The following is a 144179-nucleotide window of genomic DNA, read 5'->3' as shown; positions in this document are numbered from 1 at the left end:
GTGTGTGTGTGTGTGTGTGTGTGTGTGTGTGTGTGTGTGTGTGTGTGTGTGTGTGTGTGTGTGTGTGTGTGTGTGTGTGTGTGTGTGTGGCCCACTGAGTGGCAGTTTGTGTTTCACACTTGGCCAAGCTCAGGTAAAGTCCTGCTTCATTCTCTATCAAGGCTAAGGAGGACGGCTAGTTAGCACACCTGCTCTCCCAACTCTCTCCCCTCTCATTTCCTTATACATGACTCTAGCTTCACTATGCAGCTGTACCAGCTTTGTGTCTGCATCGTTGAAGAGCTGCTCAGCACATTTTAACAAGGGTCTATTAACTGAGCTATAGCACACTGTACACACCGAATATTATATTGATATTTATAAATGACATTTTTACCTGGTTTGCTTGTTAATCATATGGCTATGTGTATGAAATGCACTTGATGGGCTTCCAGGGAAACCAGTAATTACTTAGACAGAATAGGCATAGCAGCAGAGGGATGGAGGGAGGGAGGAAAGGAGGGAGGGAGTGAGGGAGGTGTACCGCCCAGATAGAGATGACTCACCACTTTTGGAAAGGCTCAGAGACAGCACCCTGGTGCCAGAGTCATACCTCCCACCCACACCCCTAACCTGGTCTCCAACCCATCTATCCCCCCACTGCTGTCCCAACCCACTGGTAAAAATGTCTGGTTTATTCAACCTGTATATCTCCAATATATCAATATGAAATAAAGACACACTCATTCCTTACTGATTCACAATTATTCAGGTATACCATATATCACACACAGAATCGAATCAAACTTTTACATTGCTCCACTCTGGGAGAATGGATTGCAGCTGTCATAAAATTCATACCAGGCAGGCATTTTCATATTTGTTCAGAAATACCATACGGTACAGTGACCAACCATACTGTAGCTTTTGAAATATTCATAACAGGGAAGAAGGGTATTTTATTTTTGTTTTCAGGCATTGTCGGTAGACAGGAACTCTACTATAGTTCAGTCAGTCAGTGGCCTGAATATCAGGGCCGCGTCAGTGTTAGTTGGTCAGAAAACAGGATATCATGCAGATGTAAGTGACTGATGACTGTGCTTAACGTCGTACATATTTCATGAGACAGAAACTGCAGAGGCTGGCTAAATGGCTGCTAGCAGTCTGTGTGAGGTCTTCAAATCTTTAGGAGAGCCCGGCTCATAAAAGCTAACTGGAACATAGCCTTTGTGAAATAACAGGGAGACCGAGACACATAGACAGATTCTAGTAACCACTGCGCATTGTTTCTGGTAGTATGTGGACACCACTTCAGATTAGTGGATTTTGCTATTTCAGCCACACCGTTGCTGACAGGTGTATAAAATCGAGCACACAGCTAGTTAGTCAAATTTTGGCATTGCTAGAGTTGCCAACTGTAGGTGCTGTTATTGTGAAGTGGAAACGTCTAGGAGCAACAACGGCTCAGCCGCGACGTGGTAGGCCACACAAGCTCACAGACGTGTTCCACTCACTTCTGAGTTCCAAACTGCCTCTGGAAGCAACGTCAGCACAAGAACTGTTCGTCTGGAGATTCATGAAATGGGTTTCCATGGCCGAGCAGCCGCACACAAGCCTAAGATCACCATGCGTAATTCCAAGCGTCCGCTGGAGTGGTGTAAAAGCTTGCCACCACTGGACTCTGGAGCAATGGAAACACATTCTCTGGAGTGATGAATCCCGCTTCACTATCTGGCAGTCCGACAGACAAATCTGGGTTTAGCAGATGCCAGGAGAACGCTACCTGCCGGAATGCATAGTGCCAACTGTAATGTTTGGTGGAGGTGGAATAATGTTCTGGGGCTTTTTGTCATGGTTCAGGCTAGGCCTCTTCCAGTGAAGGGAAATATTCACACAGCATACAATGACATTGTAGATCATTCTGTGCTTCGAACTTTGTTGCAACAGTTTGGGGAAGGCCCTTTCCTGTTTCAGAATGACAATGCCCCCATGCACAAAGCGAGGTCGATACAGAAATAGTTTGTTGACATCGGTGTGGAAGAACTTGACTGGCCTACACAGAGCCCTGACCTCAACCCCAATGAGCACCTTTGTGATGGATTGGAACGGCGGCTGCGATCCAGGACTAATCACCCAAAATCAGTGCCCAACCTCACTAATGCTCCTATGGCTGAATGGTAGCAAGTCCCCACAGCAATGTTCCAACATCTAGTGGAAAGCCTTCCCAGAAGAGTGTAGGTTGTTATACCCACAAAGGGGGGACCAACTCCATATTAATGCCAATGATTTTGGAATGAGATGTTCGACGAGCAGGTGTCCACATACTTTTGGTTATGTAGTGTACGTGAATAAAAGCATAAAGCTGTCAAGTAGCAAAAGATGAAACAGCAACTGTTTCTCCCTCGGGTTGCCATATTTACTTTGATGCCCCAAACCAAACCGCATTGCAATGCACCATTCTCAATACCAGGGAATAGTCTAGACTTTATCAGCATATTTTCGTCCTTTTGTCAGAAGGGAGAGGGAAAGTATAATTTTGCAATGTGAGTACGTCCCAAACGTTCCCCTGAGAATAAAGTGAAAAACTAGTCTTTTCGTCAAAGGATTCAAATTAGAAATACAATGGTCTTTGTTCTTGTTACCCAAGTTTGGGCTTAGTTTTTTTTTGTTCCACCAACACGTCTACAGAATCTTACCTTTTGACTCTTGTATTAGTTAATCCTCTTTGGTTTCATTATCACACATAGAATACCAGAATGCCGCTCTGATGCCCCTGCTTTAAATGACATAAAAAATGCAAACAAAAAATGTGCACTCAAACATTGAGGTCAGAAAAGAATCATGGTTGACTCTTTCCTTATCTTGTGACAGCTGACCTCGTAAATGTGCTTGTGCATTTAATGAGTTAGAATTTTCTATTACATCATTTCAAGCAGGTGCCAGAGAAATATATTCTCATCAATATGTCAGTCACATAGTCAGTGGTGGATCAGTGTTGTTGTAATCTCATAGGCAGGAAACCACATCATACAGCACGGGAGGTTGGTGTTACCTTAATTAGGGAGGATGGGCTCCTGGTAATGGCTGGAGCAGTGCAGGTGGAATGGTATCAAATAGATCAAACACATGGTTTCTATGTGTTTGATGACTTTCCATTTGCTCCGTTCCAGCCATTATTATGAGCCTTCCTCCCGTTATCAGCCTTTACTGTTATACAGTATGTTTCAGTGCTGTTCACTGAGAGACAGTCTAGTACCTAGCTACTATAATTTCTAGCTATGTCTCATAAGACCCAACAGACAAACTGGTTTTTCTGTGATAGCAATATGCAGGAAACAAGGTGGATGACACATACACATTCTATACACAAACAATAACACTGAATACATACTTTAAGGTTAATGCACAGGATTCAGCCTTCAGCAGTCTTTAACAAACTCTACCAATGAGTTATACATTCCACTAGATTTAGCTATTAACTCTGTATTTCCAGAAGAACTTCCTCTACTACTATATGTTATATGCTACACTAGAGCAGAGAAACCTGCAGTGAGTGGGGCACATCCAGCAGAGGGCAGTGTGACTGTCATCTACAACCTACCAAGCTCACACACACACACACACACACACACACACACACACACACACACACACACACACACACACACACACACACACACACACACACACACACACACACACACACACACACACACACACTACTTACTAAAAGCGAAGGTAGCTCACCACCATAGCAAAAGAAGTTGCACCATTATATACTACCCCTGTCTCCTGCACCAAACATCAGCCAGCCTCCCTGCATACGCAGCACATTTCCCTTGCCCTAACAAAGAGAGAGAGAGAGCCAGCAGCAAAGGGTTTACAGTATTAAACAGCCTGTTTAATGTATTTACTAAGTCACTGGTGATACATGGACACGGAGGAGTATAGAAATAACAGGATACACTAAATAGCTCCTTTATAGAACCACATTGAGCATGGGTTTCCAGCCCTGTTCCTGGAGAGCTAGCCTCCTGTAAGTTTTCCTGCAGGACGGTAGCTCTCCGGGAACAGGGTTGGAGAGCCCTGACATAGAGGCAGGCGAATCCAAATTCTCTGCCCACACTTGTCATGTGGGATGAGGGATTGGTTTCAGTATCTGGAACCTGTACCTGGGACATTGTTACGGCAGGCATGTCCTTGTCTGCACCCTCTCACAGCTGTGACAGGGAGACAGAGCAGCAGTCACAATGACTTGAGGGATTTTGCCCTCTCTCTTGCGAAATATAAAGAGACACTACGATTGGCTTAACCAGATCGATCCTGTGTTTTTGTGGATAACTCGCCCCTCTTTTTCCCTCCAGCCTCACCCTCAGCCTGAGCCCCTCCCTCCCTGATTCCTGGTTGGCAGCTTTATATGAGTAGCCCTATATAATAAAGCTCAAATGTTGTGAGATCAGCCTTGTTCAGGCAGCCCAATTCTAATATTTTTTTTCACTAACTGGTCTTCTGACCATTCAGATCAGCTCATAAAAATGACTTACAATGCCTAGTATAAATAAAAAACATGTATAAGTTTCATTTTAAGTCAAAGGTTTGCCAGCAATGCCATATACAATTCAAGTCAGTTAGGAACAGGTTTTTGATGTCCCAATACCTTGGCATCGGGTCTATGAACTGACCTATAAAACAATTGACACATCAATCCATTTGTTTCAATTTAAGCTATTATATAAAATACTTGCTACGAAAATAATTCTCAATATATTGGGCATTGAACAGTCAGCCTTGTGCAGATTCTGAATCAAGAGAGAATCAAGAGGATATTTTCTGGTACGCCCATTGGTGGCTGGTTTTTGGAGCAAGGTTTCAGAATGGTTCTTATGTCAAAAAAATCTCGGTTCCGATGGACCTGCAGACTGTATTGTTAGGTGATCTGAAAAACCACGATCAGTCATGGTCAAATATTTATTTTAGGGCAATATCGGTAGAAATGTTACAAAGAGGGAGGTTCAGGACCCTCCCTGTAAAATGAAGGGATGTATTGTAAAAGGAAATAGCAAATTATACAGGGAAAGATGAGTTAATCTGTGGAAATCGGAGAGTTGGAGTTAAGATCAAATCAAATCGTATTGGTCACATAGTCATGGTTAGCAGATGTTATTGCGAGAGTAGCGAAATGCTTGTGCTTGTAGTTCCGACAGTGCAGCAATACCTAACAATTCCACAACAAATACCTAATACACACAAATCTAAGTAAAGTAATGGAATAAGAATATATAAATATATGGATGAGCAAAGTCAAAGCGACATAGGCTAATTGTAACGGTTTTCTTGAGTCGAGACAATGACTAACACCTGCCTCTGATTGAGAACCATATCAGGCCAAACATAGAAATAGACAAACTAGACATGTAACATAGAATGCCCACTCAGATCACACCCTGACCAAACAAAACATAGAAACATACAAAGCAAACTTATGGTCAGGGTGTGACACTAATATGCAATAGATAGTATAAAATACAGTTTATACATTTGAGATGAGAAAAGCAAGATATGTAAACATTATTAAAGTGGCATTATTAAAGTGACTAGTGTTCCATTTATTAAATTGGCCAATGATTCCAAGTCTGTATGGAGGCAGCAGCCTGTCTGTGCTAGTGATGGCTGTTTAACAGTCTAATGGCCTTGAGATGTGCTGTTTTTCAGTCCCAACACCTGTACTGTACTGTACTGTACTGATCAGAATTAATGGTGTATTGGCCGCTTTGGGTGAAGACCCAGCACTTGGAGAAAGAGGAAATTAGGAATATATGTATAATTATTCAACTACACGTACATGTACCAGACATGTGAGCGAAAATAGCTGTAAATAACAGTAGAAGTATTGTTGTCCATTAGTTTACTCCAATCAGGCGAGGGATGGTAGGGTTGGGAGAAAAATCTATAAAAATAAATAAGGGAGATTAGAAATGATGCAAACAATTAAATTGATTTGACCCATAATCTGTAATATTAAAGATGCTTATTTTTTAAAATAATAATCTGATCAGCTCTGGATCTGATGTGAAAAGGTCTGATGTGATTGGTTAAAAGACCAATTAGTGGAAACAATACCAATATTGGTCTGCCTGTGTAAACACAGCCTTATTACACACACACACACACACACACACACACACACACACACACACACACACACACACACACACACACACACACACACACACACACACACACACACACAAACACACAGACACACACAAAATCAAACCAAATTGTATTGGTCACATACACATGGTTAGCAGATGTTATTGCGAGAGTAGCGAAATGCTTGTCAATCACACACGCACACTCCATTTTCTTCACTCTCATTAGTTAGACACCATTAGATCAGTCCCACTGATTGGGTTCAAGAGGTAAATAAGTCAGAAATTAATCAAACACCAGCCAGAGGCTGCCTGCCATCAGAGTGTGGCAAGTTATATATTTCACACTGCAGGATCCGACTGTTACGTAACCTCTTTTGACTAGATATTTATTGTCTTTGCCTCCCAGGGTGAACTGGAACCTACGGCGCCTCCTTCTATTGTATCATTCCCCTTGTTTATCTTCCTCCCTCATCAGTTACTAATCATCTCAATGCACCACTCACACGCCCTCTACCCTCCCCTCCCTTCAAGAGAGTCTGCAGTGTGCTCCCTCTCCCTTTCTTAAATCTCCTTCCTTCTCTCTCATCTCTCTTTAACAAGTACCCTCCAGAGTGAGACTTTATGGCTTAAAGGAAGACTCCACCCAAAAATGATGAGTCAATTGTTGATATAGTCCCAAAATCTTTCAAAATAAAGAAAAACAGCCTTGTAGCAGTCTAGCACAGTGTCCCAGTGTTGACACTAAGGCTGGCGCACGCACGCGCACACACACACACACACGGGGGCTAATTACATCTGGAAGAGATCCTTACGCTTGCAAAACAAATCTGCCAATTACACAGCACATCACACAGCTTTACCAGAAGAGAAACAAAAATTCACAAGTCACAGTGAGATTGTCTTCAACACACAAACCGTTAAAACGCAGACAAAGACAAACTCAGATAGACATAGGCAGATACACAGAATAGTCACATAAATATATATAGATACACACATACAGACAGTGCCTTACTATGTAATCCTTCATGAAAAAGTACTAATTACTGTACAAAAGCTGTTCGTGCAGTAGTGACTATGCAGAGACTGTGTAGTGAATGCGTAGGTTATGCACTAGTCAAGATACACAAGTAGAGTTTTGTAGTGTTCAGTAGGAAAACAGTAGGGTTTCCAGTAGTAGTCAGGTAGATTGATGTTGATGTTGGTCGTAAATAAGTAGTCAAAACACTATATAGCTTTACTAAACAGGCATTTCATTAGTAATCAGGTAGAGTTTTTACTACTTGATGTTGGTAGTAATCAAATCAAATCAAATCAAATTGATTTATATGGCCCTTCGTACATCAGCTGATATCTCAAAGTGCTGTACAGAAACCCAGCCTAAAACCCCAAACAGCAAGCAATGCAGGTGTAGAAGCACGGTGGCTAGTAAAAACTCCCTAGAACGGCCAAAACCTAAGAAGAAACCTAGAGAGGAACCAGGCTATGTGGGGTGGCCAGTCCTCTTCTGGTTGTGCCAGAAGTAAATAAGTATCACAACACTACAGCCAGACTACACCGGCTTTTCGCGACTGCAGAAGAAGACAAAACAGGAAGTAGTTGGTTGTTGTGAGCTAGCTACTGTTTTTGACAATCCCGAATGTAATCATCTTCCATCCATTGTCATCCTGTCTTTCAGAGCCTTTATGCTGGAACCATCTGTAAAATGTAACTTCCCTTTACGTTTTATACTTAATACTTTCATGTCGTTGTCTAGCCAAAACAGTCTTAGCCGTTAGCCTTGTCATTGAGTTTAGCCTAGCTGTTTGCTATCTCCCTTGAAATGTAGCTATCTAGCCTTTGTTTTCGCCATGCTGTGTTTGTATGCAAATGTACAGTGTGTTCATATTGGTGTACTTATCAATTCTTCTTACCTCTTTTGACCTGCTGCCAAGGAGGCCCTCGACATAAGAAGACTGGAGGCTATTGTTGGTAAGATTAATATTGTTTATCAAATGTTTTTCTGTGTTGTCTTATGTGACCTCTGTTAGCAGATGATTGATAATGGCTTATAATTGGTTGTCTCTTCTGCTTGTCTTTATTTTCTTAGCAGTTACTGCACGTGGTGGAGAAATGTGGCTGCAAAAAAAAAAGAGGATCTGAAGAAGCTTAAATCAAAGCTGAATGAAGACAAAGCCTCAAAGAGATGAATAAAAAAAGTGTAAATACATAATTCAATAAATAAAATATTGCATTGAAGTTTGTATAAGCATATTGTTCCATTTTGGATGTTATAACTGCAGTTAGAAACTTGATGTCACGACTTCCCGCCAAAGTCGGTTCCTCTCCTTGTTCGGGTGGCGTTCGGCGGTCGACGTCACCGCTCTTCTAGCCATCGCCGATCCACCTTTCATTTTCCATTTGTTTTGTCTTGTTTTCCCGCACACCTGGTTTACATTCCCTCATTACCTGATGTGCATATAACACTCAGTTCCCCCCCATGTCTGTGTGTGGAATTGTTTGTTGTAAAGTGTTTGTGCACTTCAGACTGGTTTGCGACGGGTTATTTCAACCCGTATTTTGTTGTTCTGGGTGCAGTTTGTTTTTGCATCATTAAAACATTAAACTCGGTTGTTACCCAGTTCTGCTCTCCTGCGCCTGACTTCCCTGCAGCCAGTTACACACCTCTTACACTTGAGGAAATAATATGTGCACTAGTCTAGTAGTGACACAGTAGTGAATCAAGATGATGTCAGTAGTGATGTTGAAGAGGCGAACAGCAGTAAATGTTTTCAATGGTAATTCAAAAGGGTTTATGTAGGAAATTAATAAGGATCAGGAGTAATTCAGTAGTGATCCGTAGTGACACAACACTACACACACAGATGGCATTCACAGTAATGTGTAGGCATTGTGTGGTAATTGTGAACATAAGAAGAGGAATTGTGTAGGTATGTTTAGGTTTTAAGTAGTGGATACCCAAAAGCTCAGTAGTTACGCAGTAGTCATTAAGGAAGAATAATGTAGTGATTTGAGAAGGAAATATGTGTCACACCCTGACCATAGTTTGCTTTGTATGTTTCTATGTTTTGGTTGGTCAGGGTGTGAGCTGAGTGGGCATTCTATGTTACACGTCTAGTTTGTCTAGTTCTATGTTTGGCCTGATATGGTTCTCAATCAGAGGCAGGTGTTCGTCATTGTCTCTGATTGGGAACCATATTTAGGTAGCCTGTTTGGTGTTGGGTTTTGTGGGTGATTGTCCTTGTTCTGTCTCTGTGTTACTTTACACCAGTATTAGGCTGTTTCGGTTTTTGTGTTACGTTTATTGTTTTTGTATTTGATTCGATTCGTGTTTACTTTGTTTCATTAAACATGGATCGCAATAGCCATGCCGCATTTTGGTCTGACTCTCCTTCACCTAAAAAAAAACGTTACAATATGTAGTGTTCAGTAGTGAAACTTCCCAAGTTATCACTCATTACTACTTAAATTACTACATAAATCACTACTGGTTTAGTACACAACTCAATAGCAAACAAGTAGTGAAAACAGTAGGTTTTGTGTAAATATTGTGTAGTAGGGATGAGTAGTAATTCAGTGGTACTTTTTCATGAGGGATGGACTCCAAGTGGTGTATCTTTCATGGTGCTACTATTGACTCATTCAGAGTCTGATTTAGCTGAGCCAGCACAACCAGAGATAATGCGGACAGACAGGGCATATGGTTAACCCATGTTATTATTGACCGCAGACAAAATGGGGGTTTATGACAAAGTCAGGTGAGGTCACTGTATTGCAATGGTATTTGAGCAGCTTCTCTCTGACAGTGGACATTTTGACCACCAAAGGCATCTTACTCAGAATCTACAGAACCTATAGGCAAGAGAGAAACAAGAGAAGAAGTGCAGGGATGGAAGGGGAGGGGGAATGCAGAGGACAAGGAGTGTGATGGGTGACTGCAGAAAAAACCAGTGTGTCAGTTTACTGATCTCCAGTGAATTGCCAAAAATAATAGAGCAATATAAGTAGAGGGAAGAGAGACATAAATGAGAGAAGGGGGGAGATGAGGAGTGGGAGATGGATAGAGGTAGGGATAGAGAGGAGGAGATATGCCAAAATAGAGTATGGGTGAGGGAGACAGAGCAGGGGTAAGATTAGATGGAGGAAAGAGACGATGTAAATGCATTAGAGACATAATTCTATTCCAGTCACATACACTGTTATAGGGTTAATCTATTCACTCTGCTGGTGGTTGGGCATCCATTCACGTCCTTCCCTGATGAAAAATAGCTGACTTTAGCACACATCGCTTTTAACCTCAGCATGAGGGCAAAACCTTGTCAGTACAAAAGAGTGTGTGCTTTTGTGTGTTAGAGCAATATGCTGCACTGTTCTCCTCAGTAACTCTGACTTTCAGGCTCATACAGACTCCTTGCAGCGTAGACAGACCAGCTAAGAGGAGATCCCCTAAAGCCCATTTGGGCACTTCACATGGTAGGCTCAGACTACAAACAAGGGGTCTCAGAGCCAGGGTGCTGTTGATGACTGAGGCGTTACTGCAGGGCCTCATTACATCTGAGTCATGTTGGATAAATAGTCTGTAGAATACCTGGGTTGGGTGAGGGAGTGTCATTAACGTTTCCTTGTGGATGTTGGAGACTGCCCTCTCTGTTCCCAGGATAAAGAACCCACACCTCCTTCAAAGAGGGTCAATGAGGCGGCTCCAATATGGCTTCCATGCTCAGTTTGTCATAAATAAATGATTTAGGGTCATAATATTATCTGTGGTTATGATATGATGCCTTTGGAAAGTATTCAGACCCAACATTTTGTTACGTAACAGCCTTATTCTAAAATGTATCAAATATTTTTTTTTACTCATCAATCTACACACAACACCCCATAATGACGAAGCAAAAACAGGTTTTTGGAATTGTTTGCAAATGTATTTTTAAAAAAAGTAAAACTAATTTACATAAGTATTCAGAACCTTTACTCAGTACTTTGTTGGGGCACCTTTGGAAGTGATTACAGCATCGAGTCTTCTTGGGTATCAAATCAAACTTTATTTGTCACATGCGCCGAGTACAACAAGTGTAGACCTTTCCGTGAAATGCTTACTTACAAGCCCGTAACCAACAGTGCAGTTGGTTACACAGAAAATATGATGCTACAAGCTTGGCACTCCTGTATTGGGAGAGTTTCTCCCATCTTCTCTGCAGATCCTCTCAAGCTCTGTCAGGTTGGATGGGGAGCGTTGCTGCACAGCTATATTCAGATCTCTCCAGAGATGTTAGATCAGGTTCAAGTCCAGGCTCTGGCTGGGCCACTCAAGGACATTCAGAGACTTGCCCCGATGCCACTACTGCATTGTCTTGGCTGTCTGCTTTGGGTCGTTGTCCTGTTGGAAGTTGAACCTTCGACCTAGTCTGAGGTCCTGAGAGCTCTGGAGGTTTTGATCAGGGATTTCTCTGTACTTTGCCCCGTTCATCTTTGCCACAATCATGACCAGTCTCCCAGTCCCTGCCGCTGAAAACATCCCCACAGCATGATGCTGCCACCACCATGCTTCACCGTAGGGATGGTGCCTGGTTTCCTCCAGATGTGACGCTTGGAATTCAGGGCAAATAATTCAATCTTGGTTGAGTCTTTAGATGCCTTTTGGCAAACTCCAAGCGGCCTTTCATGTGCCTTTTAGCTTCCGTCTGGCCACTCTACCATAAAGGCCTGATTGTTAGAGTTATGCAGAGATGGTTGTCCTTCTGGAAGTTTCTCCCATGTCCACAGAGGAACTCTAGAGCTCTGTCAGAGTGACCATAGGGTTCTTGGTCACCTCCCTGACCAAGGCCCTTCTCCCCCGATTTCTCAGTTTGGCTGGGCAGCCAGGTCTAGAAAGAGTCTTTCTTGGTGGTTCCAAACTTCTTCCGTTTAAGACTGATGGAGGCCACTGTGTTCTTGGGGACCTTCAATTCTGCAGATATTTTTTTGGTACCCTTCCCCAGATCTGTGCCTGGACACAATCCTGTCTTGGAGCTCTACGGACAATTCCTTCAACCTCATGGCTTGGTTTTTGCTCTGACGTGCACTGTCAACTGTGGGACCTTATATAGACAGGTGTGTGCCTTTCCAAATCATGTCCAATCAATTGAATTTACCACAGGTGGACTCCATGTCACACTCTGATCTGTTTCACCTGCCTTTGTGCTTGTCTCCCCACCCCACCAGGTGTCTCCCATCTCCCCTCAGTATTTATACCAGTGCTCTCTGTTTGACAGTTTGTTTTGTTTGTCAAGCCTACCAGCGCCTTTCTTTTCTAAAGTTCCTGTTTTCTAGTTTTCCCAGTTTTGACCATTCTACCTGCCCTGAGCCTTTCTGCCGTCCTGAACCTTGTCCCACCCCACTGGATTATTGACCTCTGCCTACCCTGAGACTGCCTGCAGTTCTGTACCTTTGGACACATGAAATGTGTTACTTCGACACTGTCTGCATCTGGGTCTTCCCTAAAACAAATCAAATCAAATCAAATCAAATTTTATTTGTCACATACACATGGTTAGCAGATGTTAATGCGAGTGTAGCGAAATGCTTGTGCTTCTAGTCCCGACAATGCAGTAATAACGAGCAAGTAATCTAACTAACAATTCCAAAAAAAACTACTGTCATACACAGTGTAAGGGGATAAAGAATATGTACATAAGGATATATGAATGAGTGATGGTACAGAGCAGCATAGGCAAGATACAGTAGATGATATCGAGTACAGTATATACATATGAGATAAGTATGTAAACCAAGTGGCATAGTTAAAGTGGCTAGTGATACATGTATTACATAAGGATGCAGTCGATGATATAGAGTACAGTATCAACATATGCATATGAGATGAACAATGTAGGGTAAGTAACATTATATAAGGTAGCATTGTTTAAAGTGGCTAGTGATATATTTACATCATTTCCCATGATTAAAGTGGCTGGAGTAGAGTCAGTGTCATTGACAGTGTGTTGGCAGTAGCCACTCAATGTTAGTGGTGGCTGTTTAACAGTCTGATGGCCTTGAGATAGAAGCTGTTTTCAGTCTCTCGGTCCCAGCTTTGATGCACCTGTACTGACCTCGCCTTCTGGATGGCAGCGGGGTGAACAGGCAGTGGCTCGGGTGGTTGATGTCCTTGATGATCTTTATGGCCTTCCTGTAGCATCGGGTGGTGTAGGTGTCCTGGAGGGCAGGTAGTTTGCCCCCGGTGATGCGTTGTGCAGACCTCACTACCCTCTGGAGAGCCTTACGGTTGAGGGCGGTGCAGTTGCCATACCAGGCGGTGATACAGCCCGCCAGGATGCTCTCGATTGTGCATCTGTAGAAGTTTGTGAGTGCTTTTGGTGACAAGCCGAATTTCTTCAGCCTCCTGAGGTTGAAGAGGCGCTGCTGCGCCTTCCTCACGATGCTGTCTGTGTGAGTGGACCAATTCAGTTTGTCTGTGATGTGTATGCCGAGGAACTTAAAACTTGCTACCCTCTCCACTACTGTTCCATCGATGTGGATGGGGGTGTTCCCTCTGCTGTTTCCTGAAGTCCACAATCATCTCCTTAGTTTTGTTGACGTTGAGTGTGAGGTTATTTTCCTGACACCACACTCCGAGGGCCCTCACCTCCTCCCTGTAGGCCGTCTCGTCGTTGTTGGTAATCAAGCCTACCACTGTTGTGTCGTCCGCAAACTTGATGATTGAGTTGGAGGCGTGCATGGCCACGCAGTCGTGGGTGAACAGGGAGTACAGGAGAGGGCTCAGAACGCACCCTTGTGGGGCCCCAGTGTTGAGGATCAGCGGGGAGGAGATGTTGTTGCCTACCCTCACCACCTGGGGGCGGCCCGTCAGGAAGTCCAGTACCCAGTTGCACAGGGCGGGGTCGAGACCCAGGGTCTCGAGCTTGATGACGAGCTTGGAGGGTACTATGGTGTTGAATGCCGAGCTGTAGTCGATGAACAGCATTCTCACATAGGTATTCCTCTTGTCCAGATGGGTTAGGGCAGTGTGCAGTGTGGTTGAGATTGCATCGTCTGTGGACCTATTTGGGCGGTAAGCAAATTGGAGTGGGTCAAGGGTGTCAGGTAGGGTGGAGGTGATATGGTCCTTGACTAGTCTCTCAAAGCACTTCATGATGACGGATGTGAGTGCTACGGGGCGGTAGTCGTTTAGCTCAGTTACCTTAGCTTTCTTGGGAACAGGAACAATGGTGGCCCTCTTGAAGCATGTGGGAACAGCAGACTGGTATAGGGATTGATTGAATATGTCCGTAAACACACCGGCCAGCTGGTCTGCGCATGCTCTGAGGGGGCGCGGCTGGGGATGCAGTCTGGGCCTGCAGCCTTGCGAGGGTTAACACGTTTAAATGTCTTACTCACTTCGGCTGCAGTGAAGGAGAGACTGCATGTTTCCGTTGCAGGCCGTGTCAGTGGCACTGTATTGTCCTCAAAGCGGGCAAAAAGTTATTTAGTCTGCCTGGGAGCAAGACATCCTGGTCCGTGACTGGGCTGGGTTTCTTCCTGTAGTCCGTGATTGACTGTAGACCCTGCCACATACCTCTTGTGTCTGAGCCGTTGAATTGAGATTCTACTTTGTCTCTGTACTGGCGCTTAGCTTGTTTGATAGCCTTGCGGAGGGAATAGCTGCACTGTTTGTATTCAGCCATGTTACCAGACACCTTGCCCTGATTAAAAGCAGTGGTTCGTGCCTTCAGTTTCGAATGCTGCCATCAATCCACGGTTTCTGGTTAGGAAATGTTTTAATCGTTGCTATGGGAACGACATCTTCAACGCACGTTCTAATGAACTCGCACACCGTATCAGCGTATTCGTCAATGTTGTTGTCTGACGCAATACGAAACATCTCCCAGTCCACGTGATGGAAGCAGTCTTGGAGTGTGGAGTCAGCTTGGTCGGACCAGCGTTGGACAGACCTCAGCGTGGGAGCTTCTTGTTTTAGTTTCTGTCTGTAGGCAGGGATCAACAAAATGGAGTCGTGGTCAGCTTTCCCGAAAGGGGGCGGGGCAGGGCCTTATATGCGTCGCGGAAGTTAGAGTAACAATGATCCAGGGTCTTTCCACCCCTGGTTGCGCAATCGATATGCTGATAAAATTTAGGGAGTCTTGTTTTCAGATTAGCCTTGTTAAAATCCCCAGCTACAATGAATGCAGCCTCCGGATAAATCGTTTCCAGTTTGCAGAGAGTTAAATAAAGTTCGTTCAGAGCCATCGATGTGTCTGCTTGGGGGGGATATATACGGCTGTGATTATAATCGAAGAGAATTCTCTTGGTAGATAATGCGGTCTACATTTGATTGTGAGGAATTCTAAATCAGGTGAACAGAAGGATTTGAGTTCCTGTATGTTTCTTTCATCACACCATGTCACGTTGGCCATAAGACATACGCCCCCGCCCCTCTTCTTACCAGAAAGATGTTTGTTTCTGTCGGCGCGATGCGTGGAGAAACCCGCTGGCTGCACCGCTTCGGATTGCGTCTCTCCAGTTAGCCATGTTTCCGTGAAGCAGAGAACGTTACAGTCTCTGATGTCCCTCTGGAATGCTACCCTTGCTCGGATTTCATCAACCTTGTTGTCAAGAGACTGGACATTGGCAAGAAGAATGCTAGGGAGTGGTGCACGATGTGCCCGTCTCCGGAGTCTGACCAGAAGACCGCTTCGTTTCCCTCTTTTTCTGAGTCGTTTTTTTTTTTTTTGGTCGCTGCATGTGATCCACTCGGTTACACTGGTTGTAAGGCAGAATACAGGATCCGCGTCGCGAAAAACATATTCTTGGTCGTACTGATGGTGAGTTGACGCTGATCTTATATTCAGTAGTTCTTGTCGGCTGTATGTAAAGAAACCTAAGATGACCTGGGGTACTAGTGTAAGAAATAACACGTAAAAAAACAAAAAACTGCATAGTTTCCTAGGAACGCGAGCGAGGCGGCCATCTCTGTCGGCGCCGGAAGTGGCTGTTTGACAGTATGAACAGTATGAACCGCAAGGAGCCACCATTGGACGACACGAGGAGTTACTGCAATGTCTTATGGAGGGACTCCATACACTGGGAGAATACCATGACCAGGCATTCAAGACTTTGCTGGAGCGATTCCGCGGACTGGGCAGCAGGTCACACCCGTAATCTACCCCAGTGTCCCGAGAACCCCGTTCCACTCTTCATACCTCTGATACCTCCTTTGTCCTAAATATATTCTACCATGCCCAGAAATCTGCTCCTTTTATTCTTTGTCCCCAACGCTCTAGGCGACCAGTTTTGATAGCCTTTAGCCGCACACTCATACTACTCCTCCTTTGTTCCGCGGGTGATGTGGAGGTAAACCCAGGCCCTGCATGTCCCCAGGCACCCTCATTTGTTGACTTCTGTGATCGAAAAAGCCTTGGTTTCATGCATGTCAACATCAGAAGCCTCCTCCCATCAGAAGTTGGTTTTACTCACTGCTTTAGCACACTCTGCCAACCCTGATGTCCTTGCCGTGTCTGAATCCTGGCTTAGGAAGGCCACCAAAAATCGGAGATTTCCAAACCCAACTATAACATTTTCCATCAAGATAGAACTGCCAAAGGGGGCGGAGTTGCAGTCTACTGCAGAGATAGCCTGCAAAGTAATATCATACTTTCCAGGTCCATACCCAAACAGTTCGAACTACTAATTAAAAAAATTACTCTCTCCAGAAATAAGTCTCTCACTGTTGCCGCCTGCTACCGACCCCCCTCAGCTCCCAGCTGTGCCCTGGACACCATTTGTGAATTGATCGCCCCCCATCTAGCTTCAGAGTTTGTTCTGTTAAGTGACCTAAACTGGGATATTCTTAACACCCCGGCAGTCCTACAATCTAAGCTAGATGCCCTCAATCTCACACAAATCATCAAGGAACCCACCAGGTACAACCCTAAATCTGTAAACAATGGCACCCTCATAGACGTTATCCTGACCAACTGGCCCTCCAAATACACCTCCGCTGTCTTCAATCAGGATCTCAGCGATCACTACCTCATTGCCTGCATCCGCTACGGGTCCGCAGTCAAACGACCACCCCTCATCACTCTCCCTAAAACACTTCTGCGAGCAGGCCATTCTAATCGACCTGGCCCTGGTATCCTGGAAGGATATTGACCTCATCCCTTCAGTTGAGGATGCCTGGTCATTCTTTAAAAGTAACTTCCTCACCATCTTAGATAAGCATGCTCCGTCCAAAAAATGCAGAACTAAGAACAGATATAGCCCTTGGTTCACTCCAGACCTGACTGCTCTCGACCAGCATAAAAACATCCTGTGGCGGACTGCAATAGCGTCGAATAGTCCCCGCGATATGCAACTGTTCAGGGAAGTCAGGAACCAATACACGCAGTCAGTCAGGAAAGCAAAGGCCAGCTTTTTCAAGCAGAAATTTGCATCCTGTAGCTCTAACTCAAAAAAGTTCTGGGACACTGTAAAGTCCATGGAGAACAAGAGCACCTCCTCCCAGCTGCCCACTGCACTGAGGCTAGGTAACATGGTCACCACTGATAAATCCATGATAATCGATAACTTCAACAAGCATTTCTCAACGGCCGGTCATGCCTTCCTCCTGGCCACTCCTACCTCGGCCAACAGCCCCCCCGCCTGCAGCTACTCGCCCAAGCCTCCCCAGCTACTCCTTTACCCAAATCCAGATAGCAGATGTTCTGAAAGAGCTGCAAAACCTGGACCTGTACAAATCAGCTGGGCTTGACAATCTGGACCCTCTATTTCTGAAACTATCCGCCGCCATTGTCGCAACCCCTATCACCAGCCTGTTCAAACTCTCTTTCATATCGTCTGAGATCCCCAAGGATTGGAAAGCTGCCGCAGTCATCCCCCTCTTCAAAGGGGGAGACACCCTGGACCCAAACTGCTACAGACCTATATCCATCCTGCCCTGCCTATCTAAGGTCTTCGAAAGCCTAGTCAACAAACAGATCACTGACCATCTCGAATCCCACTGTACCTTCTCCGCTGTGCAATCTGGTTTCCGAGCTGGTCACGGGTGCACCTCAGCCACGCTCAAGGTACTAAACGATATCATAACCGCCATCGATAAAAGACATCACCCCATCGCGACGTCCCCCAAAGGCTAACTTTTTAGCCCTTGCTATCTGCTTGCTTGCTAATTCGGCCTGCTATAACTGCTAGCTTGTTTAGCCCCGGTCCGATAATTGCTAGCTTGTTTAGCCCCTCAGTAGCCTCGGTTTTACTAATGACTGCCTTGCCTGGTTCACCAACTACTTTGCAGACAGAGTTCAGTGTGTCAAATCGGAGGGCTTGTTGTCGGGTCCTCTGGCAGTCTCTATGGGGGTGCCACAGGGTTCAATTCTCAGGCCGACTCTTTTCTCTGTATATATCAATGATGTTGCTCTTGCTGCGGGCGATTCCCTGATGCACCTCTACGGAGACGACACCATTCTGTATACTTCTGGACCTTCCTTGGACACTGTGCTATCTAACCTCCAAACGAGCTTCATGGCATATAACACTCCTTCCGTGGCCTCCAACTGCTCTTAAACGCTAGTAAAACCAAATGCATGCTTTTCAACCGTTCGCTGCCTGCACCCGCACGCCCGACTAGCATCACCACCCTGAATGGTTCCGACCTAGAATATGTGGACATCTATAAGTACATAGGTGTATGGCTAGACTGTAAACTCTCCTTCCAGACTCATATCAAACATCTCCAATCTAAAATCAAATCTAGAGTCGGCTTTCTATTCTGCAACAAAGCATCCTTCACTCACGCTGCCAAACTTACCCTAGTAAAACTGACTATCCTACCAATCATCGACTTCGGCGATGTCATCTACAAAATAGCTTCCAATACTCTACTCAACAAACTGGATGCAGTTTATCACAGTGCCATCCGTTTTGTTACTAAAGCACCTTATACCACCCACCACTGCGACCTGTATGCTCTAGTCGGCTGGTCCTCGCTACATATTCGTCGCCAGACCCACTGGCTCCAGGTCATCTACAAGTCCATGCTAGGTAAAGCTCCGCCTTATCTCAGTTCACTGGTCACGATGGCAACACCCACCTGTAGCACGCGCTCCAGCAGGTGTATCTCACTGACCATCCCTAAAGCCAACACCTCATTTGGCCGCCTTTCCTTCCAGTTCTCTGCTGCCTGTGACTGGAACGAATTGCAAAAATTGCTGAAGTTGGAGACTTTTATCTCCCTCGCCAACTTTAAACATCTGCTATCTCAGCAGCTAACCGATCGCTGCAGCTGTACATAGTTCATCGGTAAATAGCCCACCCAATTTACCTACCTCATCCCCATACTGTTTTTATTTATATACTTTTCTGCTCTTTTGCACACCAGTATCTCTACCTGCACATGACCATTTGATCATTTATCACTCCAGTGTTAATCTGCTAAATTGTAATTATTCGCCTACCTCCTCATGCCTTTTGCACACGATGTATATAGACTCTTTTTTTATTTTTTTCTACTGTGTTATTGACTTATTTATTGTTTACTCCATGTGTAACTTTGTGTTGTTGTCTGTTCACACTGCTATGCTTTATCTTGGCCGGGTTGCAGTTGTAAATGAGAACTTGTTCTCAACTAGCCTACCTGGTTAAATAAAGGTCAAATAAAAATTAAAAATACCTCCTACAGAGTGCTATGCTGCCAGGCTTTTCTCTCCCAGTGCTCCCTCATTTTTGAGCTGCAGCCTTCTTCGATCACCTCGAACCGCTCAGGGATAGAGTACATCATAACGCTGATGTCCGAGATGTCCGCTACGGCGGTGTGGGAGCAACAGTCTGCCGTATGCCTCAGTATAGAGGAGTTTGTGGCGGAAGTTCAGAAGGTGTTTGATTCTCCGTTGTCCGAGAGAGAGGCTGCTCCAGCTACGTCAAGACTCTCATTGTGTGACAGGCTACGCAGTGAATTTTTGCATGTTGGCGGATGAGAGTGCCTGGAACCCGGAAGCATTGTTCGACATGTTCCTTCACAGATTATCAGAGGTGGTCAAAGATGAGTTTGCAGCCTGGGAGCTGCCCCATGGACCTTGACTCCCTCATAGCCTTGACCATCCAGATCGATGTATGGCTTTGAGAACGTAGAAGGGAGAGAGAATCTGTGCCCTGTCACCCTCGTTCGCCCTCGATTCCCACCTCGTCTCCGAAGAATCCCGCAAACCCCAGAATTCTACATATCCGAGTGAACCCGACGTCACCCGAGTTCTCTTGGGAATCACCGAGGGCTGCCGGCTCGCCTCCTTACTAGATTGACTCAGGCTGAGTGCTTATGCCGACTCCTCACCCAGAGCTGTCTATATTGTGGAGCTACGGGACATTTCGTAGCCACCTGCCCATTAAAAAAACAGGCTAATCAAGAAGGGTCGAGTACTCTGGTGGGCCTTATGGAGAACTTTTCCTCTCACTTTACTCGCACCCCTTTCCATGCCATCCTGCTGTGGGGGATTCAGTAGAAATCTCTCTGGGTACTCATCGACTCTGGGGCCAATGATAGAGTTTTGGACGCTACCCTGGCATCCGAGTTTGGCATCCCCACTCAGCCCCTCTCTCTCTCCATTCCTATAGACGTTAGAGCGCTGGACGGGCGGTCTATAGGCCTGGTCACTCACAATACCACTCCCATCAACCTACGAGTATCTGGTCATGCAACTTGGCCTTACCAATGCCCTAGCTGTGTTCTAGGCTCTGGTTAATGATGTCCTCCGCGACTAGTTGATCCGGTTCGTCTTCGTCTACCTTGACAACTTCCTCCACCCAAGAACACGTGCCCCACATCCGACAGGTTCTCCAATGCCTCCTGGAAAACCAGCTTTTTTGTGAAAGCGGAGAAGTGCGAATTCCATCGCTCCACTATCCCCTTCCTGGGTTACATCATCGCTGCAGGGAGAGTGGTGGTGGATTGGCCCCAGCCTACGTCCAGAGTGCAGCTGCAACATTTACTGAGATTCGTCAAATGTCATCACCACTTTATCCAGGGTTACAGCACCCTGGCATCCCCCTTGTCTGCACATGCCTCTCCCAAGGTTCTGTTCACGTGGTCCCCAGCTGCTGACCGGGCGTGAAGGGGTCTCCAAACACCGTTTCACCACAGCTTTCATCTTGATTCATCCTGACCCGTCCCGCCAGTTCATGGTGGAGGCCGATGCATCGGCTGTCAGAGTGGGGGCTGTCCTGTCCCAGCGTTCTGCCCTGGACCTCAAGTTACATCCCTGCGCCTTTTACCATCGCCTCAATGCCATGGAGAAGAACTACGATGTGGAGAATCGTGAGTTTCTCACAGTGAAGATGGCGATGTGGAGGAGATGGAGGAGTGGAGGCACTGACTGGAGTGGGCGGATAATCCATTCATTGTGTGGACCGAACACAAGAACCTAGAATATCTCTGCACCGCCAAGCATCTCAATTCCAGGCAAGCTAGGTCGGCTCTGCTCTTCACCCGGTTCAACTTCTCCCTCTCCTACCGACCAGGATCCAAGAACATCAAGCCGGATTTGCTGTCGCACCGCTATAGGACCCAGATAACCGGATGTTTGTGCCTGACGCTGTCCACTACTGGGTCCTGGAGTGGGCCCAATCCTCCAGGCTTGCCTGCCACCCAGGCTTGCGTTGGACCCTGGCCTTTGTGCGACAATGCTTTTGGTGGGATACCATGGTCCCTGACTTCTCCACGTTCATTGCCGCCTGCACGGTCTGTGCGCAGAACAAGATTCCTCGGCAAGCTCTGGCTGGTCTTCTTCAACCACTGCCTGTCCCTCACCGTCCCTGGTCTCACATATTCCTGGACTTCAACATGGATCTTCCCCTGTCTGATGGTAACACCGCCATCCTGACAGTAGTGGACCGGTTTTCCAAGCTTCATTCCTCTCCTCAAGCTACCCTCTGCCAAAGAGATGGCCCAGCTCATGGGGCAGCACGTCTTCCGGATCCATAGACTCCCGGTGAACGTAACAAAATGTGGAAAAGGTGAAGTGGTCTGAATACTTTCCGAATGCACTGTATGCGTGGTTGGTTGAAGGGCTCTATCTCTATCACATGGCAGGGAGAAAGATGTTATTGGGATGGAAACATTCACAATGGCACAAGGTTGTAGTCAATGGATGGATATACATTTTACATTTTAGCAGAGCGACTTAATTAGTTACCCACTATCCCTATAAGTGGCAATTACTGTAGCCACATTTAAAATGCAGTCTAAACTCAACACACTATTTTAAGGCTATCTAACTAAAACAGTTTTGAAAATCTCTCCCCTGGGAGGGGAAATAGGGAATGGCTCAATTTGTGTGGCTACATGGAAGTCATTAAAGGACCATCTAGAGTAGAACATGCTGCATCTGCCTTATGCTACTCACAAATTCAGAGTGAGGGAGAGAGAGGGAGAGGGAGAGAAACAGGGAGAGAGAGCTGCTGCTGATGCATTGCAGATAAACTGCAGATCCTGGATAACCCCTCCCATCTCATTTTCCATGCACCCTTCCGCCCCAAATGCTCGATATGACATCACTGCCTCCCCACCCTCAACCCAATCCGCTCGGCTCCCCAGAGCCTCTGACTCGTCAACCCCCATCCCTCCTCCTCCTTCCTTCCCGGCACACACACCCCATCCCAGTACAGTTTGGTGCTGCTTCACTCACGCCATATCCCAGGTTACATCCCTCTCCCCACACTAGCAAGCACTATCCAGCCACGCCCATCTATACTATTCACTATGACATTCAGCCCACAGCTCTGCTTATAGATTTGATCAAAATACTTTCCTCAGCGGTATACTACATATTTATATTGATCTACGAGGCAGTTACCACACTGATTAATAAAACAAAATACTCTACCTCACAATGATGCCAATATCGGCATCAGCATACAGTCATAAAACTGGTTGATTGGGATATTAGAATTGGGATGATATTTGAGGTTTATTTCAGAACATGACCTTCCAGTCCTGAAGTGCAACAGGACATACCAACTACTGGGGTAATATTGAGGGAGTTTATGTAGCAAATCCAATAAAGGACACCTCTGTGGCAACAAAACTGCTTACTAAGGGTAAATATGGCCAGGCAAACAGGTGCCTGAGTATACAGACAAACAACTACTGTATGTTATCATTGTGAACAACAGAGGACAAAAGATGGTGACTGAAAGTGGCTAGCATGACATGGATAGAAGGAGATAAAGATGGGTCGGGGGGAGAAGGAGATGGGGAGATAAATTGGAGAGAGAGAGAAAGGGCAAAGGGGGCGACGCTCCAGCTGGTATTTCTGAACAACCTGTTATTTATGGCTGGTGGCGGCTGTGACTGTCTGGCCACGTATCAGACCATGTCTGTCCTCTAACTCAGCCCACTCATGCAGCGCACACAGACACACACACATATATACACCACAGGAGGTCGGTGGCACCTTAATTGGGGAGGACAGGCGCGTGGTAATGGCTGGAACAGAACTAGTGGAATGGTATCAAATACATAGAACCCATGGGTTCCATGTGTTTGATGCCATTCCATTAGTTCCTTTCCAGACACACACACACACGCACACACACACACATCCTCAATATCGTTTCCAATTACACATAGTCTCACTTCACTATTCACCCATAAACATTCCTTACACCATGCCAACACACAAACATTAAATTATCACTAAATCCCTATCCATAAAACAGCTGTCTCTATATGGGAGCCCTATAAAAAAATAAGCATTTTTTTTCTCTTCACGATAATGCTTTGTTTAATTTATCAAATTGACAAGCTTTTAGAAAAATAAAAGTCTGAAATGGATACTCCTATACAGTGGCATAGGCTAACCTTTTCCACTTTTAAACCCATCGATTGTGTGTGCATTCCATGTAGGACTGGAGATGGGTGTGATTAAAACTTGTACAGACTCAGTGAGCATAGCCTTGCTATTGAGAAAGGCTGCTGAAGGCAGACCCTGTACACATATAAATCAAAGATTTCCTTAATTTTGGGTCAGTCACAGTGGTCAGGTGTTCTGGCCACTGTGTACTCCCTGTTTAGGGCCAAATGGCATTCTAGTTTGCTCTGTTAATTTGTAAATTTTTTCCAATGTGTCAAGTAATTCGATATTTGTTTTCTCATGATTTGGTTGGGTTTGATTGTGTTTCTGTACTGGGGCTCTGTGGGGTCTGTTTGTGTTTGTGAACAGAGCCCCAGGACCCAGCTTGCTTAGGGGGCTCTTCTCCAGGTTCCTTTCTCTGTAGGTGATGGCTTTGTTGTGGAAGGTTTGTGAATCGCTTCCTTTTAGGTTGTTATAGAATTGAATGGCTCTTTTCTGCATGCATTCGGTTATTTTGTGTTTTACGTTGTACACAGGGGATATTTTTGCAGAATTCTGCATGCGGAGTCGCAATTTGGTGTTTGTCCCATTTTGTGAATTCTTGGTTGGAGAGCGGATCTAATTCAAGTATTTTTAGCCAGATCCTAATTGGTATGTCGAATTTTATGTTCGTTTGGTGGCATAGAAGGCTCTTCTTGCCTTGTCTCTCAGATCGTTCACAGCTTTGTGGAAGTTACCTCTGGTGCTGATGTTTAGGCCAAGGTATGTATAGCTTTTTGTGTGCTCTAGGGCAACAGTGTCTAGATGGAATTTGTATTTGTGGTCCTGGCAACTGGACCTTTTTTGGAACACCATTGTTTTTTTCTTACTGAGATTTACTGTCAGGGCCCAGGTCTGACAGAATCTGTGCAGAAGATCTACGTGCTGCTGTAGGCCATCCTTGGTTGGGGACAGAAGCACCAGATCATCAGCAAACAGTAGGCTTCAGATTCTAGTAGGGTGAGGCCGGGTGCTGCAGACTGTTCATGTGCACCCACCAATTTGTTGATATATATATGTTGAAGAGGGTGGGGCTTAAGCTGAATTCCTGTCTCACCCCACAGCCCTGTGGAAAGATGTGTGTTTTTTGCCAATTTTAACCGCACACTTGTTGTTTGTGTACATGGATTTTATAATGTCGTATGTTTTACCCCCAACACCACTTTCCATCAATTTGTATACCAGACCCTCATGCCATATTGAATCGAAAGCTTTTTTGAAATCATCAAAGCATGAGAAGACTTTGCCTTTGTTTTGGTTTGTTTGTTTTTTAATTAGGGTGTGCAGGGTGAATATGTGGTCTGTCGTACAGTAATTTGCTAAAAATACAATTTGACATTTGCTCAGTACATTGTTTTCGCTGAGGAAATGTACGAATCTGCTGTTAATGATAATGCAGATGATTTTCCAAAGGATGCTGTTGACGCATATCCCGGTAGTTATTGGGGTCAAATTTGTCTCCACTTTTGTGGATTGGGGTGATCCGTCTTCGGTTAAAGAGTTTATGTATAGCCAATTTGAATTTGTGGTGGGTATATTTTATCATTTAATTTAGGATAACATCAATCCGACAGGCATTTTTGGGTTGGAGGGTTTGTAGTTTTGTCCTGTAATTCATTCAATGTAATTGGAGAATTCAGTGGGTTCTGGTAGTCTTTAATAGTTGATGCTAAGATTTGTATTTGACCATGTATATGTTTTCTGTTTGTTACAATGAGCTGAGTTCCTTCTTTTTCCATAGTGTATTTCTGTATTGTTTTAGTGATTCACCATAGTGAAGGCGTAGGCTCAGGTTTTCTGGGTATTTATGTTTTTGGTTGGAAAGGTTTCTCAATTTCTTTCTTAGGTTTTTCCATTCTTCATCAAACCATTTGTCATTGTTGTTCATTTTCTTAGGTTGTCTGCTTGACATTTTTAGATTTGATAGGGATGCTGAGAGGTCAAATATGTTTAGGTTTTCTACTGCCAAGTTTACACCTTCACTATTACAGTGAAACCTTTTTCCAGGACATTGTCTAGAAGGGCTTGAATTTGTTGTTGCCTAATAGTTTTTTGGTAGATTTCCACACTATTTTCCTTCCATCTATAGCATTTCTTAATATTCTTCAGTTCCTTTGGCTTTGATGCCTCATGATTGAACATAGCTCTGTTGAGTGTGATTTTGCTGTGATCTGATAGGGGTATCTGTCATGCCCTGACCTTAGAGAGCCTTTTTATGTCTCTATTTGGTTTGGTCAGGATGTGATTTGGGTGGGTTTTGTATTTCTTTGCGTTTGGCCGAGTGTGGTTCCCAAAAAGACCAAGCAGCGTTTTCTGGAGGAGTGGACATGGGAGGAGATACTGTAAGGCAAGGGACCCTGGGTGCAGGCTGGAGAATATCTCCGTCCTAAGGAGGAAATGGAAGCAGCAAACGCGGAACGGCGAAGATACAAGGACTTTGCACGACGATGCAGGCACGAGAGGTAGTCCCGCCCAAAAAATTGAGGTGCACACGGGGAGATTGGCAGAGTCAGGTTATAGACCTGAGCCAACTCCCCATGCTTACCGTGGGGAGAGTGTGACTAGTCAGGCACCATGTTATGCGGCTCTCTGCCAGGTGTGCTCTGTCTCAGCCAGGTGTGCTCTGTGCCAGATCCTCACATTAGTCGAGCTAGAGTGGCCATTAAGCCAGGAAGGATTGTGCCGGCTCAGCACTCCTGGCCTCCGGTGCCTTTCTTCGGTCCAGGATATCCTGCGTCGGCTCTGCGCACTGTGTCTCCGGTGCGTCTCCACAGCCCAGTACGTCCTGTGCCTACGCCCCGCAGTTTCCGTGCTAGGGTGAGCATCCAGCCAGGAAGGGTGGTGCCAGCTCTGTGCTCCAGACCTCCAGTGCGTCTCCACGGCCCAGTATATCCTGTGCCAGTTCCACGAACGAAGCCTCCAGTGAGGATCCATGGCACGAAGCCTCCAGTGATGATCCATGGCACGAAGCCTCCAGTGATGATCCATGGCACGAAGCCTCCAGTGATGATCCATGGCACGAAGCCTCCAGGGATGATCCATGGCACGAAGCCTCCAGTAATGATTCATGGCACGGCGCCTCCAGTGATGATCCATGGCACGGAGCCTCCAGTGATGATCCATGGCCCGGAGCCTGCAGTGAGGATCCATGGCATGAAACCTCCAGCGTCGGTCCCCAGTCCGGAGCCTCCAGCGACGGTCTCCAGTCCGGGGCCTCCAGCGACGGTCCCCAGTCTGGGGCCTGCAACGAGGGTCCCCAGTCTGGGGCCTGCAACGAGGGTCCCCAGTCCGGGGCCTCCAGCGACGGTCCCCAGTCTGGGGCCTGCAACGAGGGTCCCCAGTCTGGGGCCTGCAACGAGGGTCCCCAGTCCGGGGTCAGAGAGAGGGTCGCCAGTCTGGGGTCGGCGAAGAGTGTCCCCGCACCAGAGACGCCACCAAAGTGGGGGGAGCCAGAGGTGGACTGGGGTCTGCGTCCCGCACCGGAGCCGCCACTGAGGATAGATACCTACCCGGACCCTCCCCTATAGGTTCAGGTTTTGTACTGTCACGCCCTGACCTTAGAGAGCCTTTTTATGTCTGGGCATTCTATGTTTTGTATTTCTTTGCGTTTGGCCGAGTGTGGTTCCCAATCAGAGGCAGCTGTCTATCGTTGTTTCTGATTGGGAATCATACTTAGGTAGCCTGTTTTACCACCTATGTTGTGGGATCTTGTTTATGGTTAGCTCTGTGAAACCGGCAGAATTCGTTATTCCTTTTGTTGTTTTTGTTTGGTGTTCTGAGTATTAAAGATCATGAACACTTACCACGCTGCACCTTGGTCCACTGACTTTGAACACTCTAAGAGACTCTGGGCTGAGGTCAGTGATACAGTCACCTACAGCACTACTGCAAGAGATGAGCTATAATTGTACCTACCATAGGAGTCCCCTCGAAGCCTACCATTGACTATGTACATACACAGCATGGCACTGACAGAGATGGTAGATTTGTGTGTATTAGGTAGTTGTTGGGGAATTGTTAGATTACTTGTTAGATATTACTGGACTGTCAGAACTAGAAGAAGAATCATTTCGCTACACTCACATTAACATCTGCTAACCATGTGTATGTGACTAATAAAATGTGATTTGATTAGATTTACTCTGCGTCTGATAGAGCTGCAGGAGTTGTGACCCGTTTTTGTTGGTTATGTTGTCATAGTTGTGTCTAGGGAGGCATATGGGGGAGGGAATGCTGTCACCGCCAGGTGTTTGTCCCCCTGTGTGCTGAGGGTGTCGGTTTCTTGTCCGTTTCTGGCATTTAGGGTGCCACAGACTAGTATATGTCACTGAGCATGGAATTTGTTTACTGTCATCGTTAAAGTATGGGGATTCTATTGGGGGGATATAGGTAGCACACATGAGGACATTTTTCTCTGTTGAGCAGCAACATTATGTACAAAATAAGTTACGAACAATGAGAAAAAACAAATAAAATAGCACAGTTGGTTACGAGCCAATAAAACGGCAGCCATCATCTCCGGCGCTCAGAACTGTTTTTTTTTCCATTAACAATGTATTTGCTCTCGCTTTTAAGGGACCCCTCCAGTGGAAGTTAACATCACTATTTCAACTTAATTCCTGTCCTAGTGTGGAAATGCTGGTTTCGTTCCACCCTCTGAACACTGGCGCATGGCTCCTTATCAGTGGAGGCTGCTGAGAGGAGGACGGCTCATAATAATGGATGGAATGGAGCAAATGGAATGGCATCGATGTATTTGATACCATTCCACTATTCCGCTCCAGCCATTACCAGGGAGCTCGTACTCTCCAATTAAGGTGACACCAACCTCCTGTGCTCCTTGTAAATATTGATTAATCGGGCGTGCACATCTCCACCATAGAGAATAATAGAGGCCTCTAGTGGCCAAACGTCCGTATTACATGGGCAGCGCCATTGAGGCCTTCCACCATTTTAATGTAGTCAACTGGGTGGGACTTCCAAGTTCATTGGCTGATCCCTCCTTGTGATCCTGTTGAAGTCATGTCCAACCGGGTCATCAGGAGGGATCAGCCAATCGAGAGGAAGAAAAATGACATCTTCAAAATGGAGATAGCCTCAATGGCGCTGCCCATGCTGTCACAGATGCTATAATTGCACAGATACAAAGATGAGTCCTCTATCTATCTCTATGAGCTCCACCTTTGTCCGTGTGCACAGCCCATATACGGTCTCTGGCACAGCCCACGCTCTGCGAATAGCGAAGGTGCATAAAGATGGTGGCCTCCATGCACTTATCACAAGTGCCTTGTTTACCAAGTTCGCTGTATTGTACATTGCTCACTCTTACCCTTTTCTTGTATTGTCGTTATTAGCACAGTATACATGATCCCAATTTAAGCTCCAAGACGCATGCAATTTGAAAAAAACAATTTATTGGCAAATTTGAAATATGTTGCGCCGTCGACAAAAACACCATGGATAGTGGTAAAACCATGACATCATATCTGAATTCCGACATATTCGTGTACCTTCGTCATTGTAAACACACCAAATATGACCATTCTCCTAGCAGCAGGACATTATGCAGGCAGCACGATCACAGATTCCCTTTGTTTATTTTTTATAAGATTCCCCTTGCAAAGAAATGCTAAACATTGGGAGTATCCATTTTTTTGCACTCCAGTGCTGAACAACTGTTTTCACAACCTTTGAAAAAATAAATGGATAACTTGATAGATCTTTTTTATATTGGATTATTTATACCAGCGTTTCCTTAGAAAGTTTACACACATACTGGTATGTTGCAAACTATTATGTAGGCTATAGTTAAATAAATAAAATATAACTCCATTCACTGAAATGCAATACAGTGTATCTGAATTACACATTTGTTTATAGAGAAATTATATTCCATGTGCCGAGGTAAAACTGGGTTTAGGATTACTCAGTAGAGTCTGTAGAATCTATATATGGTGTTATTTTTTGGCGGACTGAGGTCTAAATACCCAGCAGCACCTTCTACTCAACCCATTCCATTGCTCCCAATGCAATACACAGAAGGTCTATAAACTACATATTGGCTTATAAAGAAAATACTGTTCTATGTGCCGAGGTAAAAGTAGGTTGGGTATACTCAGTGGGGTCTGTAGAATATATATATGGTGTTATTTCTTGGGGGACTGAGGTCTAAATACCCAGCAGCACTTTTTACTCCACCCTCTCCATTGGTCCCAATGCAACACACTGTAGGCCTATATATTACATATTGGCTTAGAGAGAAAACACTACTCTTTGTGTCTGAGGTAAAAGTGGTGTTGGGTGTGGTCTAAATACCCAGCAGCACTTTTTACTCCATCCATGCCATTGGCCACACTCCATTGTTGGATTTCCCTGTTCAAGCCCAAATGTATCATACTTTGACTAAAATGATGACTTAAATCGTTGTACAACATCAAAAGTAAGTACAACATCAAATGGCATTGTCTTTCAACTGAAAAAGGAGATTTTCACTGTTGTGGACACGCAATATTTGATTTTACTATCAATACTTTTTGGTTTATGTTTGGATTTCAATATCATTATTTTTGTTTGTTATACCAACAACTTTGTTCTCAACTTATTGATATTAAACCCCCTGAGGTCGATGTTCGCGCCCCCAAGGAAATCGAATTAATATAATACAATAATCCCCATAATAATCAGTCAATTTAAGATAGAGATACTGTATTTGTTTTTTTGCATTGGATGGGGCTCAATCCACCGCATCCACCTATGTAACGCTTACGCTTTTGAGGTGAAAGGTGACAGAGTTAGAGAGGTGTTTGTCAGATCATGAGACATCCCGAAAATCAGTCTTCTCAAATATCAGCCTTCTCAAATATTCTGAACGGTTTGGCCTACGACCCCCACAAGCGTCCGAATAGCGTCTGAACAATTTGGGCTGCACACTGTGTAAAGGTGAGACTCTCACAAACACATACGGTGCATTCAAAAAGTATTCAGACCCCTTGATTTTTTACACATTTTGTTCCATTACAGCCTTATTCTAAAATGTATAAAATCGTTTTTTCCCGTCATCAGCCTACACACAATACCCCATAATGACAAAGCAAAAACAGGTTTTTAGAAATTGTTGAGGTCCTGTGCGCTCTGGAGCAGGTTTTCATCAAGGATCTCTCTGTACTTTGCTCTGTCCATCAGTCCCTGTCGCTGAAAAACTTCCCCACGGCATGATGCTGCTACCACCATGCTTCACCGTAGGGTTTCCTCCAGGTGTGACGCTTGGCATTCAGGCCAAAGAGTTCAATCTTGTTTTCATCAGACCAGAGTGTGGCTTCCGTCTGGCCACTCTACCATAAAGACCTGATTGGTGGAGTGCTGCAGAGATGGTTGTCATTCTGGAAGGTTCTCCCATCTCCACAGAGGAACTGGATATCTGTGTTTTGTGTTTCTATGATTTTCTATCTCTATGTTTTGGACCGAGTATGGTTCTCAATCAGGGACAGCTGTCTATCGTTGTCTCTGATTGGGAACCACACTTTTTCCCACCTGTGTTTGTGGGAAGTTGACTTTCTTTATGGCACTTAGCCTTAAGCTTCACGGTTTTGTTTTGTAGTGTGTATTGTTTTGTCCGGCGTCTTTTTCTTAATTAAAGATAATGTACGCTCACCACGCTGCACCTTGGTCCGCTCCTTTCATCAGCCGTGACAAACAGGATGCACCTGAGCTCAATTTCGAGTCTCATAGCAAAGGGTCTTAATACTTATGTAAATGTAATAAAAAAAAATTAAATGATTAATACATTTGAAAAAATTTCTATAAACCTGTTTTTGCTTCGTCATTATGGGCTATTTAGAATAAGGCTGCAATGTAACAAAATGTGGAAAAAGTCAAAGGTTCTGAATACTTTGCAAATGCACTGTACAATGCGATTGTTTAGCTCTTAAAATTCTAAATCAAATAGCAAAATGATCTTTGTTATGACCCTCTTAATTAAAAAATTCAATATAGCTTACAGGAGCAATTAGGGTTAAATGCCTTACTCAAGAGCACATCGACAGGTTTTTCACCAAGTGGGCTCAGGGATTCAAACCAGCAACCTTTCTGTTACAGTTTCAACATTCTTAACCGCTAGGCTACCTGCTGCCCATGAACTGTTGCTTGCTGTAGTGGTTGCTCTCAACAAATCAGGAAACCTGGGCACCTGGAACAGGCTAATACTAACGTCAACACTTGCTACGGTGATCCCTAAAAGTAAGCCAGGCTTGGAGTGCCACCCCAAGTTCACGTGTGAAGAACAATCAGATGTGAAAGTTTTTCAAATATGAAACTGCAAATTAGATTTTTACATTTGATTGTTTTTCACATGTGAAAATGCAATTCCATATGTGAAAGTGACATTTTTACATGTGAACCTGCTAATTAGATTTTTCACATCGAGAACATTTTGAGACGTGAGATTTTCACGTGGAGTTGATTTTAACATGTGAATTCTAAATGTAATACATGTGAAAATATGGCTTCAAATCAGAAATTGTGGCTCAACACGTGAATCGCAATGCAATTTTCAAATGTGAAACTGCACATTTGATGTGCTTTTTTTGTAAGGAGTAACTTCCATCCCAGGCATGAGCAGCAGTCTGGCAGAGGTGGAAATATAACCCAATTGTCATACTTCAGGAAAAGTAAAGATACCTTAAAAGAAAATGTAAAACTGAGTCACCCAGTAAAATAATATTTGAATGAGAAGTATTTTATTTTAAACATACTTAAGTATCAAAAGTAAAAGTACAAGTGTAAATCATTTCAAATTCCTTATATTAAGCAAACCAGACGGCAACATTTTCTTTGTTTTATTTTATTTACGGTCAGCCAGAGGCACACTTCAACACTCAGACATAATTTACAAACAAAGCATTTGTGTTTAGTGAGTCCGCCAGATCAGATGCAGTAGGGATCACCAGGGATTTTCTATTGATAAGTGAGTGAATTGGGCTGTTTTCCTGTCCTGCTAAGCATTCAAAATGTAATGAGTACTTTTGGGTGTCAGTGAAAATACTGAGTAGAAAGAACATTATTTTCTTGACAAATGTAGTGGAGTAAAAGTAGAAGTTGTCAAAAATATAAATAGTAAAGTACAGATACTCCAAAACACAACTTAAGTAGTACTTTAAAGTATTTTTACTTAAGTACTTTACACCACTGCAGTCTGGCATGGGCCAGGTTCATGAGTCCTCACATGAACTCGAAATGAAGTTCAAATCAAATCAAGCTTTATTTGTCACATGTGCGAATACAACATGTGTAGACCTTACCGTGAAATGATTACTTACTAGCCCTTAACCAACAGTGCAGTTCAAGAAAGAATTAAGAAAATATTTACCAAATACACTAAAGTAAAAAATTATATAAAGTAACACAATAAATTAACACAATAAAATAACTTGTATGTTATGGTAGGACACAGGGCGGCAGGTAGCCTAGTGGTTAGAGTGTTGGGCCAGTAACCAAAAGTTGCTAGGTCAAATCCCTGAGCTGACAAAGTAAAAATCTTTCATTCTGCCCCTGAACAAGGCAGTTATCCCACTGTTCCTACGCTGTCATTGAAAATAAAAATGTGTTCTTAACTGACTTGTCTAGTTAAATAAAGGTCAAACATAACAGTCTATTGATCATACATTGGGTTCATTTGCATCTAGCTGATGATGCAGTGTGCTAGCCAGAGACTTGTATTTCCTTGCATGGTGGTGTGATTTGCCAAACTGTGTTTTCTGGATCTACTTATTTACATCTCTGTTCCTCTGCCACGCCCTATTAGCTCCAATAAGTATCAGATTAATCACCCCAGTACTTGTATTGATTACCTCTATATCCAATGACCTCTCTTCTGCCTACCTTTCCCATCTTTGGCCAGAGGGATCTCTTGTGGCGCTCTCTACTGTCTTTGAATTAATGTAGTCGCTCATGCATTAAATAATGTGTAGAGACATACATAATAGAACAAGAGAGGGGAACTGAGTTTGTAATATCCTGTTGGGTGTCAAGAAGATGCTCCTGAACATAACTTTATTGATATACTTATCTTATTTAATAAGATCTAATTCGATAAGTTAAAAGAACAGATAAGACTTTAATCTGAGTGAACCTATATCAGGTCTGGGGCGGGTCTCCTTCCTGTTTGAAGCTGAGTCTGCGGTGATGGTGGCCAGGGTTTTGCAGGGGGGTGCAGGACGTCATTGGGAGCTAGCAGGGAGGGCTCTGCTCTGTAGCCTGGGCTGGGCTTGGCTGCTTGCTCTCTGTTCACAGCCTGCTTCTGCTGCAGTGCCACTTGAAAGCACTCCAAGCCTTCTGCAGTGCGTTGGAGCCCGAGCCCCCAGACTGAATATAAACAACACCCCTTTTCTCTACCCCCTCAATGCATCACACCACCCCTAGCTGTGCCAGCCAAAAGCACCTTGAAGGCTGAGTGGCTGGCCTATTGTACTTGTGTGGTGATTTACATGTTTAAAAGGCTGAGGCCAGCAGGAAAGCAGAGAGAGAGAGAGAGGGGCAATGAGCAGAGGCCAGTGGTCTAGGACACTGAAGGATCAGCACGGAGAAAGTGAGTTAGTGCTTTATACAAGTATAATCACCCAAGTAACCTCTAGTACACACATTCTGCGCGGAGATTCACATTAACTACCTCTGTTTTTTCTCTCCTTGTCCCTCTCTCTCTCTCTCTCTCTCTCTCCCTCATCCCCCCCCCTCTCTCTCTCTCTCTCTTTCTCTCTCTCTCTCTCTCTCTCTCTCTCTCTCTGTCCCCTTCTCTCTCTCTCACTCTCTGGTACAAACACAATCTAAAACTGTCTGAGCTCTCAAACGCATTAGGGTTCGCTCTGCAGAGCTAGCTGTTGCGATGGAAAAACAATGAGTGAGATAACAGAATACAGACGGGTGATTAATGGGAAGAGTCTAATTCTATCTCAGAATTGGGAATAACTTATTCTCCCCTCTTATGCTTGTGATATAAAACAAATAATGTTAAAGGTGAAAAATACAATTCAAATCTCATTGATTTTCATTTTGTGGGTAATAATGTCCTGGGGGGCAAAAATAGCCTTGTCATTTGTCAAAAATAGCCTCGCCAGTTTTCATTCGATGAAATATGGCCATCTAAGGCAACCTATTGGCCAAAACCTGAGACAGCCATTTTGTTGCATTAGCTGCAGCAGTTGCAGCTACAGGGTTTGCAGTGACCTCTGTTACCTCTGAAAGGATTAGAGCAGGATTGATGGGGGATCAATAAGAATGACAGCAGACTGCAGCCAATCAGATCTGGCAAACAACACTGCGGCTTCACTCCTTAGAAAAAACATCTCAATGCAGGGAGGAGATAGCAGCCTCTCCGTCCCATGGGATCTCAGCCACAACCCAAAGACTAACGTATGCATTATATTCTGTATCTCTTAGCGAAAGCATATTAATCAAAGTGAAATATTGTCCTGAAGAGAAACTGCTAGATGATATGGTATACTGATTGTACTCATATTCAGGACTCTAAGTGCAGTCCAATTGCTTCTCATTATGCTCAGATTCAATGTAAAATCCAATGGGGGGAGGGTCTAACGTTAACATGCTGAAAATTCAAACGTGTAATGACTCTATTCACAAAAGTACTTTTCTTCCAATTCGTTAAGCTCTCAGAGAAGAAGAAAAAATGATGCTAGGAAGAGATTAGCCCTCTTTTAATTGTGAGTACAGAGCAGTTGGTGTTTCCCATCATTGTTCGAGTTAGACAGATAGAGTTACAGTCCTTCTGAGGCTGCAGAAGTGATATAAAACCACAGCTCATGGGTGGGCTAAATATAATTACAGAACTTTGGTGGGTTAACAAAATGAGTGAGTTAAAGTATGCCAGCTATCTTGCATGACTAGTCAAAGATCGTAAAGAATCGTTTCTAGATTGTATTATGCATCTGTGAAAATACAGTTAGCAGTCTGCTCCAGAATCCACCAGACATCTTATCTCCCAAAGGAAATTAGCTCTGTCTGAAACCTTGCAGATGATTGAAAATCATCTCAAGGACCACCAGATATAGGCAGTAGTCACCAATCTGTCAGGCTGAGCCACCCATAGTCATGAGTGTTACTGTGCAGGGAGCACCCATTCAAATAGCCAGATAAGATTCTGAGCCACGGGGGAGACATTATATTATAGAAACAATGTTACACCGTTTAAAATGAGGTGCTTTGTAACAACACTCAAACTAGTGGCAAATGAGCTGCCAACAACTTGAAGGAGATGAAACCTTAACCTTTGCTGGAGTAGTGAAACACATCATCCTGAAATGTTTTGAAACATTACCTGGTGTTTTGTAACACCACTTTATCAAGTGTTGTGTAACACCTTGCCAGGGATTGGGAGCACTAACAGAAAAGGTGTGGTATTTGGTGTTTTATTAGGATCCCCATTAGCTGTTGCAAAAGCAGCAGCTACTCTTCCTGGGGTCCACACAAAAGATGAAACCTAATACAGAATGACATAATGCAGAACACCAATAGACAAAAACAGCTCAAGGACATACATTTTTTTTAAAGGCACACGTAGCCTACATATCATGCATACGCACATACACTCTCTAGGTCAAATAGGGGAGAGGTGTGGCTTTATCTGTTTGTTTTTTTTAAACCAGGTTTGCTGTTTATTTGAGCAATATGAAATGGAATTTCCGTGGAATAAGGGCTCTCTATAATACAGTATGCTTTCTTGAATTTGTTCTGGATTTTGGGACTGCGAAAAGTCCCCACTATTTTGGTGTTTCAGGTCCTGTTTAGCCTAGTTAAATAAAGGTTAAATAAATAAATTGTGCAGAATGAGATCCCTTCTCTTTTGGTGCCGTTTCATCTCTCTAAAGCTTCTAAACACCATTATGAGGCTTTGATTTACTGTCTAGCGCAGAATAAGATCAGTTTTTCTGGTGTCTTAATGTTTAACCTTGTGTCATGTATTTGGTCATTTGGTCATCGTTTCGGCAGGCATTTTCAAGCAGTGTTCAAACCACCATCAGGAACATGAGGTTTAACTGCAAGTAGTATTGAGGATTCTGCATTTGACTCTTCCATTGACAATCATGAATGTGGGAATGGGTGCTGTCCTCGTTGGACTTAATTTTGCCTGACAGTTTTGATATCCATTCATCATGATCCATTGCACCTCATGGCTCATCAAGCTTAATACTAATATAGAAATATAATTTTCTTTCTTTGCATACAACATTTTTTGAATGATCCACAATCCTCTAAAAACAGAGTCATTGTGGCAAGATGATTAAACAAAAGACTTCCAGTGAGTTCAATCACTAAATGTTCTTTCTCTTTGGTTATCTTAATGAAATATATTTACATTTGAATCAACATATTAGGTTGGATTCTTTTGAAAATTAATTACGTAAAATGAAATGAACAAATCAATGAAAGAAAGGTCTTGCGTACATTTAAAAATAAATATATTTTGGGTCTATTTTGACACTTTATTGAGACAGTTCTGAAATGACAGCGGGGATACAGATAGGTGGGAGAAACAGATGGAAGGGTTGGAGCAGGGAATTTAACCCCGGTCTTCAGTGGGGAGAGGGGTGACATGTCTAAGCCTGATGTGTTACCACTAGCCAAGGGCACTGCAAGACTTGAATTCCTTTTTATTAAGTGTATGTTGTTGTTGTTGTTTTTTGGTCAATTTACATTCACCCCAGAATCATTTCTTTACAGTGTGGCTACCTGGTTGAGCTGGTAAAATGCCATTGAAATGCACCATTTTACCCCGTTTCTAATCTGTCTAAATAAAGCATTGAACAAATAAAAATGGAATTCCACAAAAAAATATTATCTATAGGCCCTTACCATCAATCAAGTATTTAGGCTATAAACCATTTGCATTTCTAAACCATTGATTGTATGAGAAACAGTTTTTGTGTTTTGACACACTGAAACGCCAAAAAGTGTTTTCACAACACTCTTCAAAACATCAATATTCAGGTTGAAGAACCACTGTGAGTGTTTCAGAGGACTTGATTTCTGTTTTAAAACACATGCTGTCTATTAAAACACTTACATTGCGTTTACAGTCAAACACCCTCCAAACACCAGATTTCAGTTTAGGCACACTACTTTTCATGGTTTCATTACACAATCATGGTGTTTTGAGACTTTCGATGTTTACAGTGTACAGTCTGGATGCATTTTCATCACTACTGAAATGGTTTGATTAGAAATGTCTCAAAAGAGCACAAGAGAGCAAATGTGTCCAACGTGAACTTCATGCTTCATAATTTCCTGAAACTAACAAGTGCTCACAGATGATTCATGCATGATGTAGCCTTGTTGATTGAACCCTTATGCCCTTATGGTGGTCTCAGTTTATACGTCATCGGTATGTCACTGATGGTAATCCCTCTGGCATCGGGAGATTTGATGTCAAGAAGTAATCGATCACCTATATTGAAGATTTAACACAAACACATAACATCAATACTAACAAATTAGAGTCGGCTTTATACATGTTCGTTGGCAAAGATGAAATACTCATCAAATTTAATTTAAGGATCGACCATTCTACAATACTTTCGAGTTGAAAGAAAATGTATGAACACTTTTTCCCGGATTATAAATACGGGAAGTGTGTTTTGCTGCTCTAAATCGCTGCCCATGGTGCTGCTAGCGCTAAACGAATGACTAGCGTCTGGCGGACTGTCTCTTTCCAAGGTGCTGATATTGGTCTCGTTCTGAATTACATTGGTAAATTGATCATTTCTGGTGTAACCTTTTTTTGCTGACTAACAATAGGGAACATAAGAATTAACATGGGAAATTGAACTCCTCCATAAGTCACATCTCCATGCATAGAAATGCTGCACATTGGTTGTTCGAATGAGCAAATGCAGAGATGTATGTATAATTTCCTTTCTCACATCAATGTTCAATATTGCGAGAAAGTTATATATTCACTCGGTGACAAGCGACAACTGATAAATACCTGAACGCATAGGCTATCCTAATGAATGACTCAGCATCTGCATGGTTTCGAATGAATGATTCCAGTTCTGGAATCATCCTAATGATAATCCCCCCTCCGCCACCCACGAACCCTCACACTTCCACGTGGTGTTTCTTGAAAGGTCTGAGGGGTTGGTTGAGACATGGCCCTCCCCCTTAGATCAACGAGCCAGTAAAAACAGCTCCTACTTGCCTTTTTAGAGATTGGGCCGTATATAAAGGACAGCCGGTGAGGCTAAGAATGCTGTGAGCGACATCCAGCCCGCACCTGCACACACACACGCACCCACCCCACTACTCCACCTCGCACACCTTCCCTTCCATTTGCACACGCACCCCCTTGTCTGGCCGGATGAGTTACCACCCGGTGGACACCGTAGGGAGTCCATTCAGGAGAAGCATGGATAGTAGGACAAGCTACGGCCGCTCCTCCGGCACCCCCTCCAGCGGGTTCCGCTCTCAGTCCTGGTCCCGGTCAAGCCCTAACAAGCCCTACAAGAGGAGCGTCAATATGCCTGTAGCCAGAGCGTACAGCTCCACACTCCTCAGCTCCGCCGACAGCGTTGATTTTAGTCAAACTAACGGAGATTACAAGCGTTCCAATGAGAAAGAGCAGCTCCAGGGGTTAAACGACCGCTTCGCCGGTTACATCGATAAGGTGCACTATCTGGAGCAGCAGAACAGCCAGATTGAGGAGGAGATCCAGGCGCTGCGGCAGAAGCAGGTGTCGCAGTCCCAGCTAGGCGATTTATACGACCAGGAGCTCCAGGAGCTGCGCTCCATGCTGGAGCAGATCCACCACGATAAGGCGCAGATCCAGCTCGACACAGACCACATCGAGGAGGACATCCAGAGAATTAGGGACCGCTTCGATGAGGAAGCTCGCATCAGGGATGAGACGGAAGGCATCATCCGGGCGCTCAAAAAAGATATGAACGACTCTGAGTTAGTGAAGTCGGAGTTGGAGAAGAAAGTCCAGTCACTGCAGGATGAGATTGCTTTTATCCGCAACAACCACGAGGAAGAGGTGAGCGAGCTGTTTGCCCAGGTGCAGGCGTCGCAGGTGACCATGGAAAGGAAAGACTTCCAGAAGACGGACATCACCGAGGCGCTCCGGGAGATCCGCACCCAGCTCGAGGGCCACTCCAACCAGAACCTGCAGCAGGTGGAGGACTGGTTCATGTGCCGCTATTCCAAGCTCACTGATGCTGCGGAACAAAACAAAGATGCAATAAAGTCCGCCCGTGATGAGATTGCAGACTACCGCCGCCAGCTCCAGTCCAAGACGGTGGAATTAGAATCGGTCCGGGGAACCAGGGAGTCACTGGAAAGGCAGCTGAATGACATCGAGGACCGACACAACAACGACCTGTCCAGCCTGCAGGTATGATGAGACCCGCTGTTGGCATTGTTTTCATACAGAAACCCACAGCCACAGGCTTAATGGTGAAGTGTTCTATAAAGTTGTATTCTCTGTGTAAGTAGAGAAGCAATGTAGTGGAGAGAGTTGCCTAAATAATATTATCAGATGTGTTTCGTTTATCATATAGGCTATCAAATTGTGCCAGAGTCGTGTGAGGATATTATCACAATTCCTTTGAGAGGTTTTTATTCTTATTTGTAATATAGGTCTACATATAAGGAGAGTTTCCTACTTTGAGAATGAAACATATACATATTATATTATATATTGTGTTAATATAGATAGATGTGTTTTATCTAGGTATATAAGCTCTGCGCAATGGTGGTCTGCGCATTTGCTTTAAGATAAATGGCACAATGCTGACATCTTATGGGCACAGCTTTTACATCGCCCATCCTTGTTGAAGCATTGGGCTACTTATACGCTGCGACAATTGGTGAAAGTCAGGACATTATAGGGTTCTTAATTAAGGGGAGACATAATGCAGCAAACGTTTTTTTTTTTTTTTGCCGAGTCAGAGACGCGGGTCGATGCGTTCATTGGCTGTGTCCTTGCCTCACCCCACACAGATTTCGAGGAGGACTGTTGAACAAGTGTGAAGAGGCTGCCCTTGAAACAGTGTACACTGCGTCAGAATAAATTATTTCACAGAACAATAATATCCTAACCTTTAGCGCAGAACGGTCTCCAACATATCAATTGATATGCCCTTTTACAAGGAGACAGGGTGACTTCACACTTTCAATTGTTATTGCAACGACAGTGTAATGAAATCTCAAAGTGCTTTAATGTGTTGTAAATTTACACACGTTTAAATGTGCTTGTGATAAAGCCTAATTACTAGGAACAAAATACGAAATTGTATATGTATATTTTTTTCCAGTTTTCATATTTCTTCCAGAGGGTTCTGTCCTTTTGGAGACACATCCTCCCTGCACCAAAAAATAGATAACCAAGTATTTTTTCAGAGTTCCACATAGGCCTAGGTAATAACAGCTCCTAACCAGCTGATGTCTCTTGGTCTTGTTTTCTGCAGGAGACCATCCACCAGCTGGATAATGAGCTCAAGGGCACGAAGTGGGAGATGGCGCGTCATCTGCGCGAGTACCAGGACCTGCTCAATGTCAAGATGGCTCTTGACATCGAGATTGCTGCATACAGGTACAGTGCGACGGTAGTGTTCTAATTAGGCCTGTCATTGATTAAAACAAATATTTAAAAAGAAAACAGGAGGAAACAAAAATTGTACTCATTAAGGAACAAAAAGATTGTATTTCATCATGTGTAAAATAAAAAGTGTAAAAAAAGTGTAAAAAAAGTATATATATATATATATAAAGGCAACATTTAAAGTGTTGGTCCCATGTTTCATGAGCTGAAACAAAAAATCCCAGAAATGTTCCACATGAACAAAAAGCTTATTTCTCAAAAATGTTGTAGATACATTTATTTACATGTGTTTACATTTGTTAGTGAGTATTTCTCCTTTGCCAACATAATCCATCCACCTGACAGGTGTGGCATATCAAGAAGCTGAAAAAACAGCGCAATCATTAAATAGGTGCACCTTGTGCTGGTGACAATAAAAGGCCACTTGAAAAGGTGCAGTTTTATCACAAAACACAATGCCACAGATGTCTCAAGGTTTGAGGGAGCATGCAAATGGTATGATGACTGCAGGAATGTCCACCAGAGCTGATGCCAGATATGTTAATTTCTCTATCATAAGCTGCCTCCAACGTCGCTTTAGAGAATTTGGCAGTATGTCGAAATGGCCTTACAACCGCAGACCACGTGTAACCACGCCAGCCCAGGACCTCCACATCCAATTTCTTCATCTGCGTGATCATCTGAGGGGTGGTGGGGTGGTTTGGTGGTGCTGAAGAGTATTTCTGTCTGTAATAAAGCCCTTTTGTGGGTGGGCCCAGCTGCCAAGCGTGTGGGCCTTTGCCCTCCCAGACCCACCGATGGCTGCACCCCTGCCCAGTCAAGTGAAATCCATAGATTAGGGCATAATTCATTTATTTAAATTGACTGATTTCCTTATATGAACTGTAAACTCTTTGAAATTGTTGCATGATGCATTTATATATTTTTTCAGTATATATCAACCCTAACTTTTATATTAGGCCTACACTATACTATATCTAATTTTCTATTGTTTTTGCAGGAAACTCCTAGAAGGTGAGGAGACCCACTTTAGCACTTTCCCTTACCGCCAAGCTGTCACGTCCTCTAAGAAGTCCAAGTCTGCGCCTCCCAAACTGAAGGTCCAGCACAAGTTTGTAGAGGAGATCATTGAGGAGACCAGGGTGGAGGATGAGAAGTCTGAAATGGACGAGGCCCTGGAAGAGATTGCCCAGGAGCTGTCTGCCGCACTGGAGGCAGAGGCAACAGATGACAGAGAAGAGGAAGGAGAGGATAAGGGAGAAGAGGAAGGAGAAGAAGCAGTGGGACATGGAGAAGAGGGAGAGGGTGACTCAGAAGAGGTTGTAGCCTCCACTGAATCCCAAGTGAGCTCCAGCGCCCCTGCTGAGGAGGAAGAGGAGGACAAAAACGGTGGCGATGAAGAAGAAGATGGAGGAGAGGGTGCTGAGGAGGGAGAAAAAGAAGAAGAGGGTGAGAAAGAAGGAAAGGGTGAGGGTGAGAAGGGAGATGATGCAGAAGGTGGTGATGAGGGAGAAGGAAGGGAAGAGGAAGAGGAGACAGCCCCAGAATCAAAGGTCTCTCCTGACAAAGAGAAGGCTGGAGAGAAGGAAGGAAGTGGAGGAGAAGAAGAGACAGCAGATGGAGAGGGAGAAGAGGAGGGTGGTGATAAAGAGGAAGTTGCAAGTAGTGACAAAGGATCCAAAGATGGAGATGATACAGATGAGAAAGATAAGAAAGGAAAGGATGAGAAAGATGACAAAACAGATGAGGCAGATGTAGCCAAGACAGAGTCTCCCAAAACAGATGCCCCCAAGAGTGAGGTCCCAAAAGCTGAGGTCCAGAAATCTGAGGCCCCAAAGGTCTCCAAGCCAGACTCCCTGAAAGCTGAATCCCCTAAGGCTGGGTCCCCTAAGTCTGAGTCACCAAAAGCTGGATCCCCCAAACATGAATCCCCCAAAGCTGGTTCCCCTAAATCTGAATCCCCAAAACCTGGCTCCCCCAAATCTGAAACCCCCAAACCTGCAGGATCCCCCAAATCTGAATCCCCCAAACCTGCTGGTTCCCCCAAATCTGAATCCCCCAAACCTGCAGGGTCCCCCAAATCTGAATCCCCCAAATTAGGATCCCCTAAAGCTGAGTCCCCTAAGGATGAGGCTCCCAAACCAGAAGCTCCCAAGTCAGAGGCCCCCAAGGCTGCAGAAGAGAAAGTAGACAAAAAGGGTGATTCAGAGGAAGAGAAGGTAGAAAAGAAAGATGCAGCTTTGAGCGGAGAAGTGGAGAAGGGTGCCCCAGAGGACAAAAAGGATGATGGGAAGAAAGAGGAGACGGATGTGATCTCAAATGGAGTGGACGAGAGCCCCACCAAAGATGACCCCAACCAGAAAGATGACCCCAACCAGAAAGATGACCCCAGCCAGAAGGTGGTCATCACCAAAACGGTGGAGACCATCACCACTGGAGAGGATGGAGCCAAGCATGTCATTAAATCAGTCACTGTCACCGAGACTGTGAAGGAGACTGAGGATATGATTCAGGAGAAGATGGTGTCCAGCAAGACGATGGAGAAACACTCTTCCAAGTCCGTCAAGGTGGTGACCGAAACCGAGTGACTGCGCTCCAACCAATCCACCCAGGAGGGTCAGGGAGGAGGACACGACAACAAGCAATCATACAGCTAGAGCGATGTAATAAAGATAACCACTCTCAAACATACAGAAAAGCAAAGAGAGAAGCCATATGATGTGACTAAGCTAAAATTTCTAAAATGCATGTTGAGTGAAGCTATAAATGAGCTTTTCTGCAGATGTGGTCAGGAAAATTTGGGAATGGGACAGATGATTAATTCTCTTTCTTTCTTTCTATCTGCGGTTCACAGGAGTGCTCACGGGTGGGGGCGTCTGCATGCTAGCTCAGGGAGGGAGTCCCCTCTCTAACATGTATGTATGTATGGATGGATGGGAGAGTGATAGAAATGTATCTTCATTCAAATTAAGTTTTTTGGGGGGCCCAGGTGGGAGGGTCCACTTCAGAAGTAAGCTTACTTATTATGTGACGATACCAATTGAGCCAAAAAAATACAACCGACTACAATACAATACAGTGAAGAAAGAGAATGACGATGGTGCAATGAACTCATGATCATGAACATACAGAACCCAAAGCAATTAACGCATAAATAACCTTGAAGAAACTCCTAGCCTTAAACATGCTTTGTATCAGTGTCTATTATGTTTACGAGTGCAATTGAAAATAAATCTGTAAATGCGCACACATACATTATTGTATGCATAGGATGGACTTGAATTTAAATACCGAACATACATGAGGTGCTACAGTTTGCAATCCCATGTCTTTACTCATCATGAATGATTTCCCAGCAGCATTTGCTCAATAAATGTCGTACTGAAATACAAAATATGGTCTCTTGTTCCTTTATGACACGTCAAACTCATTCCACGGACGGCTGAGTGTCTGCGGGTTTTCGCTCCACCCTTGTACTTGATTAATGAATTAAGGTCACTAAGGAACTCCCCTCACCTGCTTGTCTACGTCTTGATTTAAAGGAAAAAACAAAAACCTGCAGACACTCGGCCCTCAGTGGAATGAGTTTGACACCCCTGCTTTATGCAATTCTCCTGTCCTGCACGTTCACTTTTGTATATACAGTAGGTTTCTCACCACAATATGCACACAATATTCAACTTCCTCATCTGCTTTCATGGGGATGAGATTGCATCCTTCATTATCTTTTGCAGCCTAGAATATATACAAAGCCACATAAACATCCACAGGCTGTCCTCTACAGATATTTAAAGTCACAATCGGTAGGTAATAAGTGCATGCCATCTAAGAATAGGCCACCAACAATAATAAGAACAATGCAATCCTATGCCATCACATGCAAATAGCACTTGATTAGAGTTGATTTATCAAATCAAACTTTATTTGCAAAGCACATTTCTTAACAAAGAAAATTGCACTTCAAAGTGCTTTACATACTGTACATAAATAAAATAATAAAAAGTGAGAAAGATTTTAAAATATATATATATAGATATACATACATTTCTCGACAAATATACAATGAAGATAGATTAATTAAGAAAATAAAACAACAGTGGACATGAGAGACTAATATGAAAGATTTAGACTGAGAAATGTATGGTATATGACATTGTCTTTCAGCCATTAGCTATATTATTCGAGAACAACATTACCTACAATGTTAAACATGATTTGAAACTGTACCTGTTTTAAAGTATTTTACATTTTACATACATATTTTACAACTTAAACAATGGAGTGATAGGTAATTTGGAGATTCAGCAACATTGAAATAGACAGCGATTCGTTTGGAAGTTCAGCACCACAGGAAAGTGGACAGCAACGGTCTCAGGCGCAAGCCACACTGGAAAAATCCCTGAAGAAGTTTCTTTGAAATCCTATCCACATACACTGAGAGTAGAAAACATTAAGAACTTCCAATTCGTCGGGCCATGGACTCTACAAGGTGTCGAAAGCGTTCCACGGGGATGCTGGTCCATGTTGACTCCAATGCTTCCCACTGTTGTGTCAGGTTGGCTGGATGTCCTTTGCGTGGTGGACCATTTGTGATACACACAGTAAACTGTTGAGCGTGAAAAACCCAGCAACATTTCAGTTTTTGATACAAACTGATGTGCCTGGCACCTACTACCATACCCTGTTCAATGGCACTTAAAGTGGAACTGACAGTGTTTTAGTAACATGACATCGTATTAAAATCTGTTCATATACACCTCCAGTAAGAATATGACACCTTGTTTTTATTTTCTGACAAGCGAGCACTTAGATATGGTCATTTTCAAATGTTCATACATTTGTAGAATGTTTGGGAATGACGTATAGTAAGGCATTTGTGAAAATTCTGTTTGGACAATTAATAGACACTGCAGCAAATAAAACCTAATAAAAACATGTGTCTTGTCCAGGACTGGTGTCTATGCAGACCGGTATGCCATAGCCAATCAGAGCTAATAGCCAATCAAATAAGCCATTTGCCACACAGGCCTGCCGTCATTCACTTTGGAATGGACTGTGTGTTTACAGGCAGAAGCAACAGTGCGACTTTAGAGCATTACAACGCATTGGCCAAAAGCCACTAAATACACCTGAATGGATTTCTGCAAATATGTACATACCACAGGAGTCCTCTTACATTTGGGAACTTCACAGTCCTATTGGTCAAACAACCATAAAAAGGTATTTCTCCCTCAGTTGCCTTTGCACATCTACAACAACAAGATCAACAACTAATGCTAGCCAGAGCAAGATAAGCTCAAATCTAACAAGGGAACATTGGATAAACCCTCTCAAGCTTTTGAAGCTAGTTGTTCATCAGCATTGCAGTGAAACAATGGGGAATAGTAGCTTGATTGTCCTTCTGCATCTTGCCTGCCAATGCATGCTTGTCCCAACCCACGTTTTGACAACTGAATGGGAACTTGTCTGCCTGCCCACCCATTTGATCAATGCCAAATACATTTGACTGACAACTAAGAGATATGCTAAATGTGGATAACAATCGTTCAAATTCAGCATATATAGCTAGCTAGCAAAGCGAATCACATTTATTGCCAGCTAACCAAATGACACCTGCATCTCTAGCTGGAGACACAGAGAAACGATATGGGGGGGATGCTGGTCACTTACCCACTCCTCCAATGACATGACATCCTCCCAGCAGCTAGCTATCTAACGTTAGGCACTGTGTTTTTAGCTTGCTATGTAGATCAGCTAGCCCAGTGGTGTCAAACTCAATCAGTACAGGGGACCTATATAAAAACCACAACGAATTTGCGGGCCAGACATAACCTATTGGTTTTCACAAAAAAAAATGCAACTGCAACCCAAACTGGCCATTGTTTTATTAGAAAAAATATGGCTCTTTACAATGTCCACTTATATACAGAGAATGCTGTATATAGCATTCTAACATATTAAAACATGCTATTTGGCATGCTATTTTATCTCTTATAAATAATATTTGTCCAGCCTTGGCTGCTATGCTTGCAGATGTGCATAATATGCTGCAACCCTAATCAGAAAGTATTTAACAACAAATAACAAAAACAGAGCTATAGGTTTGTTTTAACATTTAAACTTAAAACATGTTTAACATTTTTTTGCACTGCATGGATCACAGGTGCGGTAGAATGCAACATTATATTGTAGTTGAGGAGCCAGCCTGGGTTACTGCCACAAAATGTTGCTAAAATATGACTCCATGTTTCTCTTTTGCATGGTGTTTTCTTGCAGGTTTTGTGTTTTTTGGTTATTCATTGTCAAGCTTTAAAAACCCAAACCAGACTGCAACATTTTAGTAGCCTAGCTAGGACTGTGGCATGTGTCTGCACACTTTCCCTTTGCTGCGTGCAGTAAAAGGGACACACGAAAGCAGCTCAATTTAAGTTAAATTGTCCGATGTGAGCGCATCCAGCTGTAATCTCATGAAGTAAAATAAACAAATACGATTACAACATATATCAAAAGAAGAAAAACCTTGGAGAGGTCTGCCTGTCGGCTACGACTGTAAATTGACTATATGAGCTGTTTCTCCGTTGCTTGTCCTCACGTTGCTTGTCCTCATCTGATCTGGGCTGAACCTTACTGCACCTGCCGACACTGCTGGTCGGGGACGACACTCCGGGGACGACGCTCTATGCTCACTCAGTGCGATTTCAACCCATATCATCAGTGGACTTTGCCAAATTGCATGAATAAAAACAAACTAAAGCAGGCAAAAAAGCAGTGGGTTATAAAACTTGTCACGTTTTAATTCCAATACATGTAAAGCCTCTGCCCTAGTACGTCAAACTGGACCCAGGGGCAGACATAGTAAATAGCAGTAACATAGCAGTAACATCGTAAAAATAAATCTGTTTCCCTCATTTTATATGCCCACCCACCCCGACCAAGCGGTTGCTAGACAATCATGTTATATGAGCACCCACCCCGACCAACCTGCCTCCTTTTACTTATGCCTTAAGTAACCTTATGTCATATGTAACCTTACCAAAAGTAGTATATCCTCTCTGGCGCAGGCGTTCCGCTAGCGACCCACCTTGACAACATCCGGTGAAATTGCAGAGCGCCAAATTGAAAATACAGAAATAGTCATAATAAACATTCATAAAAAATACAAGTGCTATACATCGGCTTAAAAATGAACTTCTTGTTATTCCAGCCACTTTGTCAGATTTCAAAAAAGCTTTACCGCAAAAGCATACCTGAGGACATTATCTGAGGACAGCGCCCCGCTTACAAAAGCATACAAGCAATTTACAACCAAGTAAAGGAATTACAAAAGTCAGAAATAGCGATAAAATTAATCACTTACCTTTGAAGATCATCATATGGTTGCAGTCACAAGAGTCCCAGCTACACAATAAATGTCAGTTTTGTTCAATAAAGTCCCTCTTTATATCCCAAAAACTCTGTTTTGTTGGGGAGTTTTGTTCAGTAATCCACTGGCTCAAAGGCAGTCAAAACATGCAGATGAATACATCCTAATAGTACAGGTCAGGTTGTCAATTGTCTAAATAATTGATAATATTTCAACCGGACAATAGCTTATTCAATAGAAAGGAAAAACAACGAAGGGCGCGCACTTGGTTACGCGCGCAAACCAGCACTGCATGATTCTACAGTCCACTAGCAGAAAGGTCTCATTCTTCTTCATTTTTCAGAAAACAAGCCGGAAACAATGTCTAAAGACTGTTGACATCTAGTGGAAGCCATAGGAACTGCAATCTGGGTCCTAACCCATTAGATACTCTATAGGCATTCAATTGAAAATACCCACATCAAAAAAATCCCACTTCCTGGATGGATTTTCCTCAGGTTTTGCCTGGCATATCAGTTCTGTTATACTCACAGACATTATTTTTAACAGTTTTGGAAACTTTCGAGTGTTTTCTATCCAAATCTACCAATTATATGCATATCCTTCTGGGCCTGAGTAACATGCAGTTTACTTTGGGCACGCTTCTCATCCAGACGACGAAATACTGCCCCAAGCCATAAGAAGATATCATGCTAATTTCAGTATCCAAGATTTACTTTTATTATGTTATTGTGTTATCTCGTCTATGAGACCATGCTGAGTAGTTTAGAAAAAGGTTTTATGACTGGTAAACAGTGCCTTCAGAAAGTATTCATATCCCTTGACTTATTCCATATTTAGTTGTGTTACAGCCTGAATTCAAAATGGATTAAATAAAATAAAAATCTCACCTATCTACACACAATACCACATTATGAAAAAGTGGAAACAAGTTTAAATTTTTTCATAATGTATTGAAAATAAAATACAGCAATATCTCATTTACATAATACTTATACCCCTCAGTCAACACAGAATCACCTTTGGCAGTGATTACAGCTGTGAATCTTTCTGGGTAAGCCTCTAAGAGCTTTGCACACCTGGATGGTACAACATTTGCACATTATTAATTTTAAAATTAACATCTCATTCCAAAATCATGGGGATTAATATGGAGTTGGCTTCCCCTTTGCTGCTATAACAGCTTCCACTCTTCTGGGAAGGCTTTCCACTAGATGTTGGAACATTGCTGTGTGGACTTGCTACCATTCAGCCATAGGAGCATTAGTGAGGTTGGGCACTGATGTTGGGCGATTAGGCCTGGCTTGCAGCCGCCGTTCCAATTCATCCCAAAGGTGTTCGATGGGGTTGAGGTCATGGTTCTGTGCAGGCCAGTCAAATTCTTCCATACCCTCATGCTGAACCAGGAGAGGGCCTTGTATGCTGTAGAGTTAAGATTTCCCTTCACTGGAATTAAGGAGCGTAGCACAAACCATGAAAAACAGCCCCAGACCATTGTTCCTCCTTCACCAAACTTTATAGTTGGTAGTATGCATGGGGCCAGGTAGCGTTCTCCTGGCATCTGCCAAACCCAGATTTGTCTATCGGAGTTCAGAGTTTGAACTCGGTAGTGAGTGTTGCAACCAAGAACCGACCATTTCTACGTGCTTCAGGTTAGTATTATGGAGCAACTATAATCTTGTTGATCCATCCCCAGTTTTCTCCTATCACAGCCATTAAACTTTTAAAGTCACCATTGGTCTCATGGTGAAATCCCTGAGTGGTTTCCTTCCTCTCAGGCAACTGAGTTAGGAAGGATGCCTGTATCTTTGTAGTGACTGGTTGTATTGATACACCATCCAAAGTGTAATTGATTACTTTGCCATGCTAAAAGGGATATTCAATGTCTGCGTTTTTTATTTTGACCCATCTACCAATAGGTGCCCTTCTTTGCGAGGCATTTGAAAACCTCCCTGGTCTTTGTGTTTGAATCTGTGTTTGAAATTCACTGCTCAACTGAGGAACTTTACAGATAATTCTCTGTGTCGGGTACAGAGATGAGGTTGTCATTCAAAAATCATATTAAACATTGTTATGCACACACACAACTTATTATGTGACTTGATTAGCATATGTTTTACACCTAAACTTATTTAGGCTTGCCATAACAAAGGGAATGAATACATACTGACTCAAGTCATTTCAGCTTTTCATTTTTAATAAATGTGTAAGAATGTCTAAAAACATAATTCCATGTTGACATTATGGGGTATTGTGTGTAGGCCAGTGGCACCCAATCTGAATTTAATTCATTTTAATTTCAGGTAGTAACAAAACAAAATGTGGAAAAAGTCAAGATGTATGAATATTTTCTGAAGGTACTGTATCGTCCTCTGCAATGCAGTTTTTCTTGGTGCATCATTACGCGCAAGTTAATTGTTTTAAGCGATTTAGGTTGTTTGGAATTTAGTATGTGACTATTATATTAAATTGAAGACATGTTGGGTGCTGTCCATGGGTGACTCTGCTGATTGCAGACCCATGTTGGGTGCTGTCCATGGGTGACTCTGCTGATTGCAGACCCATGTTGGGTGCTGTCCATGGGTGACTCTGCTGATTGCAGACCCATGTTGGGTGCTGTCCATGGGTGACTCTGCTGATTGCAGACCCATGTTGGGTGCTGTCCATGGGTGACTCTGCTGATTGCAGACCCATGTTGGGTGCTGTCCATGGGTGACTCTGCTGATTGCAGACCCATGTTGGGTGCTGTCCATGGGTGACTCTGCTGATTGCAGACCCATGTTGGGTGCTGTCCATGGGTGACTCTGCTGATTGCAGACCCATGTTGGGTGCTGTCCATGGGTGACTCTGCTGATCGCAGACCCCTGTTGGTAGCTGTCCATGGGTGACTCTGCTGATTGCTAACATTCTTCCTCTCAGGATTTTAGCTCAGCACTCACGTAGAGTGCCGAAGGAAGCAGCTAAATTGTGAAGAGTCATAAAATCAGCTCCACCGTATTTCAATGTCTTAAAAGCAATAAAAACACACGACTGATCCCAGATTTGATCGTTCTCAGCCCTGAAATTGGGTAATAAAAATGCCATCCCTCTCTGAAGTTCCTCCCATTCCTCAGCATCTGTTCTCAGACACATTGGACCTGAGCTGCATAGCTGATGGAGCCTCTGATGTGGACCTTGCCAGGTTAGTGCTCCCTCAAGACGGAATAAAGTACAAAAAACGATCAGATCCCTGCCAGTGCGTCGTGATTGTGCCTGCGTGCCCCGAATGTCTATATAGGCAACTCCAAACCCAGAGAACTAGCTGTGTTCGCCATTCATGATCGGCATTATAGACAGGTTACCTGAAGTGCAACACACAGAGATATCTAATTCTGTGCAACACACCAGTGTGTGTGTGTGTGTGTGTGTGTGTGTGTGTGTGTGTGTGTGTGTGTGTGTGTGTGTGTGTGTGTGTGTGTGTGTGTGTGTGTGTGTGTGTGTGTCTGATAGGCTAATAAGCATCGTTAAACACCATTCAATAGTTCGTTTTTTTTCAACATTTACAAAATGTTTATAAATCATGACACATAACCTGTTAAATGTTTTAATGAATTAATTGAGAAAGGACCTGCTGTCATGTATGATGAACAACAGGCCTTATATGTTTTCACATTGTGGTTAACTATGTGGTCATGTTTTTAAGCACCTTCAAGATGTATCAATGATATGTTCAACATTTCATCCTGATAAAACCCAAACTATTATAAATACTGTTTACTGAGTTATTATTCAGTATGATTCAGTATAAGGACAAAAACAATCAATTACACACTCTGCATGGCTTTCAAAAGTATTTATTCAACCATCCAAAACCACACTCTCACAGACTTGCACAGGCATAGCATACACACTCTTACACACACACTAGAGGAATTGTATGACCTTTATTGATTTTATTGACTTACAACTGCTAGCAGATAACCTTGATTTTGATGCGTTAGTGCACTAAAAGACATTGTATTGAGCACCTTGTTAACAAGCACACTGGAGTCGATAATGTTGGGTATTTCTGCTGTTTGCCGAGCTGAGGTTTTATTGGACTGTCTTCTGGCTTGTGTGGTCTTGGGCCACAAACTTACTTTTTAGCCTTTGGTATTTCAGATTAGTCTTTCTCTTCGGCAGATTTTTCTCTCTTCTCCTCACTCTTGGACATCTCTGGTTCGCCCTTCCCTTCTTTGGTTTCTGAGTCGTCATCTTTTTTCTCCTCACTTTTACCTTCATCTTTCACCTCTTCATCTTTATCTCCCCCTTCTTTATCATCTCCTCCCTCTTTCTCTACCCACTCCTCTTCCACACCTTCCTTTCCATCCTGCTCCCCAGCCTGGTCCTTATCTTTCTCTCCATCCTCTTTTGCAGTTTCTGCATTCTCATCTCCACCTATATCAAAAAAGGAAATCATTGAGAATAGAGGAATAATTTAGTTAGTATACAGGTTTGTAAAAATGTCAGCATGTAAGCCATACACAACTACAATAGAGAATATTCTTTGAGGGGAAATTTCCCAACGCTAACCTTGATCTCCATCTTTAGCATCCTCTCCATCTTCCTTCTCCTCCTCGCCTCCTTCATCCCCATCTTCCTCTTTCTCTTCTCCCTTTTCCTCCTTCTCCTCTCCACCCTCTTCTTCCTCCTCCTGTCCCTCCTCTTTCTTCTCTTCTGCTTCTTCCTCTGCCATCGCCTCCTCTTCCTCCTTCTCCTCCTCTTCCTCCTCCTGTGGTGGGCTGGCAGAGTCCCGCTGGGCTTGGCTGGGAGAGATGATGTCTTCTCCAGAGACGAATGAGGAGCCGAGGAAGCGTGAGGTCATCAGGTAGGGGGCGCCAGAGCTCAGGCTAGACTGCATTGAGAACATGGAGCGGCCGAAGGAGGGCATGACTGACAAGCTGTGGCCATAGACATTGGACATACCCCCTGATCCGCCCACACTGAAGTGAGACTCCTCCCCCTCCAGCAGCTTCCTGGAAAAGTAAAGGATCATGGGAAAGATAAAACTTTAGAATAAAAGAGCAAAAGACTTTCCTTGACCTGGACTGGCATTAGTATTATTACATTATATTTGTTTAAGTTGAAGCTCTGGCCAATGCTCCTCATAGCATCCTACCTGTAGGCAGCGATCTCAATGTCCAAGGCCATCTTAACATTCAGCAGGTCCTGGTAGTCCTTCAGGTAGCGAGCCATCTCCTGCTTGGTGGCTCTCAGATCATTCTCCAGCTGGCCAATAGTGTCCTATGGGAGACATTTAAAGATTATGAAGTGGATAAAAACCATTTTTTTACAGTGGGTAATACAGGTAATATGCCTAAAATGTCTGAATGGATGAAATTTTAAATGTATTCAAAATAATCTTATTTGTTCCTATTCTGTATTACTAAATCAATTCCACTTGGCACAAAATATAAAACATTATTGGTGTCTTGTATTCTGATATAGTCATTTACCTATTAGTAAGCAGTTTCTGAAAACATAAATAAATTCACATTAAGATTGCATTTATTCTAAGGTATTTGCTTCAGATTTGCTGTTTAATTCGTCCTGCAGTACCACCACTGACCTGCATGTTGCTGATCTCAGCGCTCTGCTTGTCCTCCATGATGTGTAGCTGGTTTTCCAGAGACTTGTTGAGACCCCGGCAGGTATCGATCTCCAGCAGGTGGGCCTTGAGCTGCCGGCGGTACTCCCCTGCCTCATCCCTGGAGCTCCTCACCGCGTCGCTGTGCTGGGCAACACTCTCCGTCAGGGAGCCCACCTTCCCATGGAACCACTCCTCAGCAGACTGCATGTTCTTGGCCGCCAGCCTCTCGTACTGGGCCCGGATGTCCCTCAGAGCACCGGACAGGTCTGGTGTGGCTGCCTCCATCTCCACAGCCACCTGGGCCCCCAGCTGGGCCTGGGCCTGGAGCTCCACCACCTCCCTCTCGTGGAGCTTCTTGAGGAAGGCCACCTCGTCCAGCAGGGTCTCCACCCTCTTCTCCAGCTCAGCCCTGGCCAAGGCAGTCTGGTCGGCCCCACACCGTGCATCCAGCAGCCTGCCCTCCGCGTCCTCGCGGGCCACCACCACCTCCTCGTAGCGGGCCTGCAGGGCGCTCAGGGCCTGCTCCAGACGCTCCCTCTGGCCCAAGGCAGCCTGCTGCTCCCCACGCGCCTCATCCACGGCGGCCCTCAGGGCCCGCGCCTCCTGCTCATACAGGGCCGCCAGGCGGGAGGGTTCACCGTGCCTTTGCCTCAGCATCATCAGCTCAGCCTCCAGTGCACGGTTCTGCTGCTCCAGCTCCCGCACACGCTCGATGAAGCCAGCGAAGCGGTCGTTGAGGTCCTGCAGCTGGGCCCTCTCCTGGGTCCTCACTGTGCGGAACTCAGAGCTCACCTGGGTCGCCTGGCTCAGCTCCAGTTCCACAGAGGAGGAAGAGGCCATGGATGAATGCAGAGCCTGGCCAGGAGAGGAGTACTGCAGACGGGAGCTCACGGAGGAGGAGAGAGGGGAGGCGTGGGAGGAGAAGGCCGATCGTGACCTCCCCTTGGTCACCACTCCGCGGGGGGCTCCCTCTACGTGCCAGCGGCGATAGGAGGAGGATGAGTAGTAAGGGTCAAAGCCGAAGGTACTCATGGCTGGGCTGGGAGGGCGGGCAGCTCTGTCTGGCTCTGTGTCAATGTGTCTGTAGGGCTCAGGTGAAGAACCCAGACTGATGCTGCTGCAGTGGCTCCAGCTTTTATAGCAGGAGGAAGAACTCTGACGCAGGCGCATTCCCAAACTCTGACTATGCGGGATCGATAGGCTTACACTGCAACGGACAGAGAGGGAGAAAGGAAAGAAGGAAAGAAAGGGGGAGGGAGAGGTTGCAGATGGAAAGATATTTGTGTTTTTGAGGGTACAAAGGAGGTTAACATGTTTCTAGTTTCTCTACACCATTTCTGTCATACACAGTAACCTTGACTACTAATGTTCACAAGTTAATGTTCAGGAAAGTAGAGTTAGATAGCTAAAGCCTCTGGATAATGAAATATAAATCTGCACTGTACCTGCACCGATAGTAAAAATTAATAGTCGCATGAAATTACTTGAGTCATTCATTTGAATGTAGGTCTCGCAGTCCTCCCTGTAGGGGAAGAAAATGAATGGGCTGTCCTCATTCTACAGCAGCCTATGCATTGATATTATACACAGCTTCTCCTCATACAGTGACACAGCACCTGCCCTGCTGGCCAATTAGAGAGAGACACCCATGACCACAGAAAACCCACATTGATAAACACCGAACACGCGGGTGGATGGTATGTGTTTATTTATTTATACATTATGGCTGGGAAGCTAATGTTTGGTGCCTGTAGATACTTGTGAGGTTCTGAATCAGATGCTGTAATGATAATGTGTATAAATATGATGATGTCTGTGAAGATGTGTTTGTGTTTTTGGGATGATAATGCATTGATAATCATAATAATAGATCATCATAATAATAATGATAGATAATGCATCTATTATACAAAATAGGTCAAATGAATTCAAATACATTTTCATGATTGCCTTAGTTGGAAGGGACACTGAGTAATTTGAAGATAAGTTGAATGGTCTTTTTATATTGTCGTGTTTATTCCCTAACAAGAGAAACAGACTTCTTATCTTTCAGCTCCAGAGTGAAGAGGGAACCATAGCTGGTCAATAACACTCTGCTTCCTCCTTGCTGACACCCACTTCCTCCTTTTCCTCCTCCACTTCCTCCTGAGAGGGGTGGGGGAGATACACATTTTATACTGTCCCAGACTGTTGATTGAGAGAATGGATAGCACAGTGACTTGCCATACATTTAAGCATAGTATGAGGATCTTGTGAGAGAACAGGCTGGTATGAGTCCATGTTTAGGTGCAGTATATTATGCATTTCGCCTGTACACATTCGAGGAGAGTGTATGAATTTACATGTGTTTGTGTGTCTCTTTTGTATGTGTGTATTTTGCTGACAGTTCTCAAAGCAGAAGCCTTGAAGGTGAGATGGATGTGGGTTGCTAGGCTACAGTAGGTGCGGGGTGCTGCCGCAAGCTGAGTCATAAGTAATGTCGGGGCCGGTTCCAGGCGTTATCAACATAAGCCCCAGGCATTTTAAGAAATCAGTCTGGGGCTCAACTTACTGTTGAGAGTTAGAATAGTAGAGTATACAAGGTGCAATTTAGATGGTTGTGCATCGGCATTTTGACAGTCACTCAATTAGCCCATGTCAGTCACTGACAGTCCCTCAATTAGCCCATGTCAGTCACTGACAGTCACTCAATTAGCCCATGTCAGTCACTGACAGTCCCTCAACTAGCCCATGTCAGCTAAAATGTTTTAGATTGGTAAATGAGTCTAGCCAGGTATATATACTTGTAGTTATCATGGTCAAATTACCCTGACCTCCAGGGGGCCCCCATTGATTTTGTGAGTCACTCTCACTCAGAAGTCATATTGACATGGCAAATGTGTAAAATTGCAGCAAACTTGCTTTGAAACTGCAACATTTTCTTTACAGCCCATGTTGTAAAAATAAATTAGCTTAGGGCCCCAAAAAGTGAAAGCCAGCCCTGAATACAGTAGTGTTTTCACCCATCCCCTCCACACCCAGTCCTGCAGTATCCTCTCCACTTCTCTCTCATACACCCTTCTCTTTCAGCTTTACCTGCTTTCTCTCTACCTCTCGGTTTTCTCTCTATTTCTCGCTCTCTCTCACGGCAGCATCCTCAGTCTTTCTCTCTCTTTGTGATTCCTCTATCTCTCTGTCCTTTTTTTGTGATATAAGATATGCAGATTGGCTACATGCCCAGAGTTCCATTACTATTCTATTTGCTGATATTGTATTTCTCTCTTTCCTCAATGTGGCTCATACTTTGATTGGTAAAAGGGGGCATTGATTGACTTGGCCCTGTAGTTTGGGCTCCGCCCTAACTCTCGCTCAGTTTAATGCCGAATCAGTATTTTCACCTGTAATGGCCCCAGAGTTTAAGTGGGTGGTAGGAACGGTTTGAAACCTTGGTGCATTTCTACATAGAATTTCAAACATCTCAAATAAATATTTGCTGACTGTATTTATTTGCTGACTGTTGTCCTGTGGAGACCCAATAGTGGTTGTACTGGGAATAAGTACAGTTTCTAATGTGTGTTCTTTGGAGTATGTGTGATATTATACAGTAGGACTACTAGAATATGTGTGTTATTATACAGTAGGACTACTAGAGTATGTGTGATATTATACAGTAGCACTACTATAGTATGTGTGATATTATACAGTAGGACTACTAGAATATGTGTGTTATTATACAGTAGGACTACTAGAGTATGTGTAATATTATACAGTAGGACTACTAGAGTATGTGTGATATTATACAGTAGCACTACTATAGTATGTGTGATATTATACAGTAGCACTACTATAGTATGTGTGATATTATACAGTAGCACTACTAGAATATGTGTGATATTATACAGTAGGACTACTATAGTATGTGTGATATTATACAGTAGGACTACTGGAGTATGTGTGATATTATACAGTAGGACTACTATAGTATGTGTGATATTATACAGTAGCACTACTATAGTATGTGTGATATTATACAGTAGCACTACTAGAATATGTGTGTAATTATACAGTAGGACTACTAGAGTATGTGTGATACTATACAGTAGGACTACTGGAGTATGTGTGATATTATACAGTAGGACTACTAGAGTATGTGTGATATTATACAGTAGCACTACTATAGTATGTGTGATATTATACAGTAGGACTACTGGAGTATGTGTGATATTATACAGTAGGACTACTGGAGTATGTGTGATATTATACAGTAGGACTACTGGAGTATGTGTGATATTATACAGTAGGACTACTAGAGTATGTGTGATATAATACAGTAGGACTACTAGAGTATGTGTGATATTATACAGTAGCACTACTAGAGTAAGTGTGATATTATACAGTAGCACTACTATAGTATGTGTGATATTATACAGTAGCACTACTAGAATATGTGTGTAATTATACAGTAGGACTACTAGAGTATGTGTGATACTATACAGTAGGACTACTGGAGTATGTGTGATATTATACAGTAGGACTACTGGAGTATGTGTGTTATTATACAGTAGACCTACTGGAGTATGTGTGTTATTATACAGTAGACCTACTGGACTATGTGTGATATTATACAGTAGGACTGCTGGAGTATGTGTGATATTATACAATTTCCCCTATCGTAACCCCATGTTGAGACAGAATGTTTTAGTCTGTTTTACCCTAGTCACTACTACCTCATTGCATGGTATAGTTGCCTGTATCAGTTCTAGTTTTGGCGTTAGATTACTAATTCCATTGCCTTAAATTGATGTCAGAAACTCTACCACAGTAGGTTGTTGGCACCCTAATTGGGGAGGACGGGCTCGTGGTAATGGCTGGAGCGGAATAGGTGGAATAGGTCAAATATATAAAACACATGGTTTTGATGTGTGTGATGCCATTCCATTTGCTCCGTTTCGGCCATTATTATGAGCCATCCTCCCCTCAGCAGCCTCCTGTGCACTCTACAGCACCTCAGCAGCAGCAGCTTACTCTGATCTTTACACTTTTATTTCACAGCTCTCGGTTTAAAAGTCATGTTGCTATTTTAGCTCAATCCCTGACCTCTGGCCTTCCCAGCTGGGACATGTCCCTCCAGTCCAAGGGAGGCACTGCCCTATTGGCTGAGCCTAGCTGTCCATCAGGGGGTGAAGTGCCCTCATTGGTGGAGAGCAGTTTACGCCCAGCTGCTATGCAGGGCCTCATTCCAGAATGCTATAAAAAGAGTGTGTGAGGAGTCGCTCTGGGCTGTTGGTCTCAGAGTGTGTGTGTACCATAAGGTAGGGCCGTGTCTCGTGTGTTTGGTAAAGGAATTTAAAGCAACACTGCAAGCATGACTACTGCCCATAAGTTGGTGATCGTCCGTCATGGCGAGAGTGAGTGGAACCAGTACAACAAATTTTGCGGCTGGTTTGATGCCGACCTCAGCGAGAAGGGCCTGGAAGAGGCCAAACGTGGTGCCAAGGCCATCAAGGACGCCGGAATGAAGTTTGACATCTGTCACACCTCCGTGCTGAAGCGAGCAGTCAAGACCCTGTGGACCATCCTGGAGGGCACAGACCAGATGTGGCTTCCCGTGTACCGCACATGGCGTCTGAACGAGCGCCACTACGGCGGCCTGACAGGTCTCAACAAGGCAGAGACAGCCGAGAAGCACGGAGAGGAGCAGGTCAAGATCTGGCGTCGTTCCTTCGACATCCCCCCTCCCCCCATGGAACACGACCACGCCTTCCACAAGATCATCAGTGAAGTAAGAGGCCGGTGTTGCTGGTGGTGAATAGTAGTACATCACAAAACAGACTTGTGAACCACATTTTAGGTCTGTGACTGCTAACATAATAATAATAATAATAACACCTGACACATTATTTTAAAGCGTTGCGTGCAACTACCCCTGGAATGTGTTCCCATTGTACAAGGAAACCAGTCAATTTCAGGAGATTTATGACTTGCTTAGGAGATCCTGCAAGACTTGCAGGTTTCAGTCGAAGTAAAACAGCATTCATTGGATGGATGGAACAGTGTTGGATGAAATTCTAGAACTTCTCATGTAAGACTTGTTACTTGTATGAGCCCAAACATGTACTGTACGAATCAAATGAAATCAGATGTTATTTGTCACATGCGCCCCGAATAGAACAGGTGTAGACCTTACCGTGAAATGCTTAATTACAAGCCCTTAACCAACGATGCAGTTTTAAGTTAAATTAGGAAGATATTTACTAAATAAACTAAAGTAAAAAAAAATATTCAAATTAACACAATTAAATAACTGTAACAAGGCTATATACAGGGGGTACTGGTACTGAGTCAATGTGCAAGTTAGTCGAAGTAATTTGTACATGTAGGCAGGGGTAAAGTGACTATGCATAGATAATAAACAGCGAGTAGCAGCAGTGTAAAACAAAGGGGAGGGGGCAGTCTTATTGTTCACCAGTCTTATTGCTTGGGGGTAGAAGCTAAGGAGCATTTTGGACCTAGACTTGGCACTCCGGTACCGCTTGCCATGAGGTAGCAGAGACAACAGTCCATGACTTGGTGATTTCCTCTGACATGTACTGCTTGAGGTACTACGTAGGCTTTGCCAGGTTTCATTTGCAGCCCTCTGGGATGTTACATCATACCTGCTTTTGTGATGATACATTTGAGCAGTGTAACCCAACATGCTGTTCTGTCCTCCCACCAGTCAAGGCGCTACAAGGGCCTGAAGCCCGGTGAGCTGCCCACATGTGAGTCCCTGAAAGACACTATTGCCCGTGCCCTGCCCTACTGGAATGATGTCATCGCACCTGAGATCAAGGCTGGCAAGAACGTCATCATCGCTGCCCACGGCAACAGCCTCCGCGGAATTGTCAAGCACTTAGAGGGTTGGTATTATGGGCTGCTGCAGTGGCTGGACACAGGGGGGTCAGGAAGTGGGAGAGGAGGTACAGGGAAAAGGTTAGAGTTAATGTTTCACAAGGAATGTTGGCATGTTGTCAAACATCACATGACTCACAGATCTAACAGATGCATAGCCCCTGCACAAACTGAAAGGTCTGCAGCCTGCAACAAGTAAGGATGATGCACAGTAGTAATGATGGTACACAGTAGTACTGATGATACACAGTAGTAATGATGGTACACAGTAGTAATGATGGTACACAGCAGTAATGACAATACAATGATAATACTAACGTAATGATACACTCATGACATTACAGTTAGTCACCTAACTGTTTGTTTACTGTGGTTCAGTGAGAATACAGCTGCTGGGCCTGTAGGCATAGTATGGTACACCACATGCACCCATTCACATAAATATATATATATATATATATATATATATATAATATATATATATATATATATATATATATATATATATATACACTACCGTTCAAAAGTTTGGGGTCACTTAGAAATGTCCTTATTTTTGAAAGAAAAGCACATTTTTTGTCCATTAAAATAACATCAAATTGATCAGAAATACCATGTAGACATTGTTAATGTTGTAAATGACTATTGTAGCTGGAAACGGAAGATTCTTTATGGAATATCTACATAGGCGTACAGAGGCCCATTATCAGCAACCATCACTCCTGTGTTCCAATGGCACGTTGTGTTAGCTAATCCAAGTTTATCATTTTAAATGAATATTAGAAAACCCTTTTACAATTATGTTAGCACAGCTGAAAACGGTTGCGCTGATTAAAGAAGCAATAGACTAGTTGAGTATCTAGAGCCTCAGCATTTGTGTGTTAGATTACAAAATGGCTAGAAACAAATAACTTTCATCTGAAACTCGTCAGTCTATTCTTGTTCTGAGAAATGAAGGCTATTCCATGTGAGAAATTGCCAAGAAACTGAAAATCTCGTACAACGCTGTGTACTACTCCCTTCACAGAACAGCGCAAACTGGCTCTAAACAAAATATAAAGAGGAGTGAGAGGCTCCGATGCACAACTGAGAGAGAGGACAAGTACATTAGAGTGTTTGGTTTGAGAAACAGATGCCTCACAAGTCCTCAATTGGCAGCTTCATTAAATAGTACCCGCAAAACACCAGTCTCAACGTCAACAGTGAAGAGGCGACTCCGGGATGCTGGCCTTCTAGGCATAGTTCCTTTGTCGAGTGTCTGGGTTCTTTTGCCCATCTTAATATTTTATGTTTATTGGCCAGTTTGAGATATGGCTTTTTCTTTGCAACTCTGCCTAGAAGGCTAGCATCCCGGAGTCGCCTTTTAAAATGATAAACTTGGATTAGCTAACACAACGTGCCATTGGAACACAGGAGTGATGGTTGCTGATAATGGGCCTCTGTACGCCTGTGTAGATTTCCACGAAAAATCAGTCGTTTCCAGCTACAATAGTCATTTACAACATTAACAATGTCTACACTTTATTTCTGATCAACTAGATGTTATTTTAATGGACAAAAAATGTGTTTTTCTTTCAAAAACGAGAACATTTCTAAGTGACCCCAAACTTTTGAACTGTAGTGTATATACATTATATATATATAAATATATACACAGTACCAGTCAAAAGATTGGACACACCTACTCATTGAAGGGTTTTTCTTTATTTTTACTATTTTATACATTGTAGAATAATAGTGAAGACATGAAAACTATGAAATAATACATGTGGAATCATGTAGTAGCCAAATTGATTATTCTAAAATGGATTAAAGAAAACATTTGCTCAGCAATCTACACACAATACCCCATAATGACAAAGCAAAAGCAGGTTATTTGAATTTGTTTCAAATTTATACTTTTTTTAAACCGAAATACCTTATTTACATAAGTATTCAGTCCCTTTGCTATGAGACTCGAAATTGAGTTCAGGTGCATCCTGTATCCATTGATCATCTTGACATGTTTCTACAACTTGATTGGAGTCCACCTGTGGTAAATTCAATTGACTGGACATGATTTGGAAAGGCACACACCTGTCTATATAAGGTCACACAGTTGGCAGTGCATGTCAGAGCAAAAACAAAGCCATGAGGTCAAAGGAATTGTCCGTAGAGCTCCGAGACAGGATTGTGTTGAGGCACAGACCTGGGGAAGTGTACCAAAAAATGTCTGCAGCATTGAAGGTCCCCAAGACCACAGTGGCCTCCATCATTCTTAAATGGAATAAGTTTGGAACCACCAAGATTCTTCCTAGAGCTGGCCGCCCGGCCAAACTGAGCAATCGGGGGAGAAGGGCCTTGGTCAGGGAGATGATCACTCTGTGAGATGGGAGAACCTTCCATCTCTGCAGCACTCCACCAATAAGGCCTTTGGCCAGACGGAAGACACTCCTCAGTAAAAGACACATGACAGCCCGCATGGAGTTTGCCAAAAGGCACCTAAAGGACTCTCAGACCATGATAAACAAGATTCTCTGGTTTGATTGAACTCTTTGGCCTGAATGCCAAGCGTCATGTCTGGAGGAAACCTGGCACCATCCCTACAGTGAAGCATGGTGGTGGCAGCATCATGCTGTGGGGATGTTTTTCTGCGGCAGGGACTGGGAGACTAGTCAGGTTTGAGGCAAAGATGAACGGAGCAAAGTACAGAGAGATCCTTTATGAAAACCTGCTCCAGAGCTCTCAGGACCTCAGACTGGGGCGAAGGTTCACCTTCCAACAGGACAACGACCCTAAGCACACTGCCAAGACAATGCAGGAGTGGCTTCAGGACAAGTCTATGAATGTGCGAGGCATTGGAAAACCTCCCTGGTCTTTGTGGTTGAATATGTGTTTGAAATTCACTGCCTGACTGAGGGACAATGTGTGGGGTACAGAGATGAGGTTGTCATTCAAAAATCATGTCAAAATCTAATATTGCACGTAAAGTCCATGCAACTTATTATGTGACTTGTTAAACACATTTTTGCTTGCCATAACAAAGGGGTTGAGTGCTTATTGACTCAAGACATTTCAGCTTTTTATTTTTTTTAATGAATACATATATTTTTCTCAAAACATAATTCCACTTTGACATTATGGGGTACTGTGTAAACAAAATCAGGCTGTAACACAACCAAATGTGGAAAAACTTAAGGTGTGTGAATATTTTCTGAAGGCACATTTCCAGATAACCAGGAGTCTATAAATAGCTTGTTGCTCTCTCCCTGGAGCTCAGACAGACACAGTGGAAAAGGCCATGGGCACGGTTCCCGTTACTGACACGACCTTTCTGCAGAAAGGTTCTGCATTCTCCAGGAGTGGTGGAACCGGGGTGATGCCGACAGGGTTGCTGGGTTGCAGGGTTGCAGAGGGAGAGGGGGTGACAAAAGGGCAGAGGGAAAGGGCAGAGAAAGGTAAAGTCTGCTGAAACAAGCTACTTAGTGGCCCCCCCAGCGCCCCCCTGAAAGAGGAGTATGGACGACCTCCCCTGTGAAAGGTGGTACTAGCTAAGAAATATACCAGCCTTTGAGGATCTGTACTTACCCTCCACTGGGAATACACATGTCAAATACATTGCCTTATGTGAATTTCCTCTATGTGGATGATCAGTCTTGATTTCACACACTAACCTCTGCTCACTCCTAACACGTCCTTCTGTCTGTCTTGTCAGGCATGTCAGACGCTGCCATCATGGAGTTGAACCTGCCAACAGGTATCCCCATTGTGTACGAGCTGGACGCAAACCTGAAGCCCGTCAAGCCCATGGCTTTCCTGGGAGACGCTGAGACTGTGAAGAAGGCCATGGAGGCTGTAGCTGCCCAGGGCAAAGCTAAGAAGTAAGCCAGCCTGGAGACATCAAGAGGAGAAAGAGAAAAAGTGACTGTCCCTCCTCCCGCTCAAGCCTTGTCCACTCAACCAAACACACACGCACACACACACACTATTGTGGAGTGTCACAGTCCCACTGTAGGTGTTGGTGAAGCCCTGTGTTAAGGGCACAACAGTCTGACACAACAAATAAAGAAAACACCTTTTTGTGTCTTTGCCTGTTTCTGCTTTTATCTCTTTCCTCTTCCTCCATCTGTTTTGACATTTTTCCTCCTTCATAATCTTTTTCATCCTTTTCCTCTCTTGCTCCACCTTTTCTCTTCTTCCATTTATCCTCCATGACCTGATCTTCCTTCTCTCCCTGATGGGTAATTCACTGGTATCAGCATGGCGATGGTGGTGCTGTGTAATCTTATCCAGATAGCAGAGCAGAGCGGGGAGGAGAGAGAAGAGGAAGGTCACTGAGTTCCTTTTGGCAGCGTTCCTGTGGTGCAGCAGCACCTTGTCTGACTCCGTCCCTCCCCATCCCTCTCATCTCCTCAGTACAGACACAGTACACTGGCTGGGGCTGGCTCAGGGCCAGGGACACGTTTAACACTGGACTAGTCGCTCTCTCCGGAGACAAAAGGACAGGTGCAGGGGATAGTGTGTGTGTGTGTGTGTGTGTGTGTGTGTGTGTGTGTGTGTGTGTGTGTGTGTGTGTGTGTGTGTGTGTGTGTGTGTGTGTGTGTGTGTGTGTGTGTGTGTGTGTGTGTGTGTGTGTGTTTGTGGGGGTGAGGTACCAGGGCAAAGTCAGTGTGTGTGGCAATATAGCTCAGTATTTGTATGATTTATTTTAGTGTTTTATTTTGCTCAACTTAATCAAGGGTGCCAATAATTTAGATCATGGCTGTATGTCAGATGACTGGGTCACAGAAGGGGGCACTAAAAGGAATTGCCTTCACATTAGATTGAATGCAAATGACATCAAACCTAGAGCTGGGACAGCAGTAAAATAACATTTTACACTAACTAGTCTGAATCCTAAACACAGCACTGTTCTAAAGTGGATAAATAAAATCATACTTCTATCAATTAAGTTAGAAAATCTTTAATTGAACTCTCAACTACAACCAACCTTATAAAGCAGTGTGTTGTAAGGCATTCAGATGTTCTTATTCAAGTTCTATACTGTAAGGTATCCATGTCTTCACTGACACAAACAATTGAGCTTTTCCAATCAATCTTGCTTCAAAAATAGTTTTTTCTCTCTTCTTGCATTGAATAAAATCCTTAATTTAAAGTGAAAAGTATTCATCCACATAATAAATGATCAAGCCCCAGAACTGACTTCTTTCAATTTTTCAAATATAAAACACAATTATAATGTTGAATGTGCTATTGAGCAGGCAAAGGCTAAATGCTACCTACTAACAGTGGTGTTGATATGGAAGTAAATACCAGAGTTGTTCAATGTATAATCTATAGGAGAAATTAGAGTACCCTCTAGTGGTTTAACGTGTTCTTATCTGTTGAGTGACTCAGATTATTTTCCACATTATTAGAATTGCATGTGTGGGGAGACAGAAGCAGCTGAGCCCAATAGGTTGCCATGCAACCAGAATCCACCAGGGTGAGCTCTTCCCACAGAGATGCCCACTGCAGCAGAGAAACTTCATCTGAAGAGACCAGAGAATGCCAGAGAAACCGGTGTTTGAAGGATGTATTGGCACAGGTGTTGTTAGGCCTGAGCTGAAGTCGAGCGTTGCGTCATGCCTAACAACAGCTCTTAGCCGTGGTATATTGGCCTATCGCTTTATTAAGCTAATGTCTAACTTCTTTGACATGAAACGGTCCCAACGCAAAAGATATGTAAGTGTAACCATTTTTGCCATGCATACTGTATCATAGTTGCAAAGGTCATCTGGAAAACCTACACTTCAGGCACATAGGCCGACAGAATTCCACCTTCCAGGCTGAGGTTGATCTAGGCGGTAGGGACGTGTCTCTGCATGTCAGTCTGGAAAGTAGATGGGCCTAATTGAACACTCCGATGTGCTTCAGCTTCTCCGGGGCTACTGTACAACGCACACAAACACACCTTGATTTTACCTGAGTATTTAGGCCTGCCTGAGTCATCCTGGTTTTCCCATCTGGAACATTCTTAAAGCTGAAGGTGCAAAGTCGAACAGAGATACTAAGCCTTCTGCAACAATGAGTTTCACACTGACATACAAAGTTTGTGTCGTGCATTTGTTATACGTCCTCTGTTGTATCCCTATGAGATATTCCATTTAGCACTGTGTGAATTGAATTATATCCCTATACTAACTCTTGAGACAATAGCCACTAAAGCTACCACACACAAAGGCCTCACCCTCTACCCTTGTGCTATGAAAAGTGTTTGCATACAATGTCCACACACAGACACAGTAACCTATTCAGAATCTAAACAATGATTATTCAAAGCACTTCTTCACCAATCTGGGCCATGGCATGTGCTCAAAAACAGTGCAGTAATAGTTTATCATAGAGTAATTAACACAAATACAGTGTGCAGAACACAGACTCAAACCCAACTTCTGGAGTCCTCTCAAACCTCAATGGTGATTGCGTCTGAAATTCAGATAGGATGTGCCTGGGCTGTGTGACCGTCACTCCTTCACTGCTCTCTGGGTGTGTTTAGCATGTGTGTGGATCTCAGCCGGGGATCAGGAGGGTGCTCCAGACCCAGACAGGGGCCGCACGGGATCAGAGCAGCCAGAATGGAGGGCCCTGCGGTGGGGTTATCACACATCAGAAACCCTGGAGCCTCCATCCCCCCATCCCCTCCCTCTGTCCTTTCAGGCTAACAGGCCACTTGTGCCAGCCCCATTAGGCCCCATACAGCACCTCTCCAGGCCTGGGGGCCCATCGGCCATGACTAGCCAGAACTGCCTCCCATTGTCAAGGACAGAGATAACTCAACCCCCCCCGCTCACCCATTTAAAACCCTTAATCAACAGGGCAGTTCAAGAAAGAGTTAAGTAAAATATTTACCAAATAAACTAAGTAAAAAATTATAATAAAAAGTAACACAATAAAATAACAATAACTTGGCTATATACAGTGGGTACCGAGTCAATGTGTGGGGGATATACAGGTTAGTCGAGGTAATTTGTACATGTAGGTGGGGGTGAAGTGACTATGCATAGATAATAAACAGCGAGTAGCAGCAGTGTAAAAACAAAACAAATGGGGGGGTCAATGTAAATGAGGCTCCTTGATGGCGCAGCGGTCTAAGGCACCACATCTCAGTGCTCAAGGCGTCACTACAGACACCCTGGTTTGATTCCATGCTGTATCACAAATAAATCAAATCAAATGTATTTGTCACATACACAGGTTAGCAGGTGTTAATGCAGGTGTTAATGCAAGTGTAGCGAAATGCTTGTGCTTCTAGTTCCAACCATGCAGTAACATCTAACAAGTAATCTAACAATTTCACAACAATTACCTTATACACACAAGTGTAAAGGAATCGATACGAATATGTACATAAAAATATATAAATGAGTGATGGCCGAAAGGCATAGGCAAGATGCAGTAGATGGTTATAGAGTACAGTATATACATATGAGATGAGTAAAGTAGGGTCTGAAAACATATAAAGCGGCATTGTTTAAAGTGGCTAGTGATACATTACATCAAGATGGCAAGATGCAGTAGATGGTATAGCGTACAGTATATACATATGAGATGGGTAACTAGGGTATGAGAACATTATATAAAGTGGCATTGTTTAAAGTAGCTAGTGATACATTTAATTACATCAAGATGGCAAGATGCATTAGACGGTATAGTGTACAGTATGTACATATGAGATGAGTAATGTAGGTTAAGTAAACATTATATAATATAAAGTGGCTAGTGATAAATTGATTACATGAATTTTTCCATTATTAAAGTGGCTGGAGTTGAGTCAGTATGTTGGCAGCAGCCACTCAATGTTAGGGATGGCTGTTTAACAACCGGCCGTGATTGGGAGTCCCATAGGGCAGCTCACAATTGGCCCAGCGCCGTTCGGGTTTGGCTGGTGTAGACCATCATTGTAAATAACTGACTTACCTAGTTAAATAAAGGTACATTAGTTTATTTGGAAAATATACATATTTTTTTTAAACAGTGATTTCTAGAAACAAAAGGTCATGTTCAGGCAGCTATTTCTTCACAGCACCACAGTATGCCCACCCCCTTCATTTCCCACCCTCTTGTCTGACACTTCAAAGGTTCGAAACCAGGCACACCACTCTGTTGTAACCACACCCACTTTGCCCTCACGGGCCATTCCCCTTCTGGGCTGACCAATGAACTCCAGAGGTCAGCCCCTCTAACTCCACAACTTAAGGATATGGAAAGGAAAGTCTTGATATTGATAGGAAACCTTTCATGATCCAAGGACCACCACTAAGTCCACAGCTCCTCTCACAGTATTCTCACAGGGATGTGGGTCTGACAGCAGCGATATCAGCGCACACATTTGGATAAGGAATTCTCTTCTCTTTGACCATTGTGGTGAACCGTGCAGGCAATGCAGCATATCTCTGGTAAGCATCACTTTTTCATCCTTTGCTACGTCCGTCAGTGGTCTAGCCAGAGAGTAACAGCAAGTCTATTGCATAGTTGAAATGTTGCATTGTCTGTGGAAATCCCTGTGTACAAAGGGTTTCTCCAGCACTGGTCCACTCTGTAAGGCTCCATGTCCCCGTCTCTCTCTCCAGAGCCGAGGCCCAACATGATGACCTCGTCCCCCCCTACAGCTGAACCCTACCACCAAGGCAATGTCAGGATGACCCTGGAAAAGGCTGACCTCTGGAAGTCCTTCCACAACCTGGGGACTGAGATGATAATCACCAAACATGGCCGGTACAATTGTTGTTATATCCTTCATCATCATTTTTGATCTGCGTAAATCTCCTAAACACATTCTATGCTATGGTGTGTTCACTGCAAAGTACATTTCACCCGTAATTTCATGCCATATCGTAGCTTTACCAATATCGTAGCTTTACCAATATTGTACCTTTACCAATATTGTAGCTTTACCAATGTTGTGAAACTGTATCTGCTGCTAGTATGCTTTGTCTGAGAGAGCGCATAGAGTTGTGATCAGGAATTGAGAGGATAATACAATTAGTGTGGATTTGTATGTATCAGGAGGATGTTTCCCCATTGCAACGTCAGTCTATCTGGACTCCAACCCTATACCAACTATGTCCTCATGGTGGAAATGGTTCCGGTGGACAACTCCAGATACAGGGTAAAAACAACATGTCCACCGTCCTTATATAATGCCTCAGTTGCAAGGAGTTTTTCCTAGCCACCGTGCTCCTGCATCTGCATTGCTTGCTCTTTGGGGTTTTAGGCTGGGTCTCTGCGTAAGCACTTTGTGACATATGCAGATGTAAAAAGGGCTTTATAAATACATTTGATTGATAATGCATTTAATTGAAAATACATTTGATTGATATATCACGTCTTACACACACATTACAATACATTTCTTTTGGGAAAGTTCCAATTAGATAAGCTAAATGTGTCACAGTTTGGAATATAGCCAGGCATTGTTTTAAAAGGAAACATAAGGAGATGAAGTAGAAGACAAGCTTGCAGTCAGTCTGCATCCAGCATACAGTCCAGACGGTGCCCCGCCCACACCCAGCCAATCACCACACACACTGCATATCAAAGACCATTACCACATCCTGTTTTTCTACCCCCGGCTGGAAGTTCAGCCACGGCCATTTAACAACCCCCCGCTCCAATCAAAGTGAATGGGGAGCAATACCCCCTCCATGCATCCACTGGCCCTCCCCTCAGTACACATTGCTTTTGACCATATGCTCCAGAGAGAGAGAGAGAGAGAGAGAGAGGGGAGTGTTTTTCCTTTGCTATAGCAGTTCATGTATATATGTTGGTAGATTATACGCAATTATATACATACCTATAGGATACTGTTCAAGCTTGCAATAATATGCACCACAGATTCCTTATATATATCAGTGTAAAGACTGGGGGTATGTGAGTTTTTGTGGAGCGTCTACGTGTCGAGGCTTGTCTTGTGGTTCGTTTCACACCTGAGTAACGCCCGTCCCCTCCCCCCTGCTCGCTCTCTTTGTAGTGGAATAAAGGCCAGTGGGACATGGCTGGGAAAGCCGAGCCCCAGCTCCCCTGTCGGACGTACGTGCATCCAGACTCCCCCACCCCGGGCTCCTACTGGATGAAACAATCGGTGTCCTTTCTCAAGCTCAAACTCACCAACCACACACTGGACCAGCACGGCCATGTAAGAACACGTATCTCTCTCTCTACTGGATCCCCAGCCCGCAACCTCTCACAGTCTGAGAGTAGACAGCTGTCACTTCTGTAAACAACGTTATTAGTTGACTCATTAGTGGTGTCTGTTCTCTCCTCAGATCATCCTGCACTCTATGCATCGCTACATCCCACGCTTCTCTGTGGTCCAGGCTGACAGTCTGCACAGTGTGCGCTGGGGACACTTCCATTACTTCTCCTTCCCTGAGACCTCCTTCACTGCAGTCACGGCCTACCAGAACACTAAGGTCCGTCTATCAACTCACGTATTAAGCACATACAAACGGCGTAGCCACGTAATTAACTTGCTCTTTGGGAATGGGTGTAACCCAATCTGATGTCTTCATCTCCACTCCTGCTTTCAGATCGCTAAACTGAAGATTGACCACAACCCCTTTGCTAAAGGATTCAAAGGGGAGAACACCCGCACTCATAGCAAGAGGTAGGGATCCATAGAACTATAACACTATGTGCGTGTGAGTTGGGGAGATGTGCTTTACAAGTTTTTTATTTACTTTTTTTTATATAGGTGTCGATCCAACAAGAGTTCTGGAAATGCTTCAAAGAAAGCCAAACAAGGCAGAGAAACAGAATTCAAAAGTCCTTCAGGTGTGGATCTTAACTCTATACAGTAAGATTAGACTGATCAGATCTGTATAATGTCAAAGGTTGTCCAGTCCGTAGGCCTATAGGCAGTCTCATTGATCCACAATCGTTTCCCATTTAGACCTCCAAAGGGCAACATTAGACTGTGAGCCAGCAGAACGGGGGATAACCTCGGGAACAACGGAGAACATGGTGTCGGCTAAAGAGGATCTCTTCTCCCCCTGGGCCATAGAACAAGACCCGTCCCAGAGCCACAGCCTGCACACTGAACTACTGGAGCTCCACGACCACAGACAGGACTACAGCACCGAGGAGCAGATGGTGCCTGGCCCTGCATCTATGTCCTCCCAACCATGCAGGTACTGTACAACCACCAGGCACACACGCATGCATGTATAAGCGCAACATTGTAGCATCATAAACTAGATGGTAAAGCATACTTTGACTTCCATTTTTTTTTAAAATTATTTTACTAGGCAAGTCAGTTAAGAACAAATTCTTATTTTCAATGACGGCCTAGGAACAGTGGGTTAACTGCCTGTTCAAGGGCAGACCGACAGATTTTGTACCTTGTCAGCTCGGGGATTTGAACTTGCAACCTTTCGGTTACTAGTCCAATGCTCTAACCACTAGGCTACACTGCCGCCCTCCATTCTTTGGAGGTGAAACCCAACATACAGGCGAATCCCCACTCTAACAGCCTGCACACCCACACAGGTTCATATGCAGAATCCTGACCCATTATGCCAATAGAAAACTCAGTGACTCAGTGCTATACTTAACAGGCACTCTATGGTGCAGACTACACCTCCATACTGTGCAATTAAAAGTCACACTTTGAGTCAGCGAGTGTTTGAGTTCACATACTGTATGTGGGTTGATGACATATTAGTAACCCACTACATATTTTTATTTTCTCCAGATCTGTTGAGCATGGCAGACTTCCATCTCCATCTTCTGTAGTGGAGGATTGCAAAGGCAGTCGCAGCTATGAGTCTCACCTCCGTGATGTAGCCACTGTCCCTGGGCACAAGACTAACAGTCCTGGCCCTGTCAGGGCTCAAGCTATGAGCCCCCAGGACTATAGAATGTCCCCTGTCCATCTGCCCACGTCCTCCAAAACCTACCCTGGGTACCTGGGTTACAGTTACCCTCTCTATGGCCACTACACTACTAACCAGGGCATGGGTCAGTGGAGTGAGGGTGGTACAGGACAGTACCCTGGACAGTCCTTGACTCAACACCTGCCCTTCTTCACCAGTCAAACACTGACTGCAGACCACGGCACCCACCAACGCAGCGTCCATCACCATGGCAACACAGAGGCAGAGTGGAGCTGGAGCCAGTACTTGACTTTGGATAATGATCAGAATAGCTGACTCTGACTCACAAAGGGAAGGAGCTGAGATTCATTCTGTGAACAAAGCTACTTGTGACATTTCAGAAAAGTGAGAGCCTATGATCTTTGTGCACGAGGTCCAAACCAAGATATCGTCAAGTGTGTTTAAAAAAAAACTTGCTCTCTGCTATGGACATGTGTGTCAAGAGAAGTGTGTGCAATTTTCTGTTCCAAGTCTATGCAGAGCTGCAGTCCTATTTAGCGGAAATAGCAGAAGGCTATTTGAGCTATATACTGGACTTAATGGACTGAGCCTCCTCATACTGTGCCTGGTGCTCCATATGAACTGCATTCAAATGTTTGTGGGCATTCATGCTTGTATTACGCATGTGATGTGCGTATGCTTGTTTGTTTACTTATCAAAGTGAGGATAATTGAGATCAGATTATGATCAAAAGGATATCATGATATCCAAAAATAAATAATAATAAGATTCCCATATCGGTATAGTTCTCTACATCATAACTGTTAATATGACAACTCTTAAGAGGTTTCTCACAAGCCACAAGTGGTTCCAACATGAAGGGTCATCAATGTTACCCATTTAGACCTCCAAAGGGCAACATTAGACTGTGAGCCAGCAGAACGGGGGATAACATGACAGAGAGATACAAAGGGACACAGAGGTGAGTCCTTCACTCCCACGGGAGGACAGGCCAGGAACACATGTAAATAAGTCAATCAATCAAATGTATTTATATAGCCCTTTTTACATCAGCCGATGTCACAAAGTGCTGTACAGAAACCCTGCCTAAAACCCCAAACAGCAAGCAATGCAGGTGTAGAAGCACGGTGGCTAGGAAAAACTCCCTAGAAAGACAGGAACCTAAGAATAAACCTAGAGAGGAACAAGGCTCTGAGGGGTGGCCAGTCCTTTTCTGGCTGTGCCGGGTGGAGATTATAACAGTACATGGCCAAGATGTTCATAGATGACCAGCAGGGTCAAATAATAATAATCACAGTGGTTGTAAAGGGTGCAACAGGTCAGCACCTTAGGAGTAAAATGTCAGTTGGCTTTTCATAGCCGATCATTCAGAGTTAGAGACAGAAGGTGCGATAGAGAGAGAGAGTTGAAAACAGCAGGACCGGGACAAGGTAGCACGTCCGGTGAACAGGTCAGGGTTCCAAAGCCGCAGGCAGATCACTTGAAACTGGAACAGCAGTACGACCAGGTGGACTGGGGACAGCAAGGACTCTTCAGGCCAGGTAGTCCTGAGGCATGGTCCAAGGGCTCAGGTCCTCTGAGAGAAGAGAGAAAGAGAGCGAGAACTGGAGGGAGCATAGTTAAATTCACACAGGACACCGGATAAGACAGGAGAAATACTGACCCTAGCCCCCCGACACATAAACAATTGCAGCATAAATATTGGAGGCTGAGACAGGAGGGGTCGGGAGACACTGGTCCCATCCGACGATACCCTCGGACAGGGCCAACCAGGCAGGATATAACCCCACCCACTTTGCCAAAGCACAGCCCCCACACCACTAGAGGGATATCTTCAACCACCAACTTACTACACTGAGACAAGGCCCTGTATAGCCCACAAAGATCTCCCTACAGGACGAACCCGAGGGGGGCGCCAACCAGGAAAGGAAGATCACGTCAGTGACTCAACCCACTCAAGTGACGCATCCCTCTTAGGGACGGCATGGAAGAGCACCAGTAAGCCAGTGACTCAGGCCCTGTAATAGGGTTACAGCAGAGAATCTCAGTGGAGAGAGGGGAACCGGCCAGGCAGAGACAGCAAGGGCAGTTCGTCGCTCCAGAGCCTTTCCGTTCACCTTCACACTCAAATCAAATCACATGTATTTATATAGCCCTTCGTACATCAGCTGATATCTCAAAGTGCTGTACAGAAACCCAGCCTAAAACCCCAAACAGCAAGCAATGCAGGTGTAGAAGCACGGTGGCTAGGAAAAACTCCCTAGAAAGGCCAAAACCTAGGAAGAAACCTAGAGAGGAACCAGGCTATGTGGGGTGGCCAGTCCTCTTCTGGCTGTGCCGGGTGGAGATTATAACAGAACATGGCCAAGATGTTCAAATGTTCATAAATGACCAGCATGGTCGTATAATAATAAGGCAGAACAGTTGAAACTGGAGCAGCAGCACGGCCAGGTGGACTGGGGACAGCAAGGAGTCATCATGTCAGGTAGTCCTGGGGCATGGTCCTAGGACTACCTACAATTTCTACCTTTTGGGAGGGGCAGAACACAGTTTCCAACCAGCGATTGAGTTGTGAGACTCTGCTGTAGAGCTCATCACTCCCCCTAACTGGGAGGAGACAGATACAATTACTCGATGCCAACATCTTTCTAGCTGATTTACACGCTGAAGCTATGTTGCGCTTGGTGACCTCTGACTGTTTCATCCTTACATCGCTGGTGCCTTCGTGAATAACAATATCCCTATACTCTACACTCGCCAGTTTTAGCCTTAGCCAGCACCATCTTCAGATTAGTCTTAACGTTGGTAGCCCTGCCCCCTGGTAAACAGTGAATTATCGCTGGATGAGTCTAATACTGCGGGTAATGGAGTTTCCCATGACTAGGGATTTCAATTTGTCAGAGCTAATGGTGGGAGGCTTCGGCGTCTCAGACCCCATAATGGGAGGAGGAGAGACCAGAGAAGGCTTGGCCTCTGACTCTGACTCGTTGCTTAATGGGGAGAACCGGTTGAAAGTTTCTGTCGGCTGAATTAGCGACATCGGTTGAGCATTCCTACAGCATTTCCTTCCAGAAGCCATGAGAAAATTGTCCGTCTGCGGGGATTTTGCGAGGGAATTTATACTACTATCTGTACTTATTGGTGGCACAGACGCTGTTTCATCCTTTCCTATACTTAAATTACCCTTGCCTAACAATTGCGTCTGAAGCTGGGCTTGCAGCAGGGTTAACCTCACCACAATACCCTGACTATACCGCTCATGCCGCGTGCGCAAGCGTTGCAAAATACATTTTGAAATCTATGTTATTCAATTATTGCACCCACACTGCTCGCGCGCGTCAGCGAGTGTCTGCGTTGCCAAGGGCTAAAATAGAAGTCATTTCTATTTCTGATGCAGATCGCGCTGCAAGTCCTGCCTCTCCCATCTCCTCATTGGTTTATAGAAGCAGGTACCCACGTGCCATCTCCTCATTGGTTATACCCACGTGGGTGATTGAAAGATGAACTGTGTTGCCGGTTGTCGTGGTAATACTATGAAAGTTTAGATGCCAATCACAATATAAGTTTAAAGATGAAAAAGCCTGAAATGAGTAGAGATGACTAGAAACGATTCGGTTGACCGTTTCATGTGTGGATTAAATGTTGGAGTAGAGGACCTTGTGCATTTCAGGTAAAATAACAACCTAATGTTTATATCCCTGGACAAATTAGCTAGCAACAACAAGTTAGCTAAATAGGACAAGTTAGATAGCAAGTGCAAGCTAACTAGCTAAATTGCCATTAATGCTTTTCGACCTGTCCCCAAATGAATGTCATTGGTTCAGAGTTTGTTTTGATATTTTAACCTGCGCGTCGTGACCTGCGTGTCATCTATGCACGATGGCGCATGCATGCAGCCGGTTTGGGTTCCGTAAGGCGATTGTTCTCCTGTATATTATGAGTACAGAGACTGCAATTAGAAGGCTTAATGTTACTACTTAGCTTCGGCTGATGGAGGCCCTGTAGAACCATGTCCAGATAAAGTGTCTAGGGTGAAAAAGTTGAATTAAGAAAGTCGAGCGAGCACATTTTTTAAAATATATAATACGGTAATTAAAAAGTAAAAACCGTAAAATTGGCAGGTAGCAAAGTTGCGTTAGCAACAAACCGCACAGCAGCACGTAAACAAGTCCACAAGTCCATAAGTTTGTCATTCTCATAGGATGGTTGGTAACGCAGGGTACAGACGGACAGAAGGGCACTAAGAATAGTTGGTAACAGTTTACTTGACACCCAGGGTCATAACACATTATGACACGGTCATAACAATGTCACAACAGCTGACATAACTTGCATAACCTGTCATAATACAGTCATAACACTGCCATGAATCTTTGTGTCATATATTGCATTATTTTATGGCTGGTTATGACACCTACGTAAGAATGTCAAAACCTACATTTACGGATAGCCAGGGGCACACTCCAACACTCACACATCATTTCCAAACTAAGCAATTGTGTTTAGTGAGTCTGCCAGATCAGAGGCATTAGGGATGACCAGGGATGTTCTCTTGATAAGTATGAATTGCAGGACCATTTTTCTGTCCTGCTAATAATTCAAAATGTAACAAGTACTTTTGGGTGTTAGGGAAAATGTATGGAGAAAAAAGTACATCATTATTTTTAGGAATGTAGTAGAGTAAAAGTTGTAAAGTACAGATACCCCCAAAACAGATGCAGTTTATACCTGAGCACAGATCAGTTAGATGTTGTTAGTTTATACCTGAGAGCAGATCAGTTTGATATTGTTAGTTTATACCTGAGAGCAGATCAGTTAGATATTGTTAGTTTATACCTGAGACCAGATCAGTTAGATATTGTTAGTTTATACCTGAAAGCAGATCAGTTAGATATTGTTAGTTTATATCTGAGAGCAGATCAGATAGATATTGTTAGTTTATACCTGAGCACAGATCAGTTAGTGGAACCTATTTTGAAATGTAAGGAGCTGCAATGCAATGAACAAAATGCATTCCTATTCAGTCATTTAAATTCAATATTCATGAACCATTTAGACATTCTTATCTTTTATATTATCGTAATATAAATCGCACTAAAGTGCCGAAAACATATTCACAGATATTAAACTAGGTAGAAAATTATTATTGAACTGATGCCCATGCAAACACCGTGAGTGACAGCTGCTCAGTGGTGAAAAAAGTACCCAATTGTCATACTTGAGTAAAAGTAAAGATACCTTAGTAGAAGATGACTCAAGTAAAAGTGAAAGTTACCCAGTAAAATATTACTTTAGGAAAAGTCTACATGTATTTGGTTTTAAATATAGTTAAGTATAAAAAATAAATGTAATTGCAAAAATATACTTAGTAGAAATCATTTCAAATTGCTGATATTAAGCAAACTAAACAGCACAATTTCCTTTTATATTTTTCACAGATAGCCAAGGGCACACTCCAACACTCAGACATAATTTATCAACATTTGTGTTTAGTGAGTCTGCCAGATCAGAGGCAGTAGGGATGACCCGGGATGTTCTCTTGATAACTGCAAGAATTAGACAATTTTCCTGTCCTGCTAAGCATTCAAAATGTAACAAATACTTTTGGGTGTCAGGGAAAATGTATGGAGTAAAAAGTACATTAGTTTCTGTAATGTAGTGAAGTCAAAGTAAAAGTTGTCAAACATATAAATAGTAAAGTACAGATACTACTTAAGTAGTACTTTAAAGTATTTTTACTTCAGTACTTTACACCACTGCAGCTGCTTGAGTACAGACAGTGGTTGTGATACTCCGGGACCAGTTTGCCAATTAAAAATCTGTTTTAGCTGTTCCTAGCATGACAAGAGCCTGAGCTAGCCATAAGTTCAGCTGACCGTGACTAATGAAAACTGGCTAAAAATAGGCTCATCATTCATTCTGTGCTTTCTGCTTCATTTGAGCAAGTCAACCAAGGAGAAAATCGGATTCCTTTCCCCAGACAGGACAAATGGATGGACCAGAGGGGAGATGAGGCGTCAGAGAGGAAGACGTGACTGACCAAGCAGAGTTGAGGAAAGGCCATCACAGGGAGAGAACATAACATAGGAGAGGCATGCCACAAAGACTTCCCTTTCTCTGTTTGAGGTTGAAGAAAGTCAGGGAGCATCTCCTCTCTCTCACACACACTAACACCCACAGAAACAAATGCACACACACATACATGCACACATACACACACACACACACACTGAAAATAGCCAAAAGAATATATGGATTGGGTAAACACTAGCATTTACAAAGCCAATCAATGCTGACTCATTAACCTATCTAGACTGCCACAGAATTTCATCCTGCTCCACTACTTAGCATATACACATTGTAGAGAAGATAGAGCCTGACTTCTCTTTCACACGTCCCAGGGTAACACATCACTATGGGTTCAACACTCCAACATGGCAGCCACCAACAGATAGCTTGGGGGCGAGCTGCTAATGGAATGGAGAGAGGCCTGTATCGACCTTGTGCTACACAGCCTGATTAATTTCAGGAAGTACCATTGAAGCCTTAACAGTCTAAATGAATACATCAAGTTAGCCTTTAATGACTAATTTAACCTGACATTTTGTGTTGGAAGCTAAATAGGACAGAACATGATGCAGGTTGGTCTGATTTCGAGTCTTTGTGACAAGGGCGGGAATGTAGAGAAGTCTACTTGGCTGGAGTGGAGCAGCGGGTAGAAGTCCATGCGATCAAATGGGGGCCCATACCTGTAAAAGGAAGGATCAACAGGGGAGGCTGGGAGAAAGAGGAACACAACCGTTTCAAATTTGGGGTAAAACAATGCCCTCTTGTGTATGCAGTTACATCTAGGCTACTGTATCATTTATTTCAGAAGCATACGTGCCTAGAAACAGTTACGTAATGGCCTTATTTATATCGCTGCCAGTGTAGTGCCACTTTGTCTGCGAGACACCCGTTGGCGGTGGTAACCCCAGAGTTGGCCGTAGTTGAGCACTCTGCTCGTATGCACCTGTTCTTGCGTAACACTGCAAGCATCTGTGGCCTTCCAGTCAGCCTGGGCTGCAGTGGCTGGAGATGACAAACGTTGAGCTCAAAGAGTAGAATATATCACTTAGACTGCTAGAAGCAGGAGTCAGCCATTCAATCAAGTGTGAGACATACTGGAAGATGAGTGGATATAGACGCAGATGTGCAATGCACCTCTGTTGTGTAATGCAATCTCCAAAGACCACACTATGGAGGGCATGTTTTTTACCATCTGACTTGTTGGACAAAGTCTACGAATAGCCTAGTCGAGGCTGGGTGCCATGGTGGTTTCCATACCAATGGGCCAAATAAGTCAAGCTCTCCCCTCCTTCAACACAGACCACAATCTTCTTTCTCACCATGAAGACCTTACAAAAAGATGTACTGAACAAAAATATAAATGCTACATGTAAAGTGTTGGTCACATGTTTAATGAGCTGAAATAAAAGATGACAGAAATGTTCCATACGCACAAAAAGCTTATTCCTCTCAAATTTTGTGCACAAATTTGTTTACATCCCTGTTAGTGGGCATTTCTCCTTTGCCAAGATAATCCATCCACGTGACAGGTGTGGCATATCAAGAAGCTGATTAAACAGCATGATCATTACACAGGTGCACCTTGTGCTGTGGACAATAAAAGGCCACTCTAAAATGTGCAGTTCTGTCACACAACACAATGCCACAGATGTCTCAAGTTTTGAGGGAGCGTGCAATTGGCATGATGACTGCAGGAATGTACACCAGAGCTGTTGTCAGAGAATTTAATGTTCATTTCTCTACCATAAGGTAGAGAATTTGTCAGTACATCCAACCGGCCTCACAACCACAGACCAGGTGTAACCACGCCAGCCCAGGACCTCCACATCCAGCTTCTTCACCTGTGGGATCGTCTGAGACCAGCCACCTGGACAGCTGATGAAACGGTATTATTTCTGTACAAACTGTCAGAAACCGTCTCAGAGATGCTCATCTGCATACCCCACCCCAAAGCCATATTACAACTTACGTGTTGTGTGTGATAATTGCGTTGTTTGCTGTTAATTCATATGCCTTGTGTCTGTGATATATAGGTCTAAATGCAGAGACAATGAGAAGACGGAGACAGAATAAATTCAACCACACCGTTGTTTTATCACAAAACGGGATAGCAACCTCTGTCCGGTGAAGTCCATGACGCAAATTGCATGGAAGACAGTTACATGACCTACAGCAAGTTAATGTTTCAGACATTTTCGGACCACTTAACAACTATTGATTTAGAACCACATCGAGTTAAGAAAACAGGAACTGCCTCCACTATTCCAGCACCATTTACACTTCAACATCATCAAATCACCTCTGCTTAGTCTAATACAGTGACAATTAAAAGATACCAAAAACAATTTAGTCCAATCAACATGAGCTAAATATGATGTGGCTGTCCATGGTTCTGATTTCTGTTTGTGTGTGTGTGCTTGCGCATGCATTCATGCAAGTAGAAAAACATGTTGACTAGAAACGCCAATGCCACCCTCCTCTCTTTCATGTTGACGAAGCGGTCTATGACAGTACACACTTGTATTTTTTGCTGTCCTAGGCTACCTGGCTAAAATGCTTGCTCACTAGCCTAACTTCCATTCATGAGCAATGTTAGTTAACCTTCTACATCTAGCTACATATTGAACTTCCATCCTCTCAGGCCAGGGGCACGACAAAGTATGAATTTATGGTTGGATCAGAATCGCTGTTATAATCATTGGCCAGTATGGAGAATTAAGTAAAACTACAAGTCCAAATCCCTGTCTCCATCCATGGCTAATTTAGGAAAGGGACAATTTTAGCTAGCTAGCTATCTAAGAACAAGACGAGATGCAACAACATAAGTTGTTTCTGTTAATGACGTATGCTCTCAAAGCGATTTGATATGAGACGCCAAATCCAAGCTGGCTTCCCGACACTTTTTTTCTTTCTTTGCCAGGACCATTCACAGTTGAGCTCGCTCTGTCTAGCTCAACGATGATTGGCTATTTTTGCATACCTTTTTTGTCAAGGGAGGCCAAATGCTCACGGGCTTCCCTTGCATTCAATGCTATGGGTGACATCAATGTCATACTCGTTTGGACCAGACAGTATCAGATAGATGGCCTACACATAGAGAGACAGAGGGGCGCTGTTTCGCTCGCTCAGATGCTTTCTCTTGTGAGATACATTCAGCCTCTTGCGAATTGAAGGAAAATTCTGAAACACAGAGACAAAAGATAAATTATTTGACATATTTTGTATTTTTCTGTGGGGAGGCAGTAGCCTGGCATCCCTTTGCATCCATGAATACAGGTCATGTGAAATCCATAGAGTAGGACATAAATAATTCATTTCAATTGACTGATTTTCTTCTATGAACTAACTTGAAATTGTTGCATTTATATTTTTGTTCAGTATAATGCCCAAACTAAGATGATATTGAATGAATTGAGTACGTTTCTAAAAGTATACCCTATTAACATGAAACATGCATGTAGTAGACCTAAATGTACATATTTGGATACTGGTCATGTAAGGAGAAAAGAGACTAAACCTTGCCCTTTAAAAGTGTCTCTCTCTAGGTCAGTGCTGTGTGTGCAAGTTTTCTTTTATTAGCACTTCATTAACATTAATTAATTGCTTCCTTTCTCCTGGGCACAGCCACAATCAAAACTGGAACTAATAGAAATGAAGCAGAGAGCAAAAACATCCCACCCACCTACTCCTCTCCTGTTCCACTTTAACATACACATCCCCCCCACCCCATCTATGCTGAGCAGGAGACTTATTTGGGGCATTCGTATTCCCATCTCATAAGAAAGACATCAGAGCAACTTCAAAGAAGTAGATGTACATTTTATTGACTTGTTCTGTACATAAAGGGTCATACCAGCACGGGTGTTAACCATGGGAAATATTAACACATGTAAATGGTATAAGAAAATAAAAAGGCACAATTTTTCATTTTGAATTAAGAATACAACATGGAGGCTCTCTTAAACACGAGGGGAAAAGCACAGTAATACTTTTAATGCCTTGAGAGAAAAAAAATCTGAAGCAGGTTGAAAACATCTTCACCTAACAAAAACAAGAATTAGGATTGGTGTATTGCTTAATCAAATGGGTTAATATGAGAGGTTGGACAAGGAAAACCAAACTATATTTGAAAGAATTTATTCCACAGATAATGTAAAAAAAAAAAATATTAAAAAAGAAAAGTCTAATTCATACTTGGAGGAAATTAGAACTGACAAAGCAGCATTTGACCAGGAAGAAAAACCTCAAGGCCAATAAGTCATGCAGAGGCCACCAACAGGTATTTTTTCTCCCTTTTTAGAAAGCGACCTTCGGTCTAATTTTCAGTCTAACAGCTGGCTAACATAATAAACAAAAACAGTACAGTTGGGACACGATTGATAGCTGTACAATGGTATTACTCTACCCAATGAAAAAGCTCAGGGGGATTGAGGGAAAGCACTCAGGGAGAGTAAGTCTGTTTTCTTCTTTACAGCAGAGATCTAGTAGAGCACTTTATCAGCGCGTGCACATACACATACACACACCTGAGAGCAGGACAGCTCTGGCATCACAACATCAGACATACCAAAGACAACCATGTTGTCTGCCCAGAACCTGTGCTCGACAGTCAACACCATCTACAAACAAGACAAAAGTGTAACCAATCACCACCTTAGGGAACCTGGAGAGAGAGAGGAGAGGAAAGGATTGCTTGTGCGAAAGTTGCATTTTCAGTGAAAGGTATTGATGGGATGTCATTGGCCGGATGAAACCTTTGCCCGCCTCCCATGACCCATAACATTGGATGCAAGAGGCATCTGTCTCATAGAAAAGCCCTTACCCCTCAAAAGTATTTATAAGCCCTCTTATAACATTGGCTATAGCCTGGTCACAGCCATGCACTTACACTATGACAAACACCTTGCAGAACTCCTGAATTTATGGCACAAATAAAACAAAAAGATGTCATCACACATGGCCATTTCACATGTTGTCTTGGGAAAACATAAATAAGGGAACTCTGTCGACTAGGTTCATGTCACTGAGGCTGTGGGCTATTCCACAAGGCAGGATCCATGTGCGCTTGTCCTCCTGTCCCTGTCTTGACACAGGCTGAGCTGAAAAGAGACTGATCCTCACACACACAGCAGTTGCCCTAAACAAGTAATGGTCTACCGGTGTGTATGTGTGGCTGTGGTTAAGGTACAACAGTGAATGATTTTTTGGTGAGAGACAGTTAACTGGCTGGTTCTAACCTCAGGCCCCACCTGAAGCCCTCTATGCCATTGCTCTCCTGACCTCAGTCAGTTCATGTGATGTTCAGTCACCTTTCACCTCCCCCCCCCACTCTTTTTTGTTTTGTTTTACATTAACCTCCTCCAATCCACAAGATGAAACACACAAGCAAGCTCTCAACAAATTCCTAAGTCTTCAAATGTAACAAAATATCAACAACAAAAAAATGACCAGGTAAGACATGGCGTCGTGGGAGCCATGGCAACACACATTAAAGGACATAAAGGCAAAAACCACAGACCAAACTGTAACCAAGTTGGCGATGTAGGAGTTTAGTTAAGTCTGTAGCTGTAAACAGTCAGAAAGCTGCACGATGGTTGGCGTGACAATAACAGGGAGCGCTGCAGTATAGCCTCAAGCAGGCAAGCGCGTAACCGTGGTGACACTGGCAGGCGGGGTGGAGACAGCCAGCATTTTGGGTGTCACTGTGGAAGGGTTGGTTGGTTGGGGTCCAGGTCATTCACACTCATCTGGATTCAGGGGGTCTATTATTTTGACGTGGGTGAAGGGGAAGAGACCTCTCCGGCCGTTTACCTCTCCCTCCCACTGACCGCTGATGTTCATCCTCGTCACTTTGACTATATCACCCACCTGAGGAGAAATGGAGTATGGCGTTAGAAGAGAGTTTTCCTTAATAGCACAGAAAAATGGGGTGGAAAATGTAAGATAAGTGCCAACCGCAACCATCACATGATTTGGCCAAACCTTCATGTATTTGACACTGTACTATGGTTATGACAGGCTGAGCAGAAAGCCATAAATCAGATGCTTTGTGACACTGTGCGTGACCCCAAACTTCAGACCACATGCTATTTACTCAGGATTAAATGTGGAAAGTTGGCATTGTTAAGAGGAAGATTAAAACCTGAAAGTGGAGGGAAGGCTTTAGATGTTGTTGCAGAAACATTGGATCAGATGAGGCTTCATGGACATTGAAGTCATCCAGACCTATCTGAAATCGATAATCCTTCAGACAATTTCCTCAGCTTTAATACTGTCTTTTGCAATCAACGCATGCTCTTCTTGCATAGTGAAAGAACATGTTAATGTAGTCAACATTTAAAAAAGGTGCAATATGCACAAATCGCTCCATCATGTCCTGATTGCTAAAATTCTAATAGTAAGCTTAATTTCAGTTTGTGACAAAACAAGCAATGTATAGTGTAGAGAATCATTGTACCATATAAACCACTGTGAAATATATTGTGTACAAAAACTGAAAGTAAAAGTAGTAAACACTAAATTTAAAAACAGGAAGCATAGAAATGAGTACATAGAACTGATCTCCTGCTTAAGACTTGCTTTCAATGAAGAATGACAGATCTATAAATCACATTTAAGTGAATTGGGTCAGGTCGACCAAAAAGTTTTAGTAGAACTAATCTGACTACAAAGATTACAAAGTAATGGGTGAATGGGGTCCTGCATAACCACTGTGTAAAATCCCAATGTATAGGCTACTAGCACTTTCTTCATATCAGAAATTATTGTTGTGTGGTGATACAATTTTCCTAAACGGATTTTGCGAATGGTCCTTATCATTAATGTAAATTATGTTAAGAATAACTTTAATATATTTTCAATAATAAAACCTTAGCAATAACCAGATTTCAGTAAGCCTCTCTGTAAGAAGAGTGGGTGGGTGGTAGATCACAGGGTATATTCCTCCCTTCAGATAGAGTCAGAATAATGATTTTGCTTCCGGAAGCAGATAGGCCCCAAAATAGACTGCTGCTAAACTGTAGGTTTCTGCAGTAGGAAATGACCTACTCTAAGCAATTCAGAGAGTGAAAGAGATCACATTAGTGAGTGTGAGAGAGGAAGCGAGAGTGAGCGAGCGATGAGAAGACTAGAAAAAAAGAGACAGAAAGAGAGAGATGAAGTGTAAAAGACTAATAACAAAACACTTTACACATATGGACCAGTGGAGGCTCCTCAGAGGACTAGGGTTGACCCAATTTAGTCGACTGGTCAATTGTTTGGTTCAGCGAGAATTTGTGTGTCTTGATTGATACCTATCTCAGTGGACCAATCCATTGTGGAGGCCTCAGCGATACCACACCAGTATCACCAGCAGTACATTTACCGTTAATTCCCATAATTTCTCATCTACAATGTTTGGTAACCGTAATTTCTGTTATTGCATTCAATATATTATTAGAGTCTTTTAGCATTCTCATTTTTGGAATTGACACGTTTACAGAGCGCGCAACCTAGGCTACACTTGTGAGAAACAAATTTTGGTTAATTTCATTCCATTTACGTGTTGGCAATTTATTAATTGTTTTGTTTGGCGCGCTCCTGTCAATGTTGAGTAAGGTGCACCTGACTACTCATAGAAGTAGGCCTAGGCTACCAGGCCTGCGTGCAAACGTAGGCTTATAAATGTGCCCATTTGGGAATCTAATAGTATTTCTGACTGTCTTAACTCAGCACTACTGAGCTGTGGAGCCTATCAAAGTCATTTTTATCTTCACCTCAAACAGCAAGTAAACAAAGTCTGTGTATACATCCAATGACAATACTTCCTTAATGTAGAATATGAAAAAACATTCCAGCTCGCTCCCTTTCAATAACCACTGTGTGAAAGAGAAAATAAATGTAATGTTCTGAATCAGTGGGTGGAAACGGCAGAAAATATCTGATTACTTCTTATCCTACAACGCAAATAGCCTACAACTGTGCCTATCCGGAGCTCACCAGCATGGTTAACTGAGGGTCCAGAATATTTTAAACAATGTTGCAAGTTTGTTAGCACAAGCTTAAGGCTGGACCAAATTGATACAATGTTTCAAGTTCCTTGCAGACAAGCCATGAGTAGCTATCGGGGACAGCCCTAGGGAGGACTATACTCCTAGATGAATATCAGAAAAATTGTGAAATATATGTTTTAAAGTTAACCTTTTTAGATAGAACTATACTAAATATATTCACATCACCAAATAATTGATTAAAACACACTGTTAGGCAATGAAGGTCTACAGTAGCCTCAACAACACTGTAGGGTAGCACCATGGCGTGGCCAGAGGACAGCTAGCTTCTGTCCTCCTCTGGGTACATTGACTTCAATATAAACCTTAGGAGGCTCATGGCTTTCACCCCATTCCATAGACTTACACAGTGATTATGACAACGTCCGGAAGACGTCCTCCATCCGATCGGAGCGCTTGCAGCATGAACTAACATGTCCACCAAATCAAAAGATCAGCGAATCTAGTACTGAAAGCATAAGCTACAGCTAGCTTGCACTCCAGTGCATAAAATGTGGTGAGTAGTTGACTCAAAGAGAGAGAGAATGATAGTTGAACAGTTTTGAACAATTTCATTTATTCCCAAATTAAGGAGAAGCAGAGAGCTACAGAACCAGTCAAAAGTTTGGACACCTACTCATTCAAATGTTTCTTTATTTTTTTACAATTTTCTACATTGAAGAATTATTGTGAAGACATCAAAACCATAAAACACCACATAAGGAATCATGTATGTAGTAACTAAAAAGAAAAGTTTTAAACATATTTTAGATTCTTCTATGTAGCCACCCTTTGCCTTGATGACAGCTTGGCACTCTCACATCCAGCTTCATGAGGAAATGCTATTCCAACAGTCCTGAAAGAGTTTCCACATATGCTGAGCACTTGTTGACTCTTTTCCTTCACTCTGCGGTCCAACTCATCCCAAACCATCTCAATTGGGTCAGGTGATGGTGGAGGCCAGGTCATCTGATGCAGCACTCCATCAGGCTCCTTCTTGACCAAATAGCCTTTACACAGCCTGGAGGTGTGTTTTGGGTCATTGTCCTGTTGAAAAACAATCCAAACCAGCTGCACGCATGCGCCATCATGCAAACATTTATTTTGTCTCCCCACACCAAACACGACCACGACACGCAGGTTAAAATAATATGGTCAACCGAATCGTTTCTAGTCATCTCTCCTCCTCCCAGGCTATTTCATCGTTTAACCTATATGGTGATTGGCATCTAAACTTTCATAGTATTACCACGAAAACAATTCATCTTTCAATCACCCACATGGGTATATCCAATGAGGAGATGGCACGTGGGTATCTGCTTCTATAAACCAATGAGGAGATGGGAGAGGCAGGACTTGCGGCGCGATCTGCGTCAGAAATAGGAATTACTTATATTTTAGCCCTTGGCAACGCGGGCACGCGCGAGCAGTGTGGGTGCAATAATTGAATAACATAGATTTCTACATTTTTTTGCAATGCTCGCGCACGCGACACGAGCGGTGTGGTCAGCCTATAAGACCAAAAAAAGTGGGATGGAGCATCGCTGCAGAATGCGGTGGTAGCCATGCTGGTTAAGTGCACCTTGAAATCTAAATAAATCACTGACAGTGTCACCAGCAAAGCACCCCCATCTCCTCCATGCTTCACGGTGGGAACCATACATGCGGAGATGCTCCGTTCACCTAATCTGCGTCTCACAAAGACATGGCAGTTGGAACCAAAAGAGCTTGATGGTTTTTGCAACGGAACTTGAAGAAACTTCCAAAGTTCATGAAATGTTCCAGATTGAGTGACCTGTCTTAAAGTAATGTCTTAAAGTAATGGACTGTCATTTCTCTTTGCTTATTTGAGATGTTCTTGCCATAATATGGACAAGGTCTTTTACCAAATAGGGCTATCTTCTGTATACCACCTGTACCTTGTCACAACACAACTTATTGGCTCATTAAGAAGAAAATAAATTCCACAGATGAACTTTTAATTTCTAAAACGGTTTGAATTATGTCTGTGAGTATAACATAACTCATATAGCAGGCAAAAACCTGAGAAATTCCACTTCCTGTTTTTTTTTCTTCTTTCTGGGGGCGGCAGATTTTCAACCATGCTCTCATTGAAATTACAGCGAGATATGGATGAGTTTTCACTTCCTACGCCTTCCACTAGATGTCAACAGTCAATTGAACTTTGTCTGATGACTATAATGTGAAGGGGGGGGTCGAATGAGACCGGAAATAGTCACCACTGCCACGAGTTGACCATGCATTCACCATACGCGTTCACAGGGGAAGGCCCTTCAGATTCCCCCGGTCATCTGAAGTCATTCTAATTCTCCGGTTGGAACGTTATTCAAGATATATGTAAACAACATTCTAAAGCTTGATTCAGTACATCGCTTGACATGTTTCTACTGACTGTTATGGAACTTTTGGACTTTTCGTCACGTTATAGTGGACGCGCTTTGCGACTTTGGAATTGTTTACCAAACGCGCTAACCAAAGTAGCTAATTGGACATAAATAACGGACATTTTCGAACAAATCAAGCATTTATTGTGGACCTGGGATTCCTACGACTGCATTCTAAGGTAAAGAAACATTTATCATGTATTTTCTGGTTTCTGTTGACTAATACATGGCGGCTAATTTGGTTAGTGTTCTGAGCTCCGTCTCAGATTATTGCATGGGTTGCTTTTTCCGTAAACCTTTTTTGAAATCTGACACAGCGGTTGCATTAACCTCTTGGCACTATTTTTATTTTTGGAAAAATAACATTCCCAAAGTAAACGGCCTATTTCTCAGGACCAGATGCTAGAATATGCATATAATTGACAGCTTAGGATAGAAAACTCTAAAGTTTCCAAAACTGTAGAAATATTGTCTGTGAGGATAACAGAACTGATATTGCAGGCAAAAGCCTGAGAAAAATCCAATCAGGAAGACACTCTTATTTAGAAAGCTCTGTGTTCCTATGCATCCCTATTGACCATTGAAAGGGATATCAACCAGATTCCTTTTTCTATGGCTTCCCTAAGGTGTCTAGAGCCTTTAGACATAGTTTCAGGCCTTTATTTTGAAGAACGAGCATGAACGACCACATTACGCAAGTGGTCAGGTGGGGGCTCTCAGAGTGATTTTTGCACAAAAGAGAGAGGCGGCCATTGTTCCTCCCGGTCCTAGTGAAAAGCCAACTGTCCCGGTTGATATATTATCGAATAGATATTTGAAAAACACCTTGAGGTTTGATTATAAAAAAACGTTTGACATGTTTCTGTCGACGTTATGGATATAATTTGGATTTTTTGTCTGCGTTGTCATGACCGCTATTTCCGGTGTATTCCTGGGCATAACGCACCAAACTAACGGAGGTATTTGGATATAAAAAATATCTTTATGGAACAAAAAGGAACATTTCCTGTCTAACTGGGAGTCACGTGAGTGAAAACATCCAAAGATCAAAAGGTAAACGGTTAATTTGATTGCTTTTCTGATTTTCGTGACCAAGCTTCCTGATGCTAAGTGTACATAATGCTATGCTATCGATAAACTTACACAAACGCTTGTTTTGATTTCACTGTAAAGCATCATTTCAAAATCTGAGACAGGGTGATGAACAAAAGGCTAAGCTGTGTTTCACTATATTTCACTTGAAAATTTGAGTAATATTTTTTTGACTGTTGCGCTATGCTATTCAGCGTTGCTGATGACAAATATACCGGATGCAGGATGGGTAGTTCTAAGAGGGAGAGGTATATCTATAATTCCATGTGTATAACTTGTATTATCATCAACATTTATGATGAGTATTTCTGTTGAAACGATGTGGCTATGCAAAATCACTTGATGTTTTTGGAACTAGTGAATCTAATACGCCAATGTAAACTCAGATTTTTATATATAAATATGAACTTTATCAAACAAAACATGCATCTATTGTGTAACATGAAGTCCTATGAGTGTCATCTGATGAAGATAAAATTAATCACTAACCTTGAATTATCTTTATTTCTGCTTTTTGTGAATGCTATATTTAGCTGGAAAATGGCTGTGCTTATTATGGTTTGGTGGAGACCTAACATAATCGTTTGTAGTGCTTTTGCTGAAAAGCATATTTGAAATCGGACACTTTGGTGGGATTAACAACGAGAATGACTTTAAAATGGGATGAGACACATGTATACGTTTTAGGAATTGTAATTATGAGATTTCTGTGGTTTGAATATGACGCCCTCTATTTTCACTGGTAGTTGTCATATCGATCCCGTTAGCGGGATTGCAGCCATAACAAGTAACAAGGCACACCTGTTAATTGAAATGCATTCCAGGGGACTGCCTCACAAAGCTGGTTGAGAGAACGCCAAGAGTACACAAAGCTGTCAAGGAAATGGTTGGCTACTTTGAAGAATCTCAAATATATTTTGATGTTTAACACTTTTTTGGTTACTACATGATTCCATATGTGTTACTTCATCGTTTTTATGTCTTCACTATTATTCTACAATGTAGAAAATAGTAACAATAAAGAAAAACCCTGGAATGAGTAGGTGTGTCAACTTTTGACTGGTACTATATACTGAACAAATAGACAAAAGCAACAAGTAAAAAGTGTTGGTCCCATGTTTCATGGGCTGACATAAAAGATAGGAGAAATGTTTCATACTCACAAAAATCTAATTTCTCTCAAATGTTGTGCACAAATTTGTTTACATCCCTGTTAGTGAGCATTTGTCCTTTGCCAAGATATACCAGCCACCTGACAGGGGTGGCATAGCTAGAATTGGACTAAACGGCATGCCCATTACACAGGTGCACCTTGTGCGGGGGGGGGGGGCAATAAAAGGCCACTCTAAAATGTGCAGTTGCGTCACAACACAGGTGTCTCAAGTTCAGGGAGCGTGAAATTGGCATGATGACTGCAGAGCTGTTGCCAAAGATTTTAATGTTAATTTCTCTACAGAGAATTGGGCAGTACATCCAACCGGCATCACAACCGCAGACCACGTGTAAACACGCCAGCCCAGGACCTCCACATCCGGCTTCTTCACCTGCAGGATCGTCTGAGACCAGCCACCTGGACAGCTGATGAAACTGTGGGTTTGCACAACTGAAGAATTTCTGCACGAAGTGTCAGAAACCATCTCAGGGAAGCTCATCTGTGTACTCGTCGTCTCGCCAGGGTCTTGATGTCAACGTTGTGAAAAGAGTGCCCCATGGTGGCAGTGGGGTTATGGTATTGGCAGGCATGAGCTACGGACAACGAACACAATTGCATTTTATCAATGGCATACTGAATGCACAGAGATACTGTGACGAGATCCTGAAGCCCATTGTCGTGCCATTCATCCGCCGACATCACCTCATTTTTCAGCATGATAATGCACAGCCCCAAGTTACAAGGATCTGTACACATATTGTGGATACAGACAATGTACCAGTTCTTACTTGGCTTGCGTACTCACCAGACATGTCACCCATTGAGCATGTTTGGGATGCTCTGGATCAACATGTATCAACAGTGCGATCCAGTTCCCGCCAATATCCAGAAACTTTGCACAGACATTGATCAGGAGTGGGACAACTTTCCACAGGCCACAATCAACAGCCTGATCAACTCTATGCGAAGGAGATGTGTTGCGTTGCATGAGGCAAATGGTGGTCACACCAGATAATGACTTGTTTTCTGATCCACGCCCCTACTTTAAAAAAAAGAAGGTACCAACAGATAAATATCTGTATTCCCAGTCAAATGAAATCCATAGAGGTGGGCCTAATGAAATTATTTAAATTGACTGATTTCCTTATATGAAGTGTAACTTTGTCAAATATTTTAATTGTTGCATGTTGCGGTTTATTTTTTTGTTCAGTGTAGCTGCGAAAAGGAATTATATATACACACAATGAGCAAAGTGATCATGCTGTTTTTATGTGGCTGCTATGAAAGTGAACTGTGTTTGCATGTCATCAGGGGTGTATTCATTCCACTGATTCTGTTGAAAAATGTTTCTTAAACAAAAGCAGATAAAAATACCTGAATTTGTCCAACAGAAACTCACTGTTGATTACACCCTAGATCAGCTAGATGCAGGCAAGAGTGTGCAAAGCAGTATTGAATGTGTCACTATCACCTTGATTATTCAAAATTCTCTAGACCTGTGTACCTACGTTATAAACTTTAATTCATAAGCTAGGTTGTAGCAACCTGATAATGTGTAACACAAAGCTAACACAATATCATGTAGTAGCCTAAACCTATCCATGTTACAGACTTAGGTGAATGGAATATGAATACGTCAACCAATATGCTGTAATAGAAATGGCATGCTAGAAAGACCATGCTCATAAATGCTTAAAGTGTGTGTATGAAGAGTGGATGTGTGATGAGTGGGTGTTTAAGGACAGTGCAGCAACACCAGGGGGAAGTCCCCAACAGACTTGTACCCACCAGAGGCCTGCTGTGGAAACACGGATGCACCATGAGCAGAATCTCTAAATGAGAGATGGTTTACTTTAGTGTGGAGGTCTAGTTCTAGCTACTGATGACTAATGCTGCAGATCTCTCCCTCTGAAAATGTGCACTATGACTAATAGCACATTTGACAACATGCTAATCTCCAATCAAAATACTGCAACAGTCGAGGCCTGTGGGTGAAAGGAGACTGGACATTACCTACAGATGTTCATACCAAACCAATACATTCAAAGTCATGAAATAAGTCACCTGAGTTAAGAGTGACCATTGCCTCAGGTGGTGTGATGGAAACTATATTCAGAGTCAGAGAGACGAGGACCAAATCTGAGAGATTCTGATGTGGAGCCACAGCAGTTTCCATGATTAAATCAGATGACTTAATCCAAGGTGGTGGAAGCTACCGTAATACCCCATTTTTCTCCACTGACTCAAGCTATGTTTAATTCTGGGGGAGGATGGTAATCCAAGGCATTAGTCAGCCTTGCTCTAGTTTGTGAAAGTGGTGGTGCAATTCACACAACCCGGCTCTCTTTCTGGCAAATGGGAATTTAAATGCAAACCTTCCATCTGCTCTGGAGGATACATGATGAGAACAAACTGACCTGACTCACAAAACACATCCCTCTAATGATTGAATAATCTCAGGATTTCTCTCTCACTCTCAGAGCAAGAGGTCTACAGAGAATAATCAAGAGAGTTGACTTCAATGGTTAAACAGATCAAAAATTAAGTTTGAGTGGTGGCGTTAGATACCCACTTGGCATGTCATCGGCCCTAGCTTCCCCCTGTGGGGTACCTGTCCATCAGGGGTGATCTTTGGGAGAGCGGGAGCCAGGGTTGGGCATTATCCAAATTTTCATATTCTCATGCAGTCCTTCCACTCATACCGGGATTTACAGTATTACCGGCTTAGTACACAAGGGGTCACCAAAACTCAAAAAAGCCTATTACCAGAATGCTAACAAAATCAGCACAAGTAATAATGAATTTCCATGGAGGCTGCTAAGCTAAATATGCTCATGAGCGCAAGCAAAAATAAACGAATTGCAAAAACAGGCAATCATCTTATAAAGTGGGTGTCACTAGGGCAATGGCCATTCTAACAAAAGACAGCGCTCTAGCTGATGTGTAGCTACTTTTCTGGGTGTAGCTAGCTTACTTTTCTCTGCTAAAACATTTTGAAATGTAGCTGTTTACATTTTTTTCTATGATACACATTAGAAATATGATGGCCACGCATCGTGTTTGGCAAAAAAAAAAAAAAAAAACCTTGCTTTTTCATTATAAGCTCATTTACTTGTGTAGCTGCCAGCCAAATAGTGTTGCACTTCTGTTGGCATCTGGTGACAATGAAGCTATTTTCTGCCAAATGTGTTGCACTAATATATTTTCTGTGAAGATAAACTATAGTTGCACATCCATGATCACTCTATTGAAGCAAAAAAAAAAACTGACTTTCGATATAAAATGCACTCCTGTCATACACAGCTGGACTTGCTCCCACTTTCATTGCCCCCCACTTTCTCCCATTGTGCTATTTACAAACAAACATGACTGGCTCAACTGTTCTGGAGAACTACAGTAAGCTTCAAAATGTAAAATAATGTGACAGGTGAAATGAAGAACGCGATCTGCTTTATCTTCTAACGCATTGTACAATTTGACTGCAGGTATTTACTTAAAAAGTAGCTAACAATAAAGAAGTGTATTGAAAAACAGTTTCAACAGCATTGAAAAACCACCTTGTGGCTATTTCCAAATACCCCCGGTATGTGGTATACCGCCCAAGCCTTGCGGGTGGCTCTTGAGGATGAGCTTAACAAATAGAGAGAGGAGTCCAGAGAACTCAAAGCCACCCACCGCCACCCTCAGCATTTATACTCCAAAAAAAGCTGACAACTTTGCGCTTCCTCACAAAATATCTACACAGACTGATTGATGGAATCTATACCACTGGTCAGGAGAAGAGAGCAGAGAATAGGAGGAGAAAGGGGAGGAAAGGAGATTACTTAAAAATGAGGGATGCAAGACAGAATATGCTTGCTGCATCAGAACTGTCTCAAACGCAACTGTATTTAAATGACCTGATACATAATATTTGGCACAATGTGTACTGTGGCTGCAGGCTATAGTTCCTGACAAACTACAATGCAGCTTCCACAGTACTAGCTCATTAAATCTAATAAAATGTACACAACATAGTGAACCAACTAATCAAATATGAGAATAGGGGACAACTGGGAGCATTTAGGCCTCCCTTCACAAAGCCATACTAGAACAGAAAGTGAGGAACTCCTACCTCTAGAGCCAGGGCAGTCTTGTCATATGCACAGGGTACTCGTTTCTGAATGGCCTTAGCCACGACTGGCCCGTTCTGCATGGAGGGTAGGGGGGTGATGACTGCTCCAGGGGTGCCAGGAGGCAGGGGCGAGGGCGTCTGAGGCTGGGCGTAAGCGTGGGCCGGCTCTGGGATGCCATAGCTGTTGGAGTTGCGGGAGCTGTGAGGGGGCTGGCCAGGGTGAGGGGAGGGTCGCACCAGCTTTTCCACATAGGGCACAGGGATCATGCCCACTCGGCCCTCCTTGCTCTTGGCGCTCCACCACTGCTCCTCAGGCTTCTCCAGGATGATCAGGATCTCACCCTTTTTGAAGGGCAGGTCCTCAGTGTCGCTGCCCGTGAAGTCGTACAGAGTTCGCACGTACTCCAGGTTGTCCTCTAGACCCCCCATCGTCTGAATGGGTCCGGTGCCTATCGCTGTGTTAGGGTACCTGGGCAGGAGGGTGAGCATAAAATACAGATTAACATGTAGATTTTCAAAAGACTGTTTCAAGATAATATTAACAAGTTTTACTGCTGAACTACTGAAACCATCAGCTGACAAGCTGGAAATATATACATTCCTCTCACAAAACAGCAGTCACTACTGTTTTTAAAGTGTGACCCTCTTTGTGAACACACAACTAGACAAGGTTCAAATGGTTATGCAGCAACAATAACTCAAACTGGCAGAAGCACTGGAAGGAACTACACAATTCCTTGTTACACTTGTCATTACAAGAGAGGTCAATCAGGTCACTTATTCATTAAGTATAAGCCTAGTAGCCTATAGTTTGTGATTGAAATGTGGTACAACCATCAGAATCGGTTTCTAATAGGTCAATCACATATCAGGAAATGTGTCAAATAATTGGAATTCTAAATATCTTGCAAACCTAAGTCCTAATTGCATTTAACTGCATTCCTTTGAGTGGTTTGTGGTCGCAGGTGCAGCCTGTGAATGACAGTTCCTTACCTGGGGGCAGGTTCTATCAGTGTAGTCGTATCCAGGTAGTGGATTTTGTAGAATTCCAAAAGAGCTGGGAGGTGCTCGAATTCTTGGTCACCGATCTTGAACCTCTTGCTTGGCAAGGAGTTGATGATATAGTGGGACACTTTGGAGTTTTCAGATACTGACAGCACATAGTCGCCAGGGCAGGTAGAGGAATCCCGAACCAAAAACATGCCATGCCTCTGTCCTTGTAATCTATTCTGCGCCTCCTGTCTCGACACCGGCCCAAAATACCAACTGGACCGGTCCGATGAATCAAACCGTGCAGATGACATATTTGATCTAAATTAAATTAACTCAAAATAGAAATAACAAATATATTAGTTTAAACAATAAATAAATTAAAATACACTAGTTACCTAAATAAGCTAGATCGATAACGATGCGAAACAGATTTTCACAACTAAAGGTTGAAGATCCAGGGCAGGGCAAGCCGTGGCCCTATACTCGTCTTGAATCAATTTCTAGCCGAAGGCTGCAGGTTTCAACTAGCTACATCCAATAGAAACGTTACCTGGCGTTTCAGAGACAGGCTGTGACTAGCTTGAGCCAACTTCGAAGCATAATGTTTCTACGTTTATTGTCAATGATAAATGCCAGATCTCGGTGTCAAACTACGAGAAGTGACACACATTTAGAATGCCTGGCTGCAACAATGATCAATCAAGGTTCCCCTTTTCGTTCCCTCTTCCGAAAAAAATATAATCGTATCTATGTCATGAAACAATATATATCCAGTCACTGTCTAAATGAGAACAGAAAAGGTCGCCTCACTACTAGATTAAACGAATCTCCATATCGAAACAATGTTGCAAATAGCTGCGCGCTGGAGCCTAAATTGTAATTGTTGAATTTCTTGGTCGAACATTGGCACGATTCGCGGAAATATATTTTAAAAATCCTATTCTGGAGTCCCGACAGACTTTTGAGGCAGTAACAAAAATGGCGGCCTGCAACACGTCTTCACACAAAATTAATTTACTAAATAGTGACTCCGCTCCAATGCATGCATTTTTAGCAACAAAAATGTAGAGTTTGTTGCGTATATTTGTATCCTCTGGAAAGTTTAATAATAGGGTCCCTCTATAATTGTCTTTCCCTTCTTTATACTCGGCTCCACTCCTCCTGCCTGATGGAGTCCGAGACCGAAAAATGGCGGCTAGAGGGCGGGTCTGTGCGCTCCCAGTCTTTCGAGTTCTACTAGCTAGCACAGCCACAAAGTCAAAGGGGCTAATATTTTATTTATTTAAATAAAAACAAACATTTGCTTTTTAGTCTTCACGATTGTGTTTAAAATCATATGTTAAGAAAATAAATTGTAGAAATAGGTGGAGTGTATATGATTGTGGCAACCAAGTATATTTTCACGTCACTGACACCTCGCGCGAGCTCTACAGAAGAGGAAGACAGAGGCCCAACTCGACGGGAAATCTTTCTTCCTCCAGCAGGTAGCGTTTTTCCGTTGTTTCGCCCACCAAGCAAAGAGTTTTGTTTGGAGGTCAATAGTGGTTTCCATCCAATTGGCGACAGATTTTCATGCGAATATTCTAAAATCCGCATAAAAATCATATGCGCATTTCCCCATCAAACATGTGGATACAAGTATGTGCGTGAGGAAGTAGGGCACATTAAACTATATTTTGCGGGTGAATTCGGATGTTCTAAATATAAAATTAGATTCCATCGCATTTTCAAATCTATCTCACAAAAAATGTTGGGTTTATATAGCGAGTGTGCCACCTCCGGTATTGGCAGTTAAATTCTTGCCAATATTGCGTGTATAGCCTTCATGATGAGATTATTATGGACAAAAGAGAGATTATTTTGTCAAATGGCAACCAAACATCGATTATCATGTCACCAGAATAAGACCCTCGATATTTATTGGAAAGGACCATCAACCTCATCACCTTGCACTTTCACCACCATGTGAAGTTCATCATCATTTAGTTCGTATGTAGCCTAATAAACTGCATGCTTTACTGATGAGTCGTCGTGGGAATACCGCGCAACATGTTATCACGTGACTCCAAAGCGTTTCCACCAACATTTCTCACATAGGTTTTTATTTGATCAAATAGAAGTGTCATAAGGTTTCAGTTATGGGTGTACTGATATAAATAGGACACCTTAAATCCAGGCAACTTGATTGTTGACTTGATTCATGATGATGACTGCTAGCTAAGATTTTGAAAGTATGACGTTGACATACAGGCTGTGTATGTTTTGGTTTTACAAAGATGTGTAAATAATAACATCCAAACAATTAATTGCCTAACTTTTTGCCAATCCTCAGTTCTAAACATGTGTTTTTCTTCTCTTTGCACATGATATATTTCCCTGCGCGCATATGACACACAGTTGGTGGTCGGAGCACGTCTCTAGAGCCACTGAGCCGGAGGAGCGTGTATTAATCCTGCTGTAGGCCTAGGACTCACTGCGGCCAGCACTATCATGGCAAACGAACGACTAACATTAACGAGTCAATCAGAAAGACATATCGTGACTATCGAGTCAGTAAAAAGAGTCGTTCAAAAAGCAAAGCCCCATATACTACCAAAGCCCCATATACTACCCACCACTGCGACCTGTACACTTTCGTTGGCTGGCCCTCGCTTCATATTCGTCGCCAAACCCACTGGCTCTAGGTCATCTATAAGTCTTTGCTAGGTAAAGCCCCGCCTTATCTCAGCTCACTGCTCACCATAGCAGCACCCACCCGTAGCACGTGGTCCAGCAGGTATATTTCACTGGTCACCCCCAAAGCCAATTCCTCCTTTGGCCGCCTTTCCTTCCAGTTCTCTGCTGCCAATGACTGGAACGAATTGCAAAAATCACTGAAGCTGGAGACTAATATCTCCCTCTCTAACTTTAAGCATCAGCTGTCAGAGCAGCCCACAGATCACTGCAACTGTACGTAGCCCATCTGTAAATAGCTCATCCAGCTACCTCATCCCCATACTGTTATTTTTTTGTTGTTGCTCCTTTGCACCCCAGTATCTCTACTTGCACATTCATCTTCTGCATATCTATCACTCCAGTGTTTAATTGCTAAATTGTAATTATTTTGCCACTATGGCCTATTTATTGCCTTACCTTCCTTAACTTACCTCATTTGCACACACTGTATATATACTTTTCTATTGTGTTATTGACTGTATGTATGTTTATTCCATGTGTAACTCAGTGTTGTTGTTTGTGTCCCACTGCTTTGCTTTGTCTTTGTCAGGTCGCAGTTGTAAATGAGAACTTGTTCTCAACTGGCCTACCTGGTTAAATAAAGGTAAAATAAAAAAATAGCCATAGTGAGACCATACACCATATAATTGCGTGACTCCAAGTTTAATTGGATATGATGGTTATTATATCAATGTTTGCTCATAAAGGCGTTTCCACCCTCATTTCTGGCATAATTCATTTTAATGACACAAAAAGATAGCACCAGGTCGAGCAAAAATTGATGTACGCATTTATAATATTGTACCGAAACTTCCTGTTTCCATCACAGCTGTCATGATTTTTAAAATATGGTATGACTTGGCATAAAAATTCATCATGTAGACTAGCCTACCAGCACAGGCTAATGCTTGACTGAAGTTTCACAAATACAAAATATTATAATATATATTGTAAAAAATATTATATCCGTAAGAATCTAATCATAGACTAACCTACCCACACACAGTATCTGCGAGCTGTTGGCTAGAGGGCGTGTGCCAAAACCAGGTTAGGCACATGCAGCCTAATATTTTAAGGCAACAGTTTTTCTGACAAAACTATCGGTAGAGTTGAAAATGTGATGGAAACATTGAACATTAGATTTTTATTCGGGACATGAACATTTAAACGCAAAAAAGTAAATTATGTTTGCCCTACTTCATCACACAGATTTTTATCTGAAGCAACTCAGTTTGGTGGAAACACCACTGGTGGGGAAAATGCGCATATATTCTTAATGCGGATTTTCAAATATGTGCATGAAAATCTGTCACCAATTGGATGGAAACCTAGCTAGTGATGGTAAAAAAAAGACATTGTGAGTTACCTGAAAAAAATTATAGCACTATTACTGCCTATATGAAGTAGATGCCAATCTGAAATGACACAATGTGTTGGATAATTAGTAGGCTTACCCCTAATTGCCTGGAAAAACCCCACTGATGATGAGTGGAGGTAAAAACATGTTCTTAGCCTACCTACATCCAATCATGTCCAAATGACCACATAGGAGGATATCATTATGTCCAAATAATAGGAGGACCTTGATGGTTCACCTTTAAACAAAGACATTTGGTTTAAACAAAGAAATTTGGCTTGTCACCAAAAACACTCACAAACTTTTACAGATGCACAATCGAGAGCATCCTGTCGGGCTGTATCACCGCCTGGTACGGCAACTGCTCCGCCCACAACCGCAAGGCTCTCCAGAAGGTAGTGAGTTCTCACAACGCATCACCAGGGACAAACTACCTGCCCTCCAAGACACCGACACCACCCGATGTCACAGGAAGGCCAAAAAGATCATCAAGGACAACAACCCCCCGAGCAACTGCCTGTTCACCTCGCTATCATCCAGAAGGCGAGGTGAGTACAGGTGCATCAAAGCTGAGACCGAGAGACTGAAAAACAGCTTCTATCTCAAGGCCATCAGACTGTTAAACAGCCATCACTAACATTGAGTGGCTGCTGCCAACATACTGACTCAAATTTCTAGCCTCTTTAATAATAAAAAATTGGATGTAATAAATGTATCACTAGTCACTTTAAACAATGCCACTTTGTATAATGTTTACATACCCTCATCTCATATGTATATACTGTACTCTATACCATCTACTGCATCTTACCTATGCCGCACGGCCATTGCTCATCCATATATTTATATGTACATATTCTTATCCATTCCTTTACACTTGTGTGTATTAGGTAGTTGTTGTGAAATTGTTATATTACTGCATGGTCAGAACTAGAAGCACAAGCATTTCGCCACACTCACATTAACATCTGCTAACCATGTGTATGTGACCAATAACATTTGATTTGATGTATTGTTTTTAAATGTGCTGTGATTCAGGCAATTTGTGCTTCAAATCAACATTTATAGGTATAGGGGCCTACTTGGTGATTAGCCTAGTGTACGCTATTCAGTCTACACACGATTCATGAATAGATGTCCCCACCAGCATATATCCTTATTTTCAATTCCTGTCAATCCTCAACTTCCCCTCCATTCAAGCTCCTCTGAAGTGTCATCTGGCATAGAACCATGACACATCGACTTGGGCCTCCCCACACTCAGCATTATATTCTGAAAGGGACAGGATGTATGTGAATGGAGGAAGCATTGCCACCCAAGACCCTTCAAAAAACAATGCAAATGAATACATGAATACATTAGGACTAGCATTGGCATGAGAGGTTGTTTTGTAGATTTTGTGAGTCAACCATAACATTTGGTCACATTCAGTTTCTATCTTCCTCTCTTGGTTTGGAAATAGAAGAGTTTTCAGAGTACATACCTCTTGAGATTGCTACTGGCACAGAGTTGGTCTCATCACTGCAACACAGTCTGAATGTTAATAGATTTGCACCCACTGATTCTTAATGGCTAACGCCGGCCAATTCCCACATTCTTGCAAAGGCTCACTGGTGCAACAAATTGGATGAAAACCTACAGGAGTTTTTTTAATGTGAATGTATAATATCTGCTGACTCCAAAACATAGGCCTAGGCTACTTCACTGACCAAGAGGGAAATTAAATACCATATAGAAGGATTAACAGAATTTCTGGGACCCTACTGATTTATCTAATATTTTTGCGTTCTGGTTCCCAAAAAAATGCCTTCTAGGTCATTTGTTTCATTGTCACTTGATGAACTTACCAATATGACTACAGAAGGGGTATGTGATGTAGGTAATGGGCAGAGCCTTCTATTGCAATAAAGGTATTTGGTGATTATGAATAAATGGGTCAGAATGACTCAAATTACAACATACAAATGCCTCATCCAAGAATGACAGAAAATTCAATAAAATCAATAAAAACACACAAAAAATAACAACTAATATGGCAGTGTTGGAAAGAAGGATAGACAAATCTGTTTCCAGTTACTGAAGTCCTATGCACATCAAAGTAAGGACCGTTTTCTTGGTCCATTTGAAATACACTTCCCCTTTCAAAAGAAAAATCACCCATTAAATATGATGTGTTAATGATGTAAAAAAATGTATGCATTTAGGCTATTTGGGTGATGCAATCTCTTTGTTTGTGCAACTACTAGAATTCAGGACACTTTCAGGTTTCCTCGATTTCAACACCCTCTTGTCTAGTGGGTAATGGAAACTAGTGGTGAGGTCATAAGATCCTGAAATAGATTCTGAATAGACTGAGGTCCCAGGAATTTGATATGGGTAACATCCCTATTAAGCTTGCTAACTTTCATAAACAAGTACTTCTAACTTGGAACCTCATTTACAAACACAATTATCCACTTATAGGTATACAATCTGGAATATTTTTTATTTCACCTTTATTTAACCAGGTAGGCAAGTTGAGAACAAGTTCTCATTTACAATTGCAACCTGATCAGTATAAAGCAAAGCAGTTCGACACATACAACAACTCAGAGTTACACATGGAGTAAAACAAACATACAGTCAATAATACAGTAGAAAAATAAGTCTATATACAATGTGAGCAAATGAGGTGAGATAAAGGAGGTAAAGGCAAAAAAAAGGCCATGGTGGTGGAGTAAATACAATATAGCAAGTAAAACACTGGAATGGTAGATTTGCAGTGGAAGAATGTGCAAAGTAGAGAGATAAATATTGGGGTGCAAAGGAGCAAAATAAATACAGTTGGGGATGAGGTAGCTGTTTGGGATAAATTATAGATGGGCTATGTACAGGTGCAGTAATCTGTGAGCTGCTCTGACAGCTGGTGCTTAAAGCTAGTGAGGGAGACAAGTGTTTCCAGTTTCAGAGATTTTTGTAGTTCGTTCCAGTCATTGGCAGCAGAGAACTGTAAGGAGAGGCGGCCAAAGGAAGAATTGGTTTTGGGGGTGACCAGAGATATACCTGCTGGAGCGCGTGCTACAAGTGGGTGCTGCTACGGTGACCAGCGAGCTGAGATAAGGGGGGACTTTACCTAGCAGGGTCTTGTAGATGACCTGAAGCCAGTGGGTTTGGCGACGAGTATGAAGCGAGGGCCAGCCAACGAGTGTACAAGTTGCAGTGGTGGGTAGTATATGGGGCTTTGGTAACAAAACGGATTGATCTGTGATAGACTGCATCCAATTTATTGAGTAGGGTATTGGAGGCTATTTTGTAAATGACATCGCCGAAGTCGAGGATCGGTAGGATGGTCAGTTTTACAAGGGTATGTTTGGCAGCATGAGTGAAGGATGCTTTGTTGCGAAATAGGAAGTCAATTCTAGATTTAACTTTGGATTGGAGATGTTTGATGTGAGTCTGGAAGGAGAGTTTACAGTCTAGCCAGACACCTATGTACTTATAGATGTCCACATATTCTAGGTCGGAACCATTCAGGTTGGTGATGCTAGTCTGGCGTGCGGGTGCAGGCAGCGAACGGTTGAAAAGCATGCATTTGGTTTTACTAGCGTTTAAGAGCAGTTGGAGGCCACGGAAGGAGTGTTGTATGCCATGAAGCTCGTTTGGAGGTTAGATAGCACAGTGTCCAAGGAAGGTCCAGAAGTATACAGAATGGTGTCGTCTCCGTAGAGGTGGATCAGGGAATCGACCGCAGCAAGAGCAACATCATTGATATATACAGAGAAAAGAGTCGGCCTGAGAATTGAACCCTGTGGCACCCCCATAGAGACTGCCGGAGGACCCGACAACAAGCCCTCCGATTTGACACACTGAACTCTGTCTGCAAAGTAGTTGGTGAACCAGGCAAGGCAGTCATTAGAAAAACCGAGGCTACTGAGGGGCTAAACAAGCTAGCAGTTATCGGACCGGGGCTAAACAAGCTAGCAGTTATAGCAGGCCGAATTAGCAAGCAAGCAGATAGCAAGGGCTAAAAAGTTAGCCTTTGGGGGACGTCGCGATGGGGTGATGTCTTTTATCGATGGCGGTTATGATATCGTTTAGTACCTTGAGCGTGGCTGAGGTGCACCCGTGACCGGCTCGGAAACCAGATTGCACAGCGGAGAAGGTACAGTGGGATTCGAGATGGTCAGTGATCTGTTTGTTGACTAGGCTTTCGAAGTTTACACTCTAACCAGACACCTAGGTTTTTGTAGTTGTCCACATATTCTAAGTCAGAACTGTCCAGAGTAGTGATGTTGGACGGGCGGGCAGGTGCAGGCAGCGATCGGTTGAAAAGCATGCATTTAGTTTTACTTGTATTTAAGAGCAATTGGAGGCCACGGAAGGAGAGTTGTATGGCATTGAAGCTTGTCTGGAGGGTTGTTAACACAGTGTCCAAAGAAGGGCCAGAAGTATACAGAATGGTGTCGTCTGCGTAGAGGTGGATCAGAGACTCACCAGCAGCAAGAGCAACATCATTGAGGTATACAGAAAAGAGAGTCGGTCCAATAATTGAACCCTGTGGCACCCCCATAGAGACTGCCAGAGGCCCGGACAACAGGCCCTCCGATTTGACACACTGAACTCTATCAGAGATAATAAAGACATAAATACAAAAACAAGTCTTTATTTTTCCAGAACTGGATTGACAACAACATAATTTGGGTTAAACAATTATTGAACAATGAGGGCCAACTATATGATTATCAAGAATTTATGAGAATATAACAATACTCCAAGTGCAACTGTTGAGGATTTTGTAGCCTCAATTCAATTTGAAGGAATTTACATGTTAAACTATAAATGTAATAGCATGTATATACGGAAACTCTGTCAATATGTTGATATTCCCTCTGCTAAAATGTACTGGAATGCAGCCCTAGGACAAGTAAACTGGAACAAAGTTTTGTTGTCTGGTAAATATTGTATATCTAATAAGGTGAAAGAAGTATCATACAAACTCATTCATAGAATCCACCCTGTAAAGATATTTATCATACACAGATTTAAAATAGCTATTGATAACAAATGTGTATTTTGTGGTTGTAACCCAGAGACTCTTGACCATTTTTAGGGGGACTGTTCTTATGTCAGAAGATTTTGGAGTGAGTTAGAAGATTTTATTTTAAAATAAACGACTATGTTAATCTGAGGGACTCTGATATTCTGTTTTGTTTCGATCCAAATGATATGGACCCTGATTTAACTTTCATTGTTAATTTGTTTATCTTTCATGGAAGATTATTTATCCATAAAACGAAGTGGGCAGAGAACAAACCCCTCTTCACATTATTTAAGATATAATTTAAATATTACTTAGAAATGATCAGTAAATGTAAAAACAAAAAAGCAATACGCACCATAAAAGTATTTAACAAATTGAAAATGAATCTTGATATGTAATCCCCCTGTCTGTTAGGTTTATGTACTCTTGTTTATGTACTCTTGTACATGTACACTCTACATCCTTGCAGTTCAGATTAACAGCCCCATGCAGATGCCTCACTTCATGTTGCCAAACTCAGAATATAACGTTTTGTAGATCCATGAAATTCAGAGGCCTACTCCTAAAAGTCCACCCCCATTGAAAGTATTCGTTTCCAATCAGAGATTAGTTTATCACATTAAGCACTACTAAAATCTTTCTAATCAGAGATGTCTTTGAAAACTACAGCTACATTGTTGCAGATGTAGCAGCTCTTGAATGGATGGTGAATTTAAACCGGAAGTACGTTTATGTTTTCTATTTATGCTTTTTGGTGCTGCATTCATTCAAAGCCTACATTTGCGGCTTGTCTGAAAACCATGTCTGCAATGGAGGTCCCAGGACCAGAAAGCGATTGGAGAAGCCCTGCATTCCGACAGAAAGTTGTTGCACAAATGTGAGACAATTTAGTTTTATTAAAACTTTGTAAACGTTGCTCACGTTGTGATATTTTATTTACTCCGCTATTATCACGACAGTGGCTAGCACACCAGTTAGCCATCTATGTTAGCTTCGCTACTGAACATGCTTGATATGAGGCCGTAAGCAATGCATCATCTGGGTTGATGCAGTTAGCTGCATGTGTTCTAATTTGACCATAAAAAAAATGCCTGCAGTTTGAGAAGTTTTGAGACGAACTAATTGGCGTTCAGGTAAAGGTTAGCCAAACTAGCCTTTGCTATTGTTACTTCGCTTCCTATGTAACTAGCTAGCTAATGTTAGCTGGCTAGCTAGCTAGCTAGATGCGAGGTATAGTCATCACAGACCTGGTGACATTTCTTCTTGGCCTCATTTAGAGTAAATTGCAGTTAATCATCCATGAATATAATATCACTGGAATGTGTGTTAGCAAAATACAGCAGGCAAAAATATATAATCTTCCAACATTCGTTTGATCTTAATCTCTTTTTCAGTGAAGAGGCGATGAGAAAGGCTGGGACTGCACACACGAAGTCCAGCAATGATATGGAGAATCATGTTTATGTCAAAGCCAAATCTAGAGTGAGTGAACGTTTTTAATTTACACACACCTAGTAACCTCATCATGGATCACCAGACAACACTCAGTAACATTCTATATAATTAACTGGAATTATTGGTGAAGAATGACCATCTCATCTACACTGAACCAAAATATAAATGTATCATGCAACAATTTCAAAGATTTTACTTAGTCACAGTTCATATAAGTCAATTGAAAGGAATCCATTTGGCCCTAATCTATGGATGTCACATGACTGATATACATCTGTTCTTCCCAGAAAAAGTAGGGGCGTGGATCAGAAAACCAGTCAGTATCTGGTGTGACAACCATTTGCCTCATGTAGCGTGACACATCTCCTTTGCATAGAATTGATCAAGCTGTTGATTGTGGCCTGTGGAATGTTGTCCCACTTCTCTTCAATGGCTGTGCGAGGTTGCTGTATATTGGCGGGAACTGGAACACACTGTTGTACATGTTGATCCAGACCACCAGCATGTCTGATGAGTATGCAAGCCATGAAGATCTGGGACATTTTCAGCATCCAGGAATTGTGTGGAGATCCTTGCGACATGGGGCCGTGCATTATCATTCTGAAACTCGGGGTGATGGCGGCGGATGAATGGCATGATCCTGTTACATTCAAATTGCCATTGATAAAATGCAATTCTGTTCATTGTCCTTCGTTCATGCCTGCCCATACCATAACCTCACCTCCACCATGGGGCACTCTGTTTACAACATTGACATCAGCAAACCGCTCGCCAACACGACGCCATACACACTAAACTGTCTGCCATCTGCCTGGTACAGTTGAAGAGCACACTACTCCAGTCTGCCAGTGACCATTGAAGGTGAGCATTGGCCCACTGAAATCGGTTACGACGCTGAACTGCAGTCGGTTCAAGACCCTGGTGAGGACGACAAGCACGCAGATGAGCTTCTCTGAGGACGTTTCTGACAGTTTGGGCCGAAATTCTTCGGGTTGTGCAAGCCCGCTGTTTCATCGGCTGTCCGGGTTGCAAGTCTCAGACGATCCCGCAGGAAAAGAAGCTGGATGTTGAGGTCCTGGGCTGTCGTGGTCTGCGGTTGTAATGTCGGTTGGATGTATAGCCAAATTCTCTAAAACAATGTTGGAGGTGGCTTATGGTAGAGAAATTAACGTTACATTCACTGGCAACAGCTCTGGTGGACATCCCTGCAGTCAGCATGCTAATTGCATGCTCCCTCAAAACTTGAGACATCTCTGGCATTGTGTTGTTGAAAAAACTGCACATTTTAGTACTCTTTTATTGGCACCAGCACAAGGTGCACCTGTGTAATGGTCATGCTTTTTAATCAGCTTTGTGATATGCCATACCTGGCGGGTGGGTGGATTATCTTGGCAAAGGAGAAATGCTCACTAACAGGGATGCAAACAAATGTGTGCACAAATGGAACATTTCTGTGATCTATTAGTTGAATCGTGGAACCAACTCTTTACATGGTGCATTTATATTTTTGTTCAGTATAATAATGGTGTTATTGTTTAATTCTGAACAGGAAGAATACTTGTCCCTGGTAGCAAGGTTGATCATTCACTTCAGAGACATTCGTAAGTACCCCACATACTTTTCCTATCTGCAATGTAGGTCTAACTCTTGTTCATATTTTGAGACAACTTTTCTGTAAAGTTGAGTTACGTAATGGTATATTTTTTGTTTTGCAGATAAAAAGGCACAAGGAGGAGGTCTGGGTGAGTTGTTGTGATTTTGCTAAATATGTTTTCCCTTACTGAAAGACATTCAGAAGAATATCTATGTAGCTACTCATGCCGCTACCCATGTGTAAAATGTATATACTGTATATACCCCTCTTCCAGATCCCATGAATGCCCTAACAAATCTCACAGGGGTTCCAGGGGTTCCAGGGGGCATCGCCATGGGGCCTAGGCCACCTGGTGCACCCATGGGTGGCATGGGGACCATGGGGCAGATGCAAATGGGTCAGCATGCAATGGCAGGTGTGGCTGGAAATCCTCAAGCGAGTGAGTGTATTTCTGAAGCTATTTAACGTTCTCACGTTATTCATGTTTACTTGAATGCTGCTGTCTGTTAGCCCACAGAAACAATTGGATCAGTAGCCTACTGGTCATGACATTTTGATTTTCGATCAGGGACCTCCAAACTCATATTCCTGTGTCCTCCATGAGGCTCAGAGCATGTGAGCAGAGATGAGTGGGAGCAGAGCGAGGAGCAGAGCGGGCACAATTTGACTGCAGCTGGGGAAATGGACGTGGAGCGCTCTGTGTGCAGTGAGCTGGATTTCTGACCGCTCAACTCGGCTCACAGGCACTGCTCTACACTCAGTAACTCAGTTTCCTCAGTAACGCTCAGGTGTAGTGCTTTTCCTCCAGGGCTTTCCCCAAGTTCTCAGCTGGAGGATGTGTGTCTGTTTTGTCCTCATCCTCCCTGTAGTAGGAGGTCCAGGGCAGATGCAGATGCAGCAGATTGCCCAGCAGCAGCAGTCCATTCAGTTCCAGCAGTTCCAGGCACAGCAGCAACAGACAGCCATGCAACAACAGCAACAGACGGCCATGCAGCAGCAGCAGACAGCTATGCAACAACAGACAGCCATACAGCAGCAGCAGTTTCAGGTCCAGCAGCAGCTGAAGCTGCAACAGTTACAGCAGCAACACCATCAGAATCAACAGCTCCAACAGCAGCACCAAAACCAGCAGCAGCAGCAGGCCCAAAACCAGCAACAACAGAACCAGGTATAACAGGGATGCAAACTTGTCCATTTTTGACGATGTTCGCCGCTTGGATCTCAAAATAGGTCAGATTTGTCATGTCAGAATGAGTGCTTCATCCACTATCACGTGACAGCTGTGAGCAGCCAGCCACATCCCCTAACCAGCCATTAGTCTACTCAGCTGTTTCTCTGTCCATTCTTTCTGTGCATCTCCATCAGTTTTTAAATGTTATTTTGCCGTGATGGCTACCTGGGGTGTGCAGACATTATTGGAGCAGCTCGCTGCGCAAGCGAAGTGGATACGCCTCTTTTCATTTCGCCTGTAAGAACAATAAGGGCAGTTGGCTTCGCTGTCACCCAACCTCTTAGTGCCATAGAGGAAAAACGGAGCACATTGACAGTCAGGTTTGCCATAAGTTTCTAGCCCAAACCACTCCTTACTGGAGCTACCTTCTCCCCCTTTCTACCTCTAATTGGTACACATTTGATATAATTTTATAAACCATGTCGCTGGCAATTTAAAAAATTAGCATATTTTGGGGCTTCAAATAATCTATATTTAAGTATTTACATGCCTTCCCCATCTCTCTTCAGATGCACCCATCAAGGCTCCAGCAACAACAGCAGATAGTTCAGTTACAACTCCAACAGCAGCATGCCCAGGCCCAGGCACAAGCTCAAGCCCAGGCCCAAGCCCAGGCCCAAGCACAAGCCCAGGCGCAGTCCATTCAGCACATGGTCCAGCAGCAGCAGCAGGTTCAGGCCCAGTCTCAGCCCCAGGCGGCCCAGCTACCCCCCCACTCCCAGCAGCAGCAGGGCATGGTGCCCCAGTCTCTCGCTGGACAGATGACCACACAGCACGTGCCCATCAGCTCGCTCAGTCAGCAGCAGCAACAGCTCAAGATCCAAGCATTGCAGGTAAAGCAGAGGTGGTGTTATGGAAAAATATTAACTATGTTTAATTCACCCTCTGTAGAATAGTGGTGACCTTTTATTGTCCACTCTAAATTCATAATCTTGAGTCTCTGGGATAACACACCCATTCCAGTATCTTTTTTTTTACACACCACTCTTGCTTGCTTCCCTATGCGTGTGTGTTTGTGTATGTGCTGTGTTCTGTTTGTGTGGCCAGGCTAGAGCGATACAGCAGCAGCAAGTCCAGCAGGCTCAGCAGGCAGCGCAGCAAGCCCAACAGGCGGCAGCCCAGGCCCAGCTAGCTGCAGCAGTACCTGGACAGGTAAGAGCACAGCACTGCAAGCTGGTGTGTAGTGAGACTCATTGACTGACTGGGGACTGCCACCTGTCACTGAGCTTGGCCGGGAGTGAGTGCACGCTTTCAGATTCACCCCTTTGAAATTTCAGCAGTTGATTTAATTTTGGGTCGCAAGCTCTTCTGTTGGTGTTAAATGACTTGAGGAAGACACAGGATATTTCTCTGTGTTGCCCGTTGCCATACTTAAGCTACTGCCATAGCCAGGAGGCAGTAATGCTTGTTGTATAGCTCAACGTTACCTACAGAGACTTAAGTTAGCATCTATTCTAATAATTGTACCGTTGCTGCTTGATGTCTCAGGCTCAGGGGTTCTTTGGTTTGAACTGAATGATGAGTCTCCTACATAACCCAGGAAATCAATTTAGTTTGTTGTCATTTGAATATGATGCTTTGTGAGAATTCCTTGATAGGCTTGGTACTCCTGTCTCTATCGCTTCCAAGCAAAATAGGGATGGAGCTAGGATTCACTTCCACAAGCCACTTCCCCCATCCCTTTCTTCTCTACCAAACTAGAACTCACCTTGACCTCTTCTCCCCCCGCTACTTCTCCCTATTGAAAATCCCTGGAAGTGTGCTACTGCATTTCTCAGAATGAAACCCACGGGTGGGCTGCTGAGAAAAAATAAAGTTGATCTCCCAGAGGATGTCTCTTTATTGTACCTCACAGCAACGTTAGAATGTCTTGTTCCCCCTCCATGCATGTGTGTTGTTCATGCAGTGAATGCTGCAACTGCATGCCTACTCTGCCCTGCAAACCAACAATATTCTTTAACTCGGCTGCTACATCTACCAGCGCTACTGTTACTGTAGATGCAAATACATGGCATCATCAACCATTGAAGGGCCCCCATTCTCTCATCCAATTGACCAATAGATACTGTTTGGGAAATCCCTGCCAAACCTCCTACTGGGGGTACCAGTGAGGTTCCACCATTCAAAATGCAATGCCTATCTACACAACCGTTGTTTGATGAAACCATTGAAATAGTTTCCAGACTAGAATGTTTAATAAATTAATGTTGAATAATTTAGTAACCAAAAATTGAGATCTATGTTATTTCTAGTCAGTTGGCAATGTTGACCTACTGCACTTAGCTAAGCCATTTAAATAGCTGTCATACACACTGCATGGTTTGGCCTAAAGAGGAGAGGGCGCATGTTCCCACTGGCCACGGCTGGCCTCATCACTGTTGTCATGGCAACTGTTTGTTCCGACTCCGGAGACAGGGTCACATGCTTTGCAAACCTGCCTGGCTGTCTCTCTCTCACCAGGGTTTAAGATATGACTGTAACTGTGGCTCTGTCTGTGTGTCAATGAGTGTGCGTCCATGTGTTTGTGCATGTCTGCTTGTGTAATGTATTTGACAGATTTTGCTCCTGGGAGTGTGCTTGCATGTGTCCGAATGTGTTTTTTTTTGTGCGTGCATGTGCATCATCTCCGCTAATGCATTGCATTTCTTGTTTTGCTTGTGACATGTATGTTGTCCCCTCTGTCCTCCAAGATGATGATGCCCCGCCTTGGGATGCAAATTCCACCCCGGTTGCCCCGCGCTGCCCCGAACCCCGCCATACCTCCAAACTCTGCTACCATGGGAGGACAGCAAATGCCACAGGTATTTACGCCAGGGTAGAGTGACCAGGCAGTCTTCCTACTCTGACTTGACCCTCATGGTGACCACCTCTCCTAAAACCGTGTCCCTCTGGTGTGCTTCCTTATGCCAACCCTCATCTTTCAGTGCATCCCTCAAATCTCACCCCCACTCTACCCAAACCTCCACTTCTGCTTCTTACACAGACCAGTGGAATTAGATCGGATAGTAAACATCTGTTCTCATGCTCAGTACAGATATGTATGTGGATTCATGGAAAGAGAGCTGTGCCTTCTACAAGCAGGTTCGCATTTGGAATCCATTAAGGGCAGGCCTATAGATGTGATTGGGAATGCTGTTGTTTATTTTGCTCAGTGTAAGGGCGCCTGGCCAGTATTCATCGTGTATGGTAAGTACCAGTAAGACAAGTATTTTCTTCCTATCTCCCTCAGTAGGCACTCAAGCCCTGGTCGGTGTAATGGCTGAAGGATCTTTTCCCCCTGCTATCTAGGATGGATGGTAACGTGATGCAGCATCCAACCAGCTAAAGATGTGCTGGGGTCTCCAGTGATTGGTTCGTCTGGTGTGAGCCCCCAATTTTTCTTTTCACTCCCTCCATAGGTTCAGCAGCACCAGATGATGTCATCGCCCTCGCCGGTACAGGTGCAGACCCCCCAGTCCATGCCCCCCCCTCCCCAGCCACAGCCATCCCCACAGCCCCCGTCCTCCCAGCCCAACTCAGTCAGGTGAGCAAAGATGACAAGCCCACTCTCTCCCTTTATGTGGTGATTTTATTGACTTGAATATGCCATTTTTATTTCAGGTCTAGTCTTGAAATAGAATGGCTTTCTCTGGTATCAACTGTATTGTGTTTCTTCACAGCAGTTCTGGTCCCACACCGTCGCCAGGTGGCTTCCAGCCTAGCCCATCCCCCCAGCCCTCGCATAGCCCAGCCACCGCACGCACCCCCCAGAACTATAGCGTCCCCTCCCCAGGACCCCTCAACACCCCAGGTACTGTCCCAACTCCTCGTTGGAGCAGAGGTGGGGGCCTTAGCCCCTAAATATCATACCTTATAGTAAGGATTGTTTTCCTTACTATAGTTTACATTCTTAAATCGGCTCTATGTAGGATTTTGATTTGTCTGGAACCGTACCATTTTCTATTTACATTCTATGCCAAATATTGGAAGACCAATCAAGCCTTTTCCCAGTGTCCCCAAGACTATGTAAACACATTGAATGTACCCGAGGATTCTAATTGTTGTCCCACGTGGTTGTCTGGTGACGTGAAGGGAACCCCAGTTCAGTGATGAGTCCATCCGGGGCCAATCAGCAGGAGGACCAGCAGTACATGGAGAAACTCAAACAGCTGTCAAAATACATCGAGCCGCTGCGCAGGATGATCAACAAGATAGACAAAAATGAAGGTATGCATTCACGCCATGCTCTTTCTTACTTTTATGTCCACTCTTGGCTGTTCCCACTCACTAAAGGGAGTTTGCGTTCCCAACAGATAGGAAAAAGGACCTGAGTAAGATGAAGAGCCTGCTGAACATTCTCACTGACCCCAACACAAGGTAAAATAATACAAGTGTGTTGCTTATGTGTGTCAGTGTCCATCCAAGTTTGTCTCAGCAATGGTTATTGAATGATATCTCCTCTCCCGGACTTGCAGGTGTCCTCTCAGAACCTTGCAGAAGTGTGAGATAGCACTGGAGAAACTGAAGAATGATATGGCTGTGGTGAGCATGAGACTGTGTTGATAATCTTTGTGCTGTTTAATTGCTCCTTGGTTTTCAAAATGTCTTTGTTGTGAATTCCTAAAGGTTACCCATTGAATGTGAATCGTCAACAATTCAACAAAACGTTTGCTTATTTAGTTCCTTAACAACGGACTTTTTCCTAAACCTGTTCTAGCCGACGCCACCCCCTCCACCTGTGCCCTGCACCAAGCAGCAGTACCTGTGCCAGCCCCTCTTGGATGCCGTCATGGCAAACATCCGTTCGCCTGTCTTCAACCATTCCCTGTACCGTACCTTCGCCCCAGCCATGACAGCCATCCACGGGCCGCCCATCATGTGAGTTTACCCTAACCACTCCTTCATGTCCAGAAACACTACACTTTAGGTCAGGGTAGGAAAGTATTTTTCAACGGGCATTGTGGAGCATCCCTGCTTTAGATCTGTCTACCACTCTGTCGTTGATACAAGACCATCCTCATTTCCTACAGTGCATAGAGAAAGTGTATTAAAGAGTACAGAAGCTGTGGGATCAGGCCGTCATCTGACACCCATGTCTATTCTCTCTTCACTCCACAGGGGCCCCATCATCGCGGCCCGGAAGAGGAAACACGAGGAGGATGACCGTCAGACCATCCCCAACATCCTGCAGGGGGAGGTGGCCCGTCTTAATGCCAAGTTCCTGGTCAACCTGGACCCTTCGTTCTGCAGTAACAACGGCACTGTGCACCTCATCTGTAAACTAGGTGAGTTAAGGGCTGATGTAGGCAACTAGATTCAGTCGCGGGACGATTTTAGTTGGAGCGGATGTTCTGCTAATTGTTTATTTTATTTTATTTAACCTTTATTAAACTAGGCAAGTCAGTTAAGAACAAATTCTTATTTACAATGATGGCCTACCAAAAAGCAAAAGACCTCCTGTAGGGACGGGGGCTGCAATTAAAAATTGAAATATAGGACAAAGCACACATGACATGAGACAACACTACATAGAGACCTAAGACAACAGTACAGCATGGCAGCAACACATGACGACAACATGGTACAAACATGATTGGAAACAGACAACAGCACAATGGGCAAGAAGGTAGAGACAACAATGCATTACGCGAAGCAGCTACAAGTGTCAGAGTCCATGATTTGAGTCTTTGACTGAAGAGATTGAGAACTGTCCAGTTTGAGTGTTTGTTGCAACTCGTTCCAGTCGCTAGCTGCAGCGAACTGAAAAGAGGAGCGACCCAGGCATGTGTGTGCTTTGGGGACCTTTAACAGAATGTGACTGGCAGAACGGGTGTTGTATGTGGAGGATGAGGGCCGCAGTAGATATCTCAGATAGGGGGGAGTGAGTCCTAAGAGGGTTTTATAAATAAGCATCAACCAGTGGGTCTTGTGATGGGTATACAGAGATGACCAGTTTACAGAGGAGTATAGAGTGCAGTGATGTGTTCTATAAGGAGCATTGGGGGCAAATCTGATGGCCGAATGGTAAAGAACATCTGGCTGGTCGAGAGCACCCTTACTTGTCGATATATAAATTATGTCTCCGTAATCTAGCATGGGTAGGATGGTCATCTGAATCAGGGTTAGTTTGGCAGCTGAGGTGAAAGAGGAGTGATTACGATAGAGGAAACAAGTCTAGATTTAACCTTAGCCTGCAGCTTTGATATGTGCTGAGAGAAGGACAGTGTACCATCTAGCCATACTCCCAAGTACTGGTTTAAGGTGACTACCTCAAGCTCTAAACCCTCAGGTAGTAATAACACCGGAGGGGGACATTATTCTTACCAAACCACATGGTCTTTGTTTAGGAGGTGTTCAGAACAAGGTTAAAGGCAGAGATCTTGTTGGACACTAAGAAATCTTTGTTGTAGAGTGTTTAACACCAAATCCGGGGAGGTGCCAGCTGAGTAGAAGACTGTATCATCTGCATATAAATTAATGAGAGCACCTCCTACTGCCTGAGCTATGTTGTTGATGTAAATTGAGAAGAGCATGGGGTCTAGGATTGACCCTTGGGGTACTCCCTTGGTGACGGGCAGTGGCTGAGACCGCGGATGTTCTGACTTTATACACTGCACTCTTTGAGAGAGGTAGTTAGCAAACCAGGCAACGACCCCTCAGAGACACCAATACTCCTTAGCCGGCCCACAAGAATGGAATGGTCTAATTTATATAAAAATAGCAGCACAACATTGCTTAGAATCAAGGGCAATGGTGACATAATTTAGGAAATTTAAGGTTGCAGTGACACATCCATAACCTGAACGGAAACCAGATTGCATACCAGAGAGAATACTATAGACATCGAGAAAGCCCGTCAGTTGATTGACACATTTTTTCAACACTTTGATAAACAGGGCAAAGTAGAAATTGGCCTATAACAGGATCAGCTTGATCTCCCCCTTTTAAATAAAGGACGCACCATGGCTGCCATCCAAGCAATGGGAACTTCCCCAGAGAGGAGAGACAGGCTCAGCGATGATAGGGGCTGGATCCTTAAAGAAGGATCTAAACCACCTGACCCAGATGTGTTTTTTGCGGTCAAGTTTAAGGATCTCCTTTAGCACCTCAGACTCAGTGAGCGCCTGCAGGGAGAAACTTTGTAGCGGAGCGGGGGGAAAGTGGGAGGAGTATCGGGGCTAGGTCGCATTAGAATGGCTGGGAGATGAGGAAATGTTGGATGGGCAAGAAGGCATGGCTGAGTCAATCACTTATGGGCCAACCGCTAGTGTAGGGCATTGAGAGATGAAGACCGGGGGAAATCTCACTATTCTCTCTCAAATATAAAATAAATTGATGCCTGACGTTATTCCTTGCCTCTCTCTTCCAGATGATAAGAACCTGCCAAGTGTGCCGCCTCTCCAGCTCAGCATCCCAGCAGACTACCCAGACCAGAGCCCTCAGTGGGCAGACGACGGGCAAGTGTATGGTAAGACACACTGGCTTCTCTGTACCCATACATTGCATTCGGAAAGTATTCAGACCCCTTAACTTTTTCCACATTTTGTTATGTTACAGCCTTATTCTAAAATGGTTAAAAACATTTTTTTTTCTCATCAATCTACACACAAAGTGAAAACAGGTTTTTAGACATTTTTTAAATGTATTAAAAATAAAACAACTTATTTACATAAGTATTCAGACCCTTTTCAATGAGACTCGAAATTGAGCTCAGGGGCATCCTGTTTCCATTGATCATCTTTGAGATGTTTCTACAACTTGATTGGAGTTAACCTGTGGTAAATTCAATTGATTGGACGTGATTTGGAAAGACACACACGTCTATATAAGGTCCCACAGTTGACAGTGCATGTCAAAGCAAAAACCAAGCCATGAGGTTGAAGGAATTGTCCGTAGAGCTCCTAGACAAGATTGTGTCAAGGGACATCTGAGGAAGGATACCAAACATTTCTGCAACATTGAAGGTCCCCAAAAACACAGTGGCCTCCATCATTCTTAAATGGAAGAAGTTTGGAACCACCAAGACACTTCCTAGAGCTGGCCCTCTGCTAAACTGACCAATCGGGGGAGAAGAGCCTTGGTCAGGGAGGTGACCAAGAACCCAGTGGTCACTCTGACAGAGCTCCAGAGTTCTTCTGTGGAGATGGGACAACCATCTCTGCAGCACTCCACCAATCAGGCTTTTATGCTTACTGGCTAGACGGAAGCCAGTCCTCAGTAAAAGGCACATGACAGCCCACTTTGAGTTTGCCAAAAGGCACCTAAAGGACTCTGACCACATGAAACAAGATTCTCTGGTCTGATGAGACCAATATTGAACTCCTTGGCCTGAATGCCAGGTGTCACGTCTGGAGGAAACCTGGCACCATCCCTGTGGTGAAGCATGGGGGTGGCAGCATCATGCTGTGGGGATTTTTTTCAGCGGCAGAGACTAGAAGACTAGTCAGGATTGAGGGAAAAATGAACGGAGCAAAGTACAGAGATCCTTGATGAAAAGCTGCTCCAGAGCGATTAAATCCTCAGACTGGGGCGAAGGTTCTCCTTCCAACAGGACAACGACCCGAGCACACAACCAAGAAAATGCAGGAGTGGCTTCGGAACAAGTCTCTGAATGTCCTTGAGTGGCCCAGCCAGAACCCGTTCTAACATCTCTGGGGAAGAGACCTGAAAATAGCTGTGTAGCGATGCTTCCCATCCAACCTGACAGAGCATGAGAGGATCTGCAGAGAATGGGAGAAACTCCCCAAATACAGGTGTGCCAAGCTTGTAGCATCAGACTCAAGGCTGAAATCGCTGCCAAAGGTGTCTCAACAAACTACTGAGTAAACGGTCTGAATACTTATGTAAATGTGATATTTCAGTTTATTTTTTATACATTTAAAAAAATGTCCAAACCTGTTTTTGCTTTGTCATTATGGGGTATTGTGTGTAGATTGAGAGAGGAAACAATTGAATCAGTTTTTAGAAAAATGCTGTAATGTAACTAAATGTGGAAAAAGTCAAGGGGTCTGAATACTTTCTGAATGCACTGTATTAGTCAAATTGACTCTGTAACTTTGGGTGTAATGCAGAAAGTAGCTCAACATTACCATGACAGTTTAAAATGTTACATATTCATTTATTTTTTAGCTTGTCTCAGGTTTCAATGCATTTGAGTTGATTTATGCTTTACTTTGTCTTCCTCTACTCTCTAGGTGCTAACCCCTTCCTACAAAATGTTCACAGAAATATGACCTCCAAGCTCCTACAGCTCCCAGACAAGCACTCAGTGACTGCACTTCTCAATACTTGGGCCCAGAGTGTCAGACAAGCCTGTCTTTCAGCAGCATAGACAAGAAGCTCACCTCACCTGTCCAGCATAATTTATCACTAAGACAGTGCAAACTGGAAGGAGTGGGCTACCACATCTTGGAGCACCAGCTCTTCCCTATCACTAGGGTGTGCTGCTGAGGGTTCTATACAAACTGTATTATGAGAAGGACCATTTGGGATGAGTTATGTAAAGAATTTTGAGTTGAGAAAATGTATAAGAAATAACTGAACATGTTGCAGTGTAAAGCTTTGAAGTGTGTGTGTGTGTGTGTGTGTGTGTGTGTGTGTGTATATATATATACTCATAAGGGATTTTTGTTTTCTCATGAATAAAAATGTTTCTGTTCATCTGTGTTTTCATGCACCTAGATACAGGTAACTTCCAAAATAAAGGAAAGACTACAGTAAATGAGTGATACAAAGTATATTGAAAGCAGGTGCTTCCACAATGGTGTGGTTCCTGAGTTAATGAATCAATTAACATCCCATCACGTTTAGGGTCATGTATACAGTGCCCAGTAGCTCATTGTTTTGGCTACTGTGGCTAGAAGTTACCTGTACATCCATAAAACAAAATACAACTAACTTGACCAACAACGCCACACCAAAATACATTTAATAGGGAGAAATATAAATGTATGTACATTGAACTTAAACTTTATAAATTAGCATTCAGTCAGTGGTCATTTATTGGAAGTCCTTCAATGGCCATGGTAGGAGTCTGTACTTTTGTTAGTGTGGGCTGGGCCTGCTGTACTGCTAGTCTCTCAATGCATTGTTTCTCAGCCTGATCCTCTGGACACATGACATTTTTAACAATGCTTTTTTATAATAAAATGTAGTTCATTGCATCCGAGGTGGAGCCCAGTTTCATAATATTACCATATATCCCAGCCTTGGTTTTGAAGTAATCACAGGCCTTATTTTGGGGCATTTTTCACCCTGCCAGCTCCTATTAGTTCTATTGAACACTGTGGCACCAACTCGCCTTCTGAACGTTCTAATCCCATTTTGTTGTACTATGTCACAATGGCAGCTTCGCTGTAGTTGGCAATGGAGACCTACCTGCTCACGTTTATAGTTCAAATGTAAACAACAAAATGTTACTCTTGAGGTTGTCCCATTGTTTACTATAGGGAAATATAGGTATGTCTGTATTTTGCCAAATATCTCGCAATGTGTATATTTAGATTTTTTTAATTGGACACCATTTTAATCATGAGAATCTCTTTCTAATTAAGGCTGGGCAGTGTATCTCGTCATCAAACGCAAGACCAGAAATAGAAGTTGCCATTTTTCCCCTACTTCCTCGTTATGCAGACATAAGCACACTTGGCACCATTGAGGTGCGGATGTTTACTTTCTACACGAGATGTTATTTTTCAGTTTTGTCCTAAGAACAGATTGTAGTGGTAAAATAAAAAGGGATACAAGCTTCACTCCAGTCACAACAGGCTCTGCGAACATTAGATTCCATTCATTTGCTATGGGCACGCGCTAGTGTTCAAGTTTAGCCAACGTTCTAAAGTCGTTTTCAGCCTCGGGTGAATTTTGACTCGTTCTATTGTCCAGCCTACTTCTGTATCTCCCTGCGATTCTGGAGTTCAGGCTATTTGAGGGCTGGGAGGGTCACCCTTGCCTGGTTCCCAAAAAAGGTGCAGGGACATGGAGGAAGCAGTTCAAACAGGTTCTGACGTGTCATTGTCCTGTAGTTGCAACAACTGAATATTAATCTGAAGCAATGCACCAGTGTTGCCAACTCCTCAGTAAGGAAAGTAGCTACAAGTAGCTGAATGACGTCATCACCAAATTTGCATAATTGGCCATGTGAACGTAATTGTGATGGACGCTGTAGGAGAGGGGAATAATGTCGTGGGAGACAAAAAAGCGAGTAAAAAAAAACACCCTAAATATATTTAGAACTACAAATTAACTTTCTATCGATTTGTTTTTTTTATATGTCACATTTCCTTGGGACCGGCCAAAGTGACCCAAAATAAACACACTAGCGGAGTTACTTCGTTTTTTTGTTTAGTTTCCATAATTTGGTTTGGTTTTTAACCTTATGGTCCACTTAGGAGCCTACAACAAGTCACAGTAAAACATAAACATTTTTAACCATAATTGTTTTACAGTAGAATCTACATTAACAATCTAAATGGACCAAAAAGAGACAATAGAAAAAAACTGTCAATGGCAATGTGAGAAAATTATGGTAACTAGTCTGGCCCTAATTCAGGTTAATATTTTTTTTAAATTACGTAAACCAGGGCGGGATCAGCCAGCGGCGGCGATTCATTTGCAGTCTGGACACAGAGGTGAACATCTCCTGCTCTGACTGCAGCTGGGAGCGACTGCTGTGCAGGACTGAGCAGTCTGGGAGTGCTTTGGGACGGGGGTGAGTCCCACGGAAGCACCCGCTGCTCGTTAAGAGTAAGAACGATAGGTGCTTTCACGTCAGAGTCTCCAACAACACCAGAAATAGTTGCTTTTTTGAAAATTTGTCGCTAGAGGGGTCTGAATACTCACTAAATATAGCGACAAAGTTGCTAAATTGGCAACACTGGATGCAACGCAGGTATCCATATTGCGGTGAGATGAGACTTAACTTGGTTCGTAGACTGGGATATGAAGTGGTTGTGGAAAGTAAGGCTTGTCAAAGCATATAACATGGGACCAGTGGGGTAGATTTCGGACAGACTGTTGCCAGACATTGTCTTAATTTAAAGTTAGGCATACGGTTAGCGGTGTGGTTAAGCTTACGTTTAAAAATCACATTTTAATAAGATACATTGTAGAAATAATCAGTCAAACCCTGCCTGTTGTAACTTGACGTTTAACTTGGAGGCTACATCAATAATCGCGCAGAACCCCTTTACCACAAACGTTCCCGAGCGCAAGAATTGTTCACCGCCACAATGTGCAAAGTTCAGGAACAATTGAACGAGATAAGGTCAATACACAGATCACCCACGTGCACTTACGATTTATTTTTCCTCTCACCGGTCTTTAGTGGACGGCAACGCCTGCATACGTTGCCATGACAACCAGACTGTCTCAATCGGTGGCGGGAAATACATCTGCCATTCGAATGCAACATTGTACAACTACATTTCTGTCGTCTTTGCAAGCTCACACATACAGACAAGCAATCATACAAAAACGATAAAGGCAAAGAATCTTCAGTTAAATGATTATCATCAATTCAAAATACTAGTGCAAGACTCATGTAACTATTTATTACACCGGTCAATCTTGTAGTTTGAGGATAATCACCACCATCCTTTCAATGTTCAATTGAAAAACATTCAATATTTTGTTAGAATATTAAATCATACAACTGTCAATCAGTAAAACTGCTTAAAAAAAAGATTTAGCAAACTTCATCTGAAAAGCAATGCACTTGTATTTATTTACAAGAATAAAAAGGGACTGAATATATCATAACAGATGGCCAAGCAAAGGCATGTGGCAAAAAAAGCCTTTTCATTCCCCTGCTACTGGGACTTGAGTTTATCTCCAAACAGGGTTATGAAGAGTCCATAGAGAAAGCCGCCTGTAAGGATGAGCAGTGTGCTGGATATGGGCCCGAATGAGAACAGCACCCCAAACAGGTAGAGAAATAGAAGCATCAGCAGGGTTCTGTAGCTTGCCAGTGTGCGCAGACTTAGCCTCGGCCGTCGGTTCCTCTCCGCTGTTCGCCGTGTCTCTGGGCTCCTCTGCCTGCCGTCCGCCATGACCTCGGGGCTGGCCAGGTAGTGTCGTCCCAACCGGCCCAGGAAGTCCGGCCGCGAGCACAGAACTTCCATGTGATCTCCGAACTGTGGAGGGGAGAATGGTTCTGATTACGGAATGCTTGGACTATGATAACTCAGATTCTGTTAGGCTACACATCACATACCCTCTCATTCACCAGGGACGAGATCTTGAAAAACAGTCTGACCAGGACGGCATTCTCATAGCTCCTGATGGGCTGAAGCTCTGGGTCTCCTTGGTACTCAATCTCAAATCTACGCAGTCCATTGATGATCTGCAAAAACATGACACATTTTTTAACAATAATCCCTCTATGACATGGTTGGGGTTGTAGTTTTGGGTGAGTTGAATAAGTAGTCTGACCTGCATTCGGCCCAGGTCTGTGAGGATGAGTCCATTCTCACCCTGAACACAGTCTGGTAGCTGCCTGGAGTTCCCATCGTCCTGACCAGAGCCCAGGGTTGCCATCAGCTGAGAAAGCTGCCCTGCATTCAGCTGGAGACGAGACAGAATAGCATGACACATTTTCACCCAACATTAGTTGAATTAAGTTTGATTAATATCAATTACAGCAGTTTAGCACATGCGAAAATCTTAAGGAAAAAGTCTGTGTAAACCTACACGAAATATCTGACAGAGGTAGTCCAGTGACCTCTCCAGGAACTCATGGGTCTTCTTGACACATTCCCCAGTGTCATCCACCTCTCCTCCATTGAAGGTGTAGTTGAGGTCGGGGGAGCCCATTCCAAACCAAGACATGAAGGAGTTATTGGCCGCCACTTCAGCTGAGTGATCTGATATCCTCTTAGCTGTCTGCCTCGCCTGGGCGATGATCTGAATGAGCTTCAGGACCTACATCAAAGAAGGATGACAACAGTGACCATGCTTATATGCAGCCTCAAAACATCAGACTAAAGGAGTAGTTGTTGATTGGTTCTAGTGGTGCTGTGTGGCTCAGTTGTTAGAGCATGGCGCTTGCAATGCAAGGGTTGCGGGTTCAACTCCCACGGGGGACCAGTATGAAAATGTATGCACTCACTACTCTAAGTTGCTCTGGATAAAAGCATCTAATCTGGATAAAAGCATCTAAATCAGGGTTTCCCAAACTCGGTCCCGGGGCCCCCTCTCGGTGCACGTTTAGTTTTTTGCCCTAGCACCACACAGCTGATTCAAAGTTTGATGATGTTGGATATTTGATTCAGCGGTGTAGTGCTCGGGCAAAAACCAAAACGTTTACCCAGGGGGAGGCAGGACTAAGTTTGGACCCTGAGCTAAATGACAAATGTAAATCTAAGATGAAGGGCAGGCCTGGGCGGTTGTGAGAAGCAAGAAGAACATTGTCTTCTCCAGAAAGTCAGCCACACAGTACAGTTCAGAGCAATCTAATCTTGCAGAGCGTAGCTAGTTCATTTTACTCAACTGAGACTACAGTTCACTGATGACAAAATGTGTGAACAGTCAGCCTAGCAAATTCAATAAAGTCCACACAGACTGTGCTTGTAGCAGGTGGTTAACACTAGCTAGCTCACCATTAGCCTCATTAGCACTTCTCTCCCAAAGTTGGGTTCAATTCCAGAAATGGGAATTGGAATAACAAACTTGCAAATCTGGAATTGCAATGAACCCACCCCCAAGTATGCTGCCTCCACTCACCACGCCCCTCAGCTCTGTGCCGAACATCTGTTTGTACTGGCAGTCCTGGCCCTCCAGGCCGTACACGTGGCTCTTCACCCTGAAAACCCCGTCTGTCACCACGGACTGCCGGGCAGACAGGAAGCTGCCACCATGGCTTGGCGTGAGGAAGACCCGGTGCTGCCGATGGTGGAGGACGTGCTCCGGCTCCAGAAACAGCTGCTCTCCTGGGGAGGGACAGATAGGAGGGTTAGGGTAGGACAGGTTAGCGATAGCACAGTCTACTGTAGTTGGACATTACTATTAGTGCATCTGCATCACACAAGTATCATAAGACTAGGTGATTGTTTCTGTTATTACCTTTCTGAATCATCTCTGATAGGTTTGGCTGAGCGAAGACTTTGGCCACCCTGAAGACCATTAGTGCATTTTTGACGTTGACCAGGTCTATGCGTACCACCCTGTTGAGAAAGCCCTGAAAGAGCTTTGTGTACATGAGCAGGTTCTCCTGAACAAACAAGCCCCTGGTCAAGAAGATGGATCAGAACATTTTCGGAATCAGTAAGACAAATACACCAATATTAAACTGTGCCTCTGAGTAAAACATTTCAAGGAAGCACTACTAGCACACATTTATTTAGCCTGACCTATACTATAATCCAAGAGATAACTCACCATTTCTCAGGTACACCTTTGTTCTGGTCTGTCTGAGGATTGGTATTCTCTCCTGTGTACCTCCACGGCTGGATGTAGCTAAGCCACGTCTCCAACACCTAAACACAGTGGTGGTATAGAGATAAGAGCACAAAAAAAAGAAAAAAAGTAGACCCAATGAGAGAGAGTTGTGATTGACACCAGCCAAGCTGAGAAGGTTGAGGATGGAGTTGGAACACCTACCGCTCTGAAGGAGGCATCTAAAGGCCAGTGACTAAAGCAGTGCTGGAGGAACACATAGAGCTTCTGCTGGACAAAACGCTGCACCACCACCCTACAGAGACAGGTCCACAGTGAATTACAGACAAAACTAGATCGACTGATTTCCTGGAGAGAACGTGGACCCTGATGTCTGACTATTGGGGTGCTCACTGCTCAGCTCACCTCTTGAACTCTTCCAGGGGGCTGGAGTGGGCCGAGGGCGAGGAGCAGACCTGCTCAGGCTTCAGGCTGCAGGAAAAGGCATGGAGGTGCTTCACCAGGAGACGCACCACCAGAACGTGCTCCTCTGTCGGGGTGAAAGTCTCCTGAAACAGCAGCCAGTCATACAGAGATCCACAGGGGCAGCAGCCAATCACACAAAGCTCCTCGGATAACAATAACCAATCACACATTGGGCTTGGAACATTCCCCTAATCCTGGTTCCTCCCCTAGCCATTGTTACTGTTTCTCAAATTACCCTGCTGTTGAAAAAGCCTAGCTGAAAACAGAATTCAATCCGTCTAGCTCAGAAACAGGCACATACAGTACTTCAAATTGATATTCAGATCCATTATTCTTAGAATGAGGAAAGTAGACAATTTGATGAATTATTTAATTGATTTAGGGCAATTTGGTTATTTATAATGTTTTGTATACTGTAGTAGTGTTTGCTCAATGGAAGAATGTGAGATGGGAAAGACAACAATGACACACATTAACTAAGGATAGTGTGCAACACAACAAACATCCACATGCTACATACAATGAAAACGTCACTCTTCAAACTCAAAACATGCTTTGAAGGCACATTCTCCTTTCAAGGATACTTCTCTATGGGCCAGATCCTACTGTGAGATGTTTGATGTTATGTGAATTTCGTGCCGTCAAAATGGGGTCCATCCAAGGATAGGTCTTTGACTGGTTGCGTCAACCAGGCAGTTGGTTTTACAGAATGCACTGTAACGGCATTCAAATGTTTTTTTTGAAGAGAAGTACCCTTGACCTCCCCACCTTAACCTTAATACTACTCTGTCCTCAGGGCCTAGGTTTACCTCCAGCAGGCCCGGTGGGAGTGGATGAAAAGGTAAAAGTACTTGGTACGTGTCGAGGGTCCCAGAACCAGGAGGGGTCAGGGGTTGGCACGGCATGCTGGACATACTGAGGCGATAGTGCAGCAGCGCCAGCTGTACGACCCATCACAACCAGGGGAGGAAGAGGACGAGGGAAACGACAACAACACAGTTGGGAAAGGAGGAGAGAGGGGGAGAAGGGAAGGAGGTGAACATGAGAATAGAAAGTAGAAAAAAGGGATATAGTGCATCCACAAAGGAAAAGGAATGAACACCAAATATGGGAGAAAACAAGAAACAAAACAAACAAAAGATATTGGCCACAGGAACACAATGCTATGACAGCTAGGGTGATGCAGTGGCCTTTTCCACACCCAAGACAGGAGAGATTAAACAGTAAATATCCTCATCAATGAGGCACAGAAGACACAACACATGATTAATAACAGGGTTTGTTATTTTAGGTTGAAGAACAGTCCACAGGTAAAAGGATTGTTTCTGTCCAATGGCCATGACAGGTCGGGTTTTTTAGGGGGGGGGGAATACTGCATCTCTTACACTATGGAAGACCACATACTTAACTTAAACTATCCAATTTAACAGACTGGGAATTAGAGGTCGACCGATTATGATTTTTCAACGCCGATACCGATTATTGGAGGACCCAAAAATGACGATACCGATTAAATTGGCAGATTTTGTTGTTGTTGTAATAATGACAATTACAACAATACTGAATTAACACTTACTTTAACTTAATATAATACATCAATAAAATCAATTTAGCCTTAAATAATGAAACATGTTGGAGTGTGAAAGTGTTGGAGAAGAAAGTACAAGTGCAATATGTGCCACATGTAAGAAAGCTAACGTTTAAATTCCTTGCACAGAACGGATGAGAACATATGAAAGCTGGTGGTTCCTTTTAACATGAGTCTTCAATATTCCCAGGTAAGAAGTTTTAGGTTGTAGTTATTATAGGAATTATAGGACTATTTATCTCTATACCATTTGTATTTCATATACCTTTGACTATTGGATGTTCTTATAGGCACTTTAGTATTGCCAGTGTAACAGTATAGCTTCCGTCCCTCTCCTCGCCCCTACCTGGGCTCGAACCAGGAACACATCGACAACAGCCATTCTCGCAGCATCGTTACCCATACAGAGCAAGGGGAATAACTACTCCAAGTCTCAGAGCGAGTGACGTTTGAAACGCTATTAGCGCGCACCCCGCTAACTAGCTAGCCATTTCACATCGGTTACACCAGCCTAATCTCGGGAGTTGATAGGCTTGATGTCATAAACAGCTCAATGCTTGACGCACAACGAAGAGCTGCTGGCAAAATGCATGAAAGTGCTGTTTGAATGAATGCTTACGAGCCTGCTGGTGCCTACCATCGCTCAGTCAGACTGCTCCATCAAATCATAAACTTAATTATAACACACAGAAATACGAGCCTTAGGTCAATAATATGGTTGAATCTGGAAACTATCATCTCGAAAACAAGACGTTTATTCTTTCAGTGAAATACGGAACCGTTCCGTATTTTATCTAACGGGTGGCAACCATAAGTCTAAATATTCCTGTTGCACAACCTTCAATGTTATGTCATAATTACGTAAAATTCTGGCAAATTAGGAGGCCCAAACTGTTGCATATACCCTGACTGCGCGCAATGAACGCAAGAGAAGTGACACAATTTCACCTGGTTAATATTGCCTGCTAACCTGGATTTCTTTTAGCTAAATATGCAGGTTTAAAAATATATACTTCTGTATATTGATTTTAAGAAAGGCATTGATGTTTATGGTTAGGTACACATTGGAGCAAGGACCGTCTTTTTTTGCGAATACGCACCGCATCGATTATATGCAACGTGTGTAGTTATATATGCATATATAATGTGTAGTTAATGTGTTAATGTGTTAATTAGTTAATGTGTAGTTAATGTGTAGTTAATGCATATATAATGTGTAGTTATATATGCAACCATGTGTAGTTAACTAGTGATTGATTGATTGTTTTTTTATAAGATAAGTTTAATGCTAGCTAGCAACTTACCTTAGCTTACTGCATTCACGTAACAGGCAGGCTCCTCGTGGAGTGCAATGAGAGGCAGGTGGTTAGAGAGTTGGACTAGTAACTAAGGTTGCAAGGTTGAATCCCTGAGCTGACAAGGTAAAAATCTGTCGTTCTGCCCCTGAACAAGGCAGTTAACACCTTTCCTAGGCCGTCATTGAAAATAAGAATGTGTTCTTAACTGACTTGCCTAGTTAAATAAAGAGATCGGCCAAATCGGTGTCCAAAAATACCGATTTCCGATTGTTATGAAAACTTGAAATCGGCCCTAATTAATACGCCATTCCGATTAATCGGTCGACCTCTACTGGGAATGTACTAAGTTACTAGGGGACAGCAGGGATGGGAAGGGTATGGCCTGTACACCATTGGGGATTTGACAGGTGTATGGATCATGACAAAGGGTGGTGGCTAAATGATACATGAACAGAAGTAGAGTTGGCAACCAGCCTAGCAGCCAAATAAACAACAGAGAAGGGCACTGAAACAGTTAATGGTGCCACACACACGGCATGCACAGGTCATGCGGGAAGCTAAAGCACTACTACCAGATACACATGCCAAATCAGTGCAGAACATTTGCTCTGCAGTTGCCCATAAGCCAATAATTCAGCAACCGAAGAAAATAAAAAAATAAGCCTGCCTTTCAAAAATAATTACAAATGCCTGATGTTTACTGTGCCCTATTTTGATTGGTTTAACATTGAACTTTGATAGCATTCATGTTTCCTAATCTGTGCAAATAAGGAGACTAAAGATCAGTACAAACCAAAGCTCAAAGAAGCATAAGAAACAGCAACTAACAAACAGTATACCCATCTATGCAGTGCAAAGGAGATGGATATAAACTACATCTTTATAGCCCAGGTGTGGGAGTGCAAGTCTTTTAGAAATACTCCCCTCTAGTTGAAAATAGGAAAATTTGACCCGTTTTGTGTCCCAGTCCCAGCCAGCATGGCACTCGAGTGGGACGAGCCTGCCATTGTTCAAGTGAGGGGGGGGGTTCATCAGCCAGTCAGCCGTGCGTTGCTGCCGTGCAGGGGTGAAGGGGGAGCTTGGTGGTGGGAGGGTCCATGTGACATGCTCTTACCTTCACCTGGGGGGACTGCAGCTTCTGGTACATCTCCAGGGAGTAGTGATGCAGCCAGATCTCCACAAAAACCTGGGGGTAACACACGTCTTATTCCCGATTCCCTAAACACCTGACTGACATCATTCAGACTAAATACATTCATGACTGACAAAGGATGAAGGAGCCTCACCTGTAGTAATGCCTCTGACCTCCAGATCTCCTGGGCTGCAGGGTCAGCAGTGACCGAGGGTTGATGGGATATGTGGCGCTTGAGGAGGCTGGTGCTGTGGATGCCATACCCTGCAAAAGGCACGCTGGGAGCCCTGGGTGCCAAAGACATAACCGTGAGCTCGGAGTTATAGCATGAGGAAAGAAGGAGAAACTAAGAGGAGCCAAAGGTAAAAGTGTGTGCTCTTATTGGACAAGTTCAGGTAGCATCTTTTCTCACCCTACTGATCACAAACCTTTCACATAAACCAGTGGTGTAAAGTACAACTTAAGTCATTTTTGGGGTATCTGCACTTGAGTTGACTATTTATATATATATTTTTCACAACTTTTTATTCCACTACAATTCTAAAGAAAATATGTACTTTTTACTAGCATACATTTTCCCTGACACCAAAAAGTACTCTTCACTTCTAATGTTAAGGCAGGACAGAATTATGGTCCAATAGACATACATATCAATACAACAACATGTCATCCCTACTGCTTCAGATCTGGCGGACTCACTAAACACAAATAATGTGTTTGTAAATTATGCCTGAGTGTTGGAGTGTGCCCGTCTGTTGGTAATAAAACTGTGCCATCTGGTTTGTATAGCTTTGACTTTTTCTCAAGTATGATTATTGAGTACTTTTCCCACCACTGTACTTAAATACTGCTTGTGAATAGAAGTCTAAAATTATTTTCCTGGGTGACATTTACTTGAGTCATTTTATATTAAAAAAGGTATATTTACTTTTACTCAAGTATAACCACTGAGTACTTTTTACACCACTATCAGAAACATTTATTTTGATAAGACCTATCCCCACTGTAGAGTACCTGGGAGCAGGTGGAGACACAGAGCCTCTATTGTCGGCGAATGGAGAGGGAGGAACGCTGCCCTCTGTAGGGAGGAAGTACTTGAGGTAGGTGTCCACAAGCACAAAGTACGCATTGTCCAAGCTGCTCACATGCTGGCCCAGAGGGTAGTTCTGAGAAAATCACATCAAAACGATCATGTTAGGGCAAATAAGTCTGATTATCATGGAAGTTATCACAAACTATCAAAACATTTACTGTTGTAATGACAGTTGAGTAGGGTTTACCTTTGGTGTGATAAGACTGGAAGCAAATATGAACATGTAATATTCAAATGGATCTGCAGATGGTTTAAGGACATACCACCAGACTACAAAACAAATGTAAATAATGTAAGCAAACATTGTCATTGTCCACATTGTATGTTTGTGAGAAGGTGAGGAGTGAGTTTGAGCATCAAGGATACTGAGCGCCAGGCTGAGTGTCTGGAGACCAGACAGAGGAAACTGCAGCTTGTTGTGAAAAAGTGGACAATCTGGGAGGACACCTTCCTGTATAGATGCCTTTACAGGACCCTGCAAGAGAAAATAACACCCGAGCTTTACACCAATCACTGTTGTGGACGACCTTGCTATGTTTCAAATTGAGAAAATAAAAAATGTTTAAAAAGGGATGAGACTTACAGGGAGAAAGCTGACAGGTATTTCATACTTGTACTCCTCTGCTTGAAGCTTGTACACAAGCTTCATCATTGGCCCACTGAAAAGCATATACAATTATAATTAAGTCAGTATACAGTACATTAATATTTTTCGAAAAATGCTTTTTATAAAGTAATTTAGGCTGGGGCCGCAGGTAGCCTAGTGGTAAGAGCGTTGGGCCAAAAAAGGTTGCTGGATCGAATCCCCGAGCTCACATGGTAAAAATGTTGTTCTGCCCCTGAACAAGGTAGTTAACCCACTGTTCCCCGGTAGGCAGTCATTGTAAATAAGAATGTGTTCTTAACCGACTTGCCTAGTTAAATAAATGTCCAATTAAAAAATAAGAATAACATGTAATGTTCCTGAGGGGTTGTCATAGACACACAGTACTGGTACAAAAGAGACATTGTCACATTGTACAGCAACATACATTTGCTTTTTTATGTATTTTTTCACCTTTATTTAACCAGGTAGGCAAGTTGAGAACAAGTTCTCATTTACAATTGCGACCTGGCCAAGATAAAGCAAAGCAGTTCGACACATACAGTTACACATACAGTGCATTCGGAAAGTTCAGACCCCTTAACCTTTTCCACATTGTTATGTTACAGCCTTGTTCTAAAATGGATCAAATCAATTTTCCTCCCTCTTCAAATCTACACAATACCTCAATGACGAAGCGAAAACAGGTTTAGAATTTTTTTGCAAAGTACAAATAAAAAAACAGAAATACCTTATTTACATAAGTATTCAGACCCTTTGCTATGGGACTCGAAATTGAGCTCAGGTGCATCCTGTTACCATTGATCATCTTTGAGATGTTTCTACAACTTGGAGTCCACCTGCAGTAAATTCAATTGATTAGACGTGATTTGGAAAGGCACACACCTATCTAGATAATAGTGCATGTCAGAGCAAAAAACATGCTGTGAGGTCGAAAGAATTCCAAGACAGGATTGTGTCGAGGCACAGATCTGGGAAAGGGTACAAAAAACTATTCTGCAGCATTGAAGGTCCCCAAGAACTCAGTGGCCTCCATCATTCTTAAATGGAAGAAGTTTGGAACCACCAAGACTCTTCCTAGAGCTGGCAGCCAGGCTAAATCTAGGGAGAAGGGACTTGGTCAGGGAGGTCACCAAGAACCCGATGGTCACTCTAACAGAGTTCTTCTGTGGAGATTGGAGAACCTTCCAGAAGGACAACCATCTCTGCAGCACTCCACCAATCAGGCCTGTATGGTAGAGTGGCCAGACAGAAGCCACTCCTCGGTAAAGGCACATGCTAGCCCGCATGGAGTTTGCCAAAAGGCCTCTCAGACCACGAGAAATAAGATTCTCTGGTCCGATGAAACCAAGATTGAACTCTTTAGCCTGAATGCCAAGCAGCATGTCTGACCTGGCACCATCCCTAAGGTGAAGCAGGGTGGTGGCTACATCATGCTGTGAGGATGTTTTTCAGCAGCAGGGACTGGAAGACTAGTCAGGATCGAGGGAAAGATGAACGGAGCAAAGTACAGATAGATCCATGATGAAAACCTGCTCCAAAGCGCTCAGGACCTCAGACTGGGGTGAAGGTTCTCCTTCCAACAGGACAACAACCATAAGCACACAGCCAAGACAACACAGGAGTGGCTTCGGGACAAGTCTCGAGTGGACCGGACAGAGCTCAGACTTCAACCCGATCTAACATCTCTGAAGAGACCTGAAAATAGCTGTGCAGCAACGCTTTCCATCCAACCTGACAGAGCTTGAGACGATCTGCATAGAAGAATGGGAGAACCTCACCAAATACAGGTGCCAAGCTTGTAGTATCATACCCAAGAAGACTCAAGGCTGTAATCGCTTCAACAAAGTACTGAGTAAAGGGTCTGAATACTTATTATAAATGTAATATTTACATTTTTTTATTTTAAATACATTTGCAAAAATGTCAACCTGTTTTTGCTTTGTCTTTATGGTGTTAGTGTGTAGATTGATGAGGGGAAAAAGTATTTAATCCATTTTAGAATAAGGCTGTAACGTAATAAAATGTGGAGAAAGGAGTCTGAATACTTTCCAAATGCACTGTAATACATACTGTGTGTCACAGTGAAGTGACACACACACCAAAGTAACATTAACACCCTATGTGTTTGGAAAGTCTGCTTAATAATACGTTCTTTAGATATTTTGTCTCACATTATCCCCGTTTTAATGACCAACCGTCTTGCCCACTGGCATAGAAAGTTGAAATATATATATGTAACTTCTGGCTTCCCACGGACTGTTTTTGTGCAACCGAATACAATAGGGAGCAACGCTGTAGTGTAAATACACGAGCATTGCAAATAGCAGCTAACACCAAAGGAGCTTGTGAGGCCTACCTAGGATCGAGAAAGTCCATGACGATGTTGTACTCATTGCTGCGTGCCTGCAGGAATTGCAGGTTCCAGCCCATGATGACCCCATCCAGACTGCCAAAAACACTCTCTACAAGCCAGGGGAAGATCAGGTGCAGCTCCTGAAGAGAGAACGATATTAATGCTGTCAGTCACAAGCTTACCTCCATTATCCCTCCATTATCCCTGATCCTCAAAAAGTTCTACAACTACACCATTGCGAGCATCCTGACCGGTTGCATCACTGCATGGTATGACATCCTGACCAGTTGCATCACTGCATGGTATGACATCCTGACCGGTTGCATCACTGCATGGTATGACATCCTGACCGGTTGCATCACTGCATGGTACGACATCCTGACCGGTTGCATCACTGCATGGTATGACATCCTGACCAGTTGCATCACTGCATGGTATGACATCCTGACCGGTTGCATCACTGCATGGTATGACATCCTGACCGGTTGCATCACTGCATGGTACGACATCCTGACCGGTTGCATCACTGCATGGTATGATAACTGCTCGTTATTAGACCGAGCAGTTGCCATAGGGTCATATGTACAGACCAGTTCATCACTGGGGCCAAGCTTCCTGCCATCCAGGAACTATGTACTAGGCTGTGTCAGAGGAAGGCCCAAAATGTTTTCAAAGACTTCAGTCACCCAAGTCATTGTGGAAAAATAGTTAAGACATCAAAACTAAGAAACAACACATATGGAATCATATAGTAACCAAAAAAAAAAGAAAGTCTTAAATCAAAATATATTATATTTGAGATTCTTCAAAGTAGGCACCCTTTGCCTTGATGACAGCTTCAAATCAAATCCAATTTTATTTGTCACATACACATGGTTATGTAGATGTTAATGCGAGTAGCGAAATGCATGTGCTTCTAGTTCCGACCGTGCAGTAATATCTAACAAGTAATCTAACCTAACAAATGCTCACCCTTGGCATTCTCCCAACCAGCTTCATGAGGTAGTCACCTGGAATGCATTTAAATGAACAGGTGTGCCTTCTTAAAAAGTTCATTTGTGGAATTTCTTTCCTTCTTAATGCGTTTGAGCCTATCAGTTGTGTTGTGACAAGATAGGGGTGGTATACAGAAGATAGCCCTATTTGGTAAAATACCAAGTCCATATTATGGCAAGAACAGCTCAAATAAGCATAGAGAAACAACAGTCCATCATTACTTGAAGACAAGGTCAGTGAATCCAAAAAATGTCAAGAACTTTGAAATTTCTTCAAGTGCAGTTGCAAAAACAATCAAGCACTATGATGAAACTGGCTCGCATGAAGACCCAGAGTTACCTCTGCTCCAGAGGATAAGTTCATTAGTTAACAGCCTGAGAAATTTCAGCCCAAATAAATACTGCACAGAGTTCAAGTAACAGATACATCTCAACATCAACTCTTCAGAGGAGACATGGTCGAATTGCTGCAAAGAAACCACTACTAAAGGATCCAGGCTGTATCACATCAGGACGTGATTGGGAGTCCCATGGGGTGGCGCACAATTGGCCAAGCGTTGTCCGGGTTTGGCCGTCATTGTAAATAAGAATTTGTTCTTAACTGACATGCCTAGTTAAATAAAGGTTAAATGAAAATAAAATGGACACCAATAATAACAAAAGACTTGTTAGGGCCAAGAAACACAAACAATGGACATTTAACCGGTGGAAATCTGTCCATTTTAAATCTTTGATCTCTGCGTGTGTGGTTCCCACTGTGAAGCATGGAGGTGGTGGTGTGATGGTGCTTTGCTTGTGACAATGTTCGTGATTTATTTAGAATTCAAGGCAAACGTAACCAGTATGGCTACCTCAGCATTCTGCAGCGATACGCCATCCCATCTAGTTTGGTGACAATCACCTGACCTCAACCCAATTGAGATGGTTTGGGATGAGTTGGACTGCAGAGTGAAGGAAAAGCAGCCAACAAGTACTCAGCATATGTGGGAACTCCAAGACTGTTGGAAAAGCATTTCAGGTGATGCTGGTTGAGAGAATGCCAAGAGTGTGCAAAGCTGTCATCAAGGCAAAGGGTGGCTACTTTGAAGAACCTCAAATTTATTTAGATTTGTTTAACACTTTTTTCGTTACTACATGATCCCATATGTATTATTTCATCGTTTGTCTTCACTATTATTCCACAATGTAGAAAACAGTACAAATAAAGAAAAACCCCTTGAATGAGTAGGTGTCCAAACTTGACTGGTACTGTACATGTACTAATTGCCTCGACTAACCTGCCCACACCGCACATTGACTCGGGACCGGTACCCCCTGTATACAGCCTCGTTATTGTTATTTTATTACTTTTTATTTTTTACTTTAGTTTATTTAGTAAATAATTTCTTAACTATTTCTTGAACTGCTTTGTTGGTTAAGGGCTTGTACGTAAGCATTTCACAGTAAGGTCTACACTTGTTTTCGGCGGATGTGACAAATACAATTTGATTTAATTTTTTATCCAGACTTGACAACTTGCTTCAACAACGCTGGTCTATACAAGCAAACTGCACCTTTGCAGGGTAGTCATCAATGACCTTCACCAGCTCCTGGCACCGCTGGAGAAAAGGTTTGGTGGTCGAGTCAACTTTCAGATTGGCCTGTATCGAGAACATCATAAGAGTAGACAACAGTTACTGCTGTCACAGTGTTAGATAACTGACGTTTTGTGACATTGTCTTGGCTCATGAGAACTTCAGGCAGGCAACAAATATTTCACATGGCACTAGCTCATGATGAGCAATACAATTTAGGAGTTACCACTAACCAGAAGAAAACTGGGCTGTTGCAAGGCTGGGGCAGCCATATAAGATTATATTCGAGACGGGTCACGTTTCAAAATCCACTTGACACCTGGGGAGAACACAAAGCAGAAAGGGTTGAGAGAGGCTTTGTTGACATTTCTTTCTGTCAAGCAAACTAACTAGCAGTAGCACCATTGCTAGCTAGATAACTAACGGTAGCGATGGGTACAGAGATGGATACAAAATGTTTAAATATAGGAAGCAAGATAGCTAGCTAGACGATACATTTAGACGTGGCTGAAACCATGGCTTGGCTGACTAGCTAGCTAGCTAACGTTAGCTAATATCAGCCGGCTAGCACTAACGTCTGCTAGCTAGCTTTCTGTACAACTAAGCTAACCCATCTATAACAATGTGGCACTGGCAGGCAGCAGCTGACGGTACGGTACAAAAGTCTCATCTCATTATAGAACATAAAACTGCAGTGTGTCTTACCTCCCAAGACTACAAATTGTCAGACTTTCAAGTTCCAATCTACCGCGTTTCCATTAGACACAGCAGCGTGAAGCGAAAATGATGTCATTTCCCTAAAAGGATATGGCACGCGACCGCAGCTTTCTTGTGAACACAGCGCACCCATGTGGATAGTACTTTAGGGAAGGAAGAGTCAGGTAGGCTAATCTAGGTAGATGGCAGTGTTGCAACAAAACAAAACAAAATGTAGTAAACCAAGGTTTATAGCTGGCTCATAGGCCACGTGGAATTGTGTTAAAGCAATATTACTAACTGTTAAATAGTGTTACATTTACCTCCAGACCACATGGAATTGTGTTAAAGCAATATTACTAACTGTTAAATAGTGTTACATTTACCTCCTAAGTGTATCAACAATTAATCAATAAGGTTAATCAATCATCATGGATATTATATGCATGCAAATGTATTGATAAGGAATTCAACTAATCTAAATCAAGATAAGTGCAAAGTATGCTTTTTGCAAATGCAATGATAAGTGTGCTTGTGTAGCCTAGTATGTGGAATAACTATTTGGATTGTGTGTATTTATTTGTGTTTTAATTTCACAGTGACATGCCCCTGTGCTATTGAGTATTAACTCCCAGGGGGCCAGCCCTACTCCATACAAAGCATATTACATCCTGTTTTGATTTAAGTGCACTCACCCCTCACAAATACCCTTGGAGTTCCCTGTTCTGCCTGGAAATTAGGCAGTATGTCAAAACGATTAATCAATGGCTGATGAATAATTCTAATTTTATCACTTTAAAGCAGAGCTTTATTGCAGGTGCATCCCTGTCCAGGCACTCAATAATCTCCTGTCTTTCTCTGTGGAGGCCAATGTGGGTTTATCTGATATGATAATACCTCTGATGTTCAAACACTAAAAACCTCATGTGAAGTGGACATGTGTTCTTCTGGTATTAGCCGAAAGGCAGGTTACCTAGTGGTTAGAGCGTTAGGCCAGTAAAAGAAAGGTTGCTGGATTGAATCCCTGAGCTGACATGGTAAAAATCTGTCATTCTGCCCTTGAACAAGGCAGTTAACCCACTGTTCCTCAATAGGCTGTCATTGTAAATAAGAATTTTTTCTTAACTGACTTGCTTAGTTAAACAAAGGTTACAAAGGCAGTGGTGTAAAAAAAACTTTAAAGTACTACTTAAGTAGTTTTTGGGGGGTATCGGTACTTTACTCTACTATTTATATTTTGAACAACTTTTACTTCACTACATTCCTAAAGAAAATAATGTACTTTTTACTCCATACATTTTCCCTGACACCCAAAAGTAATTACATTTTGAATACTTAGCAGGACAGGAAAATGGTCTAATTCATGCACTTATCAAGAGAACATCCCTGGTCAACCCTCCTGCCTCTGATCTGGTGGACTCACTAAGCACACATGCTTTGTTTATAAATTATGTCTGAGTGTTGGAGTGTGCAACTGGCTAACCGTAAATAAAAACAACACAAGAAAATGGTGCAGTCTCATTTGCTTAATATAAGGAATTAGAAATTATTCATACTTTTACTTTTGACACTTAAGTATATTTTATCAATTACATTTATTTTTGATGCTTAAGTATATTTAAAACAGGACGGCGCACAATTGGCTCAGCGTTGTCTGCATTAAGGGAGGGTTTGTCCATGCTTTAAAGTAGGCCTTCATTGTAAATCAGAATTCTTAATTCAAACCAAATCAAATCAAAATCAAACCAAATACTTTTAGACTTTTTAACGTGTGGGATGAAAATGGACAAACTAAAAGGTGTGCAATGTGTAGGCCCACTCAGTGTACATTCTGAACCTTGTTTGAAGTCAGTAGGTCACATGACCAAGGAGCTATTGACATTTTTAATTTGGAAAAATTCATGCAAAATCATGTGAGATGAAAATGGACAAACTAAATAAAGGGTGTGAAATATAGAAGGGTAGTCAGTGGACATACTGAACTTTGTTTGAAGTCATTAGGTCACATGACCAAGGAGCTATTGAAATTCAAATGTAAAAAAAAGTTTGTACTAATTCAACTAGGAATACAAAATGCTGCTCACATTTCCACGTTTATTAGCCTTTGAAAGCGAATTAATGTCCAAATCGTGAAAATAAGACCTGTGCAATGTTTTCCAACATCATGACACTTATTTGGAGTCTGTGGCTCAAGTGGTTTGAAAGCGCGAATATCCAATTTGAAACTCTCTTTACCTCGGTCATCTTGCTAGCTAGTTAGCATAACAAATGACTAGTTAGACATTTTACGACTTTGGGTGTGTTCTTAAATTCAATATTGAGTACCAGGATGCGCTCGTAGATTCACAACGTTGTCAGATTGTACGTTTGTAAATTCAGAGCGCACACTAGATGCTCGATGACCACTCTGACCATTTTACTCGACCTAGCAGAACTGGTTAGGCAGTTTTCATGTTTTCCAGAGCGTTGGTGACAATTTAATTACGCTTTTTTTTGCCGAGACTTTAACTGACGCGGCCATATTCAACCAGTGTTGAGCGCTCGTAAAATTCATTATTATGCGCTCCGGTACTCAGACGAGAGTGCTCTGAAATCGGAGTAGATAGCCAGAGCAAATTTCTGAAAGCACCCGAATGTCCATTGAGAATGCAAAACGACTATACCATTTAGCTAAGCTAAGAATGACGAGAATAATCAAGTCATTAAACGTTGGGTAGTTAGATAGCCTATAGTTATCATACTAGCAAGTTTTATGTATAGATAGCTAGCTAACATACTGCTGTATTGATATGCTATGTGGTTCATAAGGACAGCATAGCTAACAAATTCTCAGCCAACGTAATTGATTTGAAAAGCAATTACTTTATTACATTGCTTAACATTTGTCATAATTAGTTAAAGGAATGCATTTGTATCCGCTCTCGTACTTCGGCTGCATATTTTCTGCCGTGCCGTTTTCTTCAAATCTGAAAACGATGTAAAGCCACTCCCGTCTCCTGAAGAATTGCATTATGGGCCCTAAAGTACGGAAGTGTCCCTCGCGTGTATATTTAATATTTTGCCGAATTTAGTATGGAATCCGGGAACTTTTGGCATACTAACTATATTCATACTATAACCAATAAGCATACTATATACTCAAATACGTCACAAATAGTACGGTTAGTGTGGGTAGTATCAGTATTCAACGCTAACCAAATTCCCATATTGATCAATGTGATACAATCCTTTTCCAAAGCATCTGGTCTATATCTTAACATTAATAAATGTGAACTCATGGCTGTCAAAGATTGTGTGACACCTTCATATTATGGTATTCCAGTAAAAGAAGAACTTACATATTTAGGCATAACCATTACAAGGGATCAGAAGTATGGAGGCTTACTCAATTTTAACCCTCATTAAAAAACCCAGAAGAAGCTAAATCAATGGTTACAGAAGGACTTATCTTTAAAAGGAAGAGTCCTAATAACCAAGGCAGAAGGTATCTCTAGACTAACATATGGCACTATATCTTTATATCTTGACGGTAAAATAATCAAGGACATAGACCAGATGCTTTTCAACTTTCTGTGGAGAAAAAGTACCCATTACATTAGGAAAACTGTTGTAATGAATACATGAGAATGGTGGATAAAACAATTGGATAAAACAATTCCTAAGAAGATCCACTTCTATGTGGAATTTTATTCCTCATCATGTCTTCTCTTCTTTTTTTAACTTCATGTTGGTTTGCAATTATAATATTGACATAGTTCCAGTGAAACTTTCTGCTTTTCAAAGGCAGGTTTTCTTGTCATGGTCCTTAATTTATAAGCATAATTTTTTTCCACACAGATATTATATATGGAATAATCGGGATATATTGTATAAAAATACGTCTTTGTTTTTAGAATATTGGTTCCGAAATAATATCCTATTGGTGAGCCAACTGGTAAATGCAGAGGGTCTTTTACTTAGTTATAAGGAATTCTTATCACTTTACAAGATCCCTGTAACACCTAAAGATTTTGCAATTGTTTTAGATGCCATTCCTTCAGGTGTGGCTTTATTATTCAGGAACGTGTCAAGACCTGACCCTCAGAGCCTACCTTCCCTGTTGACTCACCAGTAGGAAAGATTTGTTTCTCTTTTGGTCCATTCAACAACAGAGCGACACGAACCTTGGATGTTGCCACACACATACGTACTTGTTAACAAAATTAAGGAAGTTTCCTTTAAAATTATTCCTAAATATTATCCTGCAAACCACTATATGAAGAAGTTTAAGGAAAACATCAACTCAAATTGTTCCTTTTGTAATGACCACCCAGAAAATGTTGCATCTTTTTTGGCATTGTATTCATGTAAGAAAACTTTGGCAACACATCAGTAGATTTATAATTGAACACATTTATGAAGATCTTACACTATTGTGGAGAGATGTACTGCTTGGATTCTTTGCCTACGATAGAAATAAGATGAAACATTTTTATGTCATTAATTTCATTATTCTTTTGGTCTTCGTTCATTTAAGGATATTCAGCTTTGGGCCAAATGAAAAACAAACAGGATTACAGGACAAAACCTGGATTGCTCAGGATTATAATACATTTAAGCACTAAATATCCCCTAAAAAGAGATAATCTATAGTATTTATGCTCACAAAAGGTTGAATGAGGTACTGTATGCATCCCATGGTCCAATTATTCTCTGTAAACCAAGACATGCCCTTTTGGAGAAGATTCTAATCTCCTATTACTGTAAAACCTGATTAGGAAAAGAAAAGGCCCATGATCAGTGATACTACAATTGGCAGTGGAGGGCAAGCAAATAAAATTAATAATAATACGGTTAATTTCCCTCAGACTCAAACCCCCCTCACCCCATTGCGTCATACCACTTATGCAGAACAAGTCCCCATAAACCTATGGAAACCCAGAGAAGACAACAAAGGCAACAAAGACCCTGTGTTATATTATAATGTATTAGAAATGAATTAATCCAACAAAATAAGCCTATTTTAGTTTTCATCGTGAGCTGTGTCAGAGGTCTTACCTTTTAAAAATGTGTTTTTAAACAGGTTCCTTAGCAACAGTGTTGGGAAACAAAATGTGCCCTGGTCCCTCTCCAAGGACCTATGAGTCAAACTGCTTCCTGTATTATGAACAGAAATGCTAATTCACCTTATGCAAGACACCACTTTAATGTGAAATGAGAGCAGATGATTAAAGATGTATCTATGCATTATATTCATAAATCATTTGAACCAATTCTGAGCGTGTCTCCTTTGATTGTATAGGTTTGGTTGCATAGGTTTGAATGATTATCAAATAGGTGGTAATGATTTTCAAAGGTGACAAAAAGAGGGTACACAAGACAGTGATTGTAAGAAGTTGTGTATCAAATGAGAGGAAAGCCATTATTATTCACTGAGACATTCCAAATATGGTATTATTGTATTCTGCATATGAATTCTAGGAGACCCGGCAGCCTAGTTAGTTAGATTTTGTAGCACATAGTTGGAGACCGATGGACTAGTGTGATAAAAATGAAGGCTTTGTTTACAGTGTTGTAGGCACGCAGTGCAAATAGTGACTTACAAGAAAAAATGACATGTGGGGCGTTCACATGCTGTCAGATTTATTGTAAATTCGGAGTTCCGACTGGGAAGTTTTACTTGAACTACTCTCCAAGTCGTAATTACAAGTGGGACACTCAGAGAAAATTATGTTACCCGAGTTGCTCAGTTGTGATCAATGTGGATACATTGCTAGTTACATTAGCTACACTATCAATACAGCCTCTACATTATCAATGTGGATGATGTAGCTAGTTTGATCATATTGTAAATGTTAAGCAAGCTAGCTAACATTATTATTAGCAGCGTTAGTTAGCTTATCAAGCGTATTGATTAAAGAATTGGTCCGATTTCAAAAGCACTTAACCTCAATTATGTCAGACTTATGAATTCTCAGTTTCTGTCTTCCTACGAGTACATGATCGCTCCATTAAACAGCCGGAAAAAGGAAATGGTCTCATGTAGGATATACTACCAACAGGTGGATCCACAAATTAAACTAAAATATATCTCAAAACAGGACACAATAAACATTTATTAAAAATTTAAAAAATCATGTTAATTGGAAATAATATAATGCATTTAAATTAGCACAAAATGTAATATTTTCTCACTGACATTTCAGAATGGATTGTCCCAAACCATGTGCGCACACTACGCAGGTAAAGTAGTACATGAATAGGGGACGGTCTACCTAGTCTAGAAGACCACCCAACATAAGATTCTCAAGATGGTGAGTAGTCTAGTGGTAGAAATATTACGAACGGAACATGGGTTTTTAGGCAAAATAAACAACGAAATTACATGGTCTAAGTATGGACTCCCGAGTGGCGCAGTGGTCTAAGGCACTGCATCTCTGTGCAATAGGTGTCACTACAGTCCCTGGTTTGAATCCAAGCTGTATCACATCCGGCTTTGATTAGGAGTCCCA

At 43.0% G+C, this 144179-nt stretch overlaps 7 protein-coding genes across 12 annotated transcripts; 4 read left to right on the top strand and 3 right to left on the bottom strand.

Annotated features, from left to right (window-relative positions):
- Positions 1–39233: 39233 nt before the first annotated feature.
- On the top strand, positions 39234–44988 carry nefma (neurofilament medium chain a). Its single transcript, XM_024397379.2, has 3 exons — positions 39234–40385; positions 41461–41585; positions 42595–44988. The coding sequence occupies exons 1-3, from the start codon at positions 39354–39356 to the stop codon at positions 44180–44182; spliced, it is 2745 nt and encodes a 914-aa protein (XP_024253147.1). The 5' UTR covers positions 39234–39353; the 3' UTR covers positions 44183–44988.
- A 7792-nt stretch (positions 44989–52780) lies between these two features.
- LOC112230948 (neurofilament light polypeptide) lies at positions 52781–56140 on the bottom strand. Its single transcript, XM_024397378.2, has 5 exons — positions 56011–56140; positions 54545–55772; positions 54095–54219; positions 53509–53951; positions 52781–53373 (listed from the first exon to the last, which is right to left on the bottom strand). Exons 2-5 carry the CDS (start codon positions 55733–55735, stop codon positions 53099–53101), a joined length of 2034 nt encoding a protein of 677 aa, XP_024253146.1. The 5' UTR covers positions 55736–55772; positions 56011–56140; the 3' UTR covers positions 52781–53098.
- Positions 56141–59803: 3663 nt separating this feature from the next.
- On the top strand, positions 59804–65500 carry LOC112230947 (phosphoglycerate mutase 2). Its single transcript, XM_024397377.2, has 3 exons — positions 59804–60326; positions 61263–61443; positions 65130–65500. Exons 1-3 carry the CDS (start codon positions 59910–59912, stop codon positions 65297–65299), a joined length of 768 nt encoding a protein of 255 aa, XP_024253145.1. The 5' UTR covers positions 59804–59909; the 3' UTR covers positions 65300–65500.
- Positions 65501–69707: 4207 nt separating this feature from the next.
- On the top strand, positions 69708–74038 carry LOC112230508 (T-box-containing protein TBX6L-like). Its single transcript, XM_024396794.2, has 9 exons — positions 69708–69852; positions 70027–70171; positions 70463–70565; positions 71427–71591; positions 71722–71868; positions 71986–72062; positions 72150–72229; positions 72348–72585; positions 73149–74038. The coding sequence occupies exons 1-9, from the start codon at positions 69837–69839 to the stop codon at positions 73603–73605; spliced, it is 1428 nt and encodes a 475-aa protein (XP_024252562.2). The 5' UTR covers positions 69708–69836; the 3' UTR covers positions 73606–74038.
- A 9119-nt stretch (positions 74039–83157) lies between these two features.
- On the bottom strand, positions 83158–98354 carry LOC112230946 (crk-like protein). The gene is made up of 3 exons (XM_024397376.2): positions 97144–98354; positions 96151–96619; positions 83158–85227 (listed from the first exon to the last, which is right to left on the bottom strand). Exons 1-3 carry the CDS (start codon positions 97452–97454, stop codon positions 85093–85095), a joined length of 915 nt encoding a protein of 304 aa, XP_024253144.1. The 5' UTR covers positions 97455–98354; the 3' UTR covers positions 83158–85092.
- Positions 98355–101744: 3390 nt separating this feature from the next.
- Positions 101745–120657, top strand: LOC112230944 (mediator of RNA polymerase II transcription subunit 15). Of its 6 annotated transcripts, XM_024397372.2 has the most exons (19): positions 101745–101763; positions 107009–107112; positions 107630–107717; positions 109240–109291; positions 109406–109432; positions 109559–109723; positions 110154–110452; positions 111025–111348; positions 111563–111667; positions 113206–113316; positions 113914–114038; positions 114175–114305; positions 114587–114721; positions 114808–114871; positions 114970–115036; positions 115212–115372; positions 115613–115779; positions 117864–117962; positions 119689–120657. In XM_024397372.2, exons 2-19 carry the CDS (start codon positions 107036–107038, stop codon positions 119823–119825), a joined length of 2334 nt encoding a protein of 777 aa, XP_024253140.1. In that variant the 5' UTR covers positions 101745–101763; positions 107009–107035; the 3' UTR covers positions 119826–120657. The 6 variants fall into 6 exon arrangements, with proteins under 6 accessions (XP_024253140.1, XP_024253141.1, XP_024253138.1 ...); XM_024397373.2 differs by lacking the exon at positions 101745–101763 and having other exon boundaries at positions 106963–107112; positions 119720–120657; XM_024397370.2 differs by lacking the exon at positions 101745–101763 and having other exon boundaries at positions 106966–107112; positions 110157–110452.
- A 2360-nt stretch (positions 120658–123017) lies between these two features.
- Positions 123018–137890, bottom strand: LOC112230943 (sphingomyelin phosphodiesterase 4). The gene is given in 21 exon segments (XM_042311401.1): positions 123018–123336; positions 123339–123627; positions 123708–123836; positions 123926–124057; positions 124184–124414; positions 125216–125421; positions 125555–125718; positions 125870–125967; positions 126092–126182; positions 126293–126435; positions 127162–127293; positions 130353–130424; positions 130525–130657; positions 131385–131536; positions 131651–131703; positions 131830–131938; positions 132047–132122; positions 134427–134563; positions 136972–137058; positions 137226–137311; positions 137698–137890. Coding segments are annotated over 20 exon segments (2490 nt in total). The 5' UTR covers positions 137265–137311; positions 137698–137890; the 3' UTR covers positions 123018–123319.
- Positions 137891–144179: the final 6289 nt, after the last annotated feature.

The sequence above is a fragment of the Oncorhynchus tshawytscha genome, linkage group LG33 (assembly GCF_018296145.1).
Source record: "Oncorhynchus tshawytscha isolate Ot180627B linkage group LG33, Otsh_v2.0, whole genome shotgun sequence".
Classification (NCBI taxonomy): domain Eukaryota; kingdom Metazoa; phylum Chordata; class Actinopteri; order Salmoniformes; family Salmonidae; genus Oncorhynchus; species Oncorhynchus tshawytscha.
The sequence above is the reverse complement of the archived record's forward strand: the minus strand, read 5'-3'. Positions and strand labels throughout refer to the sequence as shown.

Excerpts from the sequence above, each read along its gene's own strand:
- nefma (XM_024397379.2), top strand. The coding sequence starts at position 39,354 with ATGAGTTACCACCCGGTGGACACCGTAGGGAGTCCATTCAGGAGAAGC. Across the intron at positions 40,386-41,460 it reads ACGACCTGTCCAGCCTGCAG|GAGACCATCCACCAGCTGGA; the intron begins GTATGATGAGAC and ends TGTTTTCTGCAG. Across the intron at positions 41,586-42,594 it reads ATCGAGATTGCTGCATACAG|GAAACTCCTAGAAGGTGAGG; the intron begins GTACAGTGCGAC and ends TTGTTTTTGCAG.
- LOC112230948 (XM_024397378.2), bottom strand. The coding sequence starts at position 55,735 with ATGCGCCTGCGTCAGAGTTCTTCCTCCTGCTATAAAAGCTGGAGCCAC. Across the intron at positions 54,220-54,544 it reads CTGAGATCAGCAACATGCAG|GACACTATTGGCCAGCTGGA; the intron begins GTCAGTGGTGGT and ends TGTCTCCCATAG. Across the intron at positions 53,952-54,094 it reads ATTGAGATCGCTGCCTACAG|GAAGCTGCTGGAGGGGGAGG; the intron begins GTAGGATGCTAT and ends TTACTTTTCCAG.
- LOC112230947 (XM_024397377.2), top strand. The coding sequence starts at position 59,910 with ATGACTACTGCCCATAAGTTGGTGATCGTCCGTCATGGCGAGAGTGAG. Across the intron at positions 60,327-61,262 it reads TCCACAAGATCATCAGTGAA|TCAAGGCGCTACAAGGGCCT; the intron begins GTAAGAGGCCGG and ends TCCTCCCACCAG. Across the intron at positions 61,444-65,129 it reads AATTGTCAAGCACTTAGAGG|GCATGTCAGACGCTGCCATC; the intron begins GTTGGTATTATG and ends CTGTCTTGTCAG.
- LOC112230508 (XM_024396794.2), top strand. Across the intron at positions 71,869-71,985 it reads CGGCCTACCAGAACACTAAG|ATCGCTAAACTGAAGATTGA; the intron begins GTCCGTCTATCA and ends TCCTGCTTTCAG. Across the intron at positions 72,063-72,149 it reads ACCCGCACTCATAGCAAGAG|GTGTCGATCCAACAAGAGTT; the intron begins GTAGGGATCCAT and ends TTTTTTATATAG.
- LOC112230946 (XM_024397376.2), bottom strand. The coding sequence starts at position 97,454 with ATGTCATCTGCACGGTTTGATTCATCGGACCGGTCCAGTTGGTATTTT. Across the intron at positions 96,620-97,143 it reads CTGATAGAACCTGCCCCCAG|GTACCCTAACACAGCGATAG; the intron begins GTAAGGAACTGT and ends CCTCCTGCCCAG. Across the intron at positions 85,228-96,150 it reads AGACTGCCCTGGCTCTAGAG|GTGGGTGATATAGTCAAAGT; the intron begins GTAGGAGTTCCT and ends ATTTCTCCTCAG.
- LOC112230944 (XM_024397369.2), top strand. The coding sequence starts at position 106,967 with ATGTTTTCTATTTATGCTTTTTGGTGCTGCATTCATTCAAAGCCTACA. Across the intron at positions 109,433-109,558 it reads GGCACAAGGAGGAGGTCTGG|ATCCCATGAATGCCCTAACA; the intron begins GTGAGTTGTTGT and ends CCCCTCTTCCAG. Across the intron at positions 114,872-114,969 it reads CTCACTGACCCCAACACAAG|GTGTCCTCTCAGAACCTTGC; the intron begins GTAAAATAATAC and ends CCGGACTTGCAG.